This window comes from Lichenostomus cassidix, chromosome Z (assembly GCF_008360975.1).
Source record: "Lichenostomus cassidix isolate B80296 chromosome Z, HeHo_3.0, whole genome shotgun sequence".
In the NCBI taxonomy this organism is placed as follows: Eukaryota; Metazoa; Chordata; class Aves; order Passeriformes; family Meliphagidae; genus Lichenostomus; species Lichenostomus cassidix.
This window is the reverse complement of record NC_139511.1, coordinates 19863850-20008028: the sequence shown is the minus strand read 5'-3', so window position 1 is coordinate 20008028 and position 144179 is coordinate 19863850. Positions and strand designations below refer to the sequence as shown.

Sequence of the window (144179 nt, the reverse complement as noted above, 5' to 3'; positions counted from 1 at the left end):
GGTCTCCCTGGAGCCTTCTGTTCTCTAGGCTGAACAACCCCAACTCTCTCAGCCTGTCTTCATACACAAGTCCTACAGCCCTCTGATAATTTTCGTGTCCCTTCTCCAGACCTGCTCTAACAGGTCCATGTCTTTCTTGTGCTGAGGACCCTGGAGCTGGACACAGGCCTCCAGGTGGGGTCTCAGGAGAACAGAATAGAGGAGAAGACTCGCCCAAAATCCAGTCAGCTTTCTGGGCTGGAAGTGCATATTGTAGCCATTCTCTCCAGCAAAGAAAACTGCACCACTCAGAAAACTTACTGAGGGTGCATTCAATCCTACCATCTGTGTCATTAATAAAGATATTGTGCACTACTGGTGGAAATACGGACCCTTGAGGGACAACCCTTGTCACTGATCACCATTTGGACACTGAGCTGTCGATGGCAACTCTTTGGATTTTGCCCTTGGTGAAGCCATGTTGGCTGCCTCTAATTAACTCCCTGTCAACCACATGCCTTGACATAGCACCCAGGAGGATGTGACAGACATGTAGTCCCATCCAGAAAACCTTTGTCAGGGTTTACATATAAAAATTTCTGAACACAGCTGTCTGATAAGCAATATAGAACCAATATGTGTTAATAGTATCAGATATTTTCTTGCCAATACCACCCTAGGAACTGAGACTGAGTTGCAAATATGAGGTATTTATTTTAGAAACATCCTGCCCCCTGGTCAGGTATTTCCATTTTGACATCAGATACAGCAAAGCATTGCTGTAAATATCCAGTAGAGATAGATGCCTAAACAATACGTTCTTCTACAGGAGCTTGGCTAATATAACTCACAAGTCAGAACCTGCTTCTCTTATCAGAACACTTTTGTAAGGTTTCTGTGTCCTGCCAGAAGCACATCTCACTGGGGTGAAGTTGGACCATCCAGCTGTTTCTATTCTACATTCATTTCTTTCTGAATACAAATGACAAACTCTATTTCTGAAGCCATTGATACCTTTAAACACTCTAATGCAAAGGCACAGGGCGAGGTTCTTGTTTACTGTGTACATATCCCCCAGTGAAAACAAAGTAGCAGGGAATCAAAATCCTAGACATAGGGATACAGGAGCTCCTCTGCCAGTTCTTTATTTATCCTCATCAGTGTCCCAATTTTTATGTATTCACATTTGCATTATGAAGGGCAATATTGATCGCTGCTTTAATTCAGCCTTGTCTGTATAACACCAAATTTTTTTTTAATATCAATTATGAAAATTCACCTTGGGATTTGAAATAGGGGTTTTCTCTGGCATTTTTCCATCAGACACAGTTGCACAAAGAAAATTACCTGTCTCTGTGACAGCCATGCACATTCAAGGATGGTTATGGAGACAAAGATGCTATGAAAGAAACTATCTGATCCAGGTATTTAGGAGAGTTTTTGATGGGAAGCATAGTAATATCATGTTCCAAAATTTCTGCTGACATGTTTAACTTTCACATTGTGTTAAGCAGTGCTCCTCTTTGTGAATGATTTACAGGGACTTCTCCCCTGCTGATGATGGAAGGAAAAGGAGATTTGGAAAGCTACCCATTTCCCTCCCTTCATACATAATGTTCATAATCTCAAAACAACCTGGTGAATGTCTCAATTCAAAACTAATTGTTCTCTCAAGCCTTCCTCAGCTTGGACTGACTAGATGGGTTTTCTAGCTTTTGTGCAAAACATGAAGAAGGAAAGACATATTTTGGAGCACTGCCTCAACAAAGACGAGTCTGTGTGTAGAAGTGTTCAGCCAGTTGGTGTTTTCACAATAACCTCCCCTCATTATTCAAAAGGTTCAATAAAATTAGGTATTTATGTCTGAGATGGTGGGCAGTTCTTCAGCACGTGCTCTGCTGGTGAAGACAACACAGGACTGAACTCCCTAAGCAACTAAACACAGTTTACACATGCACAGTACTAATATAATATTAATTTTATTAGCCTTGCTAAATGAAGCTATCACAGGTTTTAATGCACAGATAATGGGGTCTTTACTTTGAGTGTCTTGATTTCTGTTCCTTTGTACATGACATCAGACAACTTGCTGAAATCAAAACAAACATCTGGCTATATTACTAAGTCTTGGATACTACACAGACAATGGTTAGGGAACCTTTCATTACAGATGCTGATGTATAAGGTAATAAAAAACTTTGTTGATTTTCAAATGTCTGCCTGAATTTGCAGTAACTGAACATTTTTATTTCACACTTTCAGAAATCTTGCTTTTATAGAAATCTTGGAAGTCAAGCGGAACACAAATAGAAAAGTTAGGAAAAGTATACAGAGATGAAACACACTATAAATTCAAGAACTGAGAGGCATATTGTTTAATTTTCAGTATGCTCTTTTAAAATCTAGGTTCAAGAAAGAAACTATATAACTGCATCCTGCGAAGCAGCTCATGCTCAGCTTTAGCAACACATCAATTCTCTAGGCTAAAAAATACTGCTATTAAAACATCATTGCAAACTTCTGATTTGACAAAAAATCCACTGATATCAGAAGGCTTTGTCTTCAGCCCCTACCATGCAAGAAAAGAGCAACAGCTGTCTCAGGTCCTGTGGCTGCTTTTCCTGATTGTGTAGTCAGATCTTGAAGAGATAGACAAGTGTGATTAATTTAGTTCATCTGGTACAGGTATGTGCAATTCAGCAGTTCTACCCATGGTGTATGAAACAAAGCAACCACAAACTAATATTGTAATGCAGATAGATAAGCCCAAAATATTAGATAAGTGATAGGTGGCATTTTGACTATTAATTTTAATTTGAGGACAATACCTGCTAATAAAATTCTAATACTTTTCCTTTTTCAACAAATTGGCAAGCTCATTGGATCAACAAAAATCTATGTGTTCCTTTATTAATTCAGAGCAGAAAAAAAAAAAAAAGCCTGAAAGTTTACTTTTGCATTTTACTTATGGTAGTGGAAAGTTGCCTGATTAAAGACTTCAAAATCAGACAAACAAAGGGTAGCTAAATTTAACTAGAAGATTAACCTTTGTAAAAACAAATTCTTACTGTCTGCTCCAAAGACTACTGATGTTAGAAAAAGTCTATAACCCTTGTCTCTAATTAAGTTGGTTTGTTAGAAAAAAATCTCGTTACTGACCTGAGTCTGAAAACATTCAGTGTTCTTAGTTTCTTGTAAAGCTCACATACTGTAAAGAATACTTTTATATCTTAATTCCAATTATTAAGGGGAATTCATTATAATTAGGAACCTTTTAATCCAATGGAGGGGGAAGCTGACTTCCTAAATAATGGTACCTGAACATTCTGTAAAATATGCTTCAGAAAAATCCACAGTGTTCTGTTGTGCAACAAAATTACACCGTTTTTAATATTTGAATGCAAAATATGGCAAGTTAGAAAATGTTTTAGAAGTAATTATCCTACAAAATAAGATTAATTTGAACAATCTAGTTGCAACTCAGTATTATACAAACAGAAGAATCAGAGTAAGTTCTTTGTCTATTCAAGTGTAAGAGTACACTGAATTTTTGTCAGGTAGAAAAAGCTGAAACGAACCACAACTACTTTTCAAGATTTTTCTTGTAGTGACTTCTCAACAAACAACCCTTCAATCCCAAATGAAAAAATATCAGTTTATAAATACACTTAATACACAGTAAGAATATCTAGTTTCCTGTTAGGATTTTATAAAATTATTTCTATTTCCTGTTTCATGTGTGTGACTCTAGCTAAGCGTACCTGTTAATGACTAAACAGGAACACAAATTATCCATCCCATAACAACAGAACTGATATTAAAATAATAAATAAAATAATATTAAAAGTATCAAATAATGTGATTGATGTAAACTGGCATTTAAAATTGCTTCCCCTTTTCTACACTATCATATTTTTTCATACATATATCAAATAGTAAGACTAAAGAACATTATAGTGTATGTCTTAGGACAAGTACTAAGACATGCCAGATTCAAATAGCTTTGGTTCTGTTTGGGGTGTTTTTGTTGATTTTTGCAGTGAACAGGTTAGTATTTTTCCATTTTCGAGATTCACAACTGAATTAGCAGTTTATCAGTGGTGTACACATTAGGATAACTCCAAATTCTACTCATGCCACTGAAGACATTTTTCTGTTTGCAACATCTGAATGAGGACTGCAACAATCTACCAATTAAATTTAAATTTAAATTACCACCAGATATCAGGCTTTCAGATATTACTGCAGTTCCTTACTGAAATCTGCTTTAACTAGTGTCATTTTTTAGTGAAGAAAGATTTTATTTTTCAGTTGATATAGACTGTATTTGTTTCTGTAGGTGACAGAAATCAAAATTCCCAGTGCAACAAGTACCCAGGCACACCACTGATTCCAGACAAAAAGGAAAGAGGTATGCAAATGTTTAAATAACTAAATGGACTGTGATCAGTATCAGAACTGGACTTTACAAAGAAGCTGTATCAGCCTCATGAGGCAGTTTAACACCAGAATGCTTGGCAGTTTTTAGGGTAGTTTTAAGGCAATCACAGTTTAAAAAATAAGTCTTTTTAAAGTGTTGCAGAAATTTTCCCCTCCACACCTCAGGTCACACAGCTTTTTGATGGTCTATTCAGGCCCATGATGTAAAAACCTGGTGTAATTAGGCAACCTGTGATGAGAGGACAGTAGTTTAAGGGACTCAGGCACCTCATGCTAAAGGAAGGACATGGCTCTCTAGGGATGCTGATGGTGCTTTTCAGGCATTATGAACCGTGAATTAATTAACAAATGACACTTGTGCTATGGAAAAAATGGCAAACTGTGTGAATGGCTGATAGATGGGTGAGAATACCAGTCTCAAATATGCTTTCTCCAGTTTCATGAAAAATAGTAACTTAATCAGGCAGAACAAAAAATGGCTGGAATCCCACTCTGTGGAAACATTGTCTAATATCACACATTAGGCAACAACCTGCTGTTTGTAACATTAGTAAGATTCAGAGGAAGATTAAAAAGACAGAAACCTCATTCCTTCACAGTTGCATTTTCCCTATCTTCAACCTTTCCATTTTACTCAGCCTTAGTCACTGATTGTTCCAGGCAAACCCTTAAATGGAGAATAATATTTTCAAAGCCACAATGAGAAAGATCATAGGGGATGAGCAGCCTGCAAATATGATGAATAAGAGAACCACCACCCCTGCAGCAGGCTGGCCAAACTAGCACTAACTGGAGCATCATGCACAACCTGCTTGTGGAAAGACACAAGTTGCTGTTGTGGTTGGTGGCCCAGTCCAGCAGATGCTCCCCACCAGCCTGGTGCTGGCTAGCAATGGTAACAAGCACCCATTTGGCTATTGGAGATGTTCCCAAGTAAGAAGACTTTGCCATCTTTGGAGCACACCTGCCCTGTGCTCCTCAGTGTTCTGCAGATGGATCATTTTCAAGGTTAGAGCAGAGCCAGCAAGCCTGGCGTGGCCAGCAGCCAGTGCCAGCACTGGTCAGAGCCAGTGACTTCCCCCGTGCGCAGAGGGACCTTTGACACTCAGGGTGGTACCACTGATTTCAGACTGGTGAAAGTACTTTGAAGATGAGTACTACCACGAATAATCCCATAGCAGTGTAAATCAGCACTCACCATCCATCCCAGCCACAATGCAGGACTGCACTTTGTGGGTTTTCAATTATTAAGTGTGCACCATTTAAAGTAATACACAATTAAAATAAACTGCAACATAACAAAAGACAGGAAAACTGTATCAGGAACATCAAAGTCCTGTGGCAAATATCCACCTGGCCAGTAACACGTGGACTGTTAACCTGACCTGGGGAAGCTGGCAGCGATCTGAAGGTGCCTGGAATCTACCTGAGTAAGGTAAAAACCTCCAGCCCAGGCTGATCATCACTGACAGGATTCACTTAAATATCCTCACCACCAAACTCTTGGTGAAGGAGAACTTTTGTGTATTCTCCTCAATTCCTTTGCAAGGATTCATAAGCAAACAGCCCTTGGAAAAATACACCCAAAAAGAAGTTTTGGCTGCAATCCACGGACCTTAATTCATTTGCCTTACTGGGTGATTGTACCTATCAAAACACAGCCTTGACGAACTCTTGTAAAAGCAGGAAGGAAGGGAGAGGCTTTCAGGCCGCAGCCTGCTCCTCTTCCCCAGCACAGTTTTGGGGAGACGCTGCCCGAACTAGGTTTATTTGTTCTGGTGACAGGGCTAAGCCTCTCCCATGTGAAATTTCACTTTTCAATGAAAACTTACTCCGGGAGGAGCATCGCCAATATATTTCTCGTGTGACTCATATGCACAAAACCCAAAAGTCAATAGTCAAGAGTTTATTTGATGGAGGTTTTCTCCTAATTAAGAGGTCATTAAGGGGATCCGACTGTTACTCAGCGCTGAGACGAAGGTCACCAGCAGCCGCTCCAGCCCGGGAGATGTGCCGGCCAGCACATTTTCCAGAAACATGTTTCCTCTCTCGCCAGCGGCCCCTTCCCCCTCCCCGCCACCCCGTTTCTAGTCTCTCCAGCGCTGATGAGCTAATAGCATTTTTCCTTTGCATACTTTGGCGCTGCCCCACGGCATACTCTGGCAGCCTACGTGTGTCTGAGCGCGCCCGCCCGCCGCAGGCTCGGCACGGCTCGGCGCGGCGCGGCTCGGGGCGCGGGGGGAGGCGGGCAAGGAGGCAGCGAGGGAGGATGGGGAGCCCCCGCCGCCGCGCCGGCCCGAGCCGCCCCGTTCCCCCCGAGCCGCCCCATTGTCCCCGAGCCGCCCCCATCCCCCGAGCAGCCCCGTTCCCCCCTATCCGCCCCGTTCCCTATCCGCCCCCGCGCGGGGCGGGCGGGGGGCGGCCGTGGGGGGAACTGTCAGGGCCGCACGTTTCCAGCCGCATTACGTGAACAAATGGCGGGGGTGCAGCCAGCCCAGCCAGCGGGGCTTGTGTAACTTTGCGAGCGTGCCAGCAAGTTTAAAGTCCCTGGTCTCTCCTCCTCCTCCTCCTTCCCTCGCTCCAGACACCAGCGCGGGCCGGAGGACGATGAGAGGCTGATTGTTTGCTCCGGCTCCCATTCGCATCCCCTCGCCTATAAATACCGGGGAGAAGAAAAGCCGCTCTCGCCGCCTCCCCCGGGCCGGGTTTCTTTTCCGACGGCCCGACCCGCCCGATGGCACCTCCCGGGTGCCGCAGCGCCTGAGACCCCGCTGCCCGCCTGACCCCTCCGGAGGCGCAGCCCGCACCCCCCGGCTCCCCGCACCGCCCCCCCGCTCCATCCCGAGCAGGAAAGGCGCCCCTCGCTCTCCGCTCGCCCCCCCGCTCCTCTCCCCGGTTTCGCCCGTATCTCTCTACCCGCCGGCGCCCACGAAAGAGGAGAAGATGCGTTTCGCGCCGCCGGGGCTCCTGCTCGCCCAGCTTCACGCGTGCATCTACTGGAGCTGCCTCTGGCCCGCCGGCTGCCAGCAGCAGCCGCCGCGCCGGGATCCCCCGCTGCCCCCCGCCGCCTGGAGGCAGCGGATCCAGTGGGAGAACAACGGGCAGGTGTACAGCCTGCTCAGCCTGGGCTCGCAGTACCAGCCCCCGCGGCGCAGGCAGGCGGCGGAGGCGGCGGGCAGCCCGATCCTGCTGCTGCGGAACAACGGCACGGTGCAGCCGCGGAGAGCAGCGTCCCGCGCCGCCGCCACCGCGCAGACACAGCCGCAGCCGCAGCCACAGCAGCCCCTGCCCGCCGCCGGCAGCCGCGGGAGCTCCGGCGCTCGGCACTGGTTCCAGGCCGGCTACCAGCCTTCCTCCGGGGGTCGCGCCGCCGCCGGGCAGCGGACCCCAGCCACCGCCGCGGCCCGGAGCGCCTCCTCGGGGGCGCCGCGACCCAGCGCCCCTGCCAGCCCCGCCGGCGGCACCGGCACCGACGGCAACGGCAGCAGCACCGGGGCCGGCAGCCTGCCGCCCCTGGGCAGCTTCAGGCCCGGCCGGGAGGATGTCATGGTAGGAGATGACCCCTACAACCCCTACAAGTACACGGACGATAACCCCTACTACAACTACTACGACACCTACGAGAGGCCCCGCCAGGGCAGCAGGTACAGACCCGGCTACGGCACCGGCTACTTCCAGTACGGTAAGAGCCCTCCTTTCCGCCCGTCCCGTCCCTCCCCTGCCCGCGGCCCCTGCCGCACGATCCGCTCCGCGCACGCCGCTCCCCGCGGGATGCGCTGCGGGATGCTCTGCCGACCCCGCCTTGCCCTCTCTCGGGGCAAAACCTGGCCGGGCAGGCGCTCGCCAGGATAGCGGGAGGCGGGCAGCTGGAGAGAGGCGAGCTGCCGATAAGCCCGGGGCGGGGTGGGAGATCCGGGCGTTGTGTTTGCGATGGGGTGTTTGGGACAAGCCGAAGAGCCTGAGCAAAAGGCGAGTGCGAGGTTACGGAGAGCAGGGGTCCGTGGCAGAACGACGGCTCCTAACGATTGGGAGGGTAGCCAAGTACTTGCAAACGTGTCCTGGGTTGATCTTGCTGTTATGTGGTTGGTTTGATGAACTGCAGGTCTCCCTGACTTAGTCCCGGATCCCTATTACATCCAGGCGTCCACATATGTGCAGAGGATGTCCATGTATAACTTGAGATGTGCTGCCGAGGAGAACTGCTTGGCAAGGTAGGCATCGTCCCGAGCTTTTGCCCGTTCACTGTGGGCTCTTGTGCTCCTGAGTCCACCTGCAGACACGGTGGAGAGTGGAGAAGCGTGCAGCTGGAGGGCTCAAGGAAGCAGCCCACTGTAACCTTCTTCCAAGTTTGTGGCAGATGGTGGAGTATGCACATCAGAAAGCAACACTGCCATATTAGAGAGACAAGCTACAGAGCTCTTGAAGAACCTACATGTTGTGAAAAGTTGTATTACATGTTTCTATTGTCAGGCTCACTTGAACGTTTCTGAATCTCGTGAAATGGAGGCACCTAGAAATCTGCTTCAATCTGTTGATTTTCATTTCCATCCTCTGCTCCCACAAGATCATATGCTACTTCATTAAAAAAGAACCTAAAAGCACCCAAACAACAAAAACCCTATTCTTATGCAGTACAATCTACTGTTTAGATTATAATAAGCTAATTGTTTCTGGGCCTATGCCTTGTAATGTCTCTTAAAACTAAAATCCCTCTGAAAAGTGTTTCAGAGTCTCTTAAGGGGTTGAAATAACAGCTTTGTTATGAAGTTAGGTCTTGTCCAGTTGGCAAAGAGAGATTTTTCCTGTTTTGTTTGGAAAGAAATCAACATGGCTGTTTTTAACCATTTTCACTTGTTTGATACCTTATCATGCAAAACAGATTTATTTATTTACCAGCGTTATTAATTTATGCAGACTGTTTCCAGGGTCATGCTTGCTCTTCACTTGCAGAAAAAAGATAGCATGACATAAGAAGCAGCATTTTTTATGCTAGCTTCACAGTGAAGACTCATTGAAATGATCTTGCTGGCTATTAGCTGATTAAAAATTCCAGTATTTGAAAGACTATAGATAATAGCTATGCAGAATAGGAAAACAGCCTGATTCCCTGATTCATACACTTTTTTTTTTTTTTTAAACAACAGAATCCAACATCTGTTGTGTGATCTTGCATACACAGGGAGTTATTTTGGTTAATAGCAACTAATGAAATTGTGTTTTTTGGTACCAGAGTAATTTAACAGCTAAGCTGTGATCTTCTTCACAGACAGATGCAGTCAGTGGTCAAACTTCCGTTTATAAAATTAAAAACAGATCTGAATCTTACTCAGGTCTTGGTCTGACACCAGGCATTTCCACACCATATGGAATTCCTGTGTGAATCTCCAATGCATGAGGCTCATGGGGCCTGGGAAGATCTCTGTCAGTTACTTCTGAGACAATATAAAGTGTTTTTCAAAGTATTTCTTGCATATACTTACAGATTTTTTCTTTGTTTTGCATCATTGCAGTTCAGCTTATCGAGCAGATGTCAGAGACTATGACAATCGGGTGCTCCTGAGATTCCCCCAAAGAGTGAAAAATCAAGGCACATCAGACTTTCTGCCCAGCAGACCCCGTTATTCATGGGAGTGGCACAGCTGTCACCAGTGAGTGAAGTGCTCAGTATGACATCTTCTAATTCTGCTTTTCACACAGCAAGGCAAATGTAGTAGAACATTTTCAAACTTTTGAGAGCAGGTAACACTACAAACCTGTACCTTTTCAGAAAACTCATATGCAAGAATTTGTAGGTTTGCTCCAATTTTGTTACTTCTCAGCAGGAGCAGTTATAAAATACTAGAACTAATTACTCAGAACATTTACTTCCACCTTACTTAAAATACAACTCTGCTGCCACATGTACATAAATGACAACTTAATATTATTCTTTTTAAACAATAGTAAGCAATGTGGACTTGATCTGAAGGCCTCCTGGCCAATGGAATATTTTTCTCTAGGTTCAGAGGCTTTAGCCATTGAATGAGAAAGCAGTATCATTAGAACAAATTCTTTCAAAAAAGACTCATACTGTTAGTTTATAAAACTTGCAAGGATCAAAAAGCTAAAACTAAATCAAAGCTAACAAAAAAGTCTCCACAAATGCTTTTCCCCATCCCTGAAAAAAATCTTCACCAATAACAAAAATCCCCCACCCTCATGCTCACAAAGTTGATAAATGGATGAAATGGGTAGAGAGCGGTTGAAATCATCCATTTGTAGAAAAACAATTTCTGACTCTGCCACGACAGCCCAGCTATCACTGTCCAGATGCAAAGTGTCTCTGATGTTGATTCAGTTCTTGGACAGAAAATACATTGCCTACAAAAAAATGCATCTCTCGTGATCATTTCCATAACAGTGAAACAAACTCATTTGGAAATTAACTCCAACTGCCAATTACTTTGGCTATCCATCAGATCTCAGTGTTAGTCATCATCATCTGGGGACTGGTTTTAGTGTTCTTGATGTGCCTGCCTGCAAGGCTCCCTTGCTGCTCTGTTTTACCAATACATTTGAATTCTGTTTAATTGGACCTTTTCATATACCTCTTGAGCTGAAAATGTTCAAAAGTAACAGCAGCCAAATGCTGCAAAGACATAGTGCAAGTAGAAAAGACAAGTTTAGTTTCCCACGTTTGGAAAAAGTGAAATTACAAGAATATGAGGTGCTAAACTCCACAGTAAGAGCTAGAACTCACTTTGTGTGAAAGCAAGAAAAATGCATCACTTTGCCTAAATCAAAAACACATGCACTTTTGAAATAGAAACAGCATTAAGTATAGACTGCAAAAATAGTTGACATTGAATGAAATCTGCATTGCCAGTACACAGAAGCTGATTTCTTTATGCAGATTTTGTCTTCACCAATGATATGAATGTGTTACATTGACTGAGGGCCATGGAAATGTGAAACCAATTTGTTGGGGTTTTGCTAGCAAGTAGCAAACTTCCATGGAATTTATAGTATGTAAGGTAAGCATTCCTTGCAAAACTCTGGCTAAAGACACTTATAAGATGTTCAATTCAAATACGAACTACTTAATACTTGCTATTGTTACTGGAAAAGAGCTGAAACAGGAAATTTTGGAAATATTTTGTAAAAGAAAGTGCTGCTATGGAATCTTTCCCATAACAAATTAAAACCTATTATTTAAAAGATGACATTTTGTACTTGAAAATTAGAGTAATGAAAATAATTGAGTGGTCAGTAGTAGGAAAGTATACTAATACACGGGGTTTGGGTAATAAATAAAATTTGGCCAGATTTAACAGGATGTAGATCAAATAGGAATATGTTACAATGTTATTGATAAAATCTGATCAGTTTCTAATAATGTACCTATGGTTTAACAGACATTATCACAGCATGGATGAGTTCAGCCACTATGACTTGTTGGATGCGAGCTCACACAGAAAAGTTGCTGAAGGACACAAAGCAAGTTTCTGCCTTGAAGACACTTCCTGCGATTATGGATATTACAGGCGGTATGCATGTACAGCTCACACGCAGGTAGGAGCTGGTTTGGAGACAGCCAAGTGTCTTTCCCCCTTCTAATTTATATTTGGATAACTTTCCAATCATCTGATGCCCTTAACTAGTTTCTGGAATTCCCCATTACAGAGACCAGGAAACTAACCTGGAGACTGATTATTCACCCAGGCGCTGTTACCTGTGGGTTTCTTATTAAAGTGCAGTGACACTCACCAGCACAGCACCACTGGCAACTGAACTGCATCAAAACACACCACAAGTTCTTGTGGCTGTAGGACTGGGCAGGCTTGCTAAGGGGCACTGAAGACAGCCTGAAAAGCAGCTGTTGCCAGTGCTCATTGCCCCCAAGCTGCTCACTGATGTCCTTGGCTGGTCCCAGAACTCACAGCCGGTATTTTCTCCCTGCGGAGTCAGAAGCTGTGAGGTGCTGGATTCCATTAATGCAGCAGCTGCTGGCTGGCAGTCTGAGAGAAAACCCAGCACTGCCCTGTGTCTGTGTAAGAGAAGGCTGTTAAAGAGAATGGCAGCTGTGTGGACATTACCATGGGCCACGTACAAACACAAAGGCACGTGCCAGGGCTTGTTAGGGGAACATGGAAAATGGAACATACCATTACCATAGACAAATCCATGGAATCCTCCTGCCTCAAATATTGCATCACCATCTCTCAGAACTTGTAAAGAAAACCTAAAAAATCCAAACTGGCCAGCCCCAGCAGAACAAAGGTGATCAGCAGTGTAGTATGGCTAAGGAATTTCATAGACTATTCTATTAGAAAACCAGAAACAAGACCAAAACTTGAGTGGCTGTGGATTGAAAGAAGAAATTGTTGATATTTACTGACAATTGCTGATATTTACTGACAACTGTTGATGTTTCTGACAATATCTTTCTGACAAGAACTTAAGACCTGTCAGGCAACAGCTTTAAAATAGAGAGGAGTGCTCTTTGGACACATGAATGAAGTATTAAATTCCTTGCTATTGGATATTGAAGAGATCAAAAATATCCCCATGGGCTCAAGAAAAATTTAGACAAAGTAATGGAGGTTATTAAACACAAAAATCTGATGATACCCCATGCCTTAAATGCAGTTAAATGCCTGGTGGAAGGAATTTGCTTGACATTACACATCTCATTCCTTATGTTCTTTTCTTGTCAAGAATCTATTGCTGACCACTGCCTGTCAGAGACATGACACTGAGTTTTGATGGATCTGTGGTTTAACTCAGTGTGGCCATTCTTACACATAATCTTGTATCCCTTATTCTGCAGCTTTTAATCTAGAAGGTAGTTATTCTATCACAGAGAAATGACTGCTGTGTTTCACTGGCTGACGTGTCCACATTTGAATTTTAACTATAATGAATGATCTGCAATACATAAGGGCTTTGAAGAGGTTTTATAAATACCTTTTCTCCTTCTGTAGACTATGACATCTAACTAAGAAACATACATTTTTTACAGCTGGAGTACTTGTGTCTCTAGAATCAAGGCTGTGTCAGCATTTCCACTGGAAGCCCATATTTCAGGGGTTTGTAATTGGGCTGTAAAACTTTCCTCCGGCCTCAGACTTGGCACACACACGCGAGAGTCTGAGCTGATCACCAGCTGGGTCAAGAGGGAATTCCTGCAGGACTTGGGTTTTCTGCACTCTGTGTGTTGCCAGAACAGATCAGCTCTGCCTAGAGCAATCTGTATTGGCCACAGCTAAAGATACAAGATTTGAACCAGGGATAGATTCATATGTGGGGCTTCTTGCTAACGTTCCTAACATCTAGGAATGTTTCAGAAAGACGCATCTGGAATAAAAGCTACATTTTCAGTTCCCTCAGATTCTCGTGTCACTGTTTGCCCAAAGAGACACCATTTCCATGCAAAGCTTGATGTGAAAATGACCCTTACTATTCAAAGATGGCACTTGAACAGGGTACATCCATAGAAAAAGGTTGCATCATTCCTAAGGGTAGAGAGAGGTTCCAGCATGGTGATCAAGTCTGTCTGTACTCAAGGACCTCAGAAGCTCTTCACTCAACATTTACAGAGCCTTACCTCTACTCTTTGGTCAATTTTTATTTTATTCTGATCTTACATAAAGAATGGGAAATAATAACATCAACAGCTTTTACATAGAAGGAGTACTGTAACAAGTGATTATAAGAAAATACAGATATCTCACAGATGAACAACTGTCAATATTATAGGTGTTTCTTATCCAGTAGTAATAAAGTGCAGTCTATAAAAGTGGTACATTAGACTTAAGTGTTCTAGTTTAGACACACAAATAAAATGCCAACTAAAAATAAAACTAATTTTCTAAGTGAACTGTGATGGTTAAGTGAACTTCAGTCTGAGTGTTGCTAATGTCTAGAATGTTACTGTTTCTAAAGATTAATTTTTTTTACATCCATCTTAACTTCATCCTTAAGGGTCTGAGCCCTGGCTGCTACGACACTTACAATGCTGACATAGATTGCCAGTGGATTGATATTACTGATGTAAAACCTGGAAATTACATTCTGAAGGTAAGTGTATTGGGAATGGGCAGATTTGGTGGGGTTTTTTTGTTGGTTTTGGGTTTTTTGTTTGTTTGTTTTTTTTTGCTTTTTAAAGAACCAAATCATTTGCATATATCCTTTCACATGTGATTTATCACTGAAACCTGGAAGTAGACAGCACTGTGCTTTCTGCCCTCCAGGTGAGTGTAAACCCCAGCTACCTGGTGCCTGAATCTGATTACTCCAACAACATCGTTCGCTGCGACATCCGCTACACAGGCCACCACGCCTATGCCTCTGGCTGCACAATTTCACCGTAAGTACCTCCCCTGGGGGTTTTTTGTGTGCCCCCAATATTGGTATTTTGTTTCGTGTGCTTTGGGAATTTTAACATTTGTGGGAATTTTGCTCTGGCAGTTGTGGCACTGGAATATGTAATTCTTTTAAAACTGCTCCTCTGTGGTCTGCTAGGTAATGACCTCTGGCTCACACAACTTCTTTGTGTTTGCACTAGAACCTTTCTAGGATCATTCAGTACCCTTTCACAGCATCCACACAGAACTGAGCAGCTGCAGTGCTCTTAAGACATTCTGCAAAATCCCACACATGTGTGTTACTTTGCTGCTGCTAACACAGCAGCCACCCTCCCTGAAACAGCTCTTTCACACACACTCCACTTACAGTTTGGTTCTTTAAAAGTTTAAACAATGCCAAAATTATGCCTTTTTTACATTTTTCCTCCAAAAAGGCAAATTAATTTAATAAATGTCCTCACGGTAGATCTACTGTACCTTAGTATTTGTGAAACACATGCACAGAAAGCAGTCTTCTGTGACACAGAGGTAAGCAGTTCTCAGAATACCGTGTTAGTTTCTCATATAAAATATTCATCAGGAGACTCCATCTGGATTGCATAAGGAGTGAGTATTAACATTGTATAGAGATTCATATGAAATAAATTCCAGAGCAGTAAATGAAAAGTAAAATAGATGACCCGTGTAGTCTTCCATAACAGTATTAGTGAAACGAATACACTGAATTAATGTGACTTGTTTAATTAGACTTTAAAATATCCATTTCTCACTTGGCATTAGGAAATCAGTAGTTAAATGAGGCAAACTTATGGTTTGCACTTTTAACTTCTAGTTTCCCCATCTTACCTCTGAAATTGTTACTGAGTACACTGAATAACAGAATAGTTGCTCATCTGCATAAAATTATTTATCTTCTTTCAACAGATATTGAGGAAGTTGCAAGAAGTGGATGAGATGGTGCCAAATGTTTTGAACTGAAGTATCATTATACAACTTCACTAGGATGCAAACACTATAGAAACGAAACTACAGAACATACACAGATACACCCACACACCTTATGTGACTTTGAAGCACTTCAGCTGCTTCTCAACCAAAACTTAACTGGATTTTAAGAATTTAAATTGGCATTACTTGTACTGATATCAAAACCTGTGAAACTGGTGATTCATGCAGAGATATTTTAAAATTTGAAAATCTAACTCATTCATAAAACCCATGGGACCATTTCTTAGCTCCTTCAAATTTGGAGTTTATGTGATAATAGACTTCAGTGGGAATATTACTGGTGAATGAGTTGAACATATTTTAAAAAGTAGAAAAAAGTGTATGCAAAATGAATTAAAATAAAATGCAAGGGAAAGTACTAATGTCAGCTATCTCAGAAAATACCACAATGAAAAACAGATTAAGAGCAATGATACAGTACCATTAAAAATTCTTGCTAGGACGCATTGATACGAAAGAGAGAAGTATGTTCAGTTTTCAAGGAATATTAACATATAGCAGAGAAATACATATATATTATATATATCAGTTATACCCCTGCAAGAAAAGTTATGTTTACATTTTAAATACATAGAAGTTTCTCCATTTTCTTAAGTGAAAAAACAGATGGGGTTTTGAAATACACCCTTCATCTGTGAAAATTAATTAAAACACTTACCCACCTTTATATGTTCAAGAAATTTTTCAAGGTGGGGCTTTTAAAAGACTTTTGCAAACTTAATGTGGATAAAAAATACCTGTCAAGAAATGGGCTCTTAGGGATAAGGAAGAGTCCCTGATGTGGTCATCTGTGAAAAACATCCAACTTGAACAGGTTGGATCAAAATAATCAAAATAATACAGGCAATTAACTCAGGTGGCACCACAAAGAGAAGTAGGTCCGAATCTCTTACAAAATCTTTTTAGCGTGAAGAAAACCTACTACCTGCTTCCCCCTTAAGTACTGTAGTTGACTTTAAAATGTATATCTCAGTATTCAAAATAACAAAATTGAAAATATACTATGTAGAGAGGAAGAACAAAAGTCAGTGTATTTAACATCCTACTTTAGGCTGTTCAGGAACCAAAAGCAACATTATTAAGGTGAAAAACTTACAGCCCAAATTAATGTTTTTGCTGAACTGCTTAACTGGTGCTGGGTATACTCCTCCTCCTCCCATCCCCAAATTGTTTTGCTTTTGCAGTGCACCCTGCTGTAAGCTACAGTAGCTGTGATTTTTTTGTTTTAAACTGTGAAATGACATATCACAAGGGGATCTGGTGGTTTTTTTTGGAAGATTTCTGATCATGTAAAATGAAGAATCTACTTTTGGAACAATGGGACCTAGAAATATTGATTGGCATTCATTAAATTTTATCAGCAGTTCAAAACACCTAATGGAATATGGGAAGCTCAATATATTAAAATCAAAATGTGCTATTCAATATAGTTAATGAAAAATCTGAGGAGTATGTAGAGGTTTTATTATCACTATTGAGAATACTTCAGGCAGTATTTGGAAATATTTTATGCATTGGAACCCTATGGATTTAATTTGGAAGTTTGATGAATTACCATAATATCCTTCAAGGATCAGCTGTTCTTTAGTACATTTATTGAAGTTTATTTCCACCTTAATCATAACTTGGTTACAAATTTGCACAACTAGAACTTAAAAGAACCTGAGAACCAGCAACCTGGTGATTACTACCCACCAGTGGGAGAGGGTGCAGAATAATGCAATTTATACCTGTAGGTCCCTTTCTGTTTGCTGCAACATCCATTTTAGCAATCAGTAACCAGTATGGGCAATGAACAGAAGCAAAATTTGGAAACTCGATTTACTAGAAAGCCATTTGTTACATGTATCTGCAAAAACGAGGGCCTGTTTGAAGTCCAGGCTTCTGAAATCTCAGCCCAAAGAGTTTTTAAGTTTAAGAGGCGTTAAAGGATGCAAGCGCATTCACCTTTCTATAGACTGAAGTCAAAACTGAGGTCAAAGTCCTGAGAGCAGCTTGGGCAATGGACACAAAAGCTACTGAATGGAAGCTAGGCTGTGGGCACGGGCTGCTTCCTGGGAAGAGGTGGTGTGCTCGCTCCTCGCTGTGCCTGATGCTGGATGTGGGATGGGAGAGCACCAGCTGGAGACAGAGCAGCCGCAGGAAGGGGTGCCCCTCGCCCACGGCACTCCCACCTGCCCACACGTCTGTGCCCAAACTACTTGCAGAACTCCACTGAAGTCAGCAAGGAGCCAGAGAGCCTTGAGCATCTGTGCAGGTGGAACAAGTGGGAATGGCCTCGTTTGGAAAGGTGTTGAACGCTGTAACTTTGAATATTGGGGATATTGGAGCTACGGAAATGTAGCTTTTTTTTTCCGTAGCAAAATATTGTATTTGTTTTGAAATGTGTGTTAAGCAACAAGACATTGATGTACAATAGCACAAAAATTGCCTAAGACATGAACAGTCTATTCAGAAAAACAAGGGATTTTAGGATTAAAAAAAATGAAGGAATGTGACTTTAACCCTAACTATAGTAAATCACAACACAGTAGAAGAGTTTATTATATAGCATGTGTAGAAGTAGTTCTAAATAGGGGAGCGCCAACCAGTATTTTCAGTATCTTGGCTCTGCAGATTGGACACCTTACTTTTTGCATACTGGAATATATTTTTGGGATTATGTGCATTTTTGTTCAAAAAATTTTTTTAAAAACTGTTTTGGTAAAAGCTTTTATTTTTACAGCAAATTATATTTGGATTTCATTTTACCAGACACTGGGCTTCTTCCCATTATCTTTGAAAGGCATATTGACATTGGTCTCAGTGGGAGCAAAATCAGATTTAAATTTTGTGATATTTCTATTATGAATTTGCTGTCTTGCAGTCTCATATTTCTTCTGAAAAGCCAGACTGTAAAAATGTGTGTCACACACCTCCCACATTTACCTCCCACATTTCAAATCTTAAAATATGAATTGCACATAAGGAAAATGTATGTCAGGCTCATTAGAGGAAGGGTTTGTTATATATTTTTTTTAATCCTGAAATACATTGGATATTTGTGTATTTCTAGACAAAAGTGTAACAAAAATGACAGACTGGTCACCAGTGGAACCAAAATACTGTGTAGAGGATGTTTTTGTGTTAGTAAAAGTCTACTCTTTTTTCTCTGCTCCAGAATGAGTGCACATATCAAATGTACTTTCCTATTGTTATTCATGCATTGTTTGCAGTGTGCTCATTCAAAACCAGCAGGGTGGTTTTCATAAATGAGACATTGAAAGGTGGTTTATCCTGTGTCTCACATTTATGCCAAAAAGGCATTTTCATTTTCTCCAAATCCTAAAAGGTGCTGAAAGATTTTAACTTGAATTAAAACCAAAGAGTATGTAATTGGGAGGTTTTTATTATGCAACTAAATGCTACAGATACAGTGAAATGCCACTTGTTTTTGCAACTTTCTTGAAGATTTTTCATTTCTTTCACTTTTCTTCAAAGAGTCTTAATTTCAGTAACTTTGCATCTTTATCTGAAGAGCTCTAATTTATAATATTCAGGCACTAGCTTTGTATTCTTCATTGCACTTTCATATTCTTGTGTTACATGCCCGTATTATGGTTGCAAGTTTATGTGAAAATGACTTGAATAAAATGTTTCAAGCGTTCTACTTGTTGAAGTATTACACTTACCGCACAGGCCAGATCCACCTCTCAGTGAGAAGGCTTCAGTTAATGCTATTATGCCTATATGAAAATGAGGAAGATTCTGTCATGCTGATGTGGTCTCAGAAAAATGTCACAAGAAGATAAAAACAAGAAAGAAAAGATTCCAAAGAATGATAAATTACCCCTCATACTACACAAAAGATTAATATATAAAGGCTTAACAGGATAAGGCATATGGTTTATCTGGGCACACGATTCCCTTACCATATCTGTCTTGGTAAAAACAAGAATTTAAAAAGCACTTGTGGAATTTCTGCTCCAAAAGCTATGCTTTCATAGAAAAAACATTTGAGCAGTACATGGTATAAAGTCTATGTACTCTAGAAAATTGACTAACAGATTAAGCATGCAGTTACTCCAAACATAATTTATCCTGTTATTTACATTCTCTTGAGTACAAGCCAGTGTTCTGCTGCCTCTTCAATCTGTATGCTAAACTGATGAAACAGTCTGAGTTGTGAAACATCTCTTGTCCCTTCACTGAGGGACTAATATGGAATAGTGTTGTTAAAAAGTTTGGAGACCTGTTCTAGTAAGTTGTCAAACACTTAAATATTAACTAATGGCAGTCTTAGTTTCGCGTAAATGGAGACAAAACCAATGTAATATCTTTTAAAATTCATAAAATAAATGTAGAATTATTTCAGATATAACCCACTTTGTGTAATGTTTCTCTATTTAACAGAATATTTCATATCCTACTTTTATCTACTATTAGAGCTAAGAGCTTCAAACGGAGAATTTCTCCAAGTGCTATTCCAAGAGCACAGAACTTGGTGTGGATCAGAATCTGTGCAAATACAAAAATGCAGTAAAAATCACATATGATAATTGCAGAAAGTATATTCAAATCTACTGGAAATAAAGCATTTCTTAAGTCCCAAGTACCTTTTATGCCCATTCTATTATCTCATTTTCACATCAGATCACCTGTCTGGTATCACAAAATCATCTATCACCAGTCTACATTCAAAAGCAGCTCAATACTTTTGTTTAAGAAAGTATTGCTGTAACTGAGTTTTCATTCAAGCCCTTTTTTTCCTGATCTAATCATTCCATAAAAACTGATTAAAGAAACATTTATGTCTCTTTGGAAGTCTTCAAACTTGTCCCATCAATAATATGCCTGCTTTGTTTTGGTTTTTTTTTAATCACATATAAACTTGTAATGACTGTCTTAAAAGACACTGAAAAATCTGAAATTGTTTTGTTGGTAAGTCTGCAGTGAAAAGACTGTGCACCTGATGCAGCCTACAGTATGTACCTCGCTAAAGACTATTTTTCTACGGTATGGTACTGAACTGGAAAGCATGGTTCTCAACATATTTTAAATCTCATCATCACAGAATGAAATAACTTCCCATGTCACTATAAAAATAAGTTGGTAGTACTTTGTGAGAAGTTTCTGTCTAAACACTACTACAGATATGAGGTAAAATCACATATATGCTGAACATGTTATGTTGCTATAGTGAAGAGGAAACCTAAACTTTATCAGCAACCTCCAGACAAGTTTCCTGGGTTTATCAATTCACAAATAAATTGTCCAGTTACACATAAAAGATATTATCAAGTCTCCACCATCACTACTCATTTGTATAACGTATTAAGGCTGTGATCCAGGTGAGTCACTAAGCACCAGCAGAAAGTAGTAGTAACCCATTAATATATGAAGTAATGCCAGTATCCTAATCTCTCTTCTCTCATTCATGTTCAGTGTATGTTACCTTTTTTCCTTTTCTTTAAAGTAAGAGCTCAGAAAGTGTTTTTAAAGAAAAAAAAAGAGATGTTTTGATAAGTCAGGCTTCCTTCAGGGAGAATTCTGTAGCCACAAGTTACAGTTCTAATAACACAGTAAGAAACTTGTTCAAATGCCAAGATAAACCAATGTTCCTAGATCTTTTAAGCACATGCATAAAGCACTTTAGAACATTGGCTCCTTACAGTCTTGGGTTCTTCCCAAACTATTTGCAATCTTTGAGTTTCTGATCTTTAAGATGGGTAATTATCTGCAAAAAGAAAGGTAATCTGTCCATGAAAAATTGTTACAGCTGATGACATCTAGGAAAAGAAATTTCTTTTGCCTTATATTGGAACCAGAGAGTCACATACCAAACCTTTGCTTAGTGTGGCATTCACCTAGGATTTATTTACTTATTTCAAAGCATTAGGATTAACACTTGCATCTGGAAATCTTGGTGTTTGTAAAAAGCAGGTAAATGCATGGCTTTTTCTGTGAAATATAATCCTATAAAACCACAGTAAAGTTGTTTCTGTGCTTTATTTTGAAGCTTCTGGCCTTAAACACTCTTCCGTACAGTGAGAATAACAGCAACAAAGCCCACTTGGAAATGGAAGGTTGTTTGAATTTCTCACTCCTCTGGGAGGCAATGCCATTTAGAATAGCATTACATATACTGACATTTGTTCAGTGTATAGAAAGCCTAACCAAGTGCGGCAAAACATGCCTAGATATTAATACAGAATGGACCAACTGGAAGGTTTAGTCTTCAAGAACTCACCACAGGATGGGACAATGGGCAGGTATTGTCCCCTCCCTCTGTGCAGGAGAGGGAGACAGAAGTGGTCATACTGGCACCAGAGTAACACCGCATTAAAGAAAAATAAATTTGTTCCTGCTAGTTGACTCTAATGCCAGCCCAAGCAGAAAACACTGAGGTGTTACACAATGACTACATATTTTAGACGTTTACAGTAACTTCCCTGTGGTCTGGAGTAGATGTGAAAGGAAGAGACCTCTACATATAATTTAGTTTAAACCTACTGACCAAGCAGGGCCACCTTGAAACAGCCACCGAGGAATGACTCAGTCAAATTCTAAACATCTCCACTGATGGGGAATTCACAATCCTTCTGGGCACCTGTGATCTGGGGAGACCAGAACTGGTTCCAGCACTTCAGATGTAGCCTCATCTGCGCTTAGTTCAGGGCAAGGATCACCTCGCTCATACTGCTGGCAACATTTTCTAATGCATCCCAGGAGGCTGCTGGCTTTGGCTGAGATACACAAAAAGACTGGGTTTTGTAAGACTGTAATATGTAGGAAGGCCATCTACACCTTAAGGGGTGACATGTTCTGCAAGTTTGCATGGATTTAAGAGCAGACAAATCTGAAGAAAGGAAATCCATAGAGAATTATTAAACACTGTAAGCTACAACATCACAAGATGTCGTTGAGCTGTAAAAAAGCTTGAAGAGATGGATGTTGCATAATGTATCACTATGTGCTCCCTCTGTCCATAAAGCATCCCTTGTTGACTACTTTCAAACATCCTAGGCTAGCTGGGCATTTGCTCTGATGCAGGGCTTTCCTTCAGCATCTCAAAATGCTACATGAATAGTACAATGTAGTCATTTAACAAGTTTATGAATTAATTTGATTATGAAAGGTAATTATATTTAAATAAACAACACAAAGATTATTTACAAGTTCAGAATTTGTTTCAGTTAAGTAGTAGGAAAAGCACCTGAAGAAATATTCAATGAAGCTTTTTTGTCATATATCCCAATCAAATTAACTCCCTATGTTAGACTGGCACTTGAAAGTCAAATGTTTCTTAATGTACAAAGTTTTTTGAAGTTTTCATTCATCCAGAAAGTGCAAGACACACAAGTTGAAGAATCCAGACATATCTACCAGAACCAAATATTAAAGACACCCTTTCAGTTCTTCAAATTGGCAGTATAATCAGAGCACAGGGATCACAGTTTAAAAGCACAATATTTTATTCTTTACAGAAATTTTCATATTATGCTTACAAGTGATTGGGTTTTCCAGCTAGCTGACATGTTGACAAATTTATGAAGTCTCTTCAAGTTTAAGAATCCTTTGTTTTGTCTCAGTGGTGATGTACTGGACAATATAGAACCTATCTTTTGACAACCAAATTCTCATATAAAGTACATTTGTCCACATACAAAAACAAACAAACAAAAAAAAAATAACCTCGCAAGACCCCCTTCAAAAATCTGTACTATTCCTACAGGGCACAAATTATGTTCCTAAAAACCCTTCAATCACATCAGGGTGTATTTCATGAATGGGGGCATTACATAATGGGACGTATGAATCAACACCATACGGCCATTACATTAATCCACTGACAGCACACAGAATGAATCGTGATTCTTCTAAGATGGTAAACAATAGCAGTTGCAATTTTAAGGTTGCAAAGGATATGGACAGTACAATGAAGGTGTTCAAATAGCAGTTGCAAAACCCCCTCTTTTTCAAACCTCCATTTACATATAGCCTAGTCATCAAATTTAATCTTTTTCCCCTGGAATGCTGTAATTTGAGACACTTGCTCTCTGCGTCTCCTGCTTGCTTCCCATGAAGGATGAAGAGGCTGCTCCAAACATGGTTTCTTATTGTTGCATTTAATATCCCCTGAAGCTTTTGCAAATGGTTTCTTCTTGAGCTTTGTTTCATTTTTAAGAAAACCTGTATGGATGTAAAACAAATATAAAACAAAATATTAACTACATCATGAACCTTCAAAAAAGTATGCAGAGTACCTTGGGATTGTAAAAATTTTCAAAAATTTCATAATGAGCCATGGGGAACACAGTCATCTGAATATTCATAGCAGGATATCTTCATCTTGCATCCCAGTAAATTGCCACTCAGTAGACTAAAGATAGTTAAGATTTATTAATACTGACTATACTCAAAATTTGTTTAGAAAAATATTCAGCACAATCTAAACTTTTTTCTTCCCAATTAACCAATGAGTGTTACACAATATAACTCAATATGACTGAAATTATAACCTTGATCCAATGAATTCCAAAATGGTACCACACACAATAAATGGAGTAAAGTATTCTATATTGAGGAGCTATCGAAGAAATTACTTATGAGATAAGGTACTAGTTACACATAACAATCTGGTACCTTTACCTGTGCACATGTAATTGCTTGACAGACAGGAAATCACTCTCCTGGGTAAACCTTATGTTAACTATTTGTAACACGAAAAAATAGATAGCAGCAGACATATCCACAGATTAAAATGAAAGCTCAAAGTTTTGACCATTTTAACAATAATGGTGAAATATGTGCCACAAAATAAAAAAGAAACAAAGTACAGCCCATCATGAACAGGCTGCAAAGGCAACAAAATTTCAAAATGTTTCTTCTCTTGTAATTTTACTAGGTTGAGCAATACATACCTGTTTTTTCTTTTTTGAGAGGCTGGTCTTTAGTATTTCTAAAAATAAAAAGAAAAGTTAAGATTTTTCAAGAAACTTTTAAGATTACAAACACCTGTGAATAAAGAATAATCATCACCAAAACACTCATGCAATAACTATTCAAACATATCATGCAACCCTCTTAAATACTGTTCCACCCGTGTTAATAAAGAAGTAGAAAGAAAAGTATTCAGAAGTGACAGAATTTGGGTGTAGGTCTAGGTAGGAAGCCTATGTGTATGTCAGTTCTAACCTGAAAAAATATGTATTATCAAGAAATCTTGAGAAGACTAGCGAATAGTTTCTGTGAAAATGTTCTAAGGTTTAATGGCCTGAAACTCTTCGTTTTGTAAGGGCTACTAAAGTCCCAACCATTTCCATTACTGTGAAGGAGGAAGGGAATGGAGAATATAAAATGGGGAAAAGGTTTACCTTTTTCTGTTTTGAGATTTCTGACTGGAGGTAGACAAAGAACTGCAGAACACTGATTCCAGCTTGCTTCCTTTTCCAAGTGGCTTTCTTTCTTCCATGACCAAATCTTGTGCCCCAGGCACTGGGTTCTTTTCTGTCTTCACCATGTTTTTCTGAAGACTACCCTTTTCTTTTGTTGAAGAAACATTAGTAGCTGCTGCTACTTTTTTCTTTTTTTTCACTTTGCCAATAAAGAAATCATCATTGCTGTCACTGTCAGAATCTGTCGATTCGTTATAAAACCTCTCTTCAGTACTGTCATCAAAGTATTCCTTTTCATTGGGATGCTCTTGGTCACTATCATCCATTATTTCTTTAATTGCATTTAATTTGTTCATACTCATATTTTCTTTTCTTTTTTGATAGTCAACTTTCTTTCCCATTTTGTTTTGAGTCACTGCTTGAATTTCTACTGCCTGAAATGACGATTCTTCTGGAGCATATTCCCTCTCCATTTCCACAGTTTTCTGCTCAGATTCACTCTCACACAGTTGTTCAACCACCTTGTCAGTTTCTATTTTCATGCTTGGTTTTGTTTTGCGTTCACATCCTTGCTGCTTTTGAGCTAGCTTAGGAGCTTGGTCATGCAAGTTGTTGGAATGTTGTGCTGGTTCAAGCTGTTCTTCTGACTTGTCCTCCTTCACAGGAGTGGCTTTGTCTGGGTTCTTTCTTGCATCCTTAAAAGCTTTAACAGCAGCTGCACAAGGGGCAGAAAAATATTGTGTTGCAGCTACACATGAATTTACCTAAGTTATTTTCCTATAATAAAACATTTTTGGGAGTTGTACATGTTTGATTGAGTAAACATATTTTGAATGTCTTTATCAACCATTTACTGAACACATGGGGCAAGAGATACCTTAGAGCACAGTATAAACAAAAATGAGGAAAAAACCTTGAATTTATTATCAATTAAATACCCCATGAAATTTGGGTCGAACTGTGAACTTCTCTTTCAGAAAATAATCTGCAGCTGATAATCACGTTCAGTTAGGGCACTACTTTGTGTGCAAAATTGCAAACTAATATAAAATGGCTCATATATAATTAAATGGGTATTTGATATGCTCTGTTATTAATGAAGTAACTTTGTAACATTACTACTAGGACTTGACCGTTTTTAACATCAATTTTAGGTGGAAAATTCCACTTCCAAGAGAACAAGAGAAAACCTAAATAACCAGGAAAGATTCCTAAGTGTTCTGGGGACAGTTTTCAGGGAAGATTAATAAAGTAATTTGTAAAGCCTCTTAGTTGCCTTTGAAAACCCAGTTATAATGATCCTTTTATGTTCCTATTTAATTTAGAAATATTCCATTGCATCTAACTGATTTTTAGAATTCCCATTATAAGCTCTGTTTGTACAACACCCTACATTAAATAAATGTCACATTTCATACCGTCACATATAAGCCCATTTCAACAAACACAAATGGTTTCAAGTCTGTGGCACTTGGTTCACTGCAGCTAGTTAGGCTAATTACAGAAGCTTTTAGTTTTTGTGGGTTTTCCACTTTTGTTCATGTCAGAAATATACATGAACAAGGTAACACACCAGTAAGCTACATATGTAATAGAGAATTCAATAAAATATTCCATACCTTTAAGTTCAACAAATCTGGGCTTCAAGGTGGGGTGTGTTGCAAGTCTTGCCATGGCTCGCTCAGCTGCAGTACAATTTGGCTTCACAAGAAAAATTCAAAGGCATGAAGTCAATAGAACAGTCAACTTACACAGGTCTGTGTCAGTTATACTACAATGCATCCTAATGTGATTCTGCACCATGAACTGGACAAGAGGAAAAGCAAATTACACTATAACAGTGTTTTATTTTTCATGCATTATTGTCATTCTAAATGAAGAAAAATCTGACGGCCTACACAGTACTGTAGCAGATGTACAACATATGATATTTCCCAGGTACTAAACAGAAATAGCATGATTTATGTTTTTTTAAAGCATACCAGACACACCGTTCACTGATTTAACTTTTACTATTTTGCACAAGAGTAAGGAAAATTCATGAACCCACTGAATAAAGAACATCATATTGGTGGAAGGCATTCTGTTTGAAGGAATGCAACGGTTTGCAAGAAGTACAGAATTAGTCCCATAAAAGCTGGCAAAACAACACAGCAGGTATTGAAGGAATATACATAAAATGTGATTGAAAAAGCCAGGTTTACCTGGACCATAACGACAAATACCTTTGAATTTGATGAGGTGGAATACTAGAACTGTGAAAACTCATTCAAAGAATAAACATGTTTTTCTTGCTTTAATTTGAAGAAAAAAAAAGAGAAAAGAAGGAATTGCTTCCATTCTGACCTCCTCTTTTATATATTGGAAATCACAGGTATGACACATTGTTAAAGCTCTCATCTTCAGGTTGTTGTCATCATTCTGCTTTAAGAACAAAATGAAAAGTATCTAAGACTTTTCGAAAGAAAGCTTTGTTTTCTGGGTTTTGTATTTGTGGTTGTTTGTTTCTCTCTTTCTTCCTTCCTTTTCTTCTTTTTTTTTGAAAGGATGAAAAGTAGGTGTAACACATTTATAAAACACAAATCTATCAGGAAGATTTCTTAAAGCCTGCTGTGAAATTCTCTGGGAGACAGCGGAAAAGACATACCTTTTTCTCTTCCTTCTAGTTGTACTGCAATACATAAACATTCAAATTGTTTCCATCTGTGATTTGAGCTTTGTGCTACAGGAAGTATGACAGCAGAAGCCACCAGAACCAAGAGATTATGATAATTGTAAAGAACCAGGTAGGCACCCTGTGACCCAGCTGATTTTGGTGCCATCAACTCAGCAGAGCATGCTGCCTCTCTGGCCCTGAGCAATCACCACAGCAGATGATTACCTGGCAGAGAATAGAGAGTAGAAGTGGTACTGGCTCTACCCTGGGATGGAGCTAACATGCTCCACAGCAGACAAGATGGTTCTATGTTTTGGATTTGTGACTAAAACATTTTAGAGCTGGTAACACACCAATGTTTTAGTTACTGCTGAGCAGTGCTTGCACAGCACCAAGGTCTTCTCTACTTCTCGCTCTGCCCCTACAACTGGCAAGAAGCACACCTGGTGCAGCTGATCCACAGGGATCAAAAAGACACTGAGTCCTTTTGAAGTCATGCTTAGCAATAAAAGCTTCAGGTGAGGGAAAGGTATGGGGGGATGTTTGTGGTTATGACATTTATCTTCCAAAGTAATAATGTGAAGCGAAGCCCTGCTCTCTGGGATGTGGCTACACATCTGCCTGCTGATAGGATGTAGTGAATAAATTCCTTGTTCTCCTTTCCTTGCACACACAGCTTTGATTCACTCATTGAACTGTCTTTATCTCAAGATAGAAGTTTTTCTGACTTCTGCTCTTGGGATGCTCTCTACATCCTGCGGAGGTGGGGTGAGTGAGTAGCTGCGGGGTGCTTAGCTCCTGGCTGGGGTCAAACCACCCAACACATCAGCAATTCATGTTTAAAGCAGCTGAAGTGATCCACATAAGAGTGCTCAGTGGTGAATGTTACTTATTTGCATGTCCATTTTCCTCCAGCAGAACCACATGACTATAAACAGTTAGAGATGGGACATTTCCCACCAACTGCTACTGCACGAGTCACTCTCAGTGCTTTGCTCTAAAGGAAACAGAACAAAAGAAGGCACTACAAACACAGCAGTCAGTACCTCTAAATGCAGAAACATTTAATTGGTTTGCAAACCATAAATCTTCCTCAACCAGTGCAAAGCAAATCCCATTTTGTAATTCTTTTGCCATAGTTTTAGAGCTTATAAAATATACTCTATGTCCAGCCATATTTCATGTCTGAAGTGTAGAGCATCTGGGAATTCTAGTACTTTCCCCTCAATTTTCTGCTACTACAACATTATTTCTTTAGGTCAGAAAAACTGGAAAAATGTTTTCCCTGAAGACTGTCTGCAGCACTATAAACGCTGGCCAGAGGGGACAGGTCAAAAGATGGGTCCACTTCCAAGGGCCTCAGACTGGCTTATTTTCAGACTAGGCTAGCTTTGAGAACTTGAAATCTGAATTTTGATCCCCATGTGACAGTGCTGCATGCTGCCACCAGATTCTTGGGACAGAAAGCTCACATTTCTGAAGATCATATGCTATTTTCTTTGGAGATTTTTCTATAGCTGGAAAATCTATTTCTGAACTTAATTAATACACTTTTTCCCTCAGCTACTTCCTGTGGGTTTTGAAAGAATATACCATGAAGTTCAGAAACCAGCAGCAGCTTCTGTGCAACATCTGGTGTCCTTTAATTCAAATATTTATAGAAAGACTTTAAGCATATATAGGCCAATCCATATGGAATAACCACATCTTTTTCCTTACAGGAAAATACTTCACAAACACTATTCACACTGATAGACAGCAGCTAACAAACATACAATATAACATTCACATTCTCTAAAATATCTCGTTTTTCTGTGAATGGGTTTTTTGTGTTTGTTTTTGTATGTTTTTTTGGCACAGCCCATGCTCAATTTATTTTTCCTCAAGTATTTTCCAGTATATAAAACCTCACAGAAATTCAGACAATACAAAAAATAAAACTTAACAAAGAGATGTCCACTGAGTTTACAAGCAAGAATACCCTTTCCCCTTCTCTTCCGGTCCTCTGGATGTTTAATTAGATACTAGAATGGTACACCTTAATTTTGACATAATCCTGCTATTTCTTGTATTATTATGCACTACCTTTTTTAATGCAAGAATGTATTAGTACTTTCTACAGTAACATTCTCCTCCCTTCAGTGCGCAACTGAGGCACTGCAAAGTGAACAAAACAACAGAACAGTGTATAGTCACACTATGCAGTGAAAAATTTTAAGTTACTGTGCTGGCTGAGGCTGGGGTAGAGCTAATTCTCTTCACAGTGGCTAGTAAAGGGCTGTGTTTTGCATTTGGGCTGAACACAGGGTTGATAATAGAGAGATGTTTTTGTTATTGCTGACCAGGGCTTGCACAGAGCCAAGGCCTTTTCTGCTTCTGTACTTCCATGCTGGTGAGGAAGCTGGGAGTGCACAGGACGTTGGGAGGAGACACAGCTGGGACAGATGACTCCATCTGACCAAAGGGACATTCCAGACCATATTGTATCATGGTCAGCACATAAAGCTGGGGGGAAGAAGGAGGAAAGGGGAGATGTTTGGAGTCATGGCATTTGTCTTCCCAAATCACTGTCACATCTGATGGGGCCCTGCTCTGCTGGAGATGCCTGAACACCTGCCTGCCCTTGGGAAGCAGTGAATAAATTCTTTGTTTTGCTTTGCTTTCCCTATTAAACTCATCTCAAACCAAGGGTTTTCTGGCTTTTATCCTTCCAGTTCTCTCCCTGATCCTGCTGATGCAGGAGCAAGCAGCTGCCTGGGGCTTGGTGTTGGCTGGGGTTAAATTGTGAGAGCTAAATACAGAATCCCCTGAAATCAGTCTTCTCAAATATTCTATCTTGGTAAATAATGCATTATTTCTGCAAATAATATTTAAAATATCTATTATCAAACACACATGTAAACCCCACATGACAGAGACAAACTTGGCAAAAAGTGGCAATGACTGAGAAGAGAATGGACATTACAAACTTGCAAAGATAAAAGCAGATTCACAATTCAGCTTTTGAGATGTGCAGGAATAGGAGTCAGAAGTATGAAATGGCTCTGAGACCTGACACCACTGGGTAAAAAGGAAAGAGCAGTGTGATGTAAATATCAGGCAAAAGCTGTGTGGGTAGAACCTGCGTCATACAATGCAGGTAATGTGAGAATGAGAAACTGAGTATCTCATGGTCTCGAGGGAGATGGGATTGCAGGAGCTGAATGGTATGCATTGATAGTATGCTTAAGACAGCAGAGCTTCTGGTTGAATTAAAGGGCAGAAACCTGTGACTAATTCAAGAACATGAAATGGAGACTTGACCATTGCTTTATTCTGATTAATCTTTCTGTGCCAAGACTACTTTTGTCTGTACCCTCTCTGCTAAAGTTATAATCGGTAACAGGAAAGATTCTTCAACTGACTTTTGCACAAAAGGGAATTGCCTTGTTACAGGTCTCATCAGAAACAAGACTACTATAAGGACAACAACTACAATTTCACCTGGGTGAGAGTGCTACCAAATTGGTAAAGCTTGGTGCCTCTGCATCTGTCATTAGTCAGTTATTTAAAATAATGACATTTGAATGGAGCCACTGAGAAACTCCACTGACAAGCATGCAGTACATGGCAAAAACCATGACACAGAAACCAACCCTGGAGAATGTCATGCTAGTTTATAAACTATCTAGAAGTGCAGCTTAATGTCAAATATTAACAAAACCCTGATTTTAAGGAAAAAAAAAAAAAAAAAAAAGCAGAGACAATACTAACTAGAGTAAGCACCAAAAAAATCCCCAAACAAACCACCTACCCAATTCTGGGCCAAAACAAGACGTCATTGCAGTACCCTTTACAGCAGCTTAGGAGAAGAGCTCTCTATTGAAAAACAGCAAAAACCTAACAAACAACTAGAAAACCTGTTAATCCACACACTCTTTACAAAACTCTAATTAGTTACAGCTGTCCTTCACAACAGCAGATGTGATTAATGTGAGGGTGGTTGAAGGTGCCAAATCATGGCTGCCACCCAAGTCCTGACCATGACCTCATATTATTTTGGAACAAGATACTTGAGAAAAGTTACTTTCTGACTGTGAAATGCAGCTAGTTCTCCCTCTTGCTTTATATCTGTAAGACATACAAGCATTTGATTTGTGGCCATCAGACATGGTGAAGATTTTGGTATGGGAGGCAACTGGTTAATGGTATCACTCACAGCAGCACTGCTGTCTCTCAGCTGCTAACAGCAAGAGGTTGGTTGTTGACTGTGCCTTACGTTAGTAATGGGATGACGAATTTATTTACTCATAATCTGCCAAACCTTGTCAGATTCACAATAATCTATTACTTTGTTTTCGCTCAAGCTTTAACAGTTCTCAACATAACACCAAAATGATCGTACAGGTGCTATGGAGTAGCAGTTTTAAAAGCTAAGTAACATGACAGGTGAGAAGTTCTTACAGAAATAAATTCTTCATGGATCTCAGGAAATTGTTCAAGTTTTAGCAGAATTTTTTTTAATTGTATGATACACAATTTTAAAAATAGGCTGATGAAAAATTTCCATTTGAAGCTAAAATTATGTCTTAACACAGCTAAACCTTTGCAAAAACTCATCAAGACAATGTTCTGTGACAGAACTACAGAATTAAAACGGAACTATCTCTTACAAAACATCAAGATACACAAGTAAACTTGTTCATTATTCTTTTCAATGCCTGCCCCAGTTTAAATTAATTTACATTGTTTTCTGTTATCATGGTAATTTAACCATGAAAATATTTGGATATTTACTTTATTTATCTTGAAAGTTGTGGTGGATTGACCTTGGCTGGATGCCAGGTGCCCAGTGAAGCTGCTTTATCACTCCCCTCTCCTCAGCAGAACAAAGGAAAGAAAATACAGTGGAAGATTCAAGGGTCAAGATAAGGACAGGGAGAGATCACTAACCAATTACCACAATAGGCAAAACAGACTCAACTTGGGGAAGTAGTAATATAATTTATTGCTAATCAAATAAGAATAGGGTTATGAGAACTAAGAAACAAATCTTAAAACACCTTTCCTCCACCCTTCCCTTCTTCCAGGTTTTGCACAGCCTGGTTTTTAGTAGTGGAGGTGCCACAGAGGTGGCTTCTGTGAGAAGCTGCTAGCAGCTTTCAACATGTCTAGCAGAGCCAATCCATGGTGGCTCTGAAGATGGATGTGCTGCTGGCCAAGCCTGGGCCAATTGGAGATCAAGGTAACATGTCTGTGATAACATATTTAAGAGGAAATCAAAACAAAGGTGGAGGTGCAGTTTTAATTCCAGTCAGAGAAGAGGAGGAGGTGAAAATATGGGAAGTAACAACATGGAGACACCAAGGTCAGTGGAGAAAGAGGGGGAGGAGATGCTCCAGGCGCTGGAGCTGAGACTACTCCGCAGGCCATGGTGAGGAGCATGGTGAAGCAGCTGTGCCCCTGCAGCCCATGGGGTCGATGGGGACGCAGAGATTCACCCACAGCCCGTGGGGAGCTGCTCACACCAGAGCAGGTGGATGCCTGGAGGAGGCTGTGGTGCAGTGGGAGACTTGGTGGAGAGAGGAGGCTCTGCTTCCAGGCTGAAGCAGCCTGGCCTTGGAGGACTGCACCCCGTGGGTGAGTGACCCATGCCACAGCAGTTTTGGGAGGACTGTCTGCCTGGGGGAGGAACTCACATTGCCACAGTTCTGGGAGGACTGCTGCTTGTGAGATTGGACCCACGTTGGAAAGGTTCATGGAGAACTGTCTCCCGTGGGAGGGACCCCACGGTCTCAAAGGGGAACAACTTCTCTCCCTGAACAGAGTAAGAAAACCTCTGGTGATGAACTAACCAAAACCCCCATGCCCTGTCTCCTTGTGCTGCTGGTGGGAAGGAGAGAAAGGCTGGGGAAAAAAGAGAAAATGTTCTTGAAGGGCTTATTTTTACTTCTCACTATCCTCTGATTTTGTTAGTAATATATTCACTTTTTAACTCTAAGTGGAGCCTGTTTTGCTCTTGGAGTGTTTTTTCCTGGTCCTCATCTCACTGCATGAACCCTTAGTTAAATTTTCTCTCCTCTGCCCAGCTGTGGCAGGGGAGAGCAAGTGAGCAGCTTTTGTGGGTGCCTGGCACTTGGCCAGCGTCAAACCACAACACCAGGTTCAACTTCACTTGCCATGCTCTCTGCCTCCTCCACCCCAGTGGCACAGGGAGATAGGGAATGAGGGCTGTGGGTCCGTTCATCACACAGTCTCTGCCACTCCCTCCTCGGCTCCACTGCCTGAAGCACCTCCTCCCCACCATCTCCAGGGCTCTTTCTCCCACATATTCTCAATCCTCTCTTCCCTGGCTGCAATTGCTCCTTTGCATTCCCCCTCATTCCTTTTACACTGTTATCCCAGAGGTGTGCCCCATAGGCTTGTCCAAAGATTGAGGGGAGCTCATGGTAGCAAATAAATTCATGTGATACAGGGATGAGCTCTGTATTATTAAAGCTATTATATTGAGCCATAAAGTTCAAAATATTCTGTCATGGATGAACCAAAGAAATTTCAGAACTGAGATATCCACCACTCTCCCTATGATGTCAATATGCTAACAAAACTCTGTATCCAACTATCAGGGATGTAATCTTGAGACATCCTTACAACATTTCAAACTCAAACTGTAACTTGTCATACAAAGCCTGATACTGCACCATAATGAAAAGCACAATAAAGCACAATAAAAAAGCTTTATAAAGCTTTATAAAGCTTTATTTCATATTGTCATAAAGCACAATATGAAATTATAGCAGAGAAAGTAAATGTAGTTGAGTTCTTCAAAGTCAAAACAGATGCAATGCTTCAAAACTAGCTAGCATTTGACAAACAAGCTCTAATTCAATCAGGTATATTTCAGATAATTTATAATATAATGGAAAAAAAATGATCCCTGTGGACAAACCCTGTCTTGTTCAGACCTGTACATTTACAAGCACTACCACCAGGGAACACACCTATATACAACCAAAGCATTGTCAGGTTAATGTCTTCAGATAAAACTCTCAGGAGAGATGTATTTCTGTTCAAAGCATTGTTGAAAGAACTAAATACGAGAGCCAGGGATTTAGAGGCACAGATGACTTAAAAGACTTCACAAGCACTGCACAGACTAACCAGGGTTAGGCCATGTTATAATATGCTACTCAAAACAAAACAGCATTTCTTGGCATACCACATTGCAATTTGTGTGCAGGATTAAAAACAGATTTTTTTTTTAATATATATATGTCTTTCAGACTTTTTCTGAAAAAGACAATGGAAATACAAATTCAGTTCACTGAAAAACTATTAAAACATCAGAGATAAACATACCAGTTCTTTGGCACCAAAATGTAGATTTTCCATCATTAAGTCTATTGACAATGCATTCGAAACTTACTCTAATGATAAACATACGTCATATATAAATATAAATATAAGCCCTGGTACTACTTGAGCACATCAGCAGAGAATGGATGTAAATTAGATGGAAATCCTGGGTGTTCAGATTTTATTGCAGGTATTTCACTATATGGCACACAGAACCTTTATGCTTATAGGCTCTTGGGCATCTTCTAGGCCATTACATTATTATTACTTAACTCTGGCACGCAGAGTTTTCCTAATGTGTAACCACTGAACCACTCCAATCATTTCACAGTTATTTGAATTCCAAATTAAAACAAAACCTAGAATATCACCACTTGAAATTTAATGTTGTTATACTTCCAATAGTCACTAGTTACCTCCTGTTTCCCATACTTTGTCCTACCAATATTGCCAGAGAGGTGCAGTGTTCTGTAAACTTATGCTGTTGTTTTACCAAGCTATAACCTTTTCATGTATATGGTCTTAGCAGCTACACTCATTGGTATCCCAATAGATGAGAATTTTTTAAAACCAGAATTCCAATAATTCAGGAACATCTAATTTTTCTCTCTCAACAGTTAAGTTTTTAAAAGTTCAAGCAATGGTGGCTCTAGCACTTTTCTTCTAGTTGTCCTAGAAGGAAAGGGTTTTCTAGGGTTAACAATAGACATAATGAGCTGAAAGAGCCCACAACATCTTTTTCTTTCTTTTTTTGTTTTTTTGTTTGTTTGTTTTTTTGGTTTTTTTGTTTTTATAAATGTCAATTTCTTAGTACTGAGTTGGGCACTTAAAAAACTTATCTGGATAGGAGACATTGGAAGAAATCAGAATGATATTGTACTTTATTTTTACACGATATATAATGAAAAACTGACAGAGTTTCATTTGTAAAAATAAAAGGAGCATAAGACAGCAGCAGCTGTTTTTCATTTTTAGAAATATCAGGAATGTCAGATTTTTTTTCTGATTTTGCAATGCAATTCTGAGTCACACCACAAAGCAAATATACAGAAAGAGCTTTTCCAGTTAATAGTGCACAAGGAACTGTTAGTTTTTAACATAAGTAATCACACTTGTTTATACAACATTAAAGACAACTCAACATTTAAAAGGTCTCTAAGCAAGCAACCAAAATAATGTTTAAACTCATGTAAATTCTACCTTATGTTCTCTCTTGCTGAACTTTTTCTTCTATATAGGAGTGTATTCACTTGGCACATCATCATAGAGTGCCAATTGTATTGTGCTTCTCAAAACAAGATCAAGAGGTAATAAATGATGGCCATTTTCCCTCCAGGGTACACTGCTCTTTATTTTTTACATACACACACACAAAAAAGCCCTTCTGCTGGAAGTTAATGCTCTTAAAACCAGCCACAGGAACCTTGGTCAAAATTGCTCAGTGAGTATAAATTCTCACAGGATTTACAGATTGATGACAAGGCAGAGGAAACATTTCGCTTTGCCATTTGATTGCACATATCCATCCATCTCCCTGTCTCTTCATGTGGATCAACTTTACAAACTGATTACTTTCTCTATGGATACATAAAAGATACAATTCAAAGATTCTGTCTTTAGTACCTTAAAGAATAATGAATAACTGGAAATACTCTTATTATCTGTCCTAAATTTGTAGCTTCTTCAGTATCATTAAATGTTTTCTGTTCATCATTACCATTCTCATTGGAGCCTGTAGCACCTTACTGGTAGCAAGCCTTTATGTCCATTGGAAGTTCCATTCAAAGCACTTAGTGCTTTTTTTTTCTGGCAGCACATTTGAGCTGTTAGAAATAAACTGCAGTGCTTCACAGAAAAGTACCACTCTCATGCAGGTCCATCACACCCCATTATCCCTGTAAAGATGGTAAATTGCATTAATTATCTTGCAGACCTATTGGAAGGGGGATATCTATACTATCTGTGATGACGATAACATGCACGGAATTCTAGTTTCTCTCCATTATTGTTTTCAGGGTTAATAAGGAAGTGTGCAATATGTGTGCAAGGGTTAATATAAAAGCACTCATAATTTACACTCTTTCCCTATAGCTTAGTAGGGGAATTGTCAATCAACTGTCACTATAGCCAGTCTGATTTACCTTCAGTACTTATTGGATCAAGCTGTCCTGTCCTTGACCTGTAAGAGACCTGAAAAGTAGCCACATGCCCCCTGCAGGTCATGTCATTGCTAATTTTTAATTTCATGTTAATTGTTAATTGTTAATTTCATGTTCCTCCATGCATATAAGCTTGCCCATGCTTTTAAATATTCCTTCATGTCCTTTAAAATTTTCAGTGCCAAAAGCCCGGTGCAATTTTGATTATGCTGCAGGTCATCCTTCATGACCAGCTTTTCCTGGCCCCAAAGGTAGTACACATACCTAAAAGTCTCATTTTTATACCACACACTCATCCAGGCATTGATTTTCTGCCTCATAAGCATTGTATACAAGTCTCAACAATATTCTGGAGAATGAGATTGTGGACATTTCCTTTATTAAAAAAAAAACCCAACAAAACAACAAAAAACAAACCAAACCAAAAAGCTGCCAAACCAACCATAGTATCTTGAGAACATCTTGTTATGCCATTTTTCCTGTATTTTCTTCAAGGAAAGAATAGAAACAAAACTACTTCTAATGTTTTCCTCTATTATTCCCCTGATGGCTCATATCCAGTTAGATATTGATGACGCATGACCCAAGTACTCATTTAAAATAGGAATGAAAGTTGTCAGCTACTTGTCTTTCCCGAGTGCTGTAACATAAAACTTTCTGGGCCTGAGGAAGCACAGCCACGTGCATATGCAGCACCATACATCACAACATCATTACCACAGGCTCTTACCACATCTGACTCTAAAAGCACTGCTCTTCACACCCACCTTTTTGTCTGTTATACCCTCACAAACATATTGTGTTTGAATTACATGGTGATCCAAGCCAAGTATCACTTACAAAAATGTGAATCAACTTCCTCTGAGCTTTACTGACAATATCGTGCATGCCCACATTCTGGTCTGACACACCAAATAAGTGAAATGAGCATTTTCAAATCAAAGGCAATCACATCACTTCTGAGTCTGAGCCTTGCATAGGGACAAGACTGTACTTTAACAAGCTTGAACAGTTCAGCCAGGCAACAAAATGAAGAAATACAGCTTCACAGGAATGCAAATGAGTGGTAGAAAGATTCTTGGACTAGCAATTTGAAATTTGAAAGGAGACAGCCCTTTTGTGTCAGAGATAAACAATACCTCTGTGAAACACTGCCAAAGTTACTAGCACTTTATTTCAATACTGAACTTAAAAGAAGATTCTTTCCAGAATGAACAAAATCAAAGCTGTAGTTTAACTGAGCTCACTGAAATTGCTACTCTGATGTTGAAGATGATGTAACTTTGGTTTAGTACACCTCCTTGCTCTCCAACAGTGGCACTACAGTGGTGTGCATATGGCAGACTAGCCTGAATGCAAAGGGGCTTCTGGAGAAGAGAACTACAAATTGCTCCAGAGACAGTAAGGGGAAGAGTGTGGTGGAGGGAAGGAATGGCTAACCAAAGGTGGGAGTGAGATGGACAGAACCTAGTACAACCCTGCACTCTCCCACTGGAAGTCTGGGCAAACAGACAGTATGGGCAATTGCATGGCAAAGTAGGTGGAAGAAGACCGGAGAAAGATTTGTCAAAAATCAACAGACTTAGTTTTATACTGACATAAAACTTCAGCTGCAGTCATAGTAATGGATTCTAGGCTCTAAATAATAGCCTGGTATATATAAAAGCCATGCTAAACAGCTTGTAGTTCAAGTGATTGAATTTGGAAGATGAGAAACCTTCAGGAAAAGAAAACAAAGAACAATCAGTCACAGAGAAAGTATTTACACCTGAATGTGATATTCATCAATGAATGCAAAATTCTTCACTTCATCAGTAGCCTTAGGAAGACCACAGACATTCCTGTTTAACATTAACATCTGGTGTCTGACATGGAAAATTCTCAGGAAACAATGGCTTCATACATTTAGCGTAACTTCCATTCAAACTGAGTCAAAATACTCAGGACAAAAAGAACTCAAGTTTGTAACACTGACACCAGCGTCAAGACAATTTTAGTCTGTGATGCAGGAAGTTGTACTACATAATCAATGTAACACATTTCCAAAAAATATAACATGTAGACAGATGCATCTATTACAGAGAGAAAAGTGTATCTGGCATCTAATACGCAAATTAACAGCTATTGTTTCATACTGAAATAAGAAGGGAAGGTAACATTTTAACGTGTAGGTAAATAAACTGAATATTGTAGCTTTACTATTTTCAGCATAAACACATTGTTGGAGAATGGAAACATCCATGCACTTGTAAGGCAATATATTCCCCCTGGAGCAAAAGGAAGTAAGATAACAATGTTTCCAATAATTAATACTTATAGAGAAGGGGGCAGGGAATGAGAGGGAGATTGTCCATGAAGTCCAGGTAGGCAATCAGCAAGGTATTGAATCATCAGAATGTTAACAACCAGAATTTAGATAAAAAGGAGAATGAAGTTTTTCATGGATTCCTCAAAAACACCAGCCATTTGCCCCCGCATAGCCAAAATCGAATCACAAAATTGCAAAATATTAAAGATAAGCAAATTATAGAAAGCTTATGGACCATCACATGAGTATTACACACAAAATTGATTCATGCAGTAGCCTTCTCCCTATGGTTTACGTACAGCAAACAAAATATTTCCATAAGCAATGTTAAAAATCCACACAATCTACTATTAAAGGCATTAACAACAGAAACAGAAGTTTTACATAAATAGTAATATCTATCCTAATTAGTATGTTTGTGTCGTGAGTAGAATACTTTAGGAGGGCTGGGGGAAGGAGAAGAGAGGAGGCTGTGGAAAAATCCTCCAAACCCCAAACAAAAGACAGCAACTATTTTGTTTCTGATCCAAAGCCTTTGAAGCTAACAGCAAGTCTTCAATTAAAATGTAAAAGACCCTTTTTAGGCACCCTCTTTATGATTTAGTGTTATTTCCTCAGATTAAATCTACAGTGCATACAGAGCAGGTTTTTTAGATCTTTTCCACTAGAAAGTACATTTTTAAAATAAATGAAGGCAAAGATCACAAGCATACATTTAGGATTGTCAGTTAAAAGAGAAACCTTTTTATTTTTCAAAATTAGGAAATACAGATATAACTGTTCCTTTATGGATGCAGATGTGTTTAATCAAAAAATCTACTTGATTCAGAAATGACATGTTTCTTTTCCTGACACACAGTTCAAAAGTACTAGGAGTATTAAATTCTAAATTTCCTCAGTAAGTAAGTGTATTCAGTAGAAAAATGTCTTGTGTATTTCTTCAGCAAGGATGATGTCTTGTATCCATCTAGTAAGAAACTCTGGGAAACCTGCTGCTCCAATTAATTACTCACTGTTAATTAAAGCCTCAAAACTAGCAGCCTTTCATAAACTGCTTTTCACATACTGTTAGTGTGAAAAATGTTTTCAATATAAATCTAAAAAGAAGAACAAAACCAAAACTAGCACTGTGACTACTCTACCCTAGCTCTTTTTTTGATTACAGAGGAGAGAGAGAGATGCTGTGGAATGACTGACTCATCTCAGGCTATCACCTGCATAATTTCAAAAGGATATGAATCTGAGAAATGCTATTTTGATAATGTGATTGAAACACACTTTTGAAAGAAATGAAGTTAATACATAATAAGCCCTGTAACTTTGCCATTTTTCTTCCTGTCTGTCCTGGGCAGAAACATCTTTCTACCTCTTTCGCATATCCTTTTTGCCCAAGGACTTCCTTAGTCCCACACCAGAGATCCAGTGAATTCAAGAAGTAGTTTGGGAGATGAAACATGGTCTCCTCACATGTGAATCAGTCAAAGTCTTGTTTGACAAATCACAGAAAACCTTTCCACATTACTCTTAGTATTTTCGTTGGTTCTTTCATCCCAGCTCATTTAAGACATATAGGTAAAGAGCCACAGATATTAAATTCACTTAACATAGAACTTCTAACTGTAATGTATCAGTCTTTGGGTATTTGTTAAAAATATCCGAACCAGAAGCCACACAGCACTAATGTCAACCCTCCAAAATCATGCTAAGACTAGTTGTCCTCATCAGGCAGCTTAGAATTTAAATGATCAAACCCACTCCGTGTACCCGGTTGCTCAGCCAAATCCTGGCATGTCTCCTTATGGCTGTGCATGAGCCGCCTGAGATCCTGTTTCTTAAGTCTTTGAATTCCTTCTAAATTCCAAACAAGACAAAGTTGGTTTTTGTACTTGAAGCAATCCAAAATAAGCTCATCAGACCTTAAACAGCGAGAGGTGGGGGGAAACTTCTAAGAGCTACTAATGACTTACATTTCTGGTCTACAAAAAATTTCTCAACACACTTAGAAATTGTGGCAAGCTTTTCAGTAATCTTGAGACTCAGAGGGATGTGGCATGGCCCCAAAAAACGCTGAGAATCATAATATACTCAAAATTTACTGTGCAGAATCTTCTTTGCAGACAAGCAACTGCATGACTCAAACACAACAGTACTTGAGCAATGGGTGGAAATACAGGACTTAATGGGAAAAGGTGGTGTTCTTCTCAAGGACCACAGATTAAAGATCGGTGTAAAACAAGGGAAAACTATGCTTCTAAGATTATGTGAAGATTGCATCTGGATGCAAAAAATACAAGTGGTATTTATCATCTGTGAATTCTTGCTGATATTACTGCAAGACAGAAGCATGCACTCAATTCAATCTCTGATAATAATGTATACTGGCACTCTATTCTTCTCTCAAAGAAAAATACAAAAGTTCATTTCAGTTTCAATCCTGCTCCCCCAAAACAGAAAGTTGTTGAATTTTGAAACACATAGGCTTTAGAAAAAATTCTTTAGAAAAAATAGGAAGTATTTTGACTTAAGGCAAGATGACATATTGCTGCTTGTAGTAGAGTTCCATTATGCTGGAGAAGAATTCTGTCATTCTCAAGTGTTTAAAACACAGGGATTTTTCTTCTCATGAGCTATACACCAAAGACTTACTGGAAGAAAAGCTGAATGAGATGCTACAATAAGCTATTCAATATCTGTTAGCAAAGGCAATAAAACCAAATGTAGTTATGATGAAGGTGTTTGCAGGTGGACTGACATCCTCTTTTCCAGAGAAACAGCCCAGATTATACTCACAGTTTTCTAACAATGGAAAAACATTAAGACATATTAACTTATCTCTCCCGCCTATTTTCACCTAGCTAAATTACCTTAAATCTATGTTAGCAACAAGTTGAAGATAAGAGTTAAGACCTTTGTCAGTTCTCAATTCAGTTTTCTGCTTGTAATGAACAGCATTGTAAGGATTAGCTTCCAATTTATAACCTCAGTGTCCTGGAGCACAACACTGATGAACCAAGCTTCCCATACCAGTTCAGGAATATATACGGTGTGGATCAGTTCAAAATGCCATCACAGCTGCAAATATGAGTTTAAAATATGAGGTCTATGACATGTTTTTCTAATTTTACTAATGTTTGTCAAATGTACTTGTGGAAGACAATGCACGACTTAGTACAGAAAGTTCACAAAGACTTGGAGAAAACCTAGAAAATACAGGTTCTGTTTTTCAACAGCTGTAAACAGAACCAACAATATAAAGCCTAGTCAAAGTTGCATGGTAATGTTTATTACAGTTTTTACAAGGGAATTTATCATCTGATCATAACAATGGCGACAGCTGTGGCAATATTCAAATGAATTAAAAATATTTCAGCAGACATGCATAAAGAACTGTTCACCTGCTTTTTATAAAAACATTCTTGTAACACTTTTACAAAAAGTCTTGTGTCATGGGGCAGGTGATTCTTGCAAACTTCCCCTGTAACTATATAAGTCTGATCTGCTTATATAGCCATACTGCCGTCTAAATCCTAGGAACTCATGGTAAACTGACACTTGCTAAACACTTGGCACAATTTTATTGTGCTTGACTGAAACATATGCAAACTCTTTTTAAACAGAAAAGTATGCCTAACTTATACTGAAAATTATTGGGGAAACAGCAGTGGAACACAAAATCTCAGTGAGCAGAAGCAATTAAACAAGTATCTTGACTACATGACCACTATGCAAAACTAATACTCAGCATTCCACAGTGAATTAAAAGCAGATTGCCTTTTGTCAATGAAAACAAACCTATTCTGAAAATGAAAACAGCCACAGGATGTTTTCCTTCAAATATCTCGAAACTCAAGTTAATGAAAAGGTAAACAGTGTGGTCTGTATTGCATGAGACTACAGAATATTGCTAGGGATAGAAAATATTTTTTTTACTGTATGTTTGATAACTAACTCTGGGAAAATAAGAAATAAAATATTGGAAAATTAACTTCTGTTAAAGCATAGAAGGGATACTTTCTTTAGCTGGGGATGTGCTATGGTCAACCAAAAGCAACCAATAAAGTTATGATGGCACAGCCACCGCTTGTCAACAGTACTGTAATCATTAATTGTACATATTCTTCTACTGCAGTATGTTTAAAAAAGCATCGGCATCCATCCATCAACTTGATCTGAAACATAAGTTCCATCCACTACAAAGTGTGAGATTAACAGACTTCCATTCCCGTGAAAAACAGGACCAGCAGCAGAAACTAACAGAAACAACAGATTAAAACCCCAAAACAATCCATGAAGATATCTGCGTTATATGTTTTCAAGAATTAAAGCTAAATTAAAGCCTATTATAAGAGTTTAAGTAAATATGAAAAGCATACCATTAGTCACTACTATGAATATATAAAAAATAATGGGACAAAATAAGCCAGTAAGATTAATTATATTCCTTCAGCATTCTTGGCAATAAAATTGCCCTCTTAGGAAATAAAATTCCAACTGTAACCTACAAACTCCTTTAAAAAAATAGCATCATTTATTTCACTTTGGGACTCCCACACTCTATGAAATCAGCATAAGCCTGATGCATTTGAAATCTGGGCAGAAGAATCTCCTATGGTTAAGTGACAAAATAACACTGTTTCACTTTAGGATCCCTTTTCAAGAATGAAATCCTTCTCCACGTGTCCTCATATATTCAACATCACGTCTGCACCATTCCTAACATTATGGTAACTAGTTTCTGACTGTCTCACCTTTACACTGGAAAATCTTTGTCAAATACATTTAGAAGAATGCTTTTTAGCCTTATGTATCTGTGACCTTTTCCTTACTCTCTTCTACCACTAAGAGAAGGAAAAACAGTTAAGATGTTTCTACCCAAACACTGGTCCAGAAATACCAAATTCCTATGATATTTTCCTATTAGCTTGATTTTGCTGACCTAAAACATTGAGAAACTTGCTGCACACTATGCTAATAACTGAACTACATCACACATGACTGTAATATGCAACAGCAGAGTTATACTACAAACTAATGGTGCCATTACAGGACTAAATGACCCAATTCTACATTAAAACTTAGCCTGTGTACTGCAAACTTTTCAGGTTTCAGCCTTCCTCAGTGGGCCACCAATAGGAATTTCAGATAAAGTGAAAGAACATAAAATTTCACATATTGACATTTTTAAATTCAGAATTGCTTTCTGGCATCACTAATGCAGCATGTCCTTTGAAATGGCACCTCTCTCAACCTCAGCTGCTTATTTCAAGCTTCTTCCTGCTTCTATGTCTTCATTTCATCTGTTACAGACATCACTAGTCAGACAGTTAATACTTAATAATGTACCATGAGGAGACTTCAAGAGAAATATTATACTGAAATTAATGAGACACAGGAGTGTGAAAATTCCACCCTTCTTTCAAGTTAATGTTTGTCATGTTTTCTTTACATGTAGAAACTTCTCTGTGTATTTAGAAACATTTAAAGCTTTTTTCCAACTTTTGTTGAAAGCTTAGATTATTTACACTAGTTGAATCATGCATACATACTACATAAACAAAACAAATCTCTTTGTAAAGACTAAGAAATTACTGCTATGCTTCTTGGTATTCTGTTCCAATTACCAGGGACTAGCCCACCAGACTAATGACAAGTCACTTGTACTAGGCAGCTATTAATTTTTCTGTAGGTATGTCCCACTAGATAAACTTCCTGAGAAAAGGAAGATCTACAATAAAGACACATCACAACAAACATAACACACTGCAAAATCCATGTACTTGCAACCACACATGCATCTTATCAAACTCAGAGAAGCAGGGGAAGGAAAACAAAAACCAGCAAGTCTTACCTTTCTGCAGACACTTTCAAAATTAACTTCTTCCCTAAGAGCAAGTCTGGTTACTTCATCTGGTTTTATTTCCTGTAGATGAAAGATAAGTTTATTCTTCTTATGATCAGATTTTATGAAGTCTTTCTAAGGTTCACCTTCCTCATAAACATTCTAACCATGGCACCTCCCTAATCTCTTAAAGGAAGAAAACCAGTTTGTTATATGGAGACTTTTTTGGTGTGTATAGACACTGCATTTATACTGACTTTTCCAAAAACTACCTTAAACCTAATCTGACTGTGTATATTACTGCTGAAGGCAAGAGGGATTTTCAACAGTAAAATATGCAGAAGGGTGGTTTTAGTGCAGAAATATTTCAACTGCCCATATTGTTATACTACAAACAAACTTTGGAAGGCTTTAAATTCCCGACTTACCTTAGACTCTGAAGTTATATCAGAATTTATCAGCACATGTGAATATATAAGCTCAAGACAATGAAAATGAAGCTAAGATAAAAAAATATTATCTCTTTTCTAAAGAGACTGACTACACATGCAGTTTGCATTTCTGGACTTAAGCATTTCCATTGGCGGCTAAAAGAGAGGAATGAAAATCCTGGACAAGTGGATTTTGTTAAAAGCTGACTATTTTATGAAACATGCCCCAACGACACATTTCTCACTATTTTAAGACACATACTTTATGTAGGTTGTATTACAAAACGCCCTATTAAGTTCATCAATTGAATTAAATTAATATTGTTTTCTTCCTAGGGCAGTGTAACCAAAAATCATGTTACATACCAGTTGTTTCCCAGATGGCCATTTTAAAAGCAGTTTAACTACTCTTATGCAGGACCCAAATAACTTCCACACATTTTGAAAAGTTAAAACTCACTACAAAGTAACATAGCTATTCTGATAGCTTTCATGGTCAACAACTATATTGCATTTGTTAATTTCTTTTTTTCCCCTGCTTAACCATCCTTGAAACATATCCCAACACCTTCATTTTAACTTCACTGTTAAATTCCATATACTACCCCTTTTCTGTCCTAAATCTGGAACAGTCTGTACACTTCCTTAGATGCAATTTTAGGAAGAACCAGGTAGCTCACCCTCTTATAGAAGGTCATATTTTGCATCTCAAAACCTTATGTTTTTCTTCTTTCTATAGATAAGACACCTACAGAGACATGTAATTTATCTACAACTTTAAGGTGTTGCATATATTGCATTTGTCTTAAAACTGCAAACAACTATCGAATAACGGGGGAAAAAGTAAGAGAACTTAATTAAATTAACAACAATCACAAAAAATCTCTTTTTGTGAATGTCAGAAGAGCTTCCTGACAACAAGATCTAGAACTCTGCAAAATCTTCTTCCAGAGGTATTAGTGGAAGCCCGATCACTTGGAGGACAGAACCCACACTGGAAAAACAGTGGTGGATGTAGGAAACAATCTTCTACTGGCAGATGAACAGTTGGATGACCTAATAGAGACGGAAAAGACCTATGATTCAGTTTTCCATGATTTTCCAGTGTTTCATAAATGGTGAAAGTAGGACATGACGGTTAAGTGACATGCTTAATGTCACATAGCAGGTTGGGAGCTATGAATGAAGCTCTGGAACCCAGTATTATTCATTAAATCAAGCTGCTGCTTTATTAAAACAGAACAAGCAAAGGATAATTCCTATGGTCTTTGTCCCAAATAAAACTGCATATTTCCTGTCTCCTCTCCTTAGGATTTAAATGTAGCAAGAGGGTTCAGGGCAGAGGCGGATGAACTTCAGCAATCCCTCCATGAGAATGTCAAAAGTTTAAATTTGATATGACAATACTGCAACTCCCAAGACACTGCAAAATCATGATAATATTGGAGAATGAATTACACTTTGGAATCTGAAGTCATGAAAGCCACACCGAAATGCCTAGGATACAGAATGAGGCACACAACCTTCTGTTAAGGCTTAAATCTGCAAATTTATAAATCACCTCATTCACTTCTCTTAGATTTAGGCAAATGAAACATTTTTCACTTAAATATTATTCCAGGAGTAGCACCTTGCTTTTGCAAAAGTCAAGTTACTGTAATAAATACACCTTTATTCTGTCTCTATTAATGATCAGCAGCAGACAATAAAACAGAAAAATGATATAGTGGTATTTTTCCCAGCACGGTTTTCTTACCTTTGAGATGGCACATGGCTCAAAAACTCCTGACTCACAAAGAAAACCTTAGTATTGAGTATCTGTCACAGAACCAACTTGCACCAGTTATGCTAAGGGATATCACAAATGGCTACCCCTTCCAGCATCTCTGAGACCAATTCAGGGATTCCTCCTGCCCTGCTACTACAACCCAGCCTGATGTGTCCAGAGACCCAGAGGTGTCTGTCTCAGGTCCATAGATGTAGCAGCTGCTTTTTTATTGACAGATTCAACCAGTAGTGAAGCTCAGCTATGCAGTCTGCAGCACTCTCAGGCCTCACATGAACTTCAGTACAGCCAGCCAAGACCTTTTCCTTTTCTGATCAGGACTGAAGCTCACTACGGAGAATATGCCACCTCCCACCCTGTCAAAATGCACAAACACGTGAGCCTTCATGGATCCCTCAGTACCAGCACAGTATATCCCTCTGCCTGGGTCCATAGCTCTTCTATCTTGTATTTCCTGCTTGCTGGCTGGCAGCAGGTCACGAGCAGGCAGGTGCACACACACTCATGTCACAGGCACCGGCAAGGCTCTCTACCCACCTGACACTCATTCCCAGATCACAGAACCGCAGAATGGTTACAAGGGGCCTTAAAAACCCTCTACCAATCCCCTGCCATGGGCAGGGACACCTTCTGCTAGCTCAGGTTGCTCAGGGCCCCACCCACGTTACCTTGAACAGTCCCAGGGATGGAGCACCCACAGCTGCTCTGGGCAACCTGTGCCAGTGCTTCACCACCCTCACAGTAAAGAGTTTCTTCCGAATATCCAATCCTAACCTACTCTGAGTTTAAACCCCATGTTGTATCACTACATGCCCTTGAACAAAGACCTTCTCCCGCACACTGCTACTCCCACTTGAGGTTTACTAGTGAATTGCTCATCCCAAAGAGACACTCGTGGAGAGGTCAAAGCACATGAATATAAGACACTCTGCCTGCCCATCAGCAGTAGCACAGGGACACAGGCCGTGACCTGCAGCCCAGCCCAGGTGTGCCAAGAGCCCCATTGGCATCACTCACTCCAGTCTTACCCGCAGCTGCACGTAAGACACACACTGCCCGTCCTCCTGAATGGTGCATGTGCTTTTACTGCGCCTGGAGCCAGGACTCTGACCCACTGCTGCTGACACCACAGACTTGGGGCACCTACGCCCCTGGCCTAACTCCTGTATGCTTGCCCCACAGCCGGCATCTGGTCCTTACTGCACTTGCACACAGGGGACAAAGAGGTGGGATGACACACAGTTAAGAAAAGATAAAAAGATGAGAGCCTGTGGCCATCAGTTGTAGTGCTTGCTTTGCTCAGGCAAATTTACTGACCGGAACAGGCTGAGATTGGCCCCTCAAATGCTCAATCCCAGTTGTGCCCCCTAAGCGTCGTTCAGTAAGTTTTATGAAGTTCACAGGTCCTCCCATATCTCCAGATCCTCATGTTCCTGTTGTTCCTCCTTATCAGAGTCAACATTGGCCTTCCGTGCAAAGCAGTATCAGTAGTTTTTAATGGCCCATTATTAGTGACTGGAGGTCATTTGTCTTTATCCTTGTCTCTGTTTATCCCTTGTCCACCAGCACTTTTACTCTCTGTGTTTTTCTTCATCCCTTCCCCATTTTCTTTCTATCCCCTTAGCACTGAGAAGATACACTACTGGAGGCCGCTAATGAAGAACAATCTCACTGCCTTCCACATGCTCTCACAGATTATAGCTGCTTTCTAAAATCAGATTAATGCTTGGCATCATCACCTGTGGCAGTAGGTTTCCAAGACAAATGAAATTTTATGTTCCAAATGAACAAGGAATACAAAAGTTTAGAAGGAACAAGATGAATATGCTACTATATGAAGTATACAAACCACAATAATCCATCTTAGTGAAATACAGACAAAGGCCCCCTTTGAACAAATGCACATTCTTTCTTCTTGAAAATAATCTCTGACAAATGTTTTAATCAACCCCCAAAAGTCTAAAAATGCCCCAAGCCAAACCCTTAAAAAGCAAGGTGTTGACATACTGACTGCCTCTTCAGGGATGATGAAAAACTGTTGGGATCAACAGACCCTTCTCCCCTGCAGACTGACCATGTTTTCTCTGTGGGAGAGAGACAATTACAAGAGGTAATACACAGCCAGCATCACTGGCATTAGTGCTCTAGCTGGCAAATGCTGGCATACTGACAGATAATGGGCAGTAAGCAACAAGGGCTTTTACTTACAGACTGCACCCCTGCCATGAAACCCTTTAATAGACAGGGACACGAGCAAGGAAAGGCTCTTTGCAGGGTGATGCACACAACACAAAGCACGATGGTGCACCTCTCTGTCCTGGTGCCTCAGCTGAGCCCACAATGGTCACTGGAATGCCAAGATGGGACTGGAAGGAGGTGGCAAAAGAGTTGCAGAAGCCGGACCAGCCTGACTCAATTTTTCAGGTTTGGGGACCGAGGCTCCTGCAGGCATTCACCGCTCAGGCAGCTGCTCCAGTGGGCAGATGTCAGGAGAACCAACCTGTCAGCCAGTTGGATCATGCAGGGCTGCAGGCAGATGACCAAGCCTTGGCCTGAGATTAAGCTGAATAAACAGGATATGAAGAACTACTGGACATGACATAAGTGAACTGCTGGGTGTGACAGATAACGCAAGAAACTGCAGATCATCAGGGCTGTACAGATCATCAGGGCAGAGTTACATGAAAAACAGACAAGCTCCATGGAAAGCTGGAATACTGGGCAGACTTTGGGGGTGGACATTTTGCAAGGTACCAAGGTAACCATACTAATAGCACGTGAAGCAAATATTTCATGCAAAGTCACACTAAAACATCACATTTTTGGAAAAAGTAACTATAGGTGGGCAAAGACTGGCCTGGGCTGGGAAAAGTGAGAGCTGGGGCACAGGAAGGGGTAGCTGCACTGCAGATATTCATCCCCAAAGAGAGTACTGGAGGCAGCAAGCTCACCCCAGAACTTAGAGAAATTTAGAACAGCAATGCTGGGAGATGTGTTTTTAATAAACTGTAACTGTCTTGCACAAAGACAACACTGTATTGAAGAGAAACATGTCAAGCATAAATGGCATGTGAAAATAGGATTTCATGCTTATATTGATTGTGGCTGCTCAGATGACACTTTATCCAAGTGATACTGAGTAAGACAGAGGTTCTAGCTTAAAAAACATGGAAATGTAATTTATTGAATAGCTTCTGGAAGACAGCAAAGACAAATAAACTTGCTGTCAAATGAGGCTTCAACACATCTCAGAAATGCAAGATTTTTCATCTGAAACATATTCCCAGCTATGCTGTCTCAGGCAGTTTTAGATGACTCAGAAAATAACCAAAGTCTGCCAGTAGTGGCCTGTGGAAGCAATTTAGGAGTCCTCAGACTATCAAAAATGACACAATTTCAATTTTGACTATTTTTTTTTCATAAAAATACTAGTTTAATAAATTTATAGCAATATATTTAGCAATAAATATAGAAGATATTAAATATATTTAGTAATATATTAATAAATTAATACTAATAAATTAGTTTATAACTAAATTAATTAAATTTTGTTTAATATATACTGAATTTATACTACTTACTATAAACTAGTGTTTGACTAGACCTTTATCATGCCATTTTTTTCATCACCATTAATTTTTGTCACTATTTTTTCATGTTTTCTTAGCTATTCAAATTTTATGCCTTTCCATAAAAAAAGATGACTTTCATTTTAAAATGGTGAAACTTCTACAAAAAATAAGTAATAGAAACAGAGTATATACAAACAGAACACCCTTACCAGAAGTCACGTATTTCTGGTGAAATCTCAGCTATAGTTTTCTACCCATTAATACATTTCCATCTTTTAAAACATAGCCATAATTTTTACCATTAACAATGTGTTTCAGACTTTCTCACAGGTTTCTTGTGTTTTTCCACAGCTTTCAGTCTGATTTTGCTACTTTGTCATTTTTCTAGGTTGCTTAGTGAGAAGAAAGGTTTAAGAGAAAAAAATTCCAGAACACTTTTTCAGCTTCCTTTTTTTCTACAATTTAATCTCTGCATGTCTTCTTGTCATAATCAATTTGTTGCCTTAAATCTTTAGAAGTTCAGTATTTTAGTCATTCAGAACAAAATCAGTTTTAGACTTAAGGGTAAGTATTAGCATTGCGAAAGTACACAAAACCAGGGTATCTTCAAAGTCATGAAATAAATCAGCCATGGCTCACGTGAAAGCTTATCCAACTTCCAAAAACAGACTCAATCCATTGTAAGAGCACAAATTTGTTTCAGTTATGAACACATGTTTTCAAGAAATGCAGTATTTTGTTTATACCAAACTGATTACAAAGAAAAAGTAACTGCTTTGCCCTTGCAGTTTATAAATCCAAATCCTTTTGTCAATAGCTGTGACCTAAATGCACACACAAGAACTTCCAAGCATGCAAGTCACATAAGTGGACCACCACAGCAAAGTAAAAAGCACTCCGCCTATATAATAAAACAAAAAAATAAAATAAAATGGGGGCTTGGGGGGACAGAGGTTTGGGGTTTTTTTGTTTGTTTTTTTGTTTGTTTTTTTTTTTTTTTAATGTATTTTATTTTACGAAGACAAACAGTATTGCCAAGAGGGGAATTTGGATAATATTTATAAACAGAATAACACAAAATTTGAACAGGTAAGTAAAATAGGAGGTTGTCTAGTTAAATGTGGCTTAAGCTTACTCACAAGTCTATTAAGACAAATCAGTGCCACACTGACATAACTGCTTTATTATAAAATCCCTATGTAATTTTACCACACACAATGCTAAGCACTTTCAAGTAGCTGCCTGCCTTCCTGCCAGTCTTTATAAACTGTTAGTAAGACACCTCTCAAGCTCTCTTTTGAGTAATTAGATACCTTGAACTTCATCTACCACAGAAGAAAAATTTAAAGACATGTAAGGTCTATAAGTATTTTCTGTATTTGCTCTCATCTTTTAACTACAACTTTTAAGATGGGAATAAAATGGGAGGCAGTATCTCTCTTGGCAATATTGCACAGAAGAGAAGTCTAATTCTAGACAAAGAGTCTGTAGCCTTGCTCCTGGAAATTTCATCTTTCATTTGGCTTTAGTTTTTTCCTCAATGGAATCCAGGTCACTCTCATCTTTGTCCATCACCTTTAAATTACATAAAATCCTTCCAGAGACGCCTACTGATTTGTCCCAAATTTCTCTAACTGTTCCCTGATGACAGGTAAACTCAGAACACTGTACTCGCTTTACTGCAGAAGGTGCAGTTGCAAACAAGCAGCATTTCTCACCTGAAGACTCACTTTTGTTTCAATGATTTCCTGCTCTGCTGACTCCGACAAATAACTCCCACTAATACCTTATCTCCCCTGGCTGAATGACAACTTGAGAATGCCCAATGATGCAATTGTTCCACTTATTTTACTTCATGCTAAGAAATAGATTGGATAATCATTAAGATGTGGCATTCATTGCATTTCTAAATCAATTCTAAAAAGACCTGCCATTGCCTCCTTTTGCAGCTGACACATCTGTAGATGTGAAAGCATTATATGTTTACCAACAGTTTGTAATTACTGCTGAGAAGGACTGAGGTTTTCAACACACAGGTGAGAATCCAGTGGGGGCCAGTAACAGTCTCATGAGAAGTATATTGACTTGGCAGGAAGTCCAGGATGGTGCTGTTAGGGCCATCCCTGTGATAGGTCTGAAGCTGACTGATGCCCAGAAAAGCATGAAGACTGCTAAGTCACTTGTTAAGAATATTATTACCCTTCATGAATCAAGTAAGTACCTATGCACCTCCATGCTAAAAACTTTCCTGCTAGTTTTTTTTTTTGGTTTTTTAACAGTCATTGGGAAAAACCCTGCACTCAGCCATCCTGAAAGCATCAGCTCCCTTGCTAGCCCATGCAGCTGAAATGGGCATTCATTCTTGGAGTTCTTGGGTGAACTACACCTGGGGCTCAGGGCAGAGGATATACTGGGAAACTTCAGCTCCCCTAGGTTACTACAATCCACTCATACTAGGTAGGCAAGGGCCTTGCTATGCCTTCTAAGATACACTCAGTTCATGCTGGATTCAAATAAAATGCCATTAAACCCATTTATTTTTAATACTAGAAAAAGACAGAAACATTTACAAAATCCTTAGGAAAAGAAATAAAATACAAGGTATGCCTAATCTACTCACACAAATGTTAAAGTTCTCTCTGCCTCACTCAGTCTGACTTGGCAAAACAACATTTATGATTTTCAATGTTTGCGCATATTTATGCCAAAGCCTACCCCTTTCAGATAGAAAAAATAAAGGAGTCTGCTTTTAGGAGCTATTTTCATTATTTCTTTGGTGACTCACTGGCATTAATCCTTGCTTTTTAATTACTGATGGCCACAAAATCTAAGTGATGCTAACATGTAAGACCTTTTAAAAAAAACACAGGACTCTACTGTGTGATAAGAGACCATAAAAGATAGTAACTAACCACTGTAGGGTGAATGTGTTTGGAAAGACCTTTTTATCTAATATAATGCAATATAGTGACAAAGTAAGGCCTGTTGAGGCATATGTGCACTCCAAATTAATACAACAAGACAAACCAGCATATTAGTAATGTACTCATTATTCTAAGAAAATCACCTGTCACATTACAATGCGGGTAGGAATGTCTTTCCAACTAGCAATGCTCCACACACTGTGGAAGCTTCTCACTACCAAATAGATATATTTACCAAATGGAAGTATTTACTAATAGTGCTTGAATAAGTACTATTTCAGAAGTTTGCACATATTCAGAAACATCTTCTTTTAATAAATAAGAAGTTAAGCCTTTGCTATGTTTATGGTAAATGCAGCAGGTCTGATAAATGTCTGAATATATCTGGATGTAGAGATTTACCTTTCTGTGGAAGTCAAGTTTTACTGCATATATCTGTGTCAAGACGGACAGACAACTACAGGAAACCATAAACACAACTAAAAAAAATTCCATGGGTTTTTTTTGGGTTTTTTTGTTTGTTTGTTTCACCAGTGTAGCCAACAAAGCTTCTCCTGGCAAACTGACCGGATGACTTGGTTCCGTATGATCAAATACTGAAAACACAGGTTTTATCCAGAAATGAAGATATTTTCTCTCTAATTGAAGACAAGCTAAGTGAATTATAATTTAACTACATTCCCCTGTATCACTTGGGTTTAAGATTATGATGACATTCCACAGAAATTATAGAATTTTTAATTTATTAATTATCTAGGGTCTGTATTACAAAGAGGAAGAAAAATGTAAAAAGAAATAGTTCTACAGTTTCTAATTTTCCTGAGGTATGCAATAAAGACATTTAATGTATTTTTAATGACTTTGCATGTTTTATCAATTGCCTTATACTTTCAAAAGTTTTATTGAACTTTATGTTGTTGTAACTAGTCTTTGATTTTAATGTAAGACCTCTCAAAACCAAAAATCTTTCCTGAAATCATTAATTTTCCACCTTCTTGGATTAATAACAACTTGGAAAGGAGTACGACAAGAAAAAAAAGGTAAAATTTAATTCATATTTCAAAGTAACAAAACAAAAGGCATCACTGGAGGAAATTACCAGAATACAACCTCCCAAAAAACCAGAAGCTTGAGAACCACCTCACTCTAGATGATCAAAGGGCAATTGATTTGGACGGAAATTAACTACTACTAACACATAAAAAAAAAAAGCAAAAAGAAAAAAAGAAAGAAAAAAAAAAGAAAAAAATGAAAAAAAAGAATGCTCCTAAATTGCAGTTAATCATTAGGAATGTAAGAACATACTTCAAGGGGAACTTGTCTAGCAATTGTTCTTTCTGTAAACTACGCTGGTGTCAGGTTTTTGCTGGCACCAATTTTAAACATTACTAAATGTCTACAGTATTGCTGTCTCAGTTTAGATCCAAGTGAAATTCAGTGTCAACCTGTGCATTTTCATCTAATAAGTTTTACAATACAAGATTTTATAGTTTTCTGGGTTTATTGTTCTCTAGAAAATTAAAGTTATTAAAATACTCATCTAACAAAACTACACAATATTCCTCTAAATAGAGTTTTGTACAAACGGTTACCTTCTTCAAGCTAAATATCCTCATTCTACTATGCTGCATAACTCCCTCTAAAAGCAGAACAAGAAGCTGAGGGAAAGACTACTTACTCATGCTTTAGTAACAAAACAAAATGAAAAAAACAACTCCCCAAAAGAACATTTAACATGGCTAATTGTTTGAGCTCTTGTAAAATACCCAAACTTTACTTGGCAAGTATAGGCTGCTCTTTTCTGCCACGTTTGTAAACTAATTTAATATTTCAAGAGGTATGCAAGTCAAATGCCAGCAATTACATCAGTCTACCGAGATGAACACTGTGAACTTGGCATTTTATTCTGTCAATTAGATTAAATGAATTGTTTCATTTTGGAGGTTCACATCTGATTCAGTAGTCACATTCAGAGAGCAGTCACTGTTTCCACCATTGCATGCAGAAAACAATTAGTAAGTCAGCAATCTTGTCACAATTTCAGAAGCAGAAGGTAATATGAAAGTAAACTACAATTACAAGCAAATAAAAGTGACAGCAGAAGAGAAGCAAACCAAGCTTAGAAGTGCAGCAAGCCTGATGCCAAAATTATCATTATTTGAGTATTCTTTTTTCTTCAAACATCCCTAATTCTGAATGTCAATGTTCATTTGCGCTGCAATACAATCTGTACTTTCACTGTACTGACAATTCGTCCCAGAGCGCTTTCCTATATTGAAATACCAGCCCCGCGCGATCTGAGGGTTAACAATTCCCAAGCAGCCCCGCGCTGGCTGGGAGCGCCCTGGGTTTTGAGTTACTATCCGCGGTATGCGGCGCGGCTGCCAGCAGCAGGGCTCTGCTGAGAGCGGCGGGAAAGCGGCGCTACCTGCCAGGAGAGGGCGCGGGGCAGCCCCGCTCCAAACCCCGCTCCCAGCCCAAATCCAGCCCCGCTCCCCGCCCAGGGCAGCGAGAGCCAGCGCGGCGCCACCGCGGCAGCCAGCGGGAGGAGAGGACGTGCTGCGCGCTCGCGGCATTCCCGAACAACTCACGGGGGCGAGCCGCGGGATAACCCCCGCCCGCTGCACTCGGGATTGAGAGACGCAAACGAATAATGAGGGCAGAGTGGTGCCTTAAAGCTGGTAAAAATAAGAGGCAGACACAGGCAGTATAGGGAAAAAGGATATTACACCTTGGTTTCAATAGGATCCCAGGTGCCCCCTCGTCAAAGGTGGAAACACGCCGAGGAGCACACACTGTGCACAACGCGTATACAATTGTTTGGATCTCACCAATTAGCACATTTACCTAAAATCCCCCAATAAGAAACTTAACAAATTAAGTAATTGTGCCCCTATTCTAATCAAGACCCCCTCCAAGTGAGACTACAGCCTAGTTTACAAAAACTTGTTCCAGAGAGGAGGCTCCGTCCAAAGGTTGGAGCCTCCAGTTTTGACATAGTAGGGATGTTTCGTCTTCCCTCCACAGAACCCCCAAACTAAGCTAAATATGAGCACACAAGGTTTATAAACATGTAGGGCTAAGGTACAAGGAGTGTTTGTGAAGGATACAAGGAAAGGAAAAGGGTAAAAATGTATAAAAAGGGTATAAAAAGACAAAAGCCATGAGGCATCAAGAGGAACGTGGAGAAATGTGTGAAGTAGAAGAACGTGAATACACAGAACCCCATATGTGCAACCCCTTTGTCTGCTTCCGGGGGGCATAAAAGGAAGAGTTCAAAGATTAGACATCATGCAGAAAGAAAAAACTTCTTGCTTCCATTCCTTTTCCCAGTATGCATTGTCTCCTCCTCCAAGGACAACCACTTCTCCTCCACTCCTTTTTTCAAGCTCCATGGAGGAGAAAAAAATTAGTTTATGTCCTTTCCTAGAGATCTTAAAACTTCAGCAAGACAAATCTGTCACCTCATTAGCCCAGGGTGAGGAGTAAAGGTAGAAGAGATTGTAACAAAACACAAAAAATTTTTTTTGCTTTTAGTATATGCAGTTTTCAAATTGGCTGTTACAAGCTCCTCAGCAAAATATTGGTACACAAATGGCAAAATAATTATCCAGGACAAATACATGAATTGTGTAAAATTCCAACATCAGTAGCTCACCTTGTATTCTGGGGAATCCTATTCCAATTTTGTTACCTTATATAGATGCGATGCCATAGTAATTCTAGACATTCTTCTTTATCCTTTTACTAGTTTATTTGGTTGTTTTTTACATACACAAAGATGATTTATGCAGTATACAGTAAAACAACTTTAACAGGAAAAGACTGTCTTTTGTCTGAAGACAAGGAAGAGCAATCTAGCATTTTCACAGATATTTGTGGTAACTCTGATATCTATGTCCTAGTGATCAGTAAGAGCCAATTTAAATCCAGTGAAAATGAACTACTGGAAATGTAATTCTCATCACCACCACTACAAGTATTACTTAGCATTTATCACCAGTGAATTTCTCCAGTCATTTCATTGCCCAGTTGGTTACTTCTGCAGTTTTAGTATCTTCACTACCCCGAAATTTTGGAATCATTGAGCTCTGTCATTCATTCTCTTTTTCTGAATAGTTTCCAGCACTAATTTGCACTGAACTCCACTGTTAGCTTTCCAACGCTATGAAAGCCAAGCATCTACTCTTCTCTTTTGCTTATTATGTTTAACCCTATGACTAAAAGAAGAAAATTCATTTTCATGAACAGCTTTTAAAAAGAAAAACCAAACCAAAACCGTATAAAAACACTAGAGGCTTTGGTGAGAGCTGGACAATATAACCCATTAAAGTTTTCTAAACTTTAAACAATATACAGACTCAATCAACATCCAGTATGTATTTATTCCTTCCAAGAACTCCCACTGATTTGCAAGGCATGACTTTCATCTCCTAAAGGTACCATTATTCTGTCTCAACCTATTCATCTATGTGTTCACTAAATCCATACTTTAATAAAAGTGCCAATAAGTCTGTCCAGCACTGAAGTCATATTTACATTAGCATTACATTCCCAAACAGACCATTTTTTTTTAAAGCAGGAGGTAGCCATAAGGGAGATAAGATTTCACACACAAAAGCATCAGTTGGAATAAGCAGTCATAGCAGCTGCAGCCACCATTCTGAATTAATTAATTTCCAAGTGACTATAAAGATACTTACAGTAATCTCCAATTTCTTCTCCCTTCCCACCACCAACTCTTCAAGTAGAAGGAATAGGAATAAAACCTTTACCACAATATTAAAGAAAAATTTTTATTTGTGAAGAACAAAAGGTCTAGTTTCTGTGGAAAATTTCTTCAGAAGATGACAAAAAAGGACAGTTGATTGAGGATGTTTAGATAGTTTAATATTGATCCACCATACTAACTAGATTCACTGTATACTGGAAATATTATTCTTAGCTTCTCCAGAATAAATTAAGTACAAAGACCAGCCAGTATACAGCAAGAAATCAACTAGAATTGCCTCAGAGATCTCACAAGGATCATATCTGGACTACTACTACACCTCAGCATAGGATAGTCAAAATGTAAAGGAAAGTTATTTGTACTTACAGAAACATCCTTCTCTGTCTCAGGCTCTCATGATTTATGCAGAAAGTTAAGAAAAAGGCCCAAGTTGGTGCAGGAAAGTGAAACACATGTTGAGATGATCAAAGAAGTCAAGAACAAAAAAAAAAGTATCTATTTTGAATGAACATTATTTTCAAAATGAGTGCAGAAACATGCTGACACTTCTGTCATTATTTTGATTCATAATAAGTGGTTTGTTTCACTGTCACTGGTCAATTTTCATATAAAGGCATGAGTTAAATTGTTTTTTTATATTACTGCAAAGGTTGCCTCTTTATTAAAATAAACAATGAAAATACTTATACAGAATTCATAAAGGAAACAATGTCTCATTTGCAAGCCCTATTTTTTTCAGAAAGTGAAAATGCTTTATTCTACATCCTTAAAAAAATAAGATAGTAAAATTCTTACGCAAGACTTTATTAAAAAAAGCTTCATCTGCAAGCCATATTTTTAAGTCAGCTGACAACCTGCACTTAGAACCTCCTTTAATATTTTCCTTAAGTTGTCTCAAATCCAACAAAAAGCTGACCTTTTGATCTGTTTTGATTTTGTAACTAGGAATCTAGTGCATAAGAAAAAAAGCACATGATAACTGCTTCTATTTAAGTATCTTGTCAACAATAAAGTTTTCAAAATGAAGCTGATGATATTTTTACTGACTTTTATATTTAAGAAATGCAGCCCATTTTTTAATGTAATCCAGGACAGTATTTCAGTATATTAAAAAAACCCAAAAAACTTCTGCTATCATAATGCAATAAAACAGGGGGAATGGCTGTCAGTTATTTTCTTCTTCCATATTAAAACTGTACAGTACAAGATCCTACACTAATTTTTCCTTCTGTCTTCCAATTTTAAGTATTCTTTTTTGCTTGCTATCTAGAAAAAAAAAATCATATTCTACAGCTTTCTCATGCTGAGATTTCTCATTTAACATATTTTGACCCTTCAAGAGAAGCAACCAGGAGACAGGTTTGGAAAACTATTAATAATATTAAACATGGGGTTTCTCAATTTAACATAAATATGAATGGAAGCAATGTTATCAATGAAAAGAGTATGAAATACTGTGAAGATTAAGAAAAGAACTCAGCCAGGGAGTATACCAACCTGTCTTCTCACTGTTTTGAGAATCAAAAAAAGGTAGGAACATTCAAGTAAAGTGGGTGTACTGAGGAGACATATTTATGTAGTTTCCTGATGAGGCGTTCTTTCCTCATTCTTATTCATCAATTCAGAAGAACAATTATCTCACCTTTTTTCCATATCTCCACACTGAGCTGCAGACTCTTACTTTCCTTTAACCTTACTTATGCTCCCAGTGTACTTACAGAATCCACTCTTGCAGAGGTTCACATTCCTCACTACTTGAAAATCCATCGGTATTTACTGATGGAAAAAATCCATTTGTATTTACTAATATAATCTGTGTGCATTCAGGCACAGTGTCTTTTACATTACATTCCTCACAGGCTGTCTGTTCTTGCTTCCACCTTTGGTGGACTTCCTGTTTGTGTCTGGACTCAGGAACACACTGTTAATCCACACCACCTTCTTCTGCATTACGTTAAGCGGTCTTTACATTGTGTTCCCTACTTGGGCTTACATTGTCCATGAACTGCCACTGGCAAAGTAGAATGTGCTGTTGAGAGCAGAAAACTTTAGTGTCTCCCAATAGCACCTGACTCCTCACATGTGTATGCCTGACCAATGCACATGTGGATGTATCTGCCATGCAAAGCCCCGTGCTTCCTGCATTAATGCAGTGGTATGCATCATGCACGGATAAAAAGTCAGACATGCACCAAAGCAACGATTTGGAGTTTTCCGCTTTGAGTTCTACCTCTTCATCCTTCCCTGAAATCGTCTACAAGTGGCATCTGACCCACACCATTGCAAAAGCTGAACCACCCCTGCCTCTGCCTTTTGTTGAGAAGCATCAAGGACTGTTTCGAGGCTGAATACACTTGTAAGCACTTCCCATTACTTTTACAAAGACTCTTAAAAGTTAAAGATTTTATATCATTACGATGAATGTTTGCTATCTATTTTAAAACAAAATATGCTAAGTCTGCTGGAAACACATCCCAGGAGAAAGAAAAAGCAAAACTACAAAAAAGTGCTTTACTTCCTACTTTGACTTAACACACTTTTACAGCAAGGTGTTAAATGAAACCCAGGTTACAGAAGATGAAAGCATTAACTGAGAAAGAAAACCCTATTGCTAGAAGAAAATAATAAAGCTTTACAAAAAAAAGCCTGGTATTTCAGGATAAAAAATTCAATGCAAAAAGGCCATACCAAAAGACAGACCTACCAAGTTCTTTAAGCTGACCTACTATAAAAATCATCAGTTTACTCAGCCGTGAGCAAAAGCCCTTTCTCACCTTTAACACTATTACTTTCAGAAAATTAACTATTTGTTGTTCCAAGGACAGAAAGCGTGGAAACATCCTTCAAAGTTCTACTTTTATAAAGCAATTTGGCTTTCAAAACCTTAATAATGGAGTTAATATTTAAGTCTACTTCTGTTAACATCTTGCTAATATATGACATTGAGAGAAAACAATGTAGAGCATTATTTTTTCCTGTGTCTCTTGTACTAAGCTCATTATTCTATGATAAACAGTGTGGCTTAAGTGTATTAAAAAGACCTCATTGTATTAGCTTATCTGTTTCTCCAGTGACGATTTTCAGGATAGAAAACATATCATTCCAAGACACTTGAAAATGGCTGAAACCAACTGCTGCTCATTCCTGGTAACTGGAAGACATTTTTCCTTCAAGCACTACAAATTAACTTTTGTCCATGTTTTCTTAATGGCCATGCTCCAAACATGATATTACTATAGCAACACCTGCCATAATGCCAAGGTTCTTGTGAGACAAAGGCAAAAGTACTCCTAGATACATGATAAAGAAACGATTATATTAAAATCTCACTTTAGCCAAGAAATTCAAACAACTCAAGGTAATCTACACATTGCTTAGTAATCACTAGACAATTTGTTATTTTGTGTAAAGAAACTTCCAAAAATAATAGTTTCCTAAATATGATATGTAGTACCCTACCATGGACAATTAATCCATTTTTATAGTATCATCAATCCGGACAAACAAGTAAAGAAATAGCTGTAAGTCTACACAATTTTGTATTTCAGAGTAGTAGTATCATAGTAGAGGACTAGAAAGGACCATACCCTTCTTTTTTCCCATCTTTCATGAACTGTTGAATAAATATTTTACTCAATTTTGGCAAAATGAAAGCTAAAGAACTCAAAAAACAGCATATTATTCCAATTGCTTTGAGAACTCCTGCAAACAATTAACCCAGTTCCTGCATCCACGTAGTTGGAACTTTTAACTGCTCTCATTTCTCACAGTGTTTACTTCTGATTGTTGTGCTTGAGACACTTTTAACTGTATTTGCCAGTTAAGTTTTTTTAATTCTTCAGCACTAGCAATGAAAATATAGACAATAAAAAAATTAAATGCCATTCTAACAATAATACAATATATACTATTTGCAAATTCAAGGAAAAATAGGTTTTTCAACACAGTCCAGCACCAACACTTCCTAGATTTTCAACATATACAGAACTGTGCATGCATGACTATGTAGAGTATATTAAAAAATAAACAGACACAGTATTAAACCCAAAAAGTATAAGCATCTTATACACTTTCACTCCTTGGAAAAAGTGATTTTATATCAGCACTGTCTATTCAGAATTTAGTTAAGGACAGGAGAATAGCATCCCTGAGAGTTGGTGACACAACAGTTAATAACAGCAAGCATTTTATCTTTGTTATATCAGAGTGTAGTTTAGTAAAGATCCACACTAGAAATACAAGTTAAAATCTTGTAACTGAAAGTTCAAATTTGTTTAATTCAAAAAAGTCCTGCTGAGCTGCAGGCTGTCTCTAAGCACTGCACCATCAGGCAACTGGATTTTTTTTTTGGGTATGCTTTGGGTTTTGGGGTTTTTGGTTTGTTTTTTTTTTTTTGTTGCAGAAGGGATGAAAGATAACATTTGTTCCACAAAGTGGCAGCAGCCATACTGAAACACTGTGTTAACCAAGAAACAGATTCCCCAAGTAAATGAACTAGTACAAAAAATTTCTGGGTTTACAAGCAGCTGAACTGAGAAACATAATTCTTAAGAAAGAAAAGAATTCTACTTGATTGGGATTGGAAGAAACATTGTGCTATTTTTTCAACCTACAGAAACCCTTCATGTCTCCAACCAATAAAGAATTTCCAGAACTTGAGAAGTAACCACTTCATGAAATATTTTGTCCTGAAAACACACACTATCAGACTCTGGTGTGACACCCACCTTCTGGCTTCAAACCACTCTAGCTGCTGCGACTATTTGTTGGATTTTTTTGTCTTTTCCACTGAACTGCTCTTTGCAGAGATCCAGTCTCTTTACAGAGACCTTCTAGCTAAAACTGCTAGAATAATCTGCATAATTCAAACCTGCTCTAAATTGCAGATTTGTAGACCACTTTCTATTTCTATTCTGTCCAATCTCTCCTTAAAATTCTAAAATACCCATTTGAGTTAAGCAAATCTTATGATCAATAACATAAGGCAGTATCAATATTGATCATAAGATCAATAACATAAGGGAGTAAGGTTTCACCAAAATAAAACCTTCCACTCATCATAAATAACATTACCAGTTTGTGTGAAAGCTTTTTTATTTTTCATGCTGAATGAGGAACATTTCTATGCCAACTCTAAAAATCTCTTTTAGTTTAGAAATCAAAAGTGGTTGAAAAATATGTAAACAACTAGTGCCTTGTGGGTTGTGATTCATAAGAAACAGGAATTTTTCTTTCAGCTAAGAAACAAATACACTGTAGAGCTACTAAGTGTCAACTTGTGCATTTTTAAAGACTAAAAATCTCTAAGAAACCAAACCTTTTTCCTATTAAAGTATTAATATAATGGTGCATTGTTTTTTAACAATAAAGTCAACTTACAGCACTTAAAATTTCAGACAACCAAGTGCATTTGCTAGCTATCTACCCAAGAAATGGGAGAGCTTTTCCTTCTCAGCTGCTTACTTTAAAGACTCCTCCTTTTCTATAAACTATGCCAGACCAAAATTTGCCATCAGCTCTCTAGATTACAAATCTATTTTCCCTTGACAACCACTCTTGTAAGCTACCACTTACAAGCCCTGTACACATTCATGCAAACTGAAGAAACACTTGAATGTACTTGGCCAATATAGTCCTGACTGCAGGCAGGCTTTAAGATATCCGAATGAGCCAATCCTGGAAGGAAAAGCACAATATGGACAAAACAAAGACTCCTGGTAAATGCATGCAGAACAAATCTTGCAGTGGAACTCTCCCAGGAACACTCACAAAAGCCCCATAAAATACGGGCTTCTGAGCTCAGTGCTGCAGCACACCTGATCACTTAAAACAAGTTTCTCTCAAAAAACGAGACACACGTACTTGCCATTAAAAATAAAAAAATTAAAAAAGAGAGAAAAAGGAGTAAACACAAGACCAAGTTAAGACTGATGGCAAATCAGCAACTCAATACTACTGTCATGGTGCTTGAGCAGTGCTGCCCATTTTCTTTTCCCCTTTACTGGTTTATGAGGACTCTTACTGGAAGTATTATGTTAAAAATCCATATGATTCTATTTGATCAGACTAGCACAAAACACATCTAAATTGGTCAATGAAGCCTTTCCTGTTACTAGCTTTTTTGGAAGACTAAGATCACTGCAAAGCTGAGGAAAGAGAGAAATGTTAAAAACAAAGAATAGCGCACAATAGTAAGCATGATTTAATCACTCCAGTTATCACCTATAGTTCTGAAGGAAACAATCAAAACAGCCATATTGTGAGAAACCATTTGTCATGCCTATACAAGACTCTACAGGTGCTCAAGCCTTACGACTGGAATTCCTAACTCCTTTCAGCATACTGATGCCTTAATAATTTTGGGGTTTTTTCTCTTCATGTATCTGAAACTTGGTGTAGTTCTGTGCTCTTACAGAATGCTGAAAGCCTCTGTTCCCAGCACAGTTAGCCAAAACAATGCTCTCTGGATAGAGATTCAAGGACATATTAGCTACCCTAGGGCCCAAAAATATGTAAATAAGGGTGGAAAGGGGGAAGCAGCACTTGGGGCGGTCAATATCATCAACTGAAGGTGTGACTGGAGAATTAGGGACCAACATGCTAAAAGGACAGAACTTACAAAAGGTGAAGAACTCGTAACCCAGTGTCCATTTTGGATGTAGTCCCTCGAGGAGGACTTTGCTTGCCCGAGTGTACCTTGAGGGCCTTGAATAAATTTGTTCACTTTTTATACTCCTAATTTGTCTTGGCCTGTGTTTCATGCAGCCTGTTTTAGGCATCAACACATAGTTTTATGTAGTATCAACTGAAACTGATTGGTACAAATCATCACAAAGTTATAAAATTTCCAAAGCATTTTCTTGATGTCTGTTAAAAACAGGCTGTTAGAGTTGGCTTTCGCACATGGTAATTGATTAACGAAAGGAGTTGTGATTAATGTGTAATGCTAATAGTTGTTATTGTTCACTTGTAAAAGGATAATGCATGTGTTGCAAGTTATTGGATTTTTTGTAACAGTTAATATTATGTCCAGTTAATATCTGCGTTTTCCCTATAAGTGAGGTTAATGAGAGTTATAGTTCAGGTTAATAATATATCCCAGTGATGAGGAGGCTTGGAATGTTCTAGAATACTGTTGATGTAATTGAAGGAGGAGTCTGAGTGGGATTTTGGCATAAAGGGATAGAAGCAAGAAGATCATGGGGTGAAGACCGAGCCATGACAAGACCCTAGACAATGGGAAGCAAGTGATGAGCCAAGGAGGACTGACTCCAATCTCCAGTCAATCATCTCAGACCCAGGGGGAGGATATAGGGGAGATGATGGGCAGGCTGCGGGGGGTATAAAATATAGCATCACAGCCCTCGAGTCTCTCTGGCTAAGGCTATCTGAGCTACACTCAGGGCTGCATTTTGCTTTGTGTAACAGCGGCTAGCCAACCTAAGCCTCTTACTGCTGCATTTGATTATATTAAGGAGCTAATAAATTCTCCACAATTCAAATCGTGAGAGGTTCTTTCTCACAATGTCATAACATGTAAGATACAAAAACTGTATCAAGTGACAGCAAGGCTTAAATTTAAAAAATGGTCTTACTCAAGTGTTACCAGTCCCTTGCAGCTAAAATTTGAACCTATTACAGAAATCTGAAGTTGAAAGTAAAATACAAATGGCATGATAGTTAGAGCTTGAAGAACAGAGGATGAGGATAGTGTACTGTCAGACACATAAAATACCTCCCCATACTCCTGAGTGGCACAAGAACTTTAAATTCTGTGCTTAAAATGTTACAGTAAAAACTCAAACACCATACATTGCTGAACAAATTAATGTTTTGCCTGGAAAACTTAAGACTCAAACTGTGTAATACCTTGACAGACACAAATATTCATAATTTTCTAGAAGTGTTAATGTTCAAGCTGACTCTGAAAATACTTTAAGTTTCATTAATGCAGCTGCAGAAAACAGACAATGCTTTTAGTTATAAAAATAATTGTCTGTAATATTGAAATACCTAAACATGGCATTACCTTCATGGCATGGATTTCTTCTACTAATCTCTCAACTCGCTTTTGGTTCTTTAATTTCAAGTCTTCTGAACCCCTGCAAATGAAGTCTGTGTTTATTAAAAGAATCTCAGTTTAGTTACTTTATTTCCCCATTGGCAATACTAAGTAGCAAAGTAAAAAAAAAATCATGAGATTAAGCATAAACGCAATCCCTTATTGTGAAATTAACGGTTTAGGAAACAGCTGAACACAGCTTAATGCTTTCGCTGTTCTGAACAGAGGAGAAAAAAGTGAAGATTTACCAGAACAATGCGAAAAGCAGATGTTATTGTATTAGAAAATATTAAACCACAATTCATACCAACAATAGGTGACCCCAGTGTCTCAAATATAATTACATATTAAGATCTGTAATATTTAAATATGGAAGGTCATTGGGCTTGCTTCTTTTCCACAACTTGCTAAAATTGTGATAAGAGTATGCTCAATTTACACCTGTTACTGTGTTCATAGTGTCTGTCATCATTCTCACACTGTCTCAAATAAGACACATGGTAAGTTATCTGGGGCCAGTAATCTTTAAAAACAAAGATATTTAAACATATTGTTTAAACTGTTTATATATAGATTTATATATATAATTTATATATACATAATTATATATAGAATTTATATATAGAATTAATAGTAATTACTAAAAATCAAGTATGACCTGTATATCTATGCAAATGGAAAGTACTTTTTGCTACAGAACCCAGAAGACAACTGCAGTGAGAAAACATGGCATAATTTAACTTCAACAGCAGAATAACCCAAAAGATCAAAGTCTGACCTTTTTACAGCACTTTCAAAAGTGCTGTAAAAGGTAGTGTAACTGATCCAGATTATCTTCCAACACACTAAATGCCTTTAAAAAAAGTCATTCCAATTCTGCTTTATGAAATTCCTTTTAGTTAGCATTTTTAGACTAACTAAAATGATGTAAAAATAAGACAAATAGAATTTATGCATTTTAGTTCCTGAAGTTTTAGATGTGGTACACTTTCACCCCACTTTTCTGTTTTTATGAAAACAATTAAAATACCGTCTCATTTATACAAACACAAACAAGAACACTACTTAAAACTGACTTTTTCAACTTCAATTTCCCAATGTGTCTGGTTAGTCTGCGAATAGTCAGGACTCTGGCCTTCTTCACATCCTTTCTCATCTTCACAACCTGTGAGAAATATGGAAGACATTATAAAGTGTTGTCCTTGATTACGTTCCATATATAATACATTCATTACATTGACTTAAATTTTACAAATTATTTCAACAAAGAGAACCATTTTTGAAAAAGAGTGCATTTCCCTGCTAACCAAATCCCATTTCAAATTAATTCAGACTTCCTCTAAAATCAAACTGCTTCCACAAACATCAGAGAAAGAACAACCAATAGTCTAAAAATGTGTCTGAGGTCTAAACAGAAGACAAGACATTCCTAACTAGCCATACTTTAATATTATTCTTAGAGCTAGACTGAGCTTGAGATTTGAAAAGTCTCACCTTTTGCCTTCACTTTACATATTTTTGTCCCAGTGAAACAGCAGTGGTATATTATGTCTGTTGGTGCATAACACATAAAAGCATTTTCATTATGAAACATTTTGAAGTATTAAGGACTCCCAAAATAAACATTATTTATTATGGATCAGAAATTGAGATATGAAATTCTTTATATATATTTAAATTCATTTTTGTTGAAAATAAAAATCCAAGTGATTTCTAACTGACTAACACAGTCTCTCTACTTGCCATCCTACATAGTACTCTGTTCTCAAACTTGAAGCAGGCAGTTTTAAAGGAATTTTGACAATGATATTTGGGTCTTACTTCTCCCCCGAGTAACAAAGAAAAGGAATTCTAATTATTGTTGGACAGATAGGATGAATAAAGAAATCTTTCCAATCTTTTGCAATTAAATTCCAAAACAGAAAACCTTAAGCCCAGGTGCTATCTTTTCAATGATGAACATTTCAGAGATACAGGGAGTCAACAGTGACCTTCATTTACAACTCAATCTCCCCCTTATTTATTTATATCTTACTACGTGTATTAAGATTTTCTATTTAACATTTAAACCTAGAACAACATGAAATACTAAAACAAGCAAAAAAAAAAAAAAAAAAAAAAAAAAATATCAGTCTTCCTGACAAAAGCCAAATAAGCCAAATTTATCTTTCATTTATCCAGCAGGGTAAATTTCAAATTAAAGTTGGCACCTCTTTCTCAATAAAGTTCTTTACATTGGATTTCTATTCTAATTTCTCCAAGATAACACCATCCAGATAGGTTCATCATATTAGTACTATAAACCCACAAGAAGCTTGAATAAAAAAAAGAAAAATCTTCGAAGCTCACAGAGCAGTATTTCACCTGTGATGCGGAGTCTGGCAAGTACATATACACCCTGTGCTGAGACCATAAAGAGAGAAATAGAACACCTACTTTGCAGACCTGATTGTGTTTGTAGCTTAGGTTACACAATTCAAGCAAGTTGTTAAGCCCTGAACTGTATTCAGCAATGGCTTAACTGAAGGCTGAATCAGAGCAAAACAATTTCCAGAGAGGGACATATGCTGACTGTTAGCCTCACCTCTGCCAGGGAAGAGAAGGAACATGTGGAACAGCACTCCCCTAAGAAGCAAGGGAGGGGAATTGTACAGGGGGCAGCACTAGTCACTTGCACCGTGAGAAGTGAAAAGGTAAAGAAGGTTTTTGGGACAAAAACAACTGACCTAAAATTGGTCTACCATTCCAAAAATTGTTATAGCAAAGATCAGTACTTACCTTAGTCACCCTAGTAAAAGTAACTGTACACACAGGTCTACCTACAAAAGCATTTCTACTCCATGTTTACTCCATTTACTCCATGGTAAATGTTACCACTTTTACCACTGCTCAAGTGTTTAACATACTAAGGAAGAAATCTGTAACATTACCATTTACCATCTAGGCATGCAGATATTTCTTTGTTACAAGGTACTGAATGAGATTATCATAGGTCCCTATAGTACATCATCTTCTAAATGGAAGAAAGAAAATGCAGCTTCTGGTTGAATGAATACCTTTTTGATACTATGTACATTCAATGAGTTTGGAATGTCAGATGCAAACTGGGTATGCCTTCTTAGAAAGTCTGGGGACGGAAGGTTGTTTTGAGTTTGGGGTTTTTTATTCTTTATTTTTTTTTAGTAACCACTAAAAACATTCACAAGCTAGAAACATATTGGAATTTAAGTAACTCATACTTTACATACTAGTTACTCTGTAAGCAAACATGAAGTATATTTAACTTTCTCTCAAAAGTATTTTGTCATGTATTTTTTAACAGAAATATTAATGCACACACAGCATGTTTCCAGGGCCTACAAGAGCCAAACTCCAGCCTCCCCTGCTGCCAGCCAATGAAGGCTGTATAGACATGACAGCAGGAATGAGGGAAGGTATTCACTCTTTGGCAGACTAGGAATATCAATTTATGTAATCCAGTCACTTCTTTCACACGGGACAGTATGCATCAACTGTGTTCTTGGAAGTACTCATAACGTTCTCAAGAAAGCAGTCAGCTCTTTGGGAAAGAAATCAAAAAAGTTTAGCTTCAGATTTACAGTGTGCCTGAAACAATGGGGCTTAGACCACCAGGGTAGCCCCTGGTCTCTCATGTTACAAAGTGAGAGAGGCAACTTTGCCTTCAGTAAAAAAAACCAACAAAACCAAACAAAATGAAAAAAAACCCCAACAAAAACAGTCATGACTTTCGAAGAATAATAATGAATATTTATTCATAATAAGGTATTTTTTATAAATAGTTCAAGAAGAGACAACAAGAAAAGGAGAAGTCTTTGCACTGAAACGTAAAAAGGCTGAAGCTTAAGTCTGGAGCTGACTTTATTCTTTCAGACGAGGCAATAAGAATTTTTAATCTATTCAGTCACAATGAGCACAAAAGAATAATTATAAACAAGCAAAACACAAACCAAACAATTTCTTCTATCAATAGGATCTAGGATTCCTGGAAATTAGGGAAGTCTGCAATTGTATGTGGAAATAACCACTTCAAGGATTTCTTTGAACAAAGAACAAGAGATGCTTTCCTTTGTTGAAGACACTTCTTTATTTTGCTGGGAAACACTATTTATAAGGCAATTAAGCCCTTCCTATTCATTAACACAACCAAACATCTCTGTTTACAAATTATTAATAGATAATATCAAAGTAAGGATATCGATTAAATATCAATTATTAAATCTAAAAGAAATCATGAAAAGAATGAACTCACTTTTAAAAACAAGCCTAGGTAGTAACACATACTAGCATGAATGCATATGTGCATGTTTCAAAAGCTATGGTTATAAATAAAAATCACATCCATTCAGCACTGTGCCTTTTCACAGAATACTGTATTATATTTTTAGCACTAATGATCCTAAACAAAGAAGAAATGAAAAAAAATTCCATGACTGCTGGTGTTCCACACAGAGAGGCATCCATGAAGCCAACAGCTTGCCACCTGCAGTAAGCACTGCCACAGAGTATGACATGTACCAGCCAGCTGCACGCAAACCATTTCAAGCCACAGGCAGATGGGAGCTGCTGCTGCCCTTTCAAGAAAGGGCAAATGAAGAGCGCAGCAGGGGATCAGCAGATGACAAGCCAGACAAGAACTAGAAACTCTCCTGCAATTCACCTTTTCCAAGGAGTGCACATTACTGTGGGGGATTGTAACAGGAATTGCTGGCTACAGCACAGCCTACATTAAAATGATACTTGGCACAAAGCTCCCCATACTCATCTGGCAATAAAAACAGCCCCAGTTTGAATGGATGGGTACCATTGACACAGTAGTAGAAAGGCACCAGAGGGGGTGTATCAAACCAAGAGGGTGATTTCTAGTAAATAATAAATAACAAGTGTGTATTTAAAGTGCATTTAAAGACATCACAAGAACTGTATTTAATCCAGAATTTACAGCTGATAATGGGAGAAACTAACAGCTTCACCTACTTTGCCTTCCTATGCCAGATTACACGTGGCTCCAGAGGGTTAATAGCCATTCCCAGAGATTTGTCTTTTTGTGTGGTAGTCCAATCAGACCTTCCCAATCCTCAGCATGTTCAAGCCCTTCCGTGCCCAAGCAGGAAATAAAGGGAAAGAAACTGACACAGGATTACTTAATTGTACCTTTGATCTCTAAGTCTTCTCTAGGTTTTCTGGTTTTTTGTTTTGTTTTTTTTCCATGAAATAGTTCCATTTGGACACTGGTATTTCACTCATAGTTACAAATCAATTTCAACTAACAAAAGTCTTGGAAGGGCTGAATCAGTTCCTAAATCAGTGTTAGACTGTCTGGAAAGGGCTTCTGATCACAGACACTACCCCTTTTAAATTAATGGGACATGGTTGTTGTACATAATTCAAGACAAAACACATGTGTAATAGAATAAAAAGTTATTTTAAGAGCCTCCCACATAATTAAGCTGTTCCAAAAAAACTTATTTCAAAATTTTCAAGCTTTTTCAAGAGAAACATAAGGCATTTTTAGATAAAACAACACCAGAAAGTCTGGTTTAGGTTCTGAAAGTTTGCATCACTACAGAACAGTCCTCATATTAGAGCTGGCAAGAAAAACACATCAAGGAATGTGGATAAAATGACAATATAGGTACAATTATACATTCAAATTCACATAACTAGTCAAAGATATTTGCCTTCACATTTTTAAGACAACAGCAGCAAAGTTCTCAAACGAACATTACATTAGAATAAAATGTTATACTTGGCCACTTCTGAAACTTGTTTTGAGGTCTGTGAAAGCAACATGACTCCAAGCTAAGCTAGTGTTCAGCCAATTAGAAAAAAAGTAAAGGAAAGTGTGACTAAAGGTTTGTAGATGTATCAAGAAAGGTACGTGTCTATTCTGGACTATGGTATCAACTGAACTGGATTAAAAAAAAAAAACACCAAACCATTCTTCAAAAGAGGTCTAAAGGATTAAGAGAAGCACTAATATACTTCTGCTATGACTTGTTTTAATGTGTTTTATCCACAAACACTGAACTACTAGAACAATAGTAAAGGAAAAGTAAAAGTGCTTTTTTACACTACCACGTACAAAAGCTGGTACTGTATGTGAAAATACCTGAAGGACCCAGAATGTCTTAAATTCTTCTTAACTCTAAGTTAACAGAAGTTAACTTACAGTCAGCCCCAGCTATCCAAAATGCAAGAAAGCCAACAAACTGATGGACATGTCCTTTTCCTCAGAGCAGTCTGAAGCACATACAACTGTTCTTCTTGGGCTTCAGCCCATGAGGTACTGAATATTTTGGTCCTTACCCAATAATGCACTTAAATTATTAAATCCTTAAACAACCAGCACTAGACAGACCAGAATTTCTTCATCCACTTCTCCTTTATGCCAGCACACAGTCTAGTCCAAGTTCTGGTACAAGCAACCAGAAAAGACAAATCATTCTGTTCTCTTCAAGGAAGGACACTGCATCTAACCTCATCTAGCAAAAAAAATCCTAATTGTAAGAGTTTATAACATTGTGAAATATCCATAATGTTGAACAAACATACATCCATTAAACAGAGGCCTCTAGCCTGTCCCCCAACATGGTAAAGTCTCTCCAATATGAAAGTTGTTTTCAACAAGACAATTCTGCAGACAAAACTGCAAAAATATTTATTTTACAATTTGAAGATGATGTTCCTAAAGCAATGCTTTGTAATTATGTAGACACATACAAATTCACTGTGTGATATAAGGTCTCTTACATCTTTTCTATCACTTGATGCCTGCAAAAAAAAAAGAGAGCAGTTCTGAGCTTGCTTTTCCATTTCAGTTTCTTCCTATACTCTCCAGGCTAACAGGATTTATCTGACATGAGGGTCACACATGAGAACAGGATAACAAGGAGAAAACATCAAGAACCAAGGCTGTTAGTTCTGTCCCAGGAACAGTCTATTTTAAATACACCCGATCATATTGCTATTGACAAATGACCATATGCTTGGGTCTAGTGAATGACAGGGAAAAAATGTAATTGCAGATACAGAATATACTTCAGTCCTCATAGACTCCCTTCATGCCAAGAGAACCCTAGGAGGTTTAAATGAGAACCTGATCTACTAAGATCAAAATGGCTTAAAGCAAAAGGAAAAAAATTATTTATATATATGCCTGTAGGTATACAATAGCTTTTACATTTTAATGCAATAAGAGATTTACTTTTGAACTGTCTCATGTTTAAACAGTGCTCCTAAAGTAGAAAGGGAAGAAGTCATTAAAAACACACCAAAATCACCTGCGTTTTGTACAGTGGCCTTTTTTACAATCTTTTACAAATTGCTTAAATTACACATCAACAAGTGTCAAAGCAAGAAATCCAGCTTAAAAAACCCCAAACCAAACAATAAAAAGAAAGTGAAATGTGTTTAAGTTGAATATTCAACGTCTCTCCAATACCTACAAGAAAAACATGGAACTAAGTAATGTTTCAGTTCTCACTGATTTTCTTTCCTTTCCTCATTTTAGGGCACATCAAAAGCATTGGTTTTATTTTATAGTCACTTGGCAGTCTTCTAACCAAGAAATTACTATGGCAACAGAGTATTCTCAATGTTAATTTTTGGTGCTATTTGGCAACACAGAGTTTTAAAATTTGAAACACCTGCAGCTGGATCACATATTAGCCAGAACTAACAATAGTACATAATCTTTTGAGTGAATAATCTGAGTGAAAAAATGTTTCTGGAACTTCATTACAAATATTTCTCTCTATTATCTGGAATGTCAGCTTGAAAGATCTAATGATTTTTTAAATTCTTAGGAAAATTTAGCAATTGCCAAGTTTCCTTTTTTCCTTTCTTTTTTTACAAAAAGAATCCCTATACTACAGTATATATTTTATACATGTCAAAATACGTGGAAATAGTCAGTCAGACCTAATACAGTCTCATATATTTGCATTGTAAAAATATATGTAAGTCGGGTGGCAAAGGCAGCAACAACAACATAAACACACCTGTGTGGAGTATTAGTGTTCAGTTACGGAACAGTTTAATGCAAATATATACACAGCAAAAAAGAATATATAAAAAAACCAAAACAATGTAAATTTCCAGCCAGATCAGTTTCCTGAACTGTTTTCCCTTATGGTCACATGAATGTTAGCTAGTTCCAGCACAAAAGAGCAAAGTAAGAACATACAGAAGACAGAGAGATGGACTACAACAAATCGGACTGAGCTACCCCTTTATTTACAAAATAAAATCAAATCTCAGCATAGAAAGGAACACAGTTTTTCAGTTACTGATTGTGCCATACCAATGCGGCGCTAATCTTGCTTTGCCATCCGCAGCTACATGCAAACAGGTTTCAATCAAGTGGACTCAATTCTATCCCAATACGTCTAACAAAATGTATAAAAATTCTTGAAACATGAGGTAAATTCTTCTGGATTAAACTATTGCACCCTGCTGCCCAAAATGCAGGCAGAAATGCCACCACTAGCTGGAGCATCCATAAAGCAAAACACCTCCAGCTTCTCAGGCCTCTGGGTACTCATTCCGGCAGAGTCCCAAAGGGGTTTGCTAAAGATGAATGAAAAAAAGCACACTTGGGTGCATTTCCACCTTCCTCACAGGGAAAGTAATGCACACACCCCTTGTGACTTGCAGTCAAACTCTTCCTCCACAGTCTGCCCGTGCTGCTTTCTCAACCAAAGCACTGAAATATGGGTTTCTTTATTCAATATAGCAGTGCATTTCCTCCTGCATGGAGAACAGTTGTCATTGCTAGAATAATTTTTTTAAGTGGAAACCACGGTGAGTACTCAAACTGCTAGGAAAGATCATTTTCATCTGAAGGTTTTGAAAAGCAATTCCAAATATCTAAGATAGTTGTGAGGGAGTAAGGCTAGCCTAGAATTACTTGCTCATTGCCAAAGACCAAAATTTAATGGATTTACTGCTTCAAAGTCAGCGTCTCACTGGATGGAGTCAGACTCTGTGTAGTACTTCAGAGAGCATTCAACTCCAAACCAGGATCATGAGCTGGCTAGACACATTTCTAAATCCTAAATACACACCAGTAGTTGTAAATGTCCAGATAAGAAATAACTGTTGTAAACTAGCTCAAGATGCTACATCAGATGAATCACTGCATATGTAGCCACATGGAAGTAAAAATTATACAAATCTTCCAAAACAGAGGACTACCTGAAGGTAATTTCTCATTCTGTATTTAATTGATCAGCTGAATGCAAGTTTGAAAACCCCCAGCTATCACTCTGCTAAAAATATTTCCATGACTGTTGAAGTGGGATGTGATCAAGGCATCCAATACAGCCAAGCGTAAATCAATGGATTTCTACATCTAGGACTTCTTAATTAGACGAGAGCTCTAGCTAAAAGTCCCATGCGAATTTCATGCCTTCTCTTAAGCTTTGACTTTACAGAAAGATAGTAACAGCAGAAGCTACAGTAGTGACGTAGGAATTATAAGCAGGACCACACATGAATAAATAATAAGAGTGCTGAGGGCTTTTTCCTCTCTTCAAATGGTGAGCCTTTTAAAAGCATATGGAAAAGAGCAAGCTAACATTATGAACTTCTACATTACTTGCATAATCTGAAGCATGACATCACAGCTTGACTATACTGACTCACAAACAATCTGTATAATTTTTTACAATAATGATATAGGTCACAAACATGATCCAATCCTGTCAAGTTGAACAGCTGTCATGAAAAGAAAATTGTGTCAAAATTGGATAAGAACCTTTCTCCATAACAAATACAGAAATTCAACAAGTGTTTTGTGTATTAATTTGGAGATGTGTTTGGTGATGAGATTGCTTTGGCTTGGGATTAAAAGATGCTAATATAAATGTTGGTATCAGCCTCCTAAGTCACCACAGAAAAACCTTCAAGATTTGGAGTGCTAATATTTACAACTTTTCTCAGCTATTCTCAAAAGAGTGAAACATCAAAACTGTGTATTCCAAGATTGTATTTGTTAGCCTGGTTTCTGAGAAAATTAGGTTTGTCAGCACACTGTTTGTCTATCACTATCCCTCTCTGGTAACTTTTGGGCTTATTAAACTGAAATCAAAGTTGACCAATCATTACAGGCCAGAGCTCTTACATGTGTTGTGAAAACTGGTAGCCAAGTAGAAGATATGAACAAATACCAGCATGGCTAGTGTGGAAGAAACAAACAAGCAGAATTCAAGTAATTTCCATCTAGGCTGAGAATAATACATGCATACTCATTCTCCAGCATGTCTGGCTCTGAACCAGCCATGGAACACCATCTCCTGATTGTCCAGACAGGTGGGAAACACAGGCCCATAACTACAGTTACTGAGAACACTCAAACACAGCAACCCCAAGGATAACACACTAAAAACTTGAGAGACAGAGGAATAACTGAGGATATCCGTATGAAGCTTTACGGAATATTGGACTCAAAACTGCAACATGCCAGGCATCACTGGTTCTCAACATACAGAACACATTTTATTGTTACCACATTCTTTGTACTGATGATTTAATCTACTGGTTGAAACTTCAAGGGAAATTAGAACACTGACGACTTGCTGAATGAATAGAAGGAGAGCTTCTTCTCTGCAAGACGCTTCATTGAAAAGATACTTTTATAGTTACTTCAATTGCCCTCAGCTTATACTTGTCTCACACCCCAAGAGGCCCAGAATGGGAAAGAATGGGAAGCCTGTCACAATGTTACAGGATCACAATATTTGACAAACATTATGTCTTAATACTACCAGGAAATACATTATTATTATCAAGAATCTGTCACTCAATACAAATACTCATTTTATCGTAAGACTCACACACCTCAAAATTTGTATTTCAATGTCACTATATAGTTATTATTATGCAAGCATAAGGGAATCATTAAGGAAAAATGGCTTCAACTTTTTTAAATGAAACAAAACAGTATCAGCAGAGGAGTGATGAAGTTGAAGACATACCTACTAAATCATTTTCCATTTATCTATAATTCTGAAAGATAAAAAAAATTAGCTAAACACCACAACTTTTACATTGACCAAAAATATACATCTAGCCTGCATTACAAAAGTAACTGATCTTACTATGACAAGAAAAATAAACTTTTTGTCTTAAAATTTATACTATTTTTCTTCAAATTCCTCCTCTGTAAGGTTTGTCCTTTGTCAACACAAGTAAGAAGAGGCCTAAGTACTGAAAAGAAGCTGGAAGGCTCTTTAGATATGTGAAAGCTCCCATCAAAAAGGGGGAATGATGAACTACCAACAGCTATTAACTCCTGCTGCTAAAGCAAAACTCAAGTGTTCTGGATAGAAGCAAACCATGCCTCAAATTACGACTTGCAATAGGTACACCTAATTTTCGTGATGTGAGTTAGTATCACCAGTATTGATACACTTGGGAGGGATACGCAGCTCTACTTCACTCTCCTCACAAGCCTGAAGAAATTTCTTCAGGTCGTGCAAGTATACTTTAAACTAACAATAAAATTTTCTCCTGTCTCTAATCTTCCAAGAGTGTGCTTTCTTGTCTGACGTTCTGATAACACGCAAAAAGTTTAGAAAGCCAAAGAAATCACCTATATAAGTAGTGTCACAAGACCACAAAAAAACCATCACACAGGAAATAAGTAGAGTGGTATGTCATGGAATGACACACCATAATAAAAGCACAGAATGATGTTAAGTCCGAAACAATGATCAACTAAAAATCAGTGAGTAGAGTTCCAGGAGGGGGGGAAAACCAAAAAAATCATAAGCACTTTTTTCTTATGCCTGGAAAAAAAGCTGTTGAGAAAAAAATACTAAGGATTTAGAATCCACATTTTTAAGGGAAAAAAAATCCTTTGTTAAAGAAGAAAGGACAACAAGAAAATAGGGCAAGAACAGAACAGATGTGTTTGTGGTTTGTCACTTTCGAAGTATTTGGTACTTTTGCCTTTTTTCTTAAAAAAATATCTGTCTTATTCAAAAAATGCTACCAAACTCAAATCTCTTGGAAGAAGCACGAGACTTCTTTTACTAATGGACTCTACAGTCTGGTTTTTTTGTGTCTTATGGTGCCCCTAGCACAGAAACCTTGCATGCATATAAAAAGTATCAAAACAGTGATAGATAAAAAGTATCAAATCCAGTGAGTACAGCCCCTGTTCAGACCTAGGGTACTCCAGTGACGAGCAAAAGCCACGGCCTCAGGAAACACACTCTGACAAAAACACATATAAAGAAAATCCAAATCTGCATCACAGAGCTTTCTGATTTACACTTCCAAACAGGATTAATACTGAGCCTGTGCCAAAGACTACAAACATCACCAGAATGTGAGGCGAACTTCCATTGGCTTCAAACATGCTGCAATATTATTGGCCTGACAGACACTGAAATACTATACTATTTCCCACAGGAAAAGAGCTCATCCATTAAGGTGCTGTCTGCTATTATGTCTCTATGACTTATATTTTTTTGTGGGAACTTTCACTCAGTAGTTACAGATTATGCAAAAAAATAACTTAAAAATTTTGAAGTGGTACTACCATATAAGCTACTTATCAGTCTTTTTGGAAGAATGGGAAGAATTCTTGCTAGTGGGAATAGAAAATTACCTTGCTACACCAGTTAGTGTTCCTTATTCCCTCAGATGTGTTAAAAAAAATACAATTTAATGAGGAGAATTTTTCATAAACACAAGGGAAAGTCAGTGTTGAAAAAAAACCCCAAGAATCTAATAATCTGCATTCTTCCTAGGATTTTCTTCATGACATCAACAGAAACTCGGCAAAAGGACATGTATGAAAAGCAGAAGGAATAAAGAGCTTAAAATATCCCTGCCAGATGTTTTACAGATACTATTCATTCATTTAAATACCTTTACACAAGTTGTTCTCCATCAGTTGCCAAGACCCCAAATCTACAAGAGATCTACAGCTATCCTGGTAGTACTTTTTAACAACTTGGAGAAATGCTTGAAGGTTCCTGAAAAATCTTCGTTGTGACAACTGCTCTCACATTTATCTCTCTGCCTAATGGTATGTTCATTGTTCAGACATTTAAAGCTTCTCCTCCACACCAAGAAAGAAGATTCTGCTGGAAGATTTCCTTCTTCTGAAGCTTGCTACCTTCTTCTTCAATCTCTGGCTTTTTCTTACCAAACACATTTTCCTCATTCCTGTCCTCATGAGCTCTCCTCATTCCTCATCCTATTTCATCTTGTTCAACACACCTCATCACTCACCCATCATTTTTGTCTGTTCTGATATTTAAAGACTTACAAGCTCTTACCTTCCCTTCCAAACTGTTCCATGAGCAAGCAATCACCGTAACTGCCCTTTTGCTTTATATTGTCTGGTATCCATACCTTACCCATGCAAGGTCCACTCTCCTGCAGTAGTCATAATCTTTGCAGCATTTCCTCAGTGATATCTGCCTCTGGGTGAAATGTCCCATTCATTTCTTTGAACCAGTTAATATTCAGAACAGTTCTTACCAGCCTCTCACGCAAACAGCTTCTATCCACTTATCTCTTCCTACATTAACACACCTGTACATGACCTTATGTTTTCTCATATATGCCCTCATAAAAGAACAAAGAGGATCCACAAAATCATTTACATTGAAAAATACCTTCAAGATCATAAAGCCTAACCATAAACCAAACACTGCCAAGCCTGCCACTAAACCATGCCCCTAAGTGTCCCATCTACACATCTTTAAATACTTCCAGGAATGGTGACTAAACCAGTACCCTAAGCATCCTGTTGCAGTGCTTGATAACCATTTAGGTCAAGAAATCTTCCCTAACAGCCAATCTGGCACAACTTGAGGCCATTTCCTCTTGTCCTGTTATTCGGGAAAAGAGACTAATCCCCACCTCACCACAACCTCCTTTCAGGTAGTACTAGAGAGCAATCCGCCTCAGCTTCTTTTTCTATACATACATTTCATTTGGTATTAAATGCCATATGAATAAACAGGTATGACTGTGATCCTTCTTTGCAAAGGAAACAATATAACGGTAATTTTTTAAATATAAAAATCAGTATAAGAATTTAAAATCCCTTTCCTTTATATGATTTGAAGGATAATCAAGAAAGTCTCTGAAATTAGTCAATGGCCACTTTTACTTTGCTTTTAATGGCTCCTTATTGCTGACCTCTACAGCATAAGACAAACTGAAGAGAATTTTATCATTGCTTACCAATGAGCAACTTGCACTGACTTAACAATTGACTACTATTCTCCTTCTAGGAACATCCCCTCCCCTAAGCCCTCAAATTCTATTATGAAAATGTCTAACACCACCCCCTTCCTTCTACACCCATTTCAGCCTTGCTCCCTTCTTTATTTGGCAGCAAGCTCCAGACCCAGCAATGTAAAGGCTGCTGAAAGACGTCTCCAAGAACAGCAGTAAGCAATTACGCACATTTACTGTAACAGAACCATTTTTAGGTGTTTTACTCCGGCATATATAGCCATAAATTACATTTGATAAAAAAACTACACTGTGTTCTGCGAGTACCTCACAGTTACTTTAAAATAAAAATTACAAAGTTTCCCATGACCATTTGCATGTTTTTTTCATTATTGTACACTACCACACCAAGGAACCACAGATGTTTTTGTTTTATGAGAGCATCTTAGTAGCCTACGTGGCCTACCACACACACTTTATATAAACCACTTGAGCTAAGAAAACGTTTTCGTTACTGTGCTCAAGTACAGTAGTTCGATAAGCACTGTATACAATACTGCCAGAAGTAAAAAACTGCCTTGTTAGCCATGCTTAATTGCTTCAGTAATCTGCTGAAACAAAATCTGTGTGAAGAGCAGATCAGAATACGCTGCTAATATTAGTAAAACTGATGATGTGGCAACTCTAGAAACTTTAGAAACAGCTGCTGGAACAGTTCCTAGGGGAAAAAAAAAAGCCACAATTCCTCAGAATTCTATCTCACAGAGTATAAGTTTGGAAATTTCATAAGCTTTCAAAAGACCTTTTCCTTAGGACATTTACATGGTCTGTAAAAGAATGTCAGTAATTTAACACTTGAACTGTTTTAAGCAGAAATCAAGCCCTATGTAGCACAACTTTCGTCTTTTTGAAGAAACTGTTGTGCCTAGAATTATTTATTCTAGTAACACAACTAACGCAAGAATTTTTACATGCATTTCTATAGAGCTAAAATGACTGTTGCCAAATATTCCAGAGTTTAAAAAGAGAGCCATGTTTGCTTTCCAACTTTGCACAGACTTGTAACATACAGAAAAAAAAAAGTAGTGATTTGCCAGTATACTAAGAAATGAACTGACGGAAAACATTAGCTATTTGGTTTTGAATTGTGTAGAAATTTATCTTTTCTCAGTTCTCATGACTTGTTTATATGTCTTTCCAAGACTTCAGACCGACTTTAGTGACATTTACGAGACTGCAGGACCAGCTTCGAGGAAGTATCCAAGACCATGTGGGAGCCAGGGATACACAGATCTTGGCAGTGCCAATATTCTTCCACAGCTTCAATCTGACCACAGAGCATCCCAGACACCTGTACTTTTTCAAAAGTATCCAAGTGCTAGTCACTCCACCTTAAGAATAATTTTGAAGTGCTCACCGATGAACCTAAAGCTGGCTTAAGTTGACCAAGAGACAGAGACTCTCTGACACAGCTTAACCATACTGGCAGACAGGTCAGAACAGTACAAGAACTGGTGTCCACCATCTGAGGAACAGTCCAGATACTGGGGTATTTAACAGAACTGAAAAACCTAGTACAGGAATCTAGGGCAAATAGCTCTACCTCAAGAAAATGGACTGGCCAGCATACTGCATAGGTGCTGGATGAAAGAAGACTCATAAAACAGAGAGAAAACAGCAGAAGAGGACTCATCTATAGACCAGCAAGAAGAATTTTCTCAGGAGTAAAGAGTTCCAAGTTCCAGTTTTTCCTTTCAGGGAGCTCATGTATTTTATGCTAATTGTTGGATAAGCAGTCCTTGGAGCACTGCCAAGGATTTTTCCTACAGAATGGCTCCCACTGGTGAAAAACACGACCAGGCTCCCCTCACTCCATAATACTGCTCTTCTTTGCCAGACAGTAGCCCAGCAACAGTACTTGTTAGTATTTGTGATTAGTGCACTCTGCTGGTCATTTAGAGTCACAGGATTCAACTCATCTCAGACTGAGAGAACCCAGCAATAAACTTTCTCAACTACTGGAAAGTTTTATACCAACTAAGCCATTAAACTAAAAAATTTCCCCATCAGACAGTGTAATGCCTTGGAAGACCACACAATACTTTGAATTATGAGCAGTAAGACATCTCACAGCTCAGTCCAATACAAGGTAACTGGTCAGATGCCTCATCTCAAGTCTCACCTCCCCTTCATATAAAGACAGAAGTCACAAATGTTATATTGCCCTAAGGGACTCCTTGATGACCACACAGCCCAGGAGACAGTACAGAAATAGATCTTTGGGAGTAGCCACTTTATTTTAATGAGATGCTGGATCACTGCACTGGACTGGCCGCCCAGTATTTCAAACTGTCTTACACACTGTAATGCCTACAGCACTCTGTCAGTGTTATTTTGAAAATTTCCATCTACGAGTTTTTTCATCACTGTAAAAAAGACCTAGGAATATACTTTAAAATATCATAAGCTATTCATAGGTAATAGAAGCGAATTGGATCTTGGATCTAATACACTCAAAACCTGAATGTTCACATCAACTAGTCCATTATAGTGAAAAGCACTTTTAAAGAAAGCCCAAGAAGGTCCAAATGTTAATTTCTTAATTCCTGTTGGAAATACAACTCAAATATTACATTTTCCTTTATTTATTACTGGACTGCAACTTATTTTGTAACAGGTAAGAGATGACTTTTTTACCCCATCTTGATATACCCCTACTCACATTTCCCAAAAAATAGATATTAAATTAGTGACATATAGCATGTATGACCACCTTCAAGGAAGTATTTAAGATCACGAGTTAGTCAGGGATATACAGATCTTGTCAGTGCCAGTATCCAGCCACAGCTTCAGTTTTGACCACAGAGCATCCTAGGCACCTATACACCACTGAAATTGTAAGATTCTTCTTTCAAGCTGATTTGTAACTAGTCTCTTATGAACTTATTATGTAAGGCTATCAAGATTAGACAAATGTAAGGGCTCCTTTGGCTTTTCCTTTGAATTCTCTAATTCTCCTGCCTTTACAGCCTTGGCCACTAGTTAGCTTCTGCAATAAACACCTGCCAGACAACATGACTGCACATTATACAATGATCCTATTTTAGGTTTTCTTGGTTCAACACCCTCCCCAAATCTTACGCTTACTACACAGAAAGCCACAGCTTAAACAGAAACGCCTAAGTGAGATGGGAAACCGCACAGCTCTATCAGCCAACCAAATAGCTCACTCACTGTGGTGGGATAGTCCATCTCTCCACTTCTCCTCCATACCTCATCTCTAGCCCCACATTCCTGCTGCCACTCGCTTGTAAGACTCTGCTACCTTCAATCTGTGGTAGAAACTACCCTAGCAACAAACTTGTTATGATCACAGAAGAGGGAGGCAAGACCACATGCCTGGAATGGGCGAACAGCAAGGATAGTGAGAGGCCCCAGATTCATAAGCAGCAAGACCAGGCGCTTGTGAAACCACAGCTGGAGGATCACACTCCTTCGGGGGCATGTGAAAGGCACATGAAAGGTCCTTCAATGTTACAAACCGTCTCAGTTTCTATAGAATAAAATGTGGGGAAAAAACAAGACCTTTATGAACAAAATTTTGAATCGTGTATCTAATTTATCATCCTAAGTTAACAAAAACACAGAGAGGTATATCACATCTGAGTGATGAGGTAGCCATAATGGTGAAGAAGGCTGAAAGTAAGGAAGATCTTAAGTAACTGCAAATAAATACCACAGTGAAGACTTAAACTCACTTTGTACAGAATGCTTCTTGCAAAAATGAGGGTCATTCAAAGACTAAAAAACTTTAAGTTGATTTTAGTTTGTATCAAAAATATTTACACAAGCATGCTGGACCTACTGTATAAAAACCAAAAATATATAATACACTAAGGACTAGCATGGGTAAGGACTCAGATCTTTCACTTTTAGAGCACCTTACAAATATCATGAGGAAGTTCTTGGTTATAGAAGTAATTTCAGCTTCAGGAAGAATGAATGACCCTCTCAAATTTCCTCCTCCCTAATCCTTTCCGATACTCCATTCACTTCATGCTCTTTACTGCTACAAAGAAACTTTGATCACCAAAAATTATTTACGTATAAAAGGATGTACTTGAACTTTCTGCAATTTGTGAATGAAGGCATGTATAAATGCAATTTCAGTAGCTCTTTCCTGATGATATTTTTTATCTTAGCTGCGTCTGACCACCTAAGGACAAACACAACATCCACCCATGCCAAACCAAGACAACTCAGCCTTTATATAAGCATCTCCAAGTATATGTTTACTTCTGTTTGCACTGTGATAAAACATTCAAGAATTACAGATATAGTTCTGTATAATTACTGAACAACAGCTGTAATTCAGACTGCTGTTTCAGACGTCCATAGACTGTATGTCAGTCTTTCTCTGTACGTTGAGGTTACTTCCAACCCTTTTTGTCTGATTTTTTTTCATTATCAGCCACACTACTTATCCTTGACTTTGCCATACACCAAACTGAATTCTGAATTCACAGGTCCAGATTGCTTTCTAAATGCGCCATTCACCCAAACTACTGCCCAGCTAAATCAGAGGTCAGGATGTCACCCCTAAATCTGCAGAGTTAAAGAGCTGAGTGTTGCCATGTAGACTTTCACAACACAAATTGCTGGGACCCAAAACACTATGAATGAAATTCATCACCTTGAGCTTCATTTCATCATTCTAAAGATATGGTTTTATCTTGATTCTAACTTTCAGGAAAAGAAAAGAACAATTCTACCGTAGATGACAAGCATTATGTAGTCATCAGATTTTATTCTCTAAAATGCGTAGCCATGTAAACACAGAGAAAAATTATTTTGTCTGCATGCAGTTAATTACAAAAGAGAAAAAAAATCACCTGATACCAAAGTTTCCATATTCAATCAAATTTGGAAAATTTGATTCATGTGTTGCACAGACAGAAACAACTCTCAACTCTAAGAATTTGCTTTACATATGGTGTCTTACTAATATTCAACTATAGCCATTATAGCATTCATGTAGATACACATTAGAACATTTATTTTTAAAACAAAGTATACGGACTTAATTTGCATTAGCTTCATGAGCTTTCTGCAGCATAGATCCTTGAGGTAGCTGCAAATGGAGCATCATAAAAAAAATAAAAAGGAGGGTAGAAAGATAACTGTATTTGTTGCAATAATACAATATTGGTAGCAGATTATGACTGCAAAAACAGAACAACATAATTTAAGAAGTTCAAGTTCTGAAAAAAACCTTAGAAATCTGCAGGGCTCCCATTCAACAGCTTCTGTTTGATACTATTGTATACTGCTGATCAACAAGGATAATTTTTCATACTAAACATGAGCTATCTCCCTTTAAAGTTGACCTTGTCCATGGCAGTTCATGATTATCTGCTGCCATCTAGCAAATGTTTCCAGAAAAATTTAACTTTTGAAGCTATTCTGTGGCAAGACACCTGAAATTTCTTAGAAAGCTTTTTAAAATAGGAAACATATTCAAGACAGCAACAGGTTTATAAAATTATTCCTTCAGCCTGCATGCTTGTAAGAGTAAGCACAATAGGAAAATACAATTAGGCTTAATACAAACAAAATCTTCAAAAGTTAAGATCATATGCAGTGAACACAGAATTGCAAAACTGAAATTTTCATTCTATAACTTATGCTTTCCTTTGTATCAAAAAATGCAATGAGCAGACAATGATAAGAAATACTGCATTTTCTTCTTTCCCAAAACCTCTATAGTCTTCACTGATCTATTTTGTTCCAACTGTCTATATTTTTTATTTTCTTCACACTCACCCCCCCTCCCTTCCATCCAATTCTTCCTTGGGCAGTAATCAAAATGCAGCAATCCCATAGAGTAATAAGATGTCTGATTTACAAACACAATTGTGTTCCTTAACCCTTTTCAATCTTAATTTTTCAGTAATGTGGTCACACTGAAACCATACCACATTATTTACCAGCAGTAAGATGGCTTCCTAAAATTACTGGACCTTGCTGACTGGGCTCTGCTAAGACTTTGCTTTTTTTCTGTTATTATCTAGGTATATATTCAATTAGAGAAAAAGGAGGAAAATATTTATACACTTTTGGCACAAGTCTGACTCGTTAATTTGAAATAGTGTGACTTTTTTAAGCTTTTACACCGCTGTAAACAATTTTCCATGCAAAGAAAGATTAATAAAATATCTGAATTATTTGTGAATAACTGATTATGATTGATTTCTTATTATTTTCTGTCTTATTTCACCTCATCACCTCTAATTCATATAGTCACTTAAACAACATAATATTTACATTCTTTGTTCCTTATCAGATCAGAAGCGTTGGGAGGATATTGCTCCACGGAGGTACTATTCTTGAACCAAATTACAATTAAAAAAAACCAAAGCCCAACAACTTTTGATGTCTCTACTTCTTTCCAATTTCTCTGAAGACAGACAGTGAGTTCCTAAGCTCTCAGGAAGGAGACAGACATCACAGTCCACTATGTGTCTCACTCCCCTGCAGGATTTTCTTAATAATAATAGTAACAACCATCATCATTCAAATACATGTCCTCTAGTTTCAAAGCACATACACACTTCATGTTGTAGACACCGCAGAACAAAGAAGCTTTTTTGACACTTAGCTACTAATATCAAACATAAACCAGTAAATAATTAAAGATCAATTAAGATTAAGTGCCAGTATACATCACTGAGAAACAGTGGTGTTAAGACTGTTTGCTCTTTCAGTAAACAAAATATGAATTGGTAAAAAAAATTTGAAATCTAATTTCTTAAGATTCCACCATTTAGCAGGACATGGTATTTTATGTTAATTAATAGCAAAAGTCTTTCTTTGCTAGAATTAAAACCTGAAATACATAAGTATAATACAGCAGAATTTCACAGAATGGTTTGGGTTGAAAGGGACCTTAAAGATCACCTGGTTCCAACCTTGGTGCATTGGGCAGGGACAACTCCCACTGGACCAGGTCGCTTGGACTGCATCCAATGTCCAACCTAAACACCTCCAGAGACAGGGCATCCACACATTCACAGACCAACATATGCTAGTGCCTCACCAGCATAGAATTTCTTCCTAATTTCTACCCCAAGTCTACTCTCTATCAATTTAAAGCCATTGTTTCTTGTACTATCTCTACATGCCTTTGAGAAAAGTCCCTCTCCAGCCTTCTTGTAGGACCCCTTCAGATACTGGACTCTTGTAAATCCAGCAAAGACAAACAAGTTTATCAGCTGTACAAGGGTCACAAGGTTGCCTCTCCAACAAATACCATCATGTCTACTGCATATGGCTTAATGGGGAAAAAAACCTGTATGATCCCTAGTATTGTCTGATTTCCAAAAGCCAAAGGTGTACAGTATAAAGCTGCTCTGTAATTTGCTTTCCCTTAGCAAACTGGAAGAACACACAAGAAAAGTTTATTTAATAGATTGCATTTTCAAAAATCATTTCCTTAAACATGGTCAAATTCCTCCATTTCATCTCTGTTAGAGGAAGGTATCATTTTACTCATAAAATGCAATCTTACAAGGGCATCTCTGTAACAAATACACAAAGAGTATTTGTTACAGAGATACGAAATCTTCAGATATTGGTAAATAATTTATTTCACATTTTATGGCTAATCACCATAGTAATTGATACAGCTCTGACACTTAGAAAAGGGCATAGGCAGAGAAATGGAAAACACTTTTTAATCTATTCATGCTAGGTCTCCATCCTACTCTAAGCCAGACTGACCTTCAGTCCCTCTTGAAGAGATGGCACCCAGGATTTCTGTATCTGTCCTACCTTACACCTCAGATGAACCTCCTATTATTACAGAGTGTCTACTTTTTGTTGAAACATCAGTGAAAGCTACTTCCTCCAAAAAACATAAGAACTTACTTTCATTTTCCTCTTAGGGGAAGGTTGTGTTTGAATTATAAGAGGAAATGGCATTCCCAGTGTCCTTACCAAAATTTTCAAACCTTTTGTAGAGATACTTATTGTACACTTTTTCTGAAGAACTCCTCAGTCAAATAATGCTTCTGTTTTCATCCCTTGTCACATCAGCATCCTTGTGGTGAAAGACTATGAAACATCACCCAAACATAGATCAATCAAAAAAAGTCCCTACTAAAACAATTAATGAGATACCCTCTTCTTTCTTCAGTGATTTACTGGCATATTTCAATGTCAAATTACTCATTTCTGACCTTACATTTCTTAAAAGCAAGAACTAAAAATTACTGAGTAAATATCTGCATTTTATGTAATACTACACGTTTTTCCTGATGAACAGTCTACATTTCACAAAATTTTTGACCAGGAAATCAACCTCTCTCCAAGTTACCACATGTCTAAAACAAAGTCATTTTTGTTCTGCTCAAAACAAATTGTAACCAAGCTGTTAATTAAGTAGGAATTCTGGATGTGTACAGTGCCAACTGCATGTGCTGATGCCACATGCTCAGCAGAAGTGCCAGCTATTCTAAACTCTTGGTGCCACACCTAAAAAGAGGTTGGTTTAGCTGTGTCAGGCTTATTGGGGGCAGTGATTTATACACGTGTAACCAAAACCCATAACAAGTGAAACACACCTAATTGAATTTACATCATAGAGAGGAAAAAATTCTGAAATAAATACGAAACACCAAACTTCTTGGAGCACCAGAAGAAGTTAGCGATAATACACTAATTTTTCATTTTCAGTTCCTCCATCTCCAAGCATATCTTTGCCATCCAGGAGACAGGCAGCTGGGGCTCTGGTGGCTCCGCTAGAATGACCTGCAAAACTGTAGCGTGAACACAAACACAGCAAGACAGGAGTGATGAAACACACTCGTGGGCAGGGCATCGCACCGAGGCACACGTGCAGAAACCGCGTGGCACCCCCCTGGAAGCAGCTCATCTTCACAAGACCGATATTGTTTCCATCACAGCGCTTTCATGAGAACCAGCACGGTGGATGCGTTTTTCCGCGCCGCGGGACGGCGGCAGCCACCCGGGGCCTTCCCTCCGGCTCCAGCACCCACGCCGGCTGCGGGAGGCTCGGCCCCGAACCGGCTCGCTCGCCGGACGATCCGCCGCCGCTCACCGCCGCCCCGGCCCTCCCCTGCCCGGCCCGCCGCACCGCACCGCACCGAGAGTGTGACCCACCTCGTTGTTGAGGTTGAGCACGGGAGCCATGGCGCCGGCCGCCGCAGAGCCCACCGAGGCCGCAGCTCCGAGCGCTGCCCACGCCGCCGCACGAACCGAAACCCCGCGCAGGCGCCAGCGGCCGCTCCGCCCCGGCTCCGCCCCGGCAGGAAGGGAACCCTCCCTCCTTCAAATCGGCTTGAAGAGCTCTGGCTTTCCATCCGCTGCTCGCCGGTGCTGGGCGGTGTGGCAGCAGGCGGGGCCCGAGCCGCAGCCCGGCCCACAGCAGGCATCAGGGGCCGGGCTGAGGGGAGCTCGCCCCGCGTGAGGGGAAGCGTGGAGCTTTGCAGCGCGGCGCTGAGCTCTGGCTGGCTGAATCCAAAGCCTCGAGAGATGTACGCCTATAAATCCTTAAACTGAATGGCGCCTGCCCCTACTTGTTTAGCATCTTGGGGTTCTTGTTTTTCCCCCCTTGTTGCTGCTGAGTGGAACGCGTTGCAGGAGTAAACAGAGACCACGGCCGTATCTCTAGGCTTTGCTCTATCCCCACAGTGACAAAACAGCGTTCATTTTCAAAGGGCTTTACGGTTTTCAGATTGAGTTTTCCATTTGTGCGGAAGACAAATCTAGCGTTGTCGAAACTGTGCCTCCTGAAGCTTTGTTTGTGTGAAATTTTATATTCATCTTTCATTTTAAATAGCAGCAGTGAAATGTGGCTGAGCATGTGTTTTGAACTTTGTGAGGTCTCAGCCTGAAAAGTCTGGCAAAGTTTCATTAGAAACTCATGGTTTCCGTTTTGTTGTGCTAGAAGAACTTGCTGATTTAAATTACTACAAATATTCTTCTAATGAAATGAAACTTCTGCAAAACCCATGCTTAAATGTAAACAAATCTTAGTACGTCTAGAGAATGAATTCTTTTTTTTTTTTTTTCACAGTGCTGTTCATCTGTTGCAGTATTCAAAAGAATTGAGGTCATATTTGAAAATATTTGGGGAAATTGTTTTAAACAAACCCAGTTTTGTTTATGCAAAAAAAAAAAACAAAAACAAAAAAAACAATTTAAGGAAATTCTTTGGACATTTACCAGCAATTAGCTGGCCCCTGGATGGCACTGTTGTGCCTAGAATGCTGCTTTGAAGTCTGAATATTTAAACAAATGCAACTGTTGTCAGCTGTCTCTGTAATGCATTTTATCTGCAGGATCTAGCATTTGGATCTTACTATATTTTAATGTTTGATTTCTAACTGGTGCTTAGGCATCTCTTGTGAGTGAACTGCAGCAAAATCACCTTTGACTGCATTTTTTATGAAGTCTTACATGCAATGAAGTTAGGCCAAGCTAGTCCTTCAAAGTATTACTTTTGAGTTCCCTTTAGGATGTTTTTGAAAGGGGTTGCTGGATGTTCAGTAGCAGTCTGGGCTTCATTTGGATCTGTTAAGAACCAACTGAAAATACTTTCAACTCATCCCTTCATCTTTTAGAGGAGTTTTGTTCCAGCAGGAGCTGAATTTCATTAAAAGCATATGGTTCCTGCGAGTGCTTTGACTCTCACTGCAGATGAGGAGTGTTTACCACAGCTGCTGCTACATAAAAATTTTGACTTGGCCAGTTATATCCAGTTTACCATCACAGAGTGATCTTTTCTTTTTAGTACCACTAATGTCAGGCAGCTATATTGTTCTATGTGAGAAAGAGCTGAATATGACTATAATTGAGTATAGATTACTCTTGGATGTGATACACACAAGGCTGTCAATGCTTTTATGAATTTCTGGACGTAATCTCACATCTAGATTGGATTTGTTTGCACTGAGTGTAAAATTGGATGCAGAAGCTCCAGCAGGAAAGATCTTCCAAGAAAAATAAAGAGCTCCTTCCTTCTGTCTTGATATTTCATGCAAAACTAATCCCTAGATTTGCCAGTCTTAAATTCCATTGTCCATCTTAGCAAAGAGAAAGACAAAAGCAGGACCAGGGAGCCAGCTGCGGTCCTGAGAATCCAACCAGTGGCAGCCTGAACTCACATCAATTACAGTTGTTCCCTGTCTGTGTAGCTTACTGGGTCACAACTTCAATTTTCCTTTCCATTTCCTCTGAACACTGAAATAACTTGCTTTGAAAGTTTCTTGTAGGCCCTGATGACATACTTCTGGCCTTCTTCATCTAAAAATTTTGTTTTCTTCTCACTTAGTTAGTCATTGCTGAAAATAAATGGTTTTATCTCTTTCTCCTTTTCTAAACCTCAGTGGCCTTCCAGAGTTAAGAATCTTTGTGCCTCACAGCTTCTTTGTTGGCCATTTGTCATACTGTTTTTTGACTTAAATTAATTCTAAGTCAAGATTTTCATGTCAGCTTGTCACAGTTGGGATGCTTTGAGGCATTGCCCCATATAACACTTTCATACTTTGATGTTTTGTTCTGACGTTTCTTCCTGTTGTGTCAGTATTTCACGCCGATATTTTGGCACGTGTTCTCGGTGTTGGAATGCATTTTTATGAACCATTTTCTCTCCTTTTGAGAGCAGCTGTGTATGCATGTTGCAGGGCAGCATGTATTTATGGGCTATGAAGATGCTGAAGGGCCTGGAGGGGGAAGCTATAGGAGGAGTGGCTGAGGTCACTCACTCTATTCAGCCTGGAGACGAGGAAACTGAGGGGAGACCTCACTGCAGTTACAACTTCCTTGTGAGGGGATGAGGAGAGGCAGACACTGATCTCTCTGATGACCAGTGACAGGACCCAGGGAATGGCTTGAAGTCATGCGTCAGGGGATGTTTAGGCTGGATATTAGAAAAAGGTTCTTCACCCAGAGGTATTTGGGCACTGGGACAGGCTCACCGGGGAAGTGGTTACAGCACCAGCCTGACAGAGCTGAAGAAGTGTTTGGACAATGCTCTCAGACACGTGGTGTGAATTTTGGGGGGCCCTGTGCAGGGCCAGGAGTTGGACTTCAATGGTCCTGATGGGTCACTTCCAACTCAGAATGTTCTATGATTCTGTGATTCTATTTGCAGGACATAAGATGTCATAGAACACTAATGGGGAGTTGAAATGAAAAACTATTTTGAGAAAGAGGGGTTATGGCTGGGTCCTATTCCTCTCCCTTTATCTTGGCACTCTCCAGGTTTATGTGATGTGGTAGCAGCTGTGTAGACCATCTTGTAGCTGCAACTGGCCTTGATCCCAGAGGCCATGCATAAAAGTTGTATTTTTGGAATACTGACTGAAACATGGGATTATCACAGACACTTGCATTCATATGCTCAGTACAGATGTAATGAAATATGCATGAAGTATGTTTTGCATTGAAAATAACAGTAAGTAAATTTTAGAAATTCCAATTAATCTTTCATGCTTTGTGAATCAAATCTAAACTTTAAGAAGTTTCATAGATTCTTTCTATGTGAGTAATATTAACTAGACACTGAGGACAACAAAACCAGAAGTTTTTCTGCAACTTGTAGTTTCCTGCAGCTTGTGCTCTGTGACTTTTGCCAGAGGAGTTTCTTTTTACCGATACCAAGACATCTGTTCTGGGCTTGCTCCCTTTTGTCTTGACAATTTAAAGAGGTGGACACTCTGAAATTAGTTACCTCCCCCTAGTTTCAACCAATCCCTTTCCACCAATAAGGAATTAAAATTAGTAGATATAAGTGAATAAAAAAAACAAAACAGTTTACTAACATGCAAAACAGGAACAGGAAAAAAAAAGCCAAACCAGTAAATCATCGCTAAACACAAAATTGCTAAATCTCAGGAATCCCATGGAAACAAGGAGACACCCAAAATGGCTGGATACCACTGCCTCCCAAAATGGTGGCCTCCTGCTGCTGACAGCTTGCAGGGACACAAAGGGAAAATGGCATCAGCCTCTGCCCCAGGATGTGAATTCTTATAGTATATATAGTAAAATACTTTACTATATAAAAATATATAGTAAAAAATTCCTTCATCGTCTATAAACATGCTCCATGAAATGAGTTGTTTTGACTTTTAAGACAGAATAGAAATATTTGCTCTTGTTATTGCATATGTTTTCCTTATCAATTTCTTCACTTTTGAGTCTTCATGCACACTTAGAAGCTACTGTCTTTATTATGTACACCTTAGAACACACACTTGGGTGAAACTTGCTGTATTTACATCATCAGTGATCATATGCTTCAGTTATTAAGAAAGCAGAATTAATATTGAGATTTCTTCCTTCTTAGAATCCATTCAACATTCACCAACATGTTGAGAATTTAAATTAAAAAAAATTAATTTAATTATTATTTTAATATATATGAGAATAGGGCTTGGAAAGAAGCTCTTGTGGTGAATTCCACCCTGGGATATTAAGTTTAAATGTGTAAAGCACATTGTTTTCTTCTACAGCCCATTATAAACCCCTCACTGAATACTTCCTCCATCCTACATTTTCCTTTTTAAGAAGCAGTTCTGGTAGTTCAGCTGACTATTTCAGTTGCTTGTTGTATGAGGTCAAAATTTTCTCTTATCACACACAGTAGAGTGTTAAGTAAAAAATGGGATCCTAATGACTGCTAGATTCCTTACGTTTTATTATAAATTGAAAAAAATATATAATTTCCAATAAAAGTGTTGTGAGTAACCCAAAACATTCCAAATCCAAAAATTGTTACAACCTGGTCAGTGAGTTTGGAGTAGAAAAAACACCTTTATGTTTCAGTCCAGAGATGACTGCTGAATTTATGACAGCAGAAAAGACTACTCAAAGGTAAGATTAAGGGATAGAAAAAGACAAAAGACTAAGCTCTCTCTGATCCCTTGCAGGAGGAACACTTGAAAATAAACTGCAGAAGCAGTCTGAAGAGATCCCATAAGCAAAATATAGACACTGGGCCTTTGTCATGGTGCTCAAACAACACATGTGCTGGGAATGATGAGAATGAGCTCATTCACAGAGGTTGTTGAAATTCACAGGAAGAGATGCACAGGGAGTTCACATCTGTGATGTCTGCAGCTAAAGCTACATAGGATGAATCCTCATACCAAGTCCTTGAAAAGGAATTTGGAAGTGGGTGGTAGAGCTTAGAAATGGACGGGGAAAAGGTCTATAGGAGCTAGAATGGCTGATAGGATAAGCAGGACTTTCTGCGTTTTGTGTTGCAAAGAAAAAGCTGCAGAGATTGAGGAAAGGATAAATTGTGGTATGAAATTTTAAGTAAGTGGGATTGGGAGTAGCATAGAATCATTACTACAAATGGAGACGTGTGAGCAGACAAGTAGATGAGAAACTCCTTGACTAAAATGGAGGACAATTTGGCATTTATGGAATAACTTTAGTTACTTATGTGAAATATAAAACAAAGCATCATCCTTTAATCGTATGCTGACAATTCAGAAGTTGTCTTATTCCAGAATTTAAATTTGGTAAGCACAAATTTTCTGTATAGGAAAGTCTGAAGGCTAAAGTTTGTCACATGCAATATCAGGCTTTTAAACAGGATGTTTAATCAGGCAGGAGTAAATCAGGACTATTTATTACTTTCATTCCCTTCAGAGGGAAACACAGGGATGCTTCCAGAGAGCTCTTAAGTTTATCAAAGATCTTATTGCTGAGGGTAACAGAAGTCTAGGGTGACTAGGTTCTTAGCCTAAATGCCTCAATGAAAAATTAATTAGGTAGCATGAATCTTGAAAAGCTCAGAAATATGGAGAGAGAAGTTCATAGTTACTGTCTACCTAAGTCTGAAATCATAAATAGATGTGATTCACTCCAGATACAACACGGTGATTCTTGTGTGCTCTGCACAGTAATTGAAAGTCTTGGAGTCAGTGTCATCTTTTATCACATTCATGTACAAATGCAGCTGGGGAATTGGAGCCTCATAGTGTACTCCAACGGGCACCTGACTGATCAAGATTGCTCTCTATTTCCTTTCTCCTTTGAATCTGATCTAGGAGTTAAGTCTAAAGATGAGCAGAATTCAGGTAGGATTCCTCCCTCAGAGGAGTCCAATCAAAGGAACTCATCAAACTCCACAGATCAGAAGGTGATCTGTGAACCTTCCTCACTTCTAAAGTGAAGCTTTAGTCTGGTGACTCAAATGATTAAAGTACAAAAAGTACTACTTTGGAAATTGCATATTAACATAATATTGTTATGTGGTGATTAATGAGAATCATGTTTCAGTGTTGAGACTAATGGTTTTGATATATTAGAAACATAAAAGGCATACAAGAACAAATTTTAACGACGTAAGTTTTCTGAATTCCTTCCAGTCTACTAGTTACCAGTTATTTTTACCAGGATGTGCAAAGGATTGTTGCGTTTTAACCTGAGGTTTTTTGAAGACATTATTTCGTCATATCTTATTCTCAAAGTGAACTAATTTTTTTTCTAGACAAAAATTAACATTTTTTCCCCATGAAAATCAGCAAAATGTAAACATAAGTTTGGAATGCACTGTAAGTTTTCCTAAAGTAATTAGTTATACACAGTAGTTCTTGGAACACTCAAATTTTCTGTCACTTGTCTTCTGACTTTAAAGAAACAGCTGCTGTACTTAGGTTATGAGCATAATCACAGAACTAATAAAAGTTCTGAAACATTTTGTAGCCAAGAACATGAGTAAAGCTGCAATATTAGGTGCATATTGCATTTTATGATCTCATATATATTTTATAAGCTGCCCTGATATATCTTCACCTGACCATCTATTACATCTTTGGATAGGAAAGTATATTACTGGTCAATTTCAGGATACATATAATACAACAGATGGATTATAGCAACTTTAGAGCAGAAAGTTCTACTTTTAGTCATGTTAGTCAAATCAATGGGTACTCATTTATAGTATCAAATTTTCAAGGATAACTGCATCATTTCTTTCATCAAAATGAGCAAAAGTTTAAAACGATTTTTGATAACTTCTCTTCAATATGTGTTTTATGAAACAGGCTGCTTTTTGTTTTATACAATTTATAGAAACAAAAAAGCTGGGAGACTTTATGCTTTAAATTTGGACAGCAGTTTTTTGGTTCTTTTTGTTTAGCTGGTTTTTGTTTGTTTGTTGGTTTCTGTTTTTGTTTGGTTTAGTTTTGTTTTGTTTTTGTGTGTGTGTGTTCTCCTGGCTTAGAACTAGTTTACAGTTAGTCTTAGAAAACTAATGTTAATATCTAAACACAATTTAATGATGCAACTTTGAGAGTAAGAGTCTGTTTTGAAAATTCTTGCTAATGAATCTGTAACTCCAGCAGCATTAGCAGAATCATCTTTCAAGGTTTTTAAAAGTGGAGTTGAAAAATATAGACGAAAAATTAATAAGTCCTTTTAATTTACAAGGTTGTTGAACCAGCACAACCAGTAAAAGGTGTTTCATTTGAAAGCACCCCATATCATTACAGAAGAGAACATTATGTGATATACCCAGAGTTTATATAATGTGATCCTTTGGCAAAGATTAAACATTCTGAGCTTTCAGGCCGCAAAATGGTGGAAAAAAGCTGGTGTCTATCCAATGTCAAAGCCGTTGTTGAATGTTTCCTGTGAAACCAGTAAAAACAAGATAACTTCCTGAATTCTAAGAGCTGGGGGCTGACATGGTGGAAAGCAACTTTGCAGGAAAACACCTTGGTGTCCTGGTGGACACTAGCTGACCATGAGCCGGCAATGCACCTTCATAGCAAAGAAGGCCAGAAGTCTCCTGGGTTGCATTAGGAAAGGCATTGCCTGTAGGTTGAGGTTGGCCATCCTTCCCCTCTGTCAGACCTGGTGAGACACATCTGAAGCTCTCAGCCCAGTTCTAGGCTTCCCAGTGCAAGAAAGACATCGTGGAACAAGTCAAGTGGAGGGTCATAAGGATGACTGTAGGACCAGATTGTCAAGGAGCAGGCAAGAGAGCTGGGACTGCTCAGCCTTGAGAAGGCTCAGGGGGTTCTTACAAATGAATATGAATATGTGATGGATGTAGTGGTGCCCACTTGATAGGACAAGAGAGTGCAAACTGATAATAATATCAAAACCCAGGGTATAAGTAAGTTTTTGGCGTTTATTATTCTATATTGAAACAGCTAAGAGATGGCAAGAAGGCTATGCAGTTCCTAACTGATCAGTGTATGCATCTCAATTCTTAGGGATTTTTTGAGCAAATTTGTCATATCTTCAGGGAACACATCAATGGTAGAATCTAGTATTTTGGTCAGGTGGCTTTCTGCTAGAGTGATGAAAAGATGTTAGCCAACAAACTTCAATGATTTGAACAAAAGAGAATGCACTCCTACTATACTTTTTTTTTTTTTTAATGTAATTTTCTAGGAAGGTGGGCTTTCTTTTTCTGTAGCAAGTGAGGAATATGTTAGAACATGTAAGACTCAAGAACAGTCTTACTGCATAAATATATTAGGCACCTCCCATGGTTTTCTTCACACTCTCTTTTCAGTCCACTGAAGACTATTCTGGATAGAGATTCCACCTGGTGATTGTCAGAGACTTCTTGATTTTTCTTCCTATCTCTTTTTCAAATTGCCTAAATTATTTACATCTGGTCTTGTTTCTAACTTGGTCTAACTTCTATTCCTGAAATAAAATCCAGTCTTAGATGCAATAAGCTTTGAAAGAGAGTATGAACGTAATCACGTCTGTTGGCTTAGATTTTTTCACTGTTCTTGAATTTTATTGCAGTTTCTAGTGAATACTCCTGCAATTTTATTAGCCTCTGTATTTTGATTTATTATAACTGTAGGAAGCCTATTCTAATTTCTTCTTTGCTTTTTAAATTGTTTTTGGTAGCATTAGTGAATTTGTGAAGCTTGATAATAAAACAGTGGTTTTCCTTTTTCACTGCTTTGACATTTGTGTGTGTGTGTGTGTGTGTGTGTGCACGTGTGTTGTGGATCTGTGCTTTTGCTTTGATACTGCATGAGAGAATAAATAAAAAGGTATTTGGTACTACTGAGAAAAAATTAAAGGAATTCATTCATAAGGCCTCCATAAGACTGCTGCAGCAGCCTCTGAACAGCTTAGCTAGTGCACACACAACTCGTTACAGATTTTGTTTCATCTGAAGCAAATAGAATAAGAGGGGACCAAAATGAATTGCCTGGATTTTCTGTTGCATCTGTTGCAATAGAAAACTCTCAGTAGTGTTGACAGCAAGTGCCAGGCAATTTTTCAGTCACACTATTTTTGAATTTTATAAGTTTTCTATAGGGATGACTGACTTGATATTATAAGTAAATTAGCATATGAGTTCTCCAGAAAATGGTCACCACAAATAAATATCCATAAGAGGGAGGAAGTTAGGGTGATGTCCTAGGTTGCAATATTGATGTAGTTAAGTATTCTATTACCACCAGCTGTGGGCCATTAGCTGCTATCACCCACTCCGGATGACAGACAATGGGCCATCCGTTAGCTATTATCACTTGCTAATGACCCACCCCGCATGACAGGCAATGGGCCATCAGGGACCCACCGTGTGACTCATGGACTTATCTCATCCCATTGTGAGATGCTCTGCTGAGGAGGGAGGAGCCAGGTGTTCCCACCTGGATATAACCTAGCCTTAGAACTGCCTGAGCTAGCCCTGTCTACTGGGTTCCCAGAGGACCAGAGCTACTACTGGATCTTCAGCTGGAGACTAGACCTTCACAGGATCACCGCTTCAACTGGACTATTTCAGTTGGACTGCTACCACCACCCTAACAGGGTGTTAGGTTGTATCTGACTTTGTCAGTGCTTTTCCTTGTATTATTTCACTTATTTTTAATTTCAATCTTGACTTGTGATCTCCCACTGGTTTGTTTTCAAACCAAGACAGGTGATTACCACTCTGAATGAATAGCAGTTATTTTAGGAAGAAATGCATGTACATAGAGATCTTGCCAAGTTCTCTGCCATTGAATGTACAAAATCTCCACAACCTTTAGCAGTATCTTGATCAATACCTAGTTGTAATTCTTCCATTCACAGCATCATGCCTGGACAATGAACAAGTGTATTCATGATGTTCCAATCAGAAAGAAGCATATTTTAAGTGCAATTTTAAAGTGAATATATGAGTAAGAAATTCTGTGAAATGATTCTCATCATATGATTTCTTGATGTCCAGTGATGAATACCCACCTCTGGGAAAATTTCAGAGAGAAGGATTGTCGCTCAAAGTTCTTGCTCAGACTTCTATCAAGCAAGGAAATAAATCTGGGTTATGCTTTTAGCTTCATGGGCTATCTATTGCATTAAGAACATTTTAGCCACTGGTTTCCAAGGGAAAGGTTGTGTCAGTCCTTCTGATTTCTCATTCATTTTGTTAATAGGTGAAAGACCTGACTCTGCATGACATTTGTGCAGTGTAATAGTTTCGGAGGGCAGATTGAAAGTTGATAGCTCAGCCTCCATATGACATCTCTGCATAAGTTCTGGGGGGTTAATTAATGCTAATGGATTCTGATTGTACTCCTCTACCTGACATGGGAGCTCCTTGGGAAAGAAGTGAGGTCAGGATAGTCCTTAGCCATTGAATTGTTCTCTGCAGTTGGTGATAGCAGGCTATGAGGGTGCTTTAATTTATGTGAAGGTCAAGAAAGCCAGTTGCAGAGCTGCTGGATGTTCAAAACTGACAAAAACCTCCTTGCTGAGCATAGCTCAACTGGGAATCAGGAAATCTAGACTGAGATCATATTAGAAATCTGCAGTGCATAGAGCACCTTTATGCATAGGCTTCACACATGAGCTGGCTTCATGTAAATAATTCATCCACTTAGCCATATTTTTTTTATACAAGTTAAATTCAAGTATGTCATTAAAGCTCAAAAATGAAGATTACTCTAGAGTGTAGCTGAGTGGTTTGGGATGGGCACAGGGTTAGTCTCATTACAATGATCTGACCTTTGGGGATTTTTCTACTACCATGAGGAGATACTTCTTTTAGAGATGAGTTCTTTTATGATGCCATTAGAATGAAAAATTGGTGGAAAAGACCAGAAGCCAATTTCCACGCTGCTTTTTGAGTGTTTATATTGTCATTCAAGTAATACATGGGCATCCATGCAAGTACACCAAGAAGAATAAGGACATTTACCTTGCACAAGTAGCCTGAAAAGCACTCTGTGAATAATTTATTTTTATGCCCTGGTGTCAAACCAGAAACCTGAAAGAAAAGAGTTCAAAATTACTTGGTTGTAAATTTTAAAATAGTGGTTATTTACAGCTATTTGTCATTTACTGTTTAAACCAACATTCCTATTGTGTAGAATAATCTAGAAAAGAGAAATTTTCTTGCTACACCTTTCTTTGTACTGTTGTCTGACAGTTTGTGGAAGAGTTATCAATAAATTGTGACTTCTTTATTCAAAGAAGTTGCTCTACAGTCTTTGTTTAGCTGCATTGGGTTTGTAACAAATGTCTGAATGGGTAAAAATCCCCATTTTTTTCCATGTATGATGCTTTGTTCTGTTATTGACTCATAAGATTCCTGCTCCACCTGAGAACCCTGATTTGGGTTGTGTATGGTAGACTATGCATGTAATATTATCATTTCTAAGGCACAAATTCTTACTTTCTGATTTTCTGAAAATTTAGATGATATTTTCAGTAGGTTTCTCTTTGCATCCTGAACATTAGAGAAAGACTTTGTGTTCTTGATACACAAGAAGGTATCTCCTCACATACTTAATTAATGTCAATGGCATTAATATTACCGTCCTTTGAATATTTTCATCAACTCTGTTATAGCAACTTAATTTTAATTTTGACCATTCATTAGGAATTGCAGGTTCTCTTGGTTGGTTCTTACAGATCTTGTATACGAACTTCTAATATCTTCTATAAATTGCTTTGCCTTTTAAAGTTATATAAATTTGCTGCAAGTAAAGTAAATACTGCAAGGTCAAGAGTTCAGGATTTGGTATTCTCTGTGTTATATACAGAAATTACTGTTCTGGTGTCTATGGTAAAGGATAAAGTAGAAATAGACCCAACCTTTAGATTTTGAGTAAATATACAATATCTTCTCTCTTCGTTTTAGAATTCCATCTTCTGTTACTCTGGTTTACTTCTCTGAAATGAGTAAGTTTAACCCAATGGTTTTTGGGGTTTTTAGTAGCTCTGAATTTCCTAGTGCTGGATTTTTCAGCAAATACTTTATTCAAATTTGTTCATCCCTGCAGCATATCATTTAGACCCTCTGTAACTAAACCCTTTCATTGTTATGTTTGTCAGTTCACTGGCAAGAAATGTTACTTGCATTTTGAACATACTCAGTGAATTGAGGAATGACTGTACAGACAGAAGTAGTCAGTACTTTTCCTTATAGTCTGAAAGATGAAAAAAATGCACAAATATTGCAAAACTTTAGTTTATCTGGCTTGCATAAGGCCTATATGCAATTTAGGATAATATGTGTTAGTGAGGAAATCTTATAGTTTGTTGTTGGCAATTATGACTAGGAGGTCCAAACCCACCAAAATTTCTTTACAAGGATGTTCAGATGCACTTTGTAGCATATCTTTAGGTATGTTAATCAAATGGCTTTTCAATCTGCTTAAGTCAGGAGGGAGAAAATACTTAATAAAAATTTTAATGTAATACAGACCAAATTTTATCCATTTAATGAATATTAAGTCCATTCAAGTGCTTGTAAATTATGGTGAGCAGGTTTTAAGTAATTTGTCTGATGTGCATAGTTCCACATAATAGCCTGTGAAAATAGTTGGCCACATAAAACAGGTGGTGGGATGCACCACATGTATTGGAACAGAAGGTATTTTCTTTCTCTAAAAAAGAGTAAAAATGTAAAGCTCCTATTTGTAATTTTATGTCATGCAACTACTAATTAAGATGGATATGAAAGAAGTTCAGCTTTTAATATCACCAAGCAATGCCTTCAGACATCACTCAACAGTCAGATCTGATCATGTAGTTTGAGCTATTTTTACAAATTATGCCCACTAAAAAATGAACAGCCTGTCGTTTACCATCAAAACCTGGAAACACCTTTGGGAAGAAGGTGTTTACTGATTGAAGGAAACGTTCAGGTTTGCATCTGTGTCCTATGTTTTGTTCTATTGATACCAAAGTTCTTTTATTTATGCTCAAGGGAAATAAAAATACTGTTGGAGTTGTTAAAGGAGTTTTCACTGCTAAGAGGGACAGCTTTCTAAAAGTTCACACTATTTTTTTTGAAAGTTCACATAGTTTAATGGAGTTTTTTATATTTTCAGTCTTCTTGACAGCAGGGGCAAGATAGAGATGTTCAGGTTGAGAGAGAGATCTTTTCCATTATTAGAAAACTCCTAGCACTTGTGTAACATTAGCTGATTTTTCTTCCCTGGATTTTTTCTTTTAACTATGTTTAATATCTGACACCCAGAAAATAGATAAGTTAAAAATCTATGAATAATTTTTTGAAAGTTAAATTCAGTCACAAGATTCCTGATATTACTGGAAGTTATGAGAAATGAGCCAGGAGATTTTGTTTTGTTTAGAAGGAAACACTCTCTAGTATTACAACTTTAACATTTTTTGTTCCAAAATTTAGGCTCTGGTTTATTTAGAATATATACTATTTACATATTATGTAGATTATATAACAACACAGGTGTAAAATGCATGTATGTTTATAGTGTAATGCTTAGATTTGCTCTTGACTTGATGTCTTTCAAAGCTTTTAGGAACTTAGGGGACTTAGTTGTAAAGTTGCTTTCTTACATGAATACCTTGGAGGTTTGTATGTTGGTAAAAATTAGTTCTGTACATACATCCTTGAATATTATACTTTCCTTTTATTTAAGTAGTGCACCAAGGTTTGCTTAAAGGTTACTTTATTATGCACCTCCTTATAAGTAAAAATAAATTGCAGTAAGAATTTCATGGGTTTCTGAAACATGAAAAATCAATCCTTCTATCTACAGCCACTGTTATTCAGATTTAAATGTGAAGGCCAACTCATGTCCCTAATTCTCAACAGAATAGGAAATGAGAAGAGCAGAATTTACTAGAAATGTGTGTTGATTAATGCCAAACTGCTTGATACCAGGGTGGTTATTGCAGGAAAGCTGTCATTACCGATGGTAGTTGCCAGTATGGTTTGTGGCAGTAGCTGAAAGCAAAATTTCAACATCAATTTTCAGCAGCTGAAGTTAGGGGATAGTGTTTAAGAGTTGCTCAAAGACCTCTTCTGTACTGCATGGAAGGTGGCAAAACTCCAGATTACAATATTTGAAATAGTGAGATACAGACTCTAATGCAGCTCAGCATTATAAGAAATGTATGAATGTATATATGAAGCAGTCAGATATATAATCAGATACAGCTCAACCAAGGCAAGAAATATGTTTCTTCAGTTGTTCCTTTTCACTTCTTTACAAAGAATGCTACCAAGCAGTAAGGAGGCTAAGGTGGCAATGTCTTCATGAAAATACAGCTGGGCAAAATGTCCTTGAAAACACCTTAGATAGCATAACAAGCACCCACAGCCATCTGGGTGCAACATATTATGATATAAACCTCTTGCAAGGAAAGAAGACGAAGGAGCGACAATTCCATAAGGCATGTTCTTTTCTCAAACTCATATATCATATGGAGCAAGAAGTATATCTAGTGGTGTGATAAAAAATCTGTCTTGCCATACATGCTCTGAGATCCTCCCTGGATATGTTTCTGTGTACATCTGACTAAAAAGAGCAGTTAGCTTGCCTATAGAGATAGAAGAGGTACATAAATATCCTTACTTAGGTCAGTCTACATTGTGACTTTTGAAATAAAATAGGAATTTCAGTTCAGTCTTCGTTGTCATAAATGGATTTATATTATGGCATTTCACTTAATTTATAGGTACTAACCTCATGATAATCATAAAAGCTCCCCCTGAAACTGCTGGGAAGTTAGCATTTCATTGCTTACTCTCATTTCAGTAATGTTTTTGCCTTTGAATTTAATTACAGAACAATTTGCTGTCTAATAACTTAGAAAATCACATTACCAAGCTCTGTATTATTTGGTTAGAATTCAGTTATGTAAATCATATATTAATTAGTTCATAAATTGTTTTTTAAACATGGAATGCTGTTTACAGATACTTTTTACTTAATGAAGTTACTTTTAAGAACTGATGTGTTATTAGTTTCCATCACTGTACTGATATATGAGTTGTTATATTATATTCGTATTATATTCCTGGGATATTCAGGCTATTGAAGCAAATGGTTGTTGGGGCATTGAGTATTGTTTCAACACTTGTTCCCAGCATCTGTTTCTCATTTGAACTTTCTGTACTCCTTTATTTTCCTGCCCTTTCTGGGCCTCACTGTGAAACAGAGCTGCCAAAAGGGAAAAGAAAGAAAAGAGAAGTTTCTGCTCCCTTGAAACTCGGGTCAGGCAGCAACGTTCTGCAATATTTTCTTTTTACACCACCAGACATGCGAACGTGTGCTCCCTCTTACTCTACATTTTTTCTTGCAGGAAAAACTCTAGCCAACTTTGTGACAGCAGAAAAGAAGCAAGAAAGGCTGATACGTGAATCTCAGGTTCCAGATATTTTAGACGTTGTGGTCTGCAAATAGATCTACCAGTCTATTGATCTGGACTAAGTCATGCTTCACAGGGAAATAATTTACCAGGACTCAGTGGGCAGCAGTCCTTCTTTTGAGAGTGCTTGCCTCAGAACGGCCAAGAATATTCTGAAGACTTGTGTTGTGTATGTGTGTTTTAGGGTTGCTTAAGGAACCACTGGCAAAGGTAATTCCAAAAGCAGGTTTAGTGTAAAAGCAAAAACGTGACGAAGTTCATTGCTAAGGTCCACTCTGCTAGTTACTAGACAGGTAAAGCACACAGAGGAAAAGCAAACAAAAATCTAAAATCATTCAATATACAAGTAATATATACCCAAAAATTACTTATGAGAAGGCTTGGGTAAGAGTAATTTTTTTATCCTGGCTGCTGTTCAGGTAGGTAACTTTCTTCAAAAAGTAGTATTCCCCTTTGGCTTTTTTTCAGGCATGAAAAATAAATTTCCAATGTTGTTTGTTAAAAACCAGGAGCTCATTAGCACTAACTCCTGGGAACAGTGTTTCTGATAAGCTTAAGAAAAGCTGAGCCCAGGTTCTGTTTGTCAAGGTCAAAGGCCTAATGAGCATTTCTCAGATCATAGTTTGTCCAGAGCAGGGCAGGGGACGCATCACCACTGGTTTTCAGGACATAGCACTCTGCTCAAGTTGGGCCAGGTTTCACTAGACAAGAACTAGCAGTACTACCCAAATCCCACTTCAACAATTATCTAGTTGAGGCATTTTAAGAACACTTTAAGGAGATTTAGTGAAACTGACATGTCTCTGGATTTTTTTTCTTTTTTAAGTAGACAAGTATTTTCAGAAAATTCATTTACATATAAATGGACTGTGAGAATAAAATTGTATAGGATATTTTTCTAAAAGATGGAAAACTTTTCTTAGAATTCTGAGAAGCTGAAGTTTGTCTAGAGCACATTGGCAATGACTCATGGGTTGCAACAAAAAGGGACTCCAACTTCTCTGTCACTAAGAACACACTCAGGTGAGAGCAAATTTGGTGCATTTGTAGCATGGTGCAACACTGGAAGTGGAATCTGGTAGGAGTTAGAATGCATGCACAAAGTATGGTAAAGGGAGATTGGCAAAGTCTAAAATCTGTTTTGTCCCCACAGAAGTTCAGCTAGATACTGCTTTGAGAGTCAGCTCTCAGCTTTTTCTGGTTTTTTTTTTTTTTTTTGTTTCCTTTTATTTTTCTTTTTTTGTTGTTGGTTTGTTTGGTTTGTTTGTTTGTTTGTGTTTGTGTTTTTGTTTGTTTTTTTGGTAAGTTAGTGAATGATGGCATTTCAGTATTTCAGTAGTTGACAAGGGAAGAAAAGACTGTTTTGCATACTTTATGCAATGCCTTTGTATCCATGGTCTTTTCTGCTTTCCAGTTCCTTCTACAATGAATTCATGTTTTTCAGCACCAGCCAGGTCAAAGACAGAGAAGTTCATATTGCATTGTGCGAAATCATATTTGGAGAGCCTAGGCTAAAATGAATGCCTGACGTATAATTTCCATAATGCAGTATAGGGCCTGGGAAGGGCTAGTTAATATTTTTTTAATGTCAAAAGGACATTTCCTTTTTGGTGCATTATAAGATATATAAGTCAGAGAGACCCACAATGGAATATTTGATTTTGACTTTACATTAGAAAAGCGGTTTTCCTGTGGAAAATTCAAAATGAGCTTTAGTATTAATATTAATTAAGCAACTGTTTATTCACTAAACGCATGGAACAGCGCTAGCTCTAGTAAATTTTTAATTTGAATGCAAGGGCCTTCAGGAAGACAAACATTTCAGGAGAAACTGGTGATCTAGCCTCAGTCATGTTCTTTGTAGTTTATAAGGAACTGATTTGTAAAGACTAGATACAATTTTTGTCACAGATATTTTAAAGCTATGAGCATTTTGAGGAGTTACACTGAATGGAAAGGAATTTCCCTTGTCAACCATAAACATATAAAAAACAATGAATTGCAGACTTTCCTTTCCCCCCAGCTCTCAGTCCCTACATACAAGATCCAGTTGTTCCAAATTTTGATCTTGAAGCTTTTATAGACATAATTTCCTCAACAATTACTTAGTCTGAAAATGTTTTTAACTAGAAACAGACCGTAATCTAATTCTGAGCTGTTGCTCAGTCAGTTCCATCTCCCTAGTTTCATTCTCAAATATGGGTTGATTTTTATACCTTCACACTTTGCAACTTTGTTGTCACAGAAATTCTGTCTTGCAAGCAGGACAATACTCAGTTGTGTAAATGTATGCCAGTTGTATGTTAGAAATTGTCTACATAGTTTGAAAACAATAGCAGTCAAGGGTAAAGGATTTTATAAGTAGCCAAAAATTGTACATTACTTCTGTAAAATAGAGAAAATTATGTGGATAACAGGTAGGGCAACAAACTCTTAATAGCGACTAACAAATAAAGCACCACAAATACTTTTGAGACTGCTAGGCAGTTATTATCATCATCCTTTTCAGATGCAAAAAACATCCCAAGGTTATTAACAATCTGAGACAGAGCTAGGAAAAGGACTCAAAATTCTTGAATTCCAGTCCTTTTACTTAACCAGATGACATTTTCAAGACCATATCTCCTATTTCTGAGTGTTTTCATAGTACAAGAAAGAAGGAAGAAAAGGGTTGGTTCGGTACCAAGTACATTACTCCCAACTTTTCCTGTTAAGTCTGAGTCTCCTGGAGGTAATGTGTTGGCTTACGTGTGTATCGTGTGTTACTGGATGAACATCAGGAGAAAAATGCTGGTGAAGAAATGGTAAAAAACCTTTTAAACTGAACTTGCTTCAAAAGTTCAGGTTTCAGTAGCTCCTGTGAATCAAAGTAGCAATGTGATTCAAGTCTGTGAGACTTTATTCCACACCGCATATACTAAATAAGTGGCATGTGCAGTTGAGCCTCATGTTAGGTGTGCAGGGAGTTCATTGCTCTGTGCTGTAAGCGTAATGTTACAAGACTTAGCATCTGGACATTCTGAATTTTATTACTGCTTGATTGAGATTAGTAGTATTTTCACAGACCCTATTATCAGTTCTACTCAGGCTATTGTATGACAACTTTCCACATGGAATTTTAGAATGGCTTGGGTTGGAAGAGGCCTTAAAGACCATCCAGTTCCATCCCCCCTGCCATGGGCAGGGAGACATTCAGCCAGCCCAGGCTGCTCAAAGTTCCATCCAACCTGGCCTTGAGCACTCTCAGGGACGTGGCATCAACAACTTGTGTGGGCAACCTTTGGCAGTGCCTTAACACCCTCACAGTAAAAAATTTCTTCCTGAGGTCTGATCTAAACCTGGTTCCAATTTAAAGCCATTCCCCCTCGTCCTGTCACTGCATACCCTTGTAAAAATCTCTCTCCATCTTTTTGTAGATTCCCTTCATGTACTGGAAAACTTCAATTAGGTCACCCCAAAATCTTCTTTTCACTAAAGCTGTACAATTCTCACACAGGATCTGAAACACAAATGAAGACTTAAGCATTTTTTTATGATGTGGCAAAGAATGTGATTTTAAAACAAGATCTGTGTTTCAAACCTGGCTTTTGTGAGGTAGAGCTGTGGAAAGAGATTTAGCAGTATCACCTAGAATTTCTATTAGCCTTCCTGGTTGAAGAGCTGATTTACTAGCTTTTGAAAGGAATTGAACTGGCAGCACTGTAGTCTTGATGAAAAGATATTGCTGATGCTACTCTTTTTATTCAGAAAACTTTGAGTTTGTGGTTTATTATTAAGACAAATGAGTGTCAAAAGGAGGTTGCCCTCTGTTCATTTAATGAAAACAGAAAGCAATTGAAGCAATTCTCTTTTGATTGGGCTAGATTATTTCATATACCCAAAATAAATTCTTACATGTTATATACTGTAACAACTTTCTAACTACAGATTATAATTTTTTCTATATATCAAGATTTTAAAGTAGTAATTTTCATAGAAAACTGTTAAATTATAAAAAAATCTATCACAGAACAAAGATGTATCCGTGCTCCCTAGGTTCTAAATTTTAAAAGCGGATTTTTTTTTTGTCTCATTAATTTCCTTAAACACTTGCTTATACATTGCCTGTGTTGGAGAACTTCCAAATAAGCTGTGGACACTGAACTATTTCTTGAACAATAATAGCTTATAGGATCTGCTTTTGAAGACTTCCACAGTGTTTACATTACTGGGGATTGTGACTACTGGTGAAGGAAAAATCACTTTTCACTTCCCCCTGCACTAGTACATAATGATCAAAGTCATAAAACCACAGTTTTCATAGAAACCAGTTTAAAAAAAAAAGTGAAATGCACTATCATCTTGTAATTACTCTTAGGCTGTCTGGCTGTGCTATTTTGCATACCAAAACATCCTTTCATCTAAGAGGCATTAATGTAAAGTTTAGGCAAGCATCTAGTGTTTCTGATGATGTGTCATTAATAGTTTCAAGCAAGCACAGTATTGAGTCAGCTTTAAAGCAATCCTAAACTCTTCTGCTCTCCCTTTCTCAGAGATGTATCAAAATGCAGCAATAATAGAAAGCAAAAAGATCCAAACTTCATCAATTCCCAAACACATAATAAATCAAAACTCCCAAACTTAGAATGAGTACTTCTGAAGTGTCAAAGACTTCTTGTATTTCAAGGTAGCCAGGATATTATGCTGCAAGACTTTTATGCTTTAGCAAAAGCTTCTCTGTGTAGCTGTGCATTAAGATAAAATTCATGAAGTCAGTGTGGTTATCAGATGTAAACAATATTTTGTAGTGAGTCTCCTCTAATGGTACAGACGATATAGAAATACTCAGTAATATGTTAGAAAAGCTGATAGAGTTACAGAACATTAAATGAGAGGAATACCCTTGAATATCCTTTTGAGACCACGGGGCTAATTTATTCTAATATGTTGAAGTGCTAAAGTAGAGCTGTGATACAAATTCTTGCCTGTCATAATATGTCACAATGAGTGCCTTGTCAATTTGAGCTAATTACCACTGCCACTAATCCCAGTAAGACATTACCTTAAAAATAGTTTATGATCTCATGGGTACTGGAAAATTAAACTCCCCTGGTGCTATATCTATTTTTTCCATCTCTCTACATTTAATTTATAAGAAAAGTTTAAATTACTGTAAGTTCTCTAAAATAATTGTAGTATCTTAGTAATTTCATATTGCAATTCTGGCTGATGAATTTGAATATCAATTCATTCAGTCTTCTCTGAGTTAGTAGGCTGAACATGCTGCATAGGGAATAAACATAAGCAGGGGATGAGCCATTGGCTTTTGCGTCTTATTTCAAACTGTTCAGTTATGACTAATCTAAGAGATTTATTGCCACTCTTCTGAGGGATGGATTTACCCTTTGCTTTACTTTTCTTTTCATGTAGAGTATACCTCTACTTTCAAAGAACACCTGCCTGTAAAAGGTTAATCCACAAGTTGTTAGCTGTACTTTTCAACTCATTCGTATTCTCTTTTTTTCCATTTTTTTAAACTAAGAAAACTACTACAAGAAGAAAACCTACAAAACAAATCACCATCAAATATTATTTTGCATTAAAATGAAGTTTTCTTGCTTTGATTGGAAATAATAAAATGAAGGACTGTTAAGTGAAGAAGTTTCTTCAGTGCTAATGAGAAAACAGACTCCAGAACATCAGGTATCTGTGTTTATATTGAAACTGAGTCAAGGAAATAATGGCCAGGTAAAGAGAACATTGAAAAATATTAAATCATTTCAAAGTAAAAAAAAAAAAGTGAAACAGATTGAAATTAATGAATGAATATAGAAGTTGAGAAATGACATTGCATTGCCAATTCACCTTTGTTTAAGTGAAAATGAGTAAAGGGAAGAAGATATTAACAATTCAAGGTGAAATTTAAATTAAAATGAAGGTGATTGTAAAAAAATTAAATGGTTGCAGTATTAAATCTAATTTTCCCAAGAGGGAAGCCACGAGTAAGCCATAGTGGTTTCATGGATAATAAAGCATAGGTGATAAAGGATTTAAAGTGAAACAGAGTAACATTAATGCCAGCATATATTTTTTTTAATTTGTGGGGTTTTTAAAAATGTGTATATGCAAGATTAATATTTTAGGCTTGCTTACTATGATTTAGTAATGCGCAGTGGTTTTAAACTGAAAAAGTGTAGGTTTAGAATTGGATGTTGGGAGAAGTTCTTTACTGTGAGAGTGGTGAGGCACTGGAACAGGTTGCTCAGAGCAGCTGTGGCTGGCCCATCCCTAGAAGTGTTCAAGGCCAGGTTGGATGGGGCTTTGAGCAATATGGTCTACTGGAAGGTGTGCCCTGCCCATGGTGGCAAGGCTGGAACTAGATGGTCTTGTAGATCCCTTCCAACCCAAACCACTCTATGGTCCTAGAATTCTATGATTTAATTTTAGATGGTAAGAAAAAATGGACCATGGCAAGAATATCAGCTAAGAAAGCATAAGACTGATTAACTTTTCCACTTGCCCAATGTTCATTATGTATAAAAGACCATACAAAACAAAAGGGGCCAAATTCACTATTTCTGAAAATTTACTGGGTTATGCATAGCTGGTTTTTAGCAGTACTTACAAAGGTTCAGATAGAAAAGGTGCATTAGGAAACCAGAATAATCTTTGGATATCTACAGCCGAGTCCAGAACAAAATGCTGATTAAAGGCAGCAAAGTGTTAAATTTTGTGTTACAGCTCACTGCGCATGAAAAAGCTTGACGATCTCACCTACGACCTTAGAGAATAATCATGGATAGCACATCTCTGTAGGGCCCCTATAAATGATAATTTTGTCAACATGAGTAAAAGATATGTAGCTTGTTCCAAATATTTTGTGATTTCTGCAAGATACGAGAAATAGCTATGTAACTCCAAACAAAAATTAAGAAAACAAGTATGTGCAGTCAGTTTCTAAGTAACAGAACAGACTGACTGTTCTAGGTGTTTGAGGCACAGATTTCTTGTCTGGCACACTTCTGATATGCAGAATGGTTTTAATGACCAGTTCCCATCACTAAAAATTATAGATCTTATAAGTACTACTGCACCCATTAGTCTGATGTGGCATTTTTCAGTAGATTAGGGCTTGTTTTTGAGCCCTATGTTGGAAAGCCTGAAGTAATAACCAGGCAAAGATGTAACACTGAAGAATTGGTATGATGTAGAGGTTATTGGGGAAAAACAAACAGTAAAAGAAGTTAAGGAGGATGACAAATTTATGAGAAGACAGAAATTGTATCACAAGGAATCAGAAGGTAATAAACAGATAAAAAAGGGTGATGTTCTGTGGTTTGTAAGTGTGCAAGATGATTCTGACAGTGACTTTCTACACTGTAAAGGAACAAATGAAAAGTGATAATAACCTAGACAAGTGGCAGTAAAATTACTATAGGAGAAGACCAAGGAGAATTTAAATCACAAGGATTGCAAACCCCCTGGATTTTGAGGAAGTTAAAAGCAAAGAACAACAGACTGGATATGGCAGAGGAGACACCAAAAATATTGTAATTAGGGATCTCTACAGAACAGATCTATTAGCTATTTGGACAGCTGAAGGAGAGCTGATTAGGATAAAAAAATTATAAACAATAAAATAATGAGAACATCCAGCTGTTGTGGAACCTGGATTAGCTGTCAGAATTGATAAAACTGAACAGTCTCTTTATTATTTGCGTAGCTTCTTCTAATTCTTTAATAGTTCATGACAGGAGATAAAAATGAACTTCTTTTCCTATCAGTCATAGGAATTATATTGGGTGACAGAGTAATAACATTTTGTGCTGTAATAGTCAGTTAAATCTTTGTGAAGTTATGATTGATATTCATCTCATTTGCATTTTTTGACCCTTATTACACTTGTCGAGTTTTTTCCTACAAAGCTACTGCATTTCATTTCTTCTTAATCCAGTATTCTAAGGTCTGGCCTGATTTTGACACCGTGACTCTGAAAGTAGTTATTTAACCACTTTGGGCAGCCAAGGTCCACAAGTGAAAGTCTGAACAGCCTGAAAGAGCACGAAGCACAGGCATTAACTCTGGCCTATTATCATCTAGCACCTAGGAAAATTTTGAGTTCTAGAATAGTCTAGATTCTAGCCTAGTCAACTGTTCCTTGAATTAAAGGTTTATTTAAGGTTGACATAGAAAAGGCCCACAGTTTGCTTAAGAAAGTCCTGAGCCTGTTTTGGGATTTGAATTCTTACTCAGTTCATCATAATGACATTTTAGTGGAAGCAAAACCACAGTTAAGCAAACATGCTGACCTGTGAGCTCTGAGGCTCTCTGGTTCTTATATAGTGAAATACTGGAAGCATGACATTGTACACAATTTTTGCTGTTGATGACAGTCCTGTGTTTAAGATTGCCATACAGAGGTCAATTTCACTGCAGGTACTTATGGCATATGATTTTGGATTTCATCCTAATTTGTCATATCTCTAGAAGTCATACACATTGATTTCAAGTGTAAATTTAGATGTGTATCTCAAGGAGGAGTATGGAGTACAAGTTGTTTCAACTGAAATATGGACTGATAAGTTTCTGTTTATGTTTCTCATGTCTTCAAACATTTCACATTCAACAGGGACAAGGGTTGGTGGAGTGGTCTGAGCTCTTTTTTACCTTCAGCAGTTGTAATTGCCATTGGATATTATACAGAGCCCTCCCATGAATAGACCTGTGTGAAATAACAAGTGGCAACTTTGTAACTGATTTAATGAAATTCCACACATAAGGCCAAGCCATTATTAGCTTCATTTAGAGTAGCCTTAAATGTACATTTTATAAAATGAGTGGAATCTTCATAAAACAATGGGTTGGTTTTTTATATATATATCTGTATGTGTTCCAAGCTTTGTCTCTTTACTTACAGAAATAAGGAGGGAAGTAGTGTTAATGTTTGTTAAAAATGCATAGTCAAAATTACAGAAAAGTGTAATGAGTGAGTAAAGGAGTGTAAAGGAGTGATGTGGATCTGCAAATCAGTTTGTATTTCATCTCAGGTTTTGAATAACTTTCAGTTGCAAAATGGTAACTTTGCAGAAAATCTCTTTTACCTTTAAATGCATCTCAGATAAGTTATAGTAGTAATTTTAATTAGAAAGAATAAAATGACAGTTTGCAGTTGGTGAAACATAATAAAACAATATTTTAACATATTTTCTTTTCAGAACAGAGCTGCATTTTAACTTTACCTTTACAATAATATCATTAATTTAGAATAGGAAAACAACTAGTAAAATAACTGGGACCAAATTTTCTTACACCTTGTAAGCAGCTCGTGGAATCAGTGCACTCAGTTCAATTTCTGCTCTTTGGATTAGAAATAAATCCAGTTTATGCTCTCATCTTGCAGAACAGTACAGTTTGTCTCCAAATTTGGCTTACATTTGAAAATAAAGAAAAAGCTAGGCCTTGAGATAATGTAAACATTTTAAATTGGTGTGATTAAGAGAGTCATGGATGTGCTGTTTTACTCAAATAATTACAACTATGCTCCCTAGTATGAGCACACTGTCTTATCCAAGTGTTTTGTGAGATATACATTCAAAAAGCCTTTCATATTGTAAAACTGTGTTTATATTTTGGCATTTTTATCTTTTCCAGCTATGATGGTACTGCTGCATCAAAGAAACTTGGATGTTGTCCAAGTGGCATTTCATGGTGGTTACTTTATGCCAACACTGAAAGAACGAGCAATAGATGGACACTGCCTGTTTGTGTGTTTGCTGGGAAAGAACAGTTCTTCTGGATAGACAATAGCAACTCTTCAAATACATGTTTCTGTTTACAGAGAGTAATGTGTTTTTCTGCATTTATCTACCAATGTTTATGTTTATAAATATTTTTGTTGTATTGGAATCTGGTTAGGTGCTGTATGTGTGCCAGTCTGGCAAAATCACTAGGTCTGCATCAAGGCAGTGGAACAATCAGGTCTCTAGATGAGAATTGTTATTGTTAAGAAAAAATTATCCAAGATCAAGACATAACTTTGTGCAGCCTGAATAGAGAAATATTGTTGTATTTTGTTCAAATATTTTGTTCATCATAAATTGACATACCAAAACCAGCATTCACATTACGCAAAGACAGCATCTTCCATTTGGGGGCTTGATTATTCCAGTTATCAACTAAAGCTGATTTATACATTCTAGTGATCTCTACAGCTCTTTAATTATGTATTTACACTAAGAGTATCATGTCAAGCCACCTTAATCTAGTGTTTCTGATAGATGAAGAGTTTTAACAGATAATTCTCATCATAAGCCACCATGCATGAATACTGACTTATTAATGAATGTTGTGTACAAATTTGTTAATCACATTTTTTATAGTAGGGATTTCAGTAGAAAAGAGTAGAAATCATCCTTTTTCATTCACACAAAGATAAATCTCTCTCAAACTTGGAACAAGGCAAATTCCAATGTAATTTCTTTTTATGTATCAGAAACAAGGAAGCATGAATAACCTCTTAAAGAAGAATGCCCTATGATATATATTCCTAAATATGTGGGCATTCCACATTTGTGGTAAAGAATTGCCATTTTTTTCTGTATAGAACACACAAATCTTGCTATAACCATGATCAAAGCAAAAGGGGCAAATGTTTAACACTCCATGCTTCATATATAACATTCCCACAGCAGCCATGTCAGATATAATATCAAACCAGCATTTCTTGCCAGGTCTGACTTGAGAAACACAGATATAACAACCCAAGATGGTGCTCCTTTTGTCTCCACTGTTATCTTTCTTCTGATACCAGCCACACCTTCCCATCCTGTCTTCCATTCGGTAAGAAAGTAATCTGACTTTTTTGCTTGCCTGGTAGCCAATTTGCCACCTAGCCAGCTTGGCTCCAGAGAACATGTGAAGGAGATATACACGAACAAGAGGGGAGCGAGAAGGGGTGAGCAGAGCCCCTTGTGGAGGAGAAAAGTCAGCACTGCTTGCCCAGCAAGGTGGGCAGCAGGCCACATGCAGGATAGCAGCCCTCTCTGTGTAGGGGCAAAGTGTCTGCCTGGAGAGCACAGTGTTGTAGTCAACATGAGACTACATTGGAAGTGGCCTTCAACCTGTATCTGTCTTATTGTAAGAAAGGCTGTCAATGCTTAAACAAGGTTGCTTTCCCCCATAGTCCACTTCAGGGTCTCTCTGAAGCCCACATGCACCTTTGATCCTCACTGGAGGCTCAACACTGGGTGCAGTATAGGCACATGCCTGTCTGAGGGTGGCTACAGCCTTTCCTTTCTGCAAGAGTCTGGGACATGCTTCATGTTGCAGACCACTAGCCCTTGCTTTGTGTAGATTTGGACTTCTGCTTTTAGTTGCTCCTGTGTGAGTCTGAATCTGATAGGTGTTTCCTGATCATCTAGTTCCTCATCAGGGAAAGTCTATAGCTGGTGTTTTGGAAGGAGGATTTTTTTGTCCAGGCCAAGGAGTTCAGGAATTATGTGTTGCTGCTCATCCTCTGGAACAGATAGTGGTCCTGTTTGAGTTTCAGAGGAGGAAGCTGTGAAAGAAGTGAGCAGACTGTGTAGTGTCAGTATGGACAACAAGGAGGCTGACAACATCTTGTATTACCTCACCACTGAAATGACCCTCATATTCTGTCCATTTGGTTGTCTCTGGCAAGGTGCAAAGGCAGGGAAAGATAATGAGAAGGGTAAATTCTTAAACTGTTTCATTGCAAATTGCCAGAGATTATGAGTGTGGAATTTTAGGGAGAAGAAAGAGTGAAAAAGGACAGGTCTGACTAAACTCATTGTGGTATTTGGAGTCAGTGTACATAAGCAGTTTCCAAGAGGCATGCCTGCCTTCTTCCTGTACAGTGTGGTGCCCTTCAGCTTCATCCCATTAAATGCTAAGCTCCATCTTTGAACATCTTAGCCTTTCACTGGCCTTATTTGGAGAAGAATACTCATTGCTTCTGAAGTCTCTATATACTTTAAATAACAGATATGAAAGAGTCTGAAAGTCTATTTTTTCCAAAGCAGCCAGAATTTGGGAGGTATGCAGCAAGATTTCTGTGGTAACATTTCCTGCCACACCACCTTTTGTCCTTCTAAATGGCAATAAGAAATGCTGACATTCTCCTCTAACAATGCATGAGTAACTTTTTCTAAAAGGTTAGAAGTGGTTTATATAGTCTTTGTGACTAGATCTTGGGCAGACTAGATCTTATCAATGAAGACTTGAATGAGACTCATGCATGATATATCTAAATTATTCAGTATTCAATCATCCTGGCAGAGTTATGATGATAGTAATGATGTTCATTTATTATATACTTGACATTTTTCAAAAGCAAAGATAATTAAGACACATTGTGTTCATAGGAAATTAGTGCTGGTTTTGAGGATATCTGAGCCTGCATTTGGATGCCATAGGATTTTGAGAATAGTAACTTGTTGGTCAGCTCTGGCAAGTAAACAGAAATGTTTCTGGAATCATACCACTTTAGTGAACTAAAAATTTATTTATTGAAGAATTTATTGTTACATAAATTGTCAAGAATTCAAATTTATTTTAATACTGAAACTCTGTGGCATGTTTCTTGGTATATTCTTGCATCACAGCAGTTATTAATTTTTCAATACATATATGTTGGAATGGAAAATATGAAGGTATTTACATTCTGTTCCCTTAACTGTTAGTTTAAATACTGCCTGCTATGATACAGTTGTATAAGCTTAGTTTTTAAGGTGTGAAGAGCAACCATCAAATAAGAAATCAGATAGATTTAACTCAATCAAGTGAAATGTTATTGAACTCTCCAAAGAGTACTTTTTAATTCAGTATGCTGGGGAAAGTAACACAGTAATGTGCTTTTCACTGTGTTAAATGCCACTTTGAAATAAGTTAGTGAATCACTCTTTCCTAGATTGACTCCACTATTCATTTATTTAAGAATCCCACAAAGGTCTACCAGACGGAGTAACAAACAAATGTGTTTAATATTATGTGATGGTGACAAAATGCCTTCACCTGCATAGTCCCCTGACTCACACCTCCTCTCCCTTGCAATGTTTCTCACTGGCAGTATGATTTGTCCTAAGATAAGAATACCAAGTGTGAACTGCAGCGGGGGCTCAGGATGCTCACATAATGAATGAGTTTCAGAGATGAGGGGTGATTGTGATGGGCTTTTGTGAACACTGGCCTGAAAAAGAGTGTCAAATGCTGCTGGAGACTGTGCCAGCTGGTCTCCTGAGGTGGCAGGCAGCTTCCAGATGGATCTGCCCCCACCCACCCCATTCCCGTCACTGCCCCCACTCTCCTCCCCCACCTCGAGGCAGGGATTTCTGCCAGGTACATCCAGCCATAACACTAGACAACTCACTTTTGCATGGATAAGTAAAAGTGCTAAGATCCTGGACACCTAGAGAGACAAAGTCTCCTCCTTTGTAGGAGGAGCTTGTAGATGGAGCTCCTTTGTAGCTCCTTTAAGCTTTGTACCTCCTCAAAGTAGGTACTTTGTTGCTTTGTAACTGTGTAGTCTGCAAGGCCAAAGTCTGTACATTTCTAAGGCAATTTTGTATTTTATCTCTTTAGACACATTTTTATTATATGCTGCATTCACAATATTTAGATATTTTATTAGCAATAAATCTAATAATAATTCACATAATCAGTGTCATCCTTGTCCTGCCTAATGGAGAGGCTTTTCTCTACTGCTTTGTCACGTTAAATTGGCATAGTTGGCAGGATATGTTGCATAGGATTGGGATGAGGATGGCAAAGGACATAAAGAATAACAGACAGGGCTTTTGTTGGAATGTTAAGAAGAAAGGGAAGGTCAGAGAAGGTGGTGAACAGGTAAGAATGGACAAGGAGAAGGCTGAAGTGCTGAATAACTTTTTTGCCTTGGTCTTCAATGGCAACCTCTCTTCCTACACTTCTCAAGTGGATGGACAGCAGGATAGGGACTGTGGAGCAAAGTCTCTCCCACTATAATGGAAGATCAAATTCATGGCCACCTGTGGAACCTGAGTGCCCATATGTCTATGGGAACTCTGTAAAGACTGTCACCCTTACAGGAAAGAAACCTTTTTCCTCATGTTCATGTGGAACTTTCTATGTTCTAGTTTCTGCCCATTGTCCCTTGTCCTGTCACTGGGCATCACCAAGAAGAGCCTGAGCCTGCCTTTTTGACACTTGTCCTTATTTGTGTACATTGATAAGATTGCCTCTTCACTTTCTTGAGCTCGGAGGAAGAAATGCTAACTAATAACCAGCTTTCTTGGGCCCATCTTCCCTCCGGGGCTTTATCCTAAGGCACTTTACTAAACAGATCCCTGAAGAGGCCAGGTAAACTCTCCTGAAGTCCAGGGTAGTGACTTTTCTGTGCACACTTCTTGCTGCTGGAGCTGGGCTCGACCTTCAGCCCACTCGCTCCAGCTCCGTCCCCCCGGACTACTCCAGTCAGCCCCCAGAGGCACCGCCTGATTCCCCGGATGGGGACAGGAGGAGAAAGCTGCCCTACGGCAGAGGGTCGGGTCCGGCAGCGGGGAGTCGAGGTGGTTTCCAGTCCCCAAGAGGTAAAGAAGCACAGAGAGTGAGAGGTCCAAGGTGCTTTATTAGAAGGGCGGAAGGGAAGCAGGCACCCTGGAGGCTCTCAGGCAGTTCGCGGGCGTGGGGTCTTGTAACGAGACTCCACGAGGCACGAACGGCCTCGAGCTCCAGCAGCTGGGGGGTTTTAAGGGGGAAAATGGGGTCTTCAGGGGTGGGTCAGCAGGGGCGGAGCCAATCGGCTCGGGTACAGTGTCGATATACAAGCAGGGTGGCAAATAATACAAAACTAGGGAAGGAATACAATCTAACCAATGAGGGAGCGAGGGAAACAGAACCTTCCAGGCAAGGGTGGCAACTGGGGTGGTAACAAGGTGGGACAACAGAACTTTTAACCAGTAAACTAAAAGAAAACTTTCAGGGGGTGAGGTGTGGGAGGTTACACTTCGTCCTCAGAGTCCTCGGACGAGGCAGCATCCCCTCTGGGGAGCTGCACCCTGTTGACAACCGATGTCCGAGGCTCCGGGTCAGCCGGTTTGGACCAACGAACCTCCACAACTTCTCACTGCCCTAAGACCTTGCACTTCATTTCATGGTCACTGCAGCCAAGGCTGCCCTTGAGCTTCACATTCCCCACCAGCCCCTCCTTGTTGGCGAGAAAAAGGTCCAACATGGCACCTCTCCTTTTTAACTACCGTATCTCTTGGAGAAGGAAGTTATCATCAAGGCATTCCAGGAAACTTCCTGTGGAGTTAGCTTTCTTTTCTGAAGCCCTTATGGTACTCTGTTTTGGATTTGTGGCCCAAACACTGTTGATTGCGCTGCTGTTTTGACTGCTGCTGAGTAAGACTTGTACAGTGTCAAGGCCTTCTCTCACTGTGGTTAACAGTAGGTTGTGGTGGACAAGTGATTGGGAAGGAACACAGTGTGGACAACTGACCTCCACTGGCCAAAGGAATATTCCATACCCTATCACACCATGAGCATAATTAATGCCGTAGGAGAGATGTGTTTTGGGTAGGTATCCATTGCTTGGGAACTGGTTGTTCTTCAGTATGTTTGTAGGAGGTGGTGTCTTTGAATCAGTTTGTGGTTTGTTTTTGGTTTTTTTCTGACTTCTTTCCTTTGCATTTAAATTGTCTTAACACATTTTTGCTCCTCCAGTTTTCTTCGCTGTCTTGCTCTATGGGTGAGTGAGCAATGAGGTGAGGACTAACCTACCAGCAAGGTCCAATCCAACACAGTTTGTTGGTAAATATAAATGCTGTTTTGAGAGTTGAAAAACCAGTAAACTTCTGTTCTTACTAAACATTATTATCTGTAACAGTCAGAACTTAACCAGATTGCACACATATCACTGACAATTTTTAATTTTTAGGTTTTGTAGTGTCAATTATTTGTCAGGGAAATACTGGAGATGTAAAAGCTTTATAACTTATCTAGCAAAGCATTTATATATATATTTCACTCCAAACTTAGCTAACACAGTCAAAAATAACATGAGACTTAATTCAATGATAGTGGGATTACGTTTGATGTTAAGAATGCTTTTGAATATTTTTCTGGACTAGTACCATGCAGCATGTGTTCTATCCAAATTGTAGATCTAGAAATAAGGAGGTCACTTTGAAGTCCACATACTTACAGGAGTGAAAGGAGGATTTTTAAGAAACCAGGTTTATTTAACCTTAATTTGATAAAAAAGCATGAAAAGGGAAAAAAAACCCCTGTGCAGTTACATCCATTTGGCTAGATTGCAAATAGCTGTCTGGCTGAGCTCCAGATCTCTTCTCATTACAATTTCAGCACTGTGGGATAGTTGTAGAGTAGAGGAGAAACAGCCCGTGTTTAAAGTAATCTTGCTTTTATTGCTGCTTAGCCAGGGAATTAATAGGTGGCCTCTGGGGAATGTGGTTGGCATCTGGTTCATGGCATGATTGAGGGTGCTGCTAGAGAAGCTAGAATACTAGTTATCTTATTAATAAGTTGCCTTCATGTGCATATTTATTACGTTCTATATCTTCTGTCAGAATTATTCTTTGTATGCAGAGGCTTTATTTATGGCTCTAATTCCTTCTGCTTTATTTATCTACAGTGACCAAAGATTAACACTGAAAGGTAGATGTACTATATAAAAAAATGTGTGGCTGATTGACTGAGTGAATCAATATTCATATTCATATTGTATATATCACACAAGGTCCCCTCAGGGCTTTCCTGTAATTTAAAATAATAAAATATTGCCTTAAAGAGCCAACAGAAATGCTAAATCCTGAATTTATTAGCCTGAGAACTCTGCATCAGCACTCTCCAATTTTAAAAGTGCTGAAGCAAAAACTGATCATGTATCACAAGGATAGAAATAGCCAACAGGGATTTTTAAAAATCTGGTGGAAAGATAGTTTGGAAAAGATAGATTTATATAGAGAAAATAGTAATATGATTCTGCTTCAGATTTTATTTGCTGCAAAAGGAGTATTTTCATGGCTTCATCTTCATCACAATTCCCACTCCTGCCCATGCAGACACAAGAAGTCACTGGATGTTGTTGCCATAGAGACAGCAAATAGGGGGGAAAATCTGTTTTTTGGAAAACTAAGCTTGTACTGACAATGATAATGTCAAAATCATTGGTTTAACTGTAATGTAACTCCACCATTTGTAAATCAAGTTCAGTTTCCCTGAAGCTAGTGAAGTTGTGCTGTTCAAAAATTAGTCAAAATAAGATAACTTTCAGGATCAAAACCAAGATGATTGTAAGGAGTAGAAGTAGACCCAGAAAAATCATGTATAATGATAGGTTTTGCAATGAAAATGGATGTAAAATGATATCTTGAGTTAGAAGTTCAGGTTTAGACTCACAATCCACAGCTGATCTCATTTTCTCTGTCAAGTCCCTATGGCTGAGCTGCCTCTCCAGCACAGTATGTGTTCTTGAATCTCTGCTTTGTCATCTCAAGTACCAAATTCTTTAGAAGAACCTTGTATAAACAGTACAAAAGGGAGAAACTAAGATGGTTTTCTGGAGTAAGAATTGCACATGAGGTTTTAAACAACATGCTTCAGACAGGTTAATGTGTGCCTAACACATTACTTCAATGACTGTCTGGCGGGAGAACTTTTATCAAAAAGTGAAGCATTTGCTGATCTATTGTAACTGCAGATTTTTTTTTCAGTGTAGTTGCCATCTCTTTTCTCAGCTCAAAATCTTAGAATCCTCTTTGCATTAAACTTTACTATCCTTACTCCCCAACATTGCCCAATACTGATTTAATGATGTTTATTCTAGCTTTTTGTGTCATTGAAAGTGGAATACAGCTTTCAACACAGTGCTTTGAGTTGTAGAAGCAGTGAGAGAAGTGTTTGACTGGGCTGACTAGCTAGAAGTAGGAATGTCTGACTGACATTCCTACTTCTGACTCCCATAAACATTTTTTTTACACATCCATGCAATCCTTTGAAAGAGCCAAGCTGTGTCTGATGTGCCTGCTGGGGTTTATGCAGCCCAGTGGCATGGCACTTCTGTCCAACAAATCACTGGATCTCCAATCAAACTGTCAAGTTGTGTACAAACAATTTCAGAGAAGAGGGAATCAATTAGGCCAAATATAATCTCAAACAACTCAAATGTTGGCAGCAAAGGTGGTAGAATCAAGGACCAATCTGTAAATTAATGAATTAATGAACATGAACACTCAGTACTGAATGTAAAAGCTATCTGATCATCTGAGTTTTGCTCTGGGATTGAGCATCTTTCAAGAATTCACACTTTTAACCACATCCTAGCAGTGGGGAATACATTTTATTGGGCATTCTACCCTATAATTAATTTCTTATTCTTAGGTAAGAAGGTATTAAATCCTTGTAATTTTTCTTGGCTGTGGTGAACCATTAGCTATTTCCAAACAACAAATGTTACCTAAAGGTGGATATTAAGCTCCTGTATGTCTGCTGTTAAAGGTGACATGTGTTACACTAAGTAATGATGAGTTTACAAGGATGTTACCAGTAGATTGCTTTACAAACTTATTTTGAGATCATTATAAAAATGCTTGAGAAAATCAAAATATTACAAGTTATCTGGGACAAAGATAACAGTAGCATATTTTCAAACTATATGCAGTATTAAATTCAACGTGAGAAGACCTTGAATAAATTGTTTTCTAATGTCAGAGCTTCAAGAACAATGTTGTAGAACATATGCACAATGGCAGAGAAGAGTGGTACAAATGAGGAATAGAGTAGCAGTGAAACTTCAATTTCATGCATGTGGGAGAATGAACGAATAATCATTTGCTGATGGTAAATATGTCACAGTTATAATTATGTTATGATTTCTAGGCCAGGAAATGGCTAGTAGGGACATTACTTTTCTGTAACGTTATTTCAGGTAACATCTGTAATTTCTTCAAAAAAATTTATTCCTTAATGAATTGTCTGCAATCTTTCATTAAGTATGAATTATTTTAAAATAATTTCTCTTATGTAGCCTGGAAAACACTGTCAAGGTTTGGTGTCACTTTATTCCAAGGCTTGATCCCTCTGAAGGAGCTGTGTTTTTTGCCATTAATTTCACTACAACCAAAATCTTTCCAAAATAAGTCTTCTTGCTGTAGGCACAGAGCTGTATATTATCTGGTCTAGGACAACTTTTTACTTTTTCGGTGATCAATAACCTCCTCCTTTTTATTATTCTTGTTCAATGAATTTTTAAATTGCAGGAATGAAGCTAAAGATCAAACCTTTAATTCATGAATAAGCAAGGAACACTAGCAGTGAGATATCTTACAGCAAAATAAAAGATGAGCCAATTAATGCATAGAGAAAGGAAAAAATGTAATCACTATTTATCATTTTCCACCCTCTGGAGAAGGTAGTCATTTAATAATCACAATGCTTCAGCTTAGAATAATTTTCCCAGTTTTTGGTTTAGGTTAATAATGTGAAGCAGAATGTTTATCTGAGTGTATTACTTTAAATGTTTTTTGTCCATGTGCTGTTTTGACAGATGTAAGAAACACTTAAAAGTTACAGAGGGGAAAAATGCAGTTTTCAAAAATGTCAATACCCTATTAACTTCAGTTATGATAAGATTTTTAATAAAGAGATTAAAGAATGGTTTATTAACATAAAGTTTGTGTATTATTTGAAAGATGTGCAAACTCATATATTTCAGTGTATTTAACAAAAGCATGCAGATATTTCTGTGTTGTTATTTTTAGGGTTTGAGTGGTTTTTGAAATTTCCCAGGAGATATTCCAGAACTTCCCTGATGTCTACCAAAGTTTTGTTTTTGACTTAAATGTAAAAATAAATTAACATGTTGGGAATTGAAGTTTCTAAACATTTGATCTGCAAACTGCAAATATAGTGAATTACACTCATATTTCAATTTGGAAAAGAAAATGGAATTGGTAATTTCTTCATAGATTTGCACTCAAGAGCTTAAAAGCTGTTTGTATCAACATTAGACCACAAAGAGAATCCTTCAAGATGAATACCTTGATATTAAGAACTCTTAAAGCAAAGAGATTCATTATTTATAAAGAGGCAAGAGAAGTGCTAATGGATTACATGTTTGTGACCTTACGCTTTAGGAGAATTGATCTTGTAAAATGGAAATGGATTATTTCTTTCCTTTAAAATGTACTATGGTAATACTCCCTGACCTTTTTCAAAATTGTGGCTCAATGGTTATAAATATACCTTCCAGATTAACCAGTAAGAGTTTCTTCAAGAACAAATAGGTAGTCCATATTGTGAAGGATCACAATAACTATAGAACAAACCCAATAGTATAACATACAGATATAACTAGGTTCTGTGTAATTTCTATGACAGCTTTTATTTTATTTTGAATTGGATACTGATTTACTTAAAATCAGACCAAAAATTCGAAGAAAAACAGACCTTCTAAGAACTAAAATGAATGAAGTGGGATGAAATTAAGTTGAAATTATTATTACAATATAGAACTGGTTTAAAGAACTAAAGCCTCAGAAGATAGGCCAAATATTATTTTAAAAACTTCAGTTTATAATATTAGACACAATAAATGGACAAAGTGTGGGTTCAAATGCAGAATACCATCATGGTACTCTTTTGTTTAAAATAGGTAAACCTGATTTTTTGTTAGTACTGAAAATATTGTAAGGAGGAACATGGATATCATTCATTAAAAATTTAAGCTCATGCTTACATGGAAATTAAAAAAAAAGTGTACTTGAATTACTTCCTCCTCCCCAGATAATTATTATGTGGCAAAAAGTACTGCTACTAACATTAATACTCATAGAAAGGATGTATGATTATGTTGTGCCCCACTGCTCTGTCACTATTATATTTGCAACATTTTGATGGCCCTTTTTCCTGATCATAACTCTACAAAGCACATTCAAAACAGAGGTTAATCCCAAATCTGAAGTTCAGTGCCCTATTCATCACCATGTATTTTTAGTTATCTCAGGGTAAATGTCAGAATTATGAAAAGTCTTGGCATGTATTCTGGAATAGTTCAGAAGAAGTTGCAGTTGAGTACTTAGTACCCATGTCCTGCTGGGTGTCATTGCATGGATGTGTGTGGAATGTGCGAGAGAGGTATTGACAAATACTTCAATTCTTATTAATAGGAAGAGGCAGAACTTTTCACATTTACTCTTCAACAGTTCATTGCCTTGAGCATCAGCTAATTTGTGTTTCTGAACCACAGAATTATACAGAATAATTTAGCATCTAGTGCTTCTAGTAGTGCCTATCAAGCCCAATTTTTGTCTTCTTTAATCAAATGTAAAACTTTCCATAAATGTCACGGCTGTCTTTGAATGCCCTTGATCTTTAGCAGGTTTGCTGTAGTTGCAGAGTTGATCATGAACTATTCTATTCACATTGGTAGGGAAAACACCAAGGGGGCATCTAGGCTGACAATTTACACAGAAACAATTCCCTCTGACACATGCAATGGTAGGAGTTGGAAAGGAATTTGGTCATGCCCTCAGCTCTGAATTGGCTCAGCTCCATTCACATAAATGACTAGGCTGCCTCAGCATGTACAAAGGAGCTTTCTCAATAAAATAAACATAATCTTTCTAAAACCAAATGAGAGGCCTTAATAAAAGCCTTTGTTATCTGTGTGCCACAACCTCTTTTCCCATGTGTGTTCATGCTCTGCCTGTAATGGCCCAGCACCCACAGAGCTGATTGGGATGTCCCATCCTCCTCCACCTTAGGTGCTAGATCAGTCAAAGACAACTTTGTGTGCTCCTCTGATATGGTACATTGGTAAACCTAAGATTTACCTAAGATCATGTAGCAGATTACCTTAAATCAGTGTCTTCTACAATGTGCTGAACTCCTTTCCTGTGCCACTTTTATACAAGCATAATTCCACTGAATTTGCAGTTGTTCTGCATATATCTATAAATGAGAATAACAGGACTCCTGGTGTCTCTGGAGAATACATTTCTTTGATGTTTCCTGCTTGCTGCTCCTAATTTTAAACATTTCAAGTGTTGGAAAATTATTATTATGAGGCATGTAAGTTGAAGAACTGTATTCTTTTATTCTGTTGTTTAAGGAGGATTGTACCAGCGCCGACTCGTATTGGTTTATAACAGGGACATATTCATCTTATTATTTGGTATGGATGGGAAACATTGCATGATGTTGTTTTACACGTTTCTAAGATCTAGAAGAGAGATAGACAGAGTAAAAAATCTTCCATTAACACTACTGAATCTATGTCTGCCCCAGAGTAAGACTTGCCAGTATCTTAGTTTTTTATAAGAGAAACCATGAAAGCATACTATTTTTGGTACATTAGATGTGCTTTGTTTCAGCAATGTACCCACTATAATCTGATGAAATTCTATGTCATGTCTGTAGAAGCAGTCATCTAGTTTGGATGGGGTACAAAAAACCTCTGATGTTTATTCTTATCTTGGTAAGGTTGAAGACTTTTATTGCATTCATATGGTGTATATTAGAAAGTAATAACACAAATAAGCATTTATTAGTATTAAAATATTTCTAGTCTGGTGTGAGAGAATAAGGTAATGTTTCTTTCTAGTTTTTTCAATTGGACACTGATAAGAGGATTTCCTGGGGTTTTACAGAAAATGTAACTATTTATCTCATTAATTTCAATTAAAAAATTCTAAACCAACATTAATTTGAACATCAAATCAACTGCAGACTAACGACCACTGCAAATGTCCAAACTTTCTGTGTTTTCAATGTACAGAAAATAGCATTTGGCTTCTCATCAGTATAGTTAAAAGGCTTCTGTTTGAGTTCTGTATAAACAGACTCTTAGGGGGTTCTGAAAAATGACAGACAAAAATGAAAGATTAAATTTTAATTTATTTCCATCACTCCATATATTCTCTGGTGTATGGCATGAGGAATTGTGTGTGGTACAGTGCTAATCCAGTGTTGGCAGCACTTCCAGTTACTTAAACATATTTAGAAATGTTTCCTGGTGACTAAATTTGAACTTTTCAAACTCTTTTCCATTAATGGAAAATTATAACTTACTGCCCCATTTTGCTTTATCTAGCATTGTTTCTGCACAAATATTTTAAACATGGTGAGAAGAGACTTTTCTACTTATTGAAAAGTGACCATGGTGGTGGGGAAGTAACTGTCTTTTAGGACCCAGCATAGTGAAAAAATGTACATTTGAACCACAACAATTTGTCCTTGTGTACACCTACAGGTAAGGTTTCACATTTCTGTCTGGCACAGCCATTTGCTATCTGATATTCCATACCGCTGATGTTAAGTGTTCTATCTCTTGCTTATAGGTAATATGGCATTAAAACTGTCTCAAATCTCTTGAAGGTAGTAAACTAGAGTGGATATAAACAGGACTTTTATTAGGTCAAACCATGGCAGTGAAAGGATACAATGATGAGTAGCAATCCCCATTAAAAAAAAAAAAAAAAAAGCCCCTTCACACAAAAAGCATCATTTTTTATTCACATAGCAGCATAGGAAGAAGTGGAATAGGAATAAAAGTACTTAAATAGGCAGAAAATGCATTTCAACTCTGAACTCTTTGGTGTGTGGCCTTTCAAGTGGAATGGCCAAGCAATGTGTGCCTGCTCTACCTGTACTGTCTGGGACTGCAGATGGAGGGAGGTCTGGAGCCTCACAGCCTGCTGAACAAATGCACCATAAGAGTCAGCCAGTGAGGTAACAGGGACCACATTAGTCTTAAATTTCTCCATCAGATAGCTTTTGCAAAACAGCATCACCAGCCATGAACTTTCTCCTGAATCTCTTCTTTCTAACAGTTGAGCAAGCTTCATCCTGGGGCAATCACCTTCTATACTAGCCATGTTCCTTTAAAGGATGTAATTATCACCACCTGTATCAATGCCCTGTTATAAGGTGCCTCTGCATTTGCTTGGGGAAAAAACCTGTCATCCTGGACTGCACAGGGCAGAAATTCAATGTTCATATTTCCATGCTAGCATTTAAATCCACAACCTTCCTAGTAGTTCAGTCTGGAGCTCTTGCGTCTCTCAAAGGAACACTTAACCTGTCTCTGTGTTTTAATTAACAGATTAGGCAGGTGAAATTTGAAATTTTGGTACCTTATTTCCAGGACCTAGGTCTGGTACTGAGATGCCATTTGGAACATCAAGGTCCTTTTTAGATCTGGATTCAGAAATTTTGTTATGTTTCCTGTGCTGCAGGAGAGGAACATGTATTGATGCTCTTTGTGGTTTGTCTGTGATTTCTAAAGAAGACTCTGTAATCTTTTAGATCAGCTGTTTTTCAGATACTTCTTAATAAATTCTTAGTTACAGTGATCATCATCATCTTTGTAGATTCTGCAATCAAGAAAGATGAACTGATGTTTATCATTAAATATCTTTACTTCTTCAGATGCCTTAACAATCAGTGTATTCTATATCTGTTTCACTAGTTCCATCTTTCTCTCTTTTCTGCAATAAAATCTATTTTGCTTTATTTGTGTGATTCATTTTTTGATCCATGCCTTTCCAGTAAGGGGACAGAGATAAAAGGTCTGCCATTTTGTATGAATTCTGCTTTCAGATTTGAACTGCTGACTTTTTTCAGATGCTCTCCTTCCTACCAACAGTCTTTAGGTATTGATTCTCTTTCTCTGTAGCCATTCACTTCACATAACGAATGAAATAAAGATCCATAATTTCTACTAGATTTTGGTTTCCTTTTCCTTTTTTCTGTTTTATTCTGTAGGTAGAGTATTAGAAAGGTGAAATGTTACCATAATTATGAGAGATGTAAGCAAGGTCCACGCTTTATGAATGAAGACGTTAGTATTTCAGTGCACGAGCATGTCCTCTTTGTACATGGCATCAAGTAAACTATATGTCTATTTTAACCAATAAGAATTGTCAATCTCATACTGAATATGTCAAGGGCCATCAAAGGAGATGGATTTGGGTGTGACAGGAGCCACATGGGCAGAGGATTCACAAGCCCAGACCCTGTTCAGTCACAGAGGAGGGGGTGGCTGTGGGCACAGGTCAGAAGGTGAGTACCCTGAGGCAGGGCTGACATCTGGCCAGGCAGGCAGCCTGCAGTGAAACCCAGGTGGATGGCTGTGCACAGACCAGACTTATCTAGACTATCAGACTACAGTCTGTTTCTTTTAGACTACAGGCTACTTGTTTTAGACAGTCCTGATATGTAGGTTTCATGCTGGTATCAAAACCTTTGTTGCCTCTTGTCAATACATCATACAAATGTGATACATTATGTTTCCCATTTATTTTCTTATTTTTCTGAATAAATTCTTTACAAAGGCATTTTAAATCAAAGTTCACACTTTACATTGCAATTCTTGTTTGTTTTTCTTCAACATTAAATTAGCTCTCTGTAGAGGCTTTTGCATTTTGTCTGTACTAAGGTCTTCTACCAGAATAGCAACATTTTCTACGATGTCTACAATAGATACAAAATATTCAGGTGTTTTTTTTCCCCTTTCATTGATCATCTTTGTTAAACTGCAGAGTAATGTTCATTAGGTCTTTTTTTAAGTAATTGTAATAATTTTCCTGGTCACCTCATTTTTTTCCTTCATTCCACTTTTGGATATGTGACTGTATCAATAAAAAAAGGGTTACTCATAAAATACATTTCTTAAAAAGAGAGGTTTTTAATTGTGACAGGCAGCATTCATTTCTTCTCCACATCTTTTAAACATTCGTGTGCCCACCAAGAAGTAGAACTACTTGATTGGCAGATCTGTAAGGTTTCAGGAAACCTTTTCCCTACATAAAAGCTTATGCAGAATTTTTTCAACCACTTCTGTGGCTGCTCAGTGTTTTAAAGATCTCCAGTGGAGGAAGAGAAGTATTTGACCAGTTAGAAGGGCTCATATTGCTGCTGGCTACTGAGTATTTTTTTTTAAGCAATCATGTTTCTTGTTTTATGTTACTACTAGTTTACAAAGGTTTTATGAATCAGTTTTGGTCTTTTTTTATATGGAATCTATGAAATTTTCATGTTAAAACCCAGTGAAACACCTAAGAAATAAGAACCAAGAAAACTCTTCAGTTCAACACAGAAAAGTGGTATATGAATATGTTTTCTGCCTTCTGGAGAGCAGTCTTCATGTGCTGATTTTAAACATATACCTAAAACCAATCACAATGGGAAGGCTGGTGTGTACTTCCATTGATTATGAAAACTCACTGCATTGTGATTTTTTCTTTTGCTCAGAGCATTGATGAGTATCCTGCAAATGAATAAAAAATAGACAGAAAGTGATTATGCAGATCAAATTCTCTAAATCACTAGATTACAAAAATAATAAGTTTGCTTCTACAAATACAAAGCCTCTCTTTTTGTTTCTGAGATAATTTCATTGTGGTATAATGTAAAATTATTTTATTTGAAACCCTTTGATTATACAGAAGACATTTGGGTTACAAAAACTACTAAACTTGAATCATTTGCTGAAATATTAATCCCTGTAGTAAACCAGGACCAGACTGAACAGTAAAATGCTACAGAACTGTCTTCAGGATATAGTTTTTAAGATCCTGAAAAAGTACTCGTTTGGATTTTGGTGCTGTTGTTTTGAAGTACACTTATTTGATATTTAAAAATCATGATGATTCCATTAAAAATTTGCATACTATTTATATTACTTATATCTGTTAGTGGAATCCATTGGGATATAGCGAATCAATTTATAGTGAATCATTTAGTATATATATATGTTGGCAGATGACTAAGAAAATATCAAAGGTCCACGTTGTATTGTCTGCATTTACATGGAGTTTTCCATATACACAAACAGGAGACTTCACTAACTTTTCTCCCATGACACTGATGTCTTCTCCAAGCTCAAGAGATCACCTTTGTGCAAGGACCTCTTATATTTCTCAATTACTTTCTGCTTTTTTCTGCTGAAGTGCTCACCTCAGTGAGGTGTTCAGTGCATTGGTTTTGATCTGTTAATCCATCCAAGATGCAAGTTCCCAGTGATGAACAGACCTATTAGTATTTTTAAAATCCTTGTGAAAATGTTTTAATGTTTATATTTAGTTGTACAAGGTAAAATGGAATAATGCTAGCAATGACAATAAACCTTGTGGTAATAAAGAAAAATAAGCAGCAAGATCTGCCTAGAGTACTAACAAATAGGTGTAGTAATATACTGTTTTTTCCATAACAGATAAACTGAATGTAAGGCAAAGCATACTTTTTCAGTTCTGTCCACTCTCCCGCTAGCAAACATGGTTCCTTGGCCCTAACAGATTTTCATATAGGTCAAAATGGCACACAAACAAGATTTGAATGTTTTTGGTCAGTACTTCCCCTGGTTTTTAAGCTTTAGCAAAGCAAGTAATCATCTAAGCGATAAATAATGGTTTTGGTGTCCAGGATACTGTTAGGTTAAACCTTTCAGTACCATGTCCCAGTCCTTCATTCTAAGGGCTTTTGCTCAATGTGTTCCAGGTGGGCAGATTATGCATTTTACAACACTGAATTTTCCCGTAGCTGTGCAGAAGTTGAAAAGAACAAAATATTTGCAAACAGTCTGTATCACGCCCCTATAAGGACAATTTAACTAAAGTCTGTTGAATATACTTTGGACTTTGAGGTCCCTCCTGCCTTGCTGCTCTTTCTCTTAAATGACAAACAGCTGTCCTTCCCATGCGTCAAAGCTGTGCCAGGTACCATAGAGCTTCCCTCACCATTAGCTTCTCTTCAGAAGCTGAGGACAGTAGAATATGATTGCTGTTCATGGATAAGAAGCTGATTCCCAGAATCTTATTCTTATTGCCAGGGCAATTAGAAAATACATCTGTCATTTCAATGGTACTCTGCAAACTTTGAGTTTTCTCTGTTGATTAATCTGGTTGGAAAGACCTCACCTATGTCTCTCCATTCTGCTCAAGCCCAGTAATACAGGTTTAAAAAACGCTTAAGAGAAGGACACTATGAAAGCACGTTACAGTGTTGTGACACATGAAGTGTTGTGATGCATAAATTCTATTCATTACCAGTTTCCCCCTTTCATCAGACAATGAATAAGACAAGAGGAGGTAGAGAAGCACAGTTTTAGATAAGTGAATGAATTAGCAGTTCCAGGTTCACTTCTGTGTGTGCAATAGGACAAAGGTTGGGGCTCTCATGCTGCTATTGAACACAATTGAGGGCTGGCAGAGCCCTTGCTGAAGTAGGCTGTTGAAAACTTACTCTTTCGTTTTGCAAGAAAATTTCCAGTAAAGTAAAGTATGTGACAAATTCTTAACTCTCCTCTCTTCCTCATGGAAAACATAGCTGTAGCTGTTGAGTTCTGAAGTTGTAGGGTCCGGAGGGGTCCGGCCGCCTCAGTCCCAATGGCTTCCGGGGCTTCGGGAGACCTCAGGGGCCTCACCTGGCCCAAGCTCTCAGCCCTCCCGGCTGTTCGGCTCTGTCCAGAGGCGGCTGCGGTCAGCCTCGGTGTTCCCAGGCTCGCCCCTTGGAGCGGCAGGGACCACGCGGCGGAGGCGGGTGCCTGCCGGGCAGGAACGCCGTGGAGTCGCTGGTCGCTTCCCGTGATAAAGAGAGTGCTACGAGTTGAGAGTCAGCAGTGTGCAGTTTATTCAGGAGAAGCGGCGCGGGGGAGGCACACTGGGGGCTCTCGGGTGGGGCGGTCCACGCAGCTGCCGGGCGCAGAACCCGGCGGGGCTGGGGTCGCGGCCACACCACGCCGAGAGAACAAAGGGAAGGGGTTTTTAGGGGGAAATACGGGGTTTCCCGGGGAGGAACAGCAGGGGCGGAGCCAACGGGGCTCCGGGACAACATGAGGGACAAGCGGGGGAGCAAATGAAATATAAGTAGGGAGGGGATTACAAGCAACTCATGGGGGAAGCCCGGCAGCAGAACATTCTAGTGTGGGCAAGCAGCGGGGGCGGTGATAGGGGCGGGGAAGCGAACTTTAAACCAATAAATTTAGGAAAAACTTTCCAGGGGAGGGAGAGAGCGGTTTACGGCCCGGCCTCCTCCGAGTCCCAGGCGATGGCATCCTCGGCAGCGTCCCCGTGGATTACGCCGACCGCCGGCCTCGGGGACTCGGGATCCGCAGCATCGGGCCGCCGCACCCCCACAGCGTTCTATAATTATAGTCAGAGAAAAGCCAAAAGCAAATATGTAAGATTCAATCTGCTATATTATGGGAGGTAGGGAGAAAAAATAAATTTTTGGGGCTACATTGTTCTGAAACAGTTTAAAAAAACACCAGATTATATAAGATCTTCTGTAAAGCGTTTGGAATTACTTAGATTTTTTGTAAAGGCACAGAAATTCTCATCTTTAAATGATAATGTCATGCATAATTCATTGTTTTCCTGAACTGGAAATTATTTATTAGTATGTATTAACTGTACAGTATTAGTATGTATTAACTGTACAGTTTTAAAAGCATTATGAGAGCAGGCATTAGAACTGCAATCAATGAGTTGAAGAGATCTATTTACTGGATATTTAAAAGGATTTCCTACTGCATTTTGTAGATTGTAATTATTCTGCATGTATTTATATAAGGAAACAGGTAAGAAAGTTCTCTTTGTTCCTAACTCTATTAATATGTAGCCTAACTTTTTATACAAGATTTTTCAGGCATGTGGATACTCCAGCAAATGCAGTATCCATGCTCTCTGGCTATGTCTAGGATATGGGCCCACTAATAAATTTCCATCTCTCCAACCTCTCGAGATCCTTCTGAATTGGTTTCACAGTGTTCTGGGGGATTGACCATTCCTTTCCAGTCTCCTGGGAGATTCCTGAGGGGTGTCCTTGTCAGTGACAGTCTGTGCAAAGAAGCCATTCACTGCCTCTGCCTTCTTCCCACCTTCTGTGTGTCTCCTGCCCGTGCTTGAGTATTGATAGAAGTTCACCATTCACCCACACAAGTGAACTCTTTCCACCTTTCCCTGATTTCTTGCTCATTGGGATGAATTATTCTTGAGATGTCACTGCAAAGTCTTATAACTGCAAAGTCTTATAACTGCTTTGTCTAATAACTTTTTCCCTTCTTCAGAGTATTAAAACATTTGATTTGCAGTCAGTGTCAGAAGCTAGGAAATGACAAAGTCAAAGCAGAGTAGAAACCCTCATTTGTTCATTCATCTTGAGAGAGACTTGATTCTATCATCACCATACTATTCTCTATCAGAATTTCTGGTTTACTTAGCACACCAACAGATGATGCTCACATAAAAGTAGATGTTTAATATTGCATTTTATCTTTGTTTTTCAGCAGGTATCAGAAGGAAGAACAATGCATTTCCTGAGGCTTTTATGTATTGATTATAACTATAACATCTGCTTCTCAAAAATTAATTACATGATCCAAAACCTCTGGAATCTGAGTGTTTATTTCAATTTCAGAAGCACATGATTTAGTTTTATCATCATCACCACACATGAAGGTCAGAAATCGCACAGTCCTTCCCAGTGCCCCATTTTAAATGACTTGGCATGATTTAGTTTTTTCTAAAAAAGTTCCTACAATATTCAGTTGCAGTTGTCACCTGGTCATCCATTCCTTAAACCAGAACAAGTAATTCGACACTAAAAGACAGAAAGATCATATCTGGTAACTTTTTTTTGAGGTGATTTGTACAACAACACACAGGAAATTGAAAGAGACATACCCAGTCCTTCAGGACAGTACTGACTGTCTTAATAATTTCCAACTTAGCTGGTTCATGGAAAGTCTTTAAAATTTCTGTGAAAAACCAATCAAACCTAGTTCCATATCATCTTCACTCCATAGTGTGATTAATTCTAGGAGCACTACCAATGCAAACATCAATTGTCAGTGTGAGTTATAATAAGGTCAAACAACTTTTGTAGATAAGCACTTTGTTCTGGAATTCTTGATTTGCATCTGCTAATTTATTATTAAAGAAAGAGACAGAAATTCTATGGCACTCTGTCACATTGATGTCCATGTTATTTGGTAGAAGAATGAGAATGGATTTCACCCCTTGAGTTAACAAAATTACCTGATCTCCGCTGTACTTCACCATTCAAATGTGGAGCAGCTGTAAAGGCACCTTCAGCATATTTTGCCAGTGCTTCCACAAATGTATCCTGGTATGAGAGGAACAGTGCAAAGTGAGATTCCTGTTTTCCCTTCAGACTCTGGACAATGGCAGAGTCAGGGCGATTTCTTATGTCAGCTGCCATGCTTTTGTCTGAAATGGGAGTAAAGCTTGTGAACTCCTCCCATCTGTCTCTGTCTTCTTTCCTTGTTCCAGATGCACTCATGAAAAGGACTGGTCATGCCCAGCTGCTCGATGCATGAAGTCATGTACAGTCCATTCATCATTAGGAGACAGAATCAGGAAATAGACAAGCACTTAAACTCTGCCAGGTCTTCACTGAGAATGTGCAAAATGATCCCTTCTTCTCCAAAGAGAACTATTTGAGACAGCTTTTGACAGCCTCAGAAAGAGCCAGCATAAACAAAAAATACCCAGAACCCATCAAGTTGTCAACAATGGGGCTATGATTTTCCAATGAAACCCTTGGGAAAATCAAAACAAGAAAATGCTACAAGCCCACCTATGAATGTGCATAGAGTAAGAGGATTAAACTGCTTACAGAAAAGTCAAAACAACAGAATGATTGTTATTTTTGGAACATTCTTTGGAATTTTTTAAAGTGAACAACTTTAGCTCTTATTTTGAAATCTAGTTTTAGAAAACTGATAACAGTGATACAATAACAAGTTAATCAGAGTTTATACCTCTTTCATTACAGATGAAAAGTAAAACACAAACTATTTTATTCTGAAACAAAAATAAAATAAAATTTTGTCTATTTGTTTTCTGAGGAAAAATAATTATCATCACATGTTGATCTGAATGTTTTGTCTGTATTTCAGTTTGACCAGCCATCTGAAGTGGCTATAAGTGTTTTGCTGTGTTTCTAAAGACATGATTTTTTATACTTCATCCCAGGTTTAATTTCTTCTAACTATGAAATGAGGTAAATTAAAATGCCAGCAAGTTCTGAGGTAACTTTGTGAAGCAACCCTCTTTTTACTTTAAGGCCTGTGGAAGAAATATGCAGCAGAGCACAGAATGAAAAATTGTCATAGAATGTGCTGAATACATAGTCTGAAAGGAAATACATTCAATTTAATTTGCTCTGGTTGTTTTTTTGTAGTTTCTACCTTTTGTCTCTAATTCTGCCAATTTAAACCATAAAAAATAACATTGTAGAACCACTATTTACTTCAGAATAGTTTTTACTTCAGTGCACTCAGGTTCTAATCCCTGTTTGAAAGACCTGTAATTATTATCCATTGAGACATGTAACACTACTTCTATTTACTTCTTTGTGCTTGTTTTCAAAACAATCCAAGTAATTTTACTGATTGATTCCTTTCCCAGTTTGACATCGTCAACAGACAAAATATCCCAGAGTCTGTTATATCTCTGTTGGTGTTTTAAGCATATTGATTAAACATCAGATCTAGCCTCGTAAAAATACAATACCAAACAATATTTATAAAAAATAACCTAGGCCTAAACAAAAAACCTGTAGGGGAAAGAATGAAAAACACATCCTACTAAACCACTTTTGTAATATTACAGAGTGCAGCAAAGCACACTGTACTCAATTAATTTGTATCACCAAATATCCAGTTATTTTATTACATAATAAATGTTGGTTGATTTGTCTGTATTTGTAGAAGATGAAATGTAGCAAGCAACAACAAAGCTATGGATGTGGAAGTTGTAAGTATTGATTCCTCTTTGTTTAAGATTTTTTTTATCCCTTCTGGTTTACAGTTTTGATCAATCTTCATTTTAACTAGAAGTAACAGCAGAGAATGCAAGTGTCATGGATTTGAAACAAGGACATTTGCCAGGAGGACGCACGAAAAGAGGGCAACCAGGCTCCAAGCTTAAAGTTGCAAAAAAGTGTTTTAATTACCTAACAGAGTTGGAGGATAAATGCAGGCAAAAATAAAGTTTTCATACATTATTTTGTTCACTCCCCCCCTCCCTCTTATGAACCTATAGTATTCACCCCCTTTCCTCCTTTACAATCCACAAGCCAGGTGGGGGGGGCAGGGTGTGGGGTCTCTTTTCAGTCCACAGAGCAGAATCTCAAATTTACTCATCACCACAATTCTTCTACTACAAATACTCTTTATCTCTACTTGTTTCTCTCTCTCTCTCTTCAGACAGTTTTCTGCTCTCACCCCCACCCTCTTAAGAAGCAGACTCTGCACTCACCCCCCCCCTTCCCTCTTTCCAAACCAGCAACACAGACAGGGGGCAGGTTGAGGGGTCCTCTGGTCAGTCCAATCAGGAAAAGGGGTTGTCTACTTAGCCAGGGGTCCTTCCAACGAGAGACAGTCCTCTGGGAACTTCTTTGGCGTGGGTCCAATTTCACAAGCAACATCCCGCCCGAATTCTGCTGCAACATGAGTCTCTTTGTCCATAAGGTGCTGTGCAGACTCTCCTGAGCTGAGGCCAGGCTGCTTCCATGCCAGGAGCAAGGCTTTTCTCTCCCTTGAAAGGCCTTTGCAGTTTTAACTCTTAGATGGGACTCCCACTGGTTCACAGTCTTTTCCAGGCATCCACCTGCTCCTCTGGTGTGGGCTGTGGGTGAATTTCTGCATCCTTATGGACTCCATGGGCTGCAGGAGAAACTTCTTGCTCCCTCATAGCTTTCACCACGGCTAGCAGAATGTTTCAGCTCCAGTGCCAGAAGCACTGGAGCACCTCTTTCTCCCCCCTTCTTCACTGACCTTGGCAATCTCCGTGCTGTTCTCCCTCACATATTTTCACCTCCACCTCCTCCTCCTCCAAGTACAAAGAAGTGAAAGAAGTGCGCGCCTGCTTCGTTATGAATGTAAATATGTTTTCACAGAGGCGTAACCAGCACCTCCAAATGGCCCAAACTTGGCCGGCAGCATGTCCATCACCTTCAGAGCCATCAGAGATTGGCTCTGCTGGACTTGATGTAAAAACTTCCAGAACTTGCACTCAGGACACACAGGAGCCATCTTTGTGCCACTCCCCACCCCTCAGACACCTCCCCAGGCCTACTAGAACAGCTTCTGAGGGGTCCAAATTTCTCCTGGATGTTAAAAACACTTCACTGATGTTTTGGGCCAATCAAAACCACCACAGCAAGGAAAGAGTTGCAAGTGAACTACTCTCTAAAACACATATGCTGTGGGATTGTTGAAGTATTTTAGAAGAGTATTTGTTTAGAAAGGTTTTTTCTCTACACAAATTTTAGTGGATGATAAATGAAACTACTGATCTTATTTCCTTTGTAATTTCTAATATTTTGTGTTTCTTTCAGAATGATAACAGAGAGGCTATATGGATCTGTGAGACCAGAGTGTGTATATTGCTCATGGCATGTAATTACAGCACTGGGACCTTGAAATACATTTTCAAGTTCTTTGTGTTTCCCTACAGGGTGAAGAGAGGGCAGAAAAGGCAGTATACACAGAAATTAAGTTCAATAAGCTGTACTCTTCACTGTTCTGGACCTTGTAGTTCTTCTAAACTGATATATTCTTGATAGTAACCTTTACATAATTTCAAATTGATTTTACATTATTCTAACTTTATATTGACTCTATAGTGTCTCAAGGCAGTCTGTTCCATGCTTCACTGTCTTAATTGTGAAAACTTGTCATGTACAATAAAAATTTATGTATCTTGATGCACTAATCCAATACAGAATTTAAATAGCTAGAGACCTCCATTTTGGCACATGTGAGTTAGTATATTTCATATTCTCTGCAATATTTCTGGATGGTCCCTGCCAAAGGAAACCAACCTGGAGAAATTCAAATCAAATCAAATCAAATTAAATCACTTTGTAATGCCTGTAACATACAATGGCAGAGAACGGGATAATTGATCATAGATGTATAAAAATGAAGAATAAGAAAATCCAAAAACTTTCCCACACCTTCTGCTTAGCCTATATTTTTTTCTTCCCAGTGATCTGAAATAAGATAGAAGTTTTTACAGATAATGTTTTGGAAGCAACATTGATCATGGAAGACATTTGGATTTAATGTCTGAGTTATGAAGAAGGACAGTAATGTCTCTGGTACTGAAGAACAACAGGTGCTTTCAAAGCTAGTGTTTACTTTCCAATGAACACAAGAGCAGTCCAAGGGGCCAGTGGTAACCCTAAAGAACCATCACAGTATATTTATAGTGGATTAGATATTAGCTTGCATTTTCTGGGGTTATTGCATATATTGTGTGGTATATCAAAGAGCTTAATTCCTGTGATTTCTTCCAAAAAAAGTTTTAAGTGCACCTTAAGAAAAGTATTTAACAATAACTAATCTTTCTTCATATAGGTGCATCTTTTTCACATTCAGTGCTCTTCACATGCAGATTTGGAAAGGAGTCAGGATGCATATAAAAGAGAGAGTTGCTGTGACTGTAAGCACTGGGTAAATAAGAAACAATCCTGTTGCTTCCGGCACTTGGACACTGCTGGCTGCTGCAGCAACACTCCCAATTAGACAAGTTATCCACAAGATGGTGTACTAACACAAACAAATGGCATTCATTCTTCAAGGGAAATCGTTTTTAACTGCAGGAATAAGAAAGAATCCTTTCTACGTACTGAGAGAAAAAAAAATTCTTATGTACAAATTTGTACCAGTATCTTCTGAATATTTTAGTGCTGATTTCTCTCATGAGGTATTACTGTCCCATCCACTTAAGTAGCTGTTTGGTGAGTTCCAATAACTACAGTAAATATTAAAAGTTTTTATTTTAAATTCTGAAGCACTTTCTTGTCTGCTTAAAGATGATTCATGGTCCAGGAGGCCCCAGAGAAGCACCATTTTGTATCTGGTGAAAAGACCCTTCAGTGGTGAAGACACAATAGTCAGTTTTTCTGAAATTCTTTTTCCTGCTATACCATATAGAACATATCAGCACATGATAGTGGCAAAACTGTTCATGCCCCAGGGCTTATAAAAATCCACAGGTGGATTGCAATAATCCTCCAGCAGTATATGGTAGTCCCACTCACTTTTCTGTTCTTGTCTTCCATCAGAGTTTGTTCTGGTAATAGACTGTGTCTGAGATTTCTTAATTCCTGCAGAAAAAGACACAGTATTAGATACTGGATGTCTTCAAAATATTGGTTTTTAAAAATCAATGGAAACATCAGTCTATCAAGGAATTCTAAATACATGGACCTGCATTTTTTGTAAATGCTTTATATTTAACACGTTTAACGTGCTAAATATGAAAATTTTCTAAACATGAAAACAGTTACATGTATTCAAACCTGAAAGTTAAAAATAAATGTAAATGAATGTAAGTAACTATTTTTCCATATTTATGCTGTAGGCAATATCTGTGCTCATCTATGTGTATAGTCTAACATTAAAATAAATGTATCCAAAATACAAAGAGTCTTGTCTAGTAAAAGCTTTTTGTGTTGTTTTTAGGCCTGAATCCAATTGAACTAAGTTGAGAACATTTGGTGGTTTAAGACTTTTATGCTTTTTTAAACAGTTTCCACTTTCAACTGTCCACTAGTTTTGCCTTAGAGTGTGATACAAACTGAAATTAAAGACAAGCAGATCTAGAGAAAGTGAGTGTCAGAGCTGACTCTCCATATGTTTTTGTCTCTACTTAGAGTGCTGTTTTCCATTAACACAGTTCATCAATTTGACTATTTTGGGCAATATCTCAGTTTGGTACAGTTTTCTGTGATTCTGGAAATGAACATAAAACCTTAGTGTCAAAAAGCTTTGGTTCATTTCCAAAGAATTTAGTGCTTTAAGCATACCATTTCCTTTCAGATTTAAGCATCAACAATATATCCAGTTACCTGTTTCTAAAAGCATGTTGGTGGATTGCCATCTTATTTAATCAAATAGCAGTAGTAGTCAAACCTGGCCACCCCCAAACAGTGTTGTAAGCTGGGAAATGAATGCCCTCATTAAACTTGATAATAATTCTGTATTTGGTACTTAAGCCTATTGAAGATGGTCTGAAAAAGCAAAATGCAAATCTGAATACACTCTTCTTAATTGGATATAGTGAAATATAGGAGGAGTTTCTGTAAAACTTCCAGGTATGACAAGCTCACAGGCCAGAGAATGTTTTTTGGTGCCTGGGGAAGTGATATACCAGAGCATGGACACCTGGGTCACTTTGTTTCTTCCTTTTTATGAAACATATTAATGTTTTTAAACTCAGATTTCAAAATTCTATGATAATTTCAGATTTCAACGTTCTTCTGGGGCAGAGATGTGAGATTTTTGTTATGCTTCTGCAGTCTCTCAGTCATACAAGGATCTAAATTCACAGAAATGAAGCTGTTCATTAGAAATCAAACTACTTATTTATGTGATGGATAAGTCAACTTAGATTAATTCCACAATAAAGAATTGGTATTGACCTGGCACAAGTCATCAGATACAACTTTCCGATTTAAAAAATGGTACTGGTTGCACAGCTAGTTTGATCAAGCAAGTAAATAAGGGGTTTTTTTGAGTGGGAAAATACATTTAAAATAGTTATAAAGACATTATTTGTATATTTTTATTACTTTTCTTGCATAGTAAAGCAGCATTATTACTTACACTTCAAAATGTAAGTAAAATATTCACATTATTTTAAATGAGGGCTGTTTTTCATCTTACTGAGGTCTCTTGCTGCTGTTTTAGTGGTGTCTCCTCCCTGGTATCCAGTGATAGAATATATGGAAATCTTTCAAAGCTGCACGAGGGGAGATTTAGACTGGATATCAGGAAGCATTTCTTTACCAAGAAAGTGGTAAAAATTATAATACACTTCCCAGGTCGATGGCCCAAGCCTGGCAGTGTTTAACATGCATTTGGACAATGACCTTAAGAATGTGTTTTATTTTTTGGTGAGCCCAGAAATGGCCAGCTAGGTGGACTAGATGATTGTTGTAGGTCCCTTCCAAATGAACTAAACTATTCTACTCTATTCTATTATATTCTGATCTGTTCTATTCTATTCCAGTAAGACTTGTAATTAATTTCTCTGATTTCTGTGGAATTGTTCCTCATGTGAACAGAAACAGAATAAATACTTTTGGGAGTAAAAATTGTTGGTATTTTAAAATGTAACTGCATAGATTATATGAATCCTTCAATCCACCTGCTATGTCAGTTTTTTGTCAGTCAGTGAAATGTCTTGAAAATGGACTCTTGACATTTAAGAATTGTCCATTTACCTTAGAAGGAATAAGCCAAATCCTTTTGCTTCAATAGGTCAGCTGCAGTTCCTAGTCTGTAAGGAAACCAGATAGAATATGAAGCTCAAAAT

General features: G+C 38.0%; 2 protein-coding genes across 2 annotated transcripts; one reads left to right on the top strand and one right to left on the bottom strand.

Moving 5' to 3' along the window:
• Positions 1-6907: 6907 nt before the first annotated feature.
• Positions 6908-20133, top strand: LOX (lysyl oxidase). Its single transcript, XM_085043420.1, has 7 exons — positions 6908-8101; positions 8522-8630; positions 9930-10067; positions 11814-11970; positions 14383-14478; positions 14652-14767; positions 15690-20133. The coding sequence occupies exons 1-7, from the start codon at positions 7363-7365 to the stop codon at positions 15694-15696; spliced, it is 1362 nt and encodes a 453-aa protein (XP_084899546.1). The 5' UTR covers positions 6908-7362; the 3' UTR covers positions 15697-20133.
• A 3070-nt stretch (positions 20134-23203) lies between these two features.
• On the bottom strand, positions 23204-90512 carry SRFBP1 (serum response factor binding protein 1). The gene is made up of 8 exons (XM_085043421.1): positions 90358-90512; positions 68031-68119; positions 66922-66994; positions 45457-45528; positions 26770-26851; positions 25130-25865; positions 24677-24714; positions 23204-23945 (listed from the first exon to the last, which is right to left on the bottom strand). Exons 1-8 carry the CDS (start codon positions 90385-90387, stop codon positions 23755-23757), a joined length of 1311 nt encoding a protein of 436 aa, XP_084899547.1. The 5' UTR covers positions 90388-90512; the 3' UTR covers positions 23204-23754.
• Positions 90513-144179: the final 53667 nt, after the last annotated feature.

Coding starts and splice junctions, on each gene's coding strand:
- LOX (XM_085043420.1), top strand. CDS start 7,363: ATGCGTTTCGCGCCGCCGGGGCTCCTGCTCGCCCAGCTTCACGCGTGC. Junction 10,068..11,813: donor GAGTGGCACAGCTGTCACCA/GTGAGTGAAGTG, acceptor ATGGTTTAACAG/ACATTATCACAGCATGGATG. Junction 11,971..14,382: donor CATGTACAGCTCACACGCAG/GTAGGAGCTGGT, acceptor TTCATCCTTAAG/GGTCTGAGCCCTGGCTGCTA.
- SRFBP1 (XM_085043421.1), bottom strand. CDS start 90,387: ATGGCTCCCGTGCTCAACCTCAACAACGAG. Junction 68,120..90,357: donor TGCTCAACCTCAACAACGAG/GTGGGTCACACT, acceptor TATTTCTCACAG/GTTGTGAAGATGAGAAAGGA. Junction 24,715..25,129: donor AAATCTCAAAACAGAAAAAG/GTAAACCTTTTC, acceptor TTTTATTTTTAG/AAATACTAAAGACCAGCCTC.